The 144,179-nt window shown below is 44.1% G+C and overlaps 1 long non-coding RNA gene and 1 other non-coding gene across 2 annotated transcripts; both read left to right on the forward strand.

The window, feature by feature from the left end:
- The first annotated feature begins 55,705 nt into the window (after window positions 1-55,705).
- LOC123624781 lies at window positions 55,706-106,301 on the forward strand. Its single transcript, XR_006730211.1, has 3 exons — window positions 55,706-55,759; window positions 105,548-105,609; window positions 106,244-106,301. It is a non-coding gene; the product is annotated as an uncharacterized LOC123624781 (long non-coding RNA).
- A 10,819-nt stretch (window positions 106,302-117,120) lies between these two features.
- LOC123624881 lies at window positions 117,121-117,227 on the forward strand. The gene has a single exon (XR_006730246.1). It is a non-coding gene; the product is annotated as a U6 spliceosomal RNA (small nuclear RNA).
- Window positions 117,228-144,179: the final 26,952 nt, after the last annotated feature.

Genomic DNA, 144,179 nt, shown 5'->3' on the forward strand with positions numbered 1-144,179 from the left:
GGTGTGGGGAGCTATCTGGGGTCCAGGAGGAGGGTCACCGCACCGTGCACTCCCTCTGCCCCGTGACTGGCTGCCGTCGGGACCAGCCGCTGGCGTGCTTCAGCCGGCGCCGAGACCCCGAGCCCGGCACACAGCCTGCATGCTGGGAGGACCCACGATCCTGTGGCTTTTGAGCGGAGATGTTCTCGGTGAGTAGCTGACTTTGCTAAAGGTGGCAACATCCTGACCTTGACCTTGAGGCAGCACCGTTGTCAAGAGAGCTGCGGGGCCGCTCGGGGCTGTCTACCTCTGTCACACCAACTTGCAAAAAGTCCCGGGAATATTTACAGTTGGTCTTTAAACAGCAGTGGGTAGGAATAAAAGAGCAATATCTCACATCATTAGTCCATAAATATGCAGTTTAGTTTTATTTGTCAAATAAAATAACCTGAGATTGAGCTGCCGGTTGAAAGACACAGACATACATACGCCTCTGTCACGGCCCGGCCTCCGCCCCTCCCGTCGGCAGCTGCGCGGGAACGTGCTCTTCCCATGTGTGCCATGCTGCTCCCTTCCTGGCATTCCTGGCAAGGATCCTGCAGGCAGGTTTCCCTCCTCCTCCCTCTCGAGGGAAGCCCCCAAATGGCTAGACTGTCCTTGAGGCTCCTGGCTCAAGCTGCTTGGGGAAGGGACAGCTGGAGTCCCCTCCTGTATTCCCTCGATTAAGGGAGCCTCGTTTTCATTCTACAAAAGGGTTGGAGTCTGTGCTAGGCTGGGCATTGGCTCTGCTGGTTGTGGGGCACCATCCTGTGTCCCCCCTCAGGGACAGAGCAGGCAGGGCTCTGCTGCACACCAGCTTGGGCTTCACATCGTCCCTCGGTGCAGATGGGTGTGTGTGGACGGGCAGGGCCCCTGGCATGTGAGCAGGAAGGCAGGGTTGTACTCCTCAGGACAGGGACTTCCCAGTGTGGGTGCCTGTTTCCATCTGGCTCTGGGTAGGAGAGGCCCCGGGGGCAGGGGTGCACCTGGGTTTTTCCCAGTAGAGGGGGCCCTGTGTCCAGAGTCAGGTGGCGGGTGGAATGAGGGGGACGGGCTGGCTCCTGCTTGCTGGATATGGGTGGGTGACGCGGTCCTGTCTCCGTGCTGCTGCCTGCACTTCATGAATCTCTGCCGAGGACACTTAAACTTCATCTGACTTGAGTGCTGCTCAGCCGGAGCAGAACGTGGTCTGATCCGAGCTTTTACAGTTGTTGGTGATTTTTAAAGCAGAAACTGAAGACAGTGTCTTCTGTCAACACACGGTATCACCAAGACTCACTGCAGCAAGTCCCCACGTCATCTCAGAATGTCTGTTCTTTTGCAAGCAGGGCCTGGACTTCCACATTAGCTTTCCCCTTGTGAGGCTCAGAGGCTACGCTCCCCCGGGGAGACTGAGGGACGCGATCGTGACTCCAGAGGGTCCCAGGTGAACCCAGCTACCTCTAATGCTCACTCACCGAAATCCGGGGGTTTATGGGCCGAGTTTGGGGTTATGATTTTGCTTGTGCCCTCCTTGTAGGTTCAGTCTTGCTTCCCTTTGTGTCCTTACAGTGACTATGATAAAATAGTATGTCACCAGCACCCTTTAACATGTAAGGGCCCCCATACACACATAAGGCATAGTTTTCAGTTAACGTGACTTTTCCTTATTGTGCCTCTGCAAGATATTTATGACTATAGATGCCCTGTTTTATTAAACTAACCTGTGTTATGTTTTTAAGAAGGAAGTTGGTAACGTGATGAAATCAAAGCTGTTGTGTTTTTCCCGTCACAATACTCTCTCTGCAAGGTACCCCAGAGGCAAAAGGCTGCACAGGGAGAGAAGAGATACCCTGGACGGAGAATTTAGTCTTCTTAGGGATACAGAAGAGGCGCAGGGAGTTAAAATAATCACAAGGTGGGAAAAGGAGCCAGGTTGTACTGCATCGGGCTTTTCCAATAAGCTGATGGTGGCCTCGTATGCGAGGTGTGTAGAAGATCAGACACCAACTCTGGGCTGAGTGGTAGGTTTGAATCAGCGAAGTTTCGCAGCAACAACCTTGAAGTTTGGTAGGAGCCGAATGACTGTCATGATTTGCAGGGACGGTCTTGGGGACGCGGGAGGGGCGGGCCTTTCTGTTGTGTGTCTCCCTTGAAACCTTACCCTTTCTGTGTCCTTGGAGTTTCATCTTTTTAAGTGATGGTCATTTTCTTGGTGCCAAGATATTGTTTTTGTGCTCAAGCACTTGTCAGAAATTGTGACATAAGACAGAAACTTACGCTACTTGCCACGAACAAAAAGGAATGTGTCTTGTTAGCAGCACAGGCAGGATACACGGCCAGGCCTGCGGCTTTTATTGCTTTTGTACAGGGAGGAAAATACCAGCCAGTCCCACGATGCTATATCCTCGGAGAAATAGGGTTCTCCCCGACGCTCCCGAGCGCTGGGTTTCTGACGGCCCTGTCCTGCCGACCTCCGGGCGTGGGCAGGCGGGGAGCGGGCTCCAGCTCGCGGGGAGGCGTCTGGGCGGCAGAGCGGCTGCGTGCAGGTGAATAGCCCCTGGCACTCGGCTCCGTCACGGGAGACACGCCAGGCGGCAGACGCAGAGCCCAGAGTCTTCCGAGGTGCGGACACGTCCCCGGCGCAGCCCCATGCAAGGAAGCCACTTTCAAGCCAAGTCCACACCTGTGAGTTTCCTCCTCTTGGCTTAAACAGGTCTTGGACACATGAGACGTTCGAGGGATGGGGCTGCCTCTGCTGTCAGACGCTCGGGCTGCACGCAGGCGATCGGTGTTCCTTCCGTCTCTTTGTAGACAGAACTGAGAACGTTTTCCCTCAAATGCTCAGTTCGGGCTCAGCTGTAGCACAGTGGGTTTGCCTGTCATGAAAACCGCCAAACAAAAGTTCCACACAAAGTATTTTAAAAGACAGTTGCTGACAATAAGTAAACGTGGAGTAAAAGGTTTAAAACAGAGAAACCCTTTAGCCTGGGTTTTGTCTTCTATAAAGTCCCTTTGGGGGCAAGCTGAACCCTGCCCCTCACCCCAGGTTGTCAGAGGGCCCTTTTCTGGGTGTGGGACTGAGGGGTTCACAACCAGCCCTGCTTTGCCTGTAGGTCAAAGGTCAAGCCTGACACCACAGAGAGAAGACAAGTGCCAACTCCCCAGGGCAGGGAGGAGTGTTGCCTTTGAACGATGAATTTAAAACACTTATAAAACATCCCTAAAGTTTTTCCAGGAACAAAAGTTTTAAATGAGGGAAAGAGCCTCAGCTATTTCAAGGTCTTGGATTCATTCCCTTTCTGGCATTTGTGAGCAGCCGTGCAGATTTTTTCTTTTCCTCCAGAAATGGAGGAAGACTGATTTAGCAAGTTTGCAAAGAGCCCACTTGTGTGAAACACCTTCAATCCTGCTTTAAGGTGAAGCTCCTCTTTCTAGGAGGAAAACACACGAGGGCCTGGTCTTGACTGTGTCAATCCTGATATTTTTCACAACGTTCTGCTCAATCAGTGACCGGCGTGGCAGTTATTTAGGAAAAAGACCAAATTAAAGTATAGGGGGCCTAAATCATTGCTGCTTTTGCCGGAGATCCTCATGTAGTCCTCGTCAGTTTCTATTCACCTGCAGTACATCCAGGATGACCACGCAGGTGATGGTTTATTTAGGTGACTATCCCTTGGTCACACTAAGAACAACTTTAGAGTAGGACCATATCTTACTTCAGCATTTTCAGCCAATAGCTGGGACATCTGGCAGTAGAACTCACTCAGTGGATGTTGACTGATTATTTGACTCACATTTAATTGATCACTTCTCCGACCTCTCCAACCCCCGCCCCGCAAGACCACGCACAGGTGTGATAGGAAGTGTTCTGACAGTCAAGGTTTAAGAACACGAGGTGTAGTCTTCATGAAAACATCTGTGTCCTTTTCTTAGGATTTCAGAACAAGCTTCCCATAATGACTGCGGTGCCATGCATGCCCTAGTCCAGATTTTGAATTTAGCGACCACCGGTTCTGGGAAGTCCTCTCTGTGTCCCGCAGGTTGGACGTGTACTCAGAGTGTACGCAGACCTTAGAGGTGGGACCTCCGGGGGAGGTGGTAGGAAGGAGACTGGGAGGAAGAGGTGGTGGGAACTGCTGTGCGGAGCAGGTCTGGAGACAGAGGGGGGCACGGCTGGAGGAAATGGCCGCGGGTGGCAGCAGCTGTGTCTGTGGCAGAGGGAGGGACGTGGGCACTTCACTCTGGAGAGAAAACTGCTGTGATCAGGGTGAGGTGAAGACAACAGAAGAACAACGACAAGGAAAACCTATGTGAAGACTGAGTTCCAGGATCACAGCTCCAGCCTCCCATGACAGGGGCAACCGAGGCTGTGGACTTGTGGACATGAGTCAATTAAGCCAGGAGGGAAGCTTCAAAGGAAATTCATCCCAGTAAAAATTTAACAAGCTCTGCAAGCTCTGGGCTGACTTTGAGGGTGTATGTGAAATCACAAAACAAAGCATTCCCCCTCCACCCCTCATGCTAAATTATTTCAGTTCTTGGTGCATAAATGTTTGGAGGTAGGACGGTGTTTTCCTAAAGATAAAGCCAGAGTCACAGAGAGTCTCTCTTGAAGAGAGGGACACTCAGATGAACCAGGAGGGGCCAGGCAGGAAGGAGAGATGCAGACCTTGGGTGGACCAATGCATCTGGGATGGGGGTGTGCAAGCCAACGCGTCCCTGACTGGGGTTTTCTTCAGCGTTCCCTTCTCTGGGCCAGATGACGTCATCACTGTGCACAATTTAAGATAGAGGCACCTCTCAGACCCTCAAGCAGTGTCACATCTCAAGTGACCCTTAGCAGTTTTTAGTTGAAGAACAAAGTAATCATAGCAAAAACATCAAATAATAATAATACTAGAACACTGTCCAAAGCCATGTTGGGATTCCCAGGAAACAGCATCTATCTGCTCACGCCATCAACAACATGGTGCCATTTCAATCACTCCCTTTTTGTCCCAGAGACAGAAAAAGAGAAAAAAATCATAGAACTGCCCATCACTCTGATAATACAAATACACCTGTAAATAAACACGTCAATGTCTACACACAATGCACATTTATGCAGAGTCCATACTCTTGGTGATGCTTTAGTTATCACGTAAATATCCTTCTGAGCCTAGGAAGTGACGCTGTTAATTTAGTCTTGGGGCTTCAGGTAAAGTTGGACTATTGGTGGCTAATTAAATGGCATTCATTGGGGATTTGGAAAAGAAGAGGCTTCTTGTGGGACGGTAATTATATTTTCATTGGCCCTCACGGGGTCCCCTGGCCCTGGTGGCGGGGGCCCTCTGCTTCTCCGTGTGACATCTCCTTTCGGGATGAGCTGCCCGTCACCTTGCGAAGCCCCCTCTCCATGGATGCATTTTCTAATCAGTTCACATGATTGAGCTTCCACCGAGTGATGCTTTACTTAATTCCTTTCCGCCTGTAGGGTGTGAGGTTCGGAGGGCCTCTCGTCAAAACTTTGGAGGGCTCTGTCAGTTTGAAAAGAACATGACCTTTAAATTGTATCAGTATGTTTGCTGGTGCATAAGGGAAAGGAAAAGGTTCGTCCTGATGGAAAACCACTCAGAAACCGAGGAGTAATTCAGAGGGAACCAGCTCGGGAAGGTAATTTGTTTATACATAATTTGCTAAGCGGGGTGAGCTTGGGGAGAAAGGCCTGAGAGTTTGGGTCTGGGGACATTTAACCCATCTCAGGGCGTTTTTCTTTCCACTGCTGTGCTCCTCTGAGCCACAGATGTTGCCACACTGTCATCAGAGCAGGTAAACCAGGACACTCTCGTGACTGCCACTGAGGGATAGATTTTAAGAAAGATTCTACTTCTGTAGAACTGTCAGCTCCGGAGTCGAATTACCAGCTCCTCCAGAAAAATTAGCAAGGGCTGTCCTGGTACTGTGTGACCAAAGGAGGAAGACGAGGCCTGGTTTTGAAAAACTTTATTAAAAAAACTGCTTTTTAGAGATTAAGACATCCGTTCTGATTTTATTTTGAAAGTTTTATTAGAATAAAAAGAATTCAGGAAGCCCATTTGTTTTACACGTGTCCCCATGGGTGAATACACACACACACACACACACACACTTTTTATTTGTGTGTTGTGTATAGTTTTTATTGTATTGTATAATTTTTTAAAGTTACATGACTTTGAATTTAGGAAACCTTTAACTATGACCCTTTGTGTCGGGTTTGCTTCTACTCCTCTCTTTTTCTGGTTAAAATATTTGGATTTATAATGCAGAGGAAAGTAGAGGCTGAGATAGTGGACACTTCCCGGTTTGAGGAGGAAACCAAAAATAACAATTTGAACTTGGAGCAGACATATACTTTTTTACTTAGTTTTTTTTATTCGTAACATCTTTATCTTTCAGCATCAAGAAAGCTGGTTACGCTGTCATTCCCCTGCTGAGAGGGAGAGGGGCGACTAACCCGTGGAGTGGCGTGAGCACGCCAGACATCAGAGGCCACCAAACATCCGTGTCTCAGTTTGCTTGGCTTTGACACTGGGCCAGCACGTCTCGCTCTCCTGTGGAGGATCATATTATGTCTGGAGATTAATAATTTTGGGGAAAAAAAAGGTGGCTTCCTCAGAAGGAACTCACATGGAGGAGCAGCAGACACGGTGGCCTCCTGTATGAACATACGGGGCTAGACGTGCGTTCGCTCTTTGCAGCGGGAAGAGCAGCGAGCGAGTTTCCGACTCCGAGCCCCGTTTATCCTCACGTTGTGAGGCGCAGTCGTTTGTCAGCTCAGGTGAAGCTCCGTGCCCGGCTGCAGGCGGCGGTGCCGTGAAGTATTGACCGAGTCTGGGTGCCTAATGCGAAATGCAAAATAGGAATTGAAACATACTTGATAGGATTAAAACATTAGTATTGGCTTTCAGCTCTCAGTCCTCTAGCTGCTGTAATAAATGCACAGCATCTTAAAAACACAAGCCAACAAACCAAGAGGAATCTTCCGGGTGCCTCTGCAAGGCAGGGGAGGCACAAAACCTCGCCCCAAGATTTCTGAATTGGTTTTCTCCACTGTGGACTCTGGCAACGGTTTTGTCTCTAACTTTGACATGTCCTTTTCATTTGTTTTAAGTAGAATGCTTTTATTTGGACTATGGGTACAAGAAGACACTGTGACAAGTTGGATAAATGAAATAATCCTGATGACCACGTTAAGCCACATATAGGGGATCTTAAAAAGAAAAGTGCCATAAAAATCTAACACAGAGACATTTACACCGTGTTGGTGTTTATAACCCTGGGCCTTCTCCACAGTGGGGCTCACGACAGCATGGGGTTTGGGGGCTGACCTCTGCCAAGGAGTCCACAGGGAACGTGCTATGAGATAGGGTATGGTGCCAGGCAGGAATCCTCTCATTCATCACGTAAATTTAATATTCAGCAATATGGCAGGAACCAAGGCGTACAGTTGTGCCTCTGCCCCTGGCGGTCAATATTTAATTCTCACTCTTGGGAATCTGAGTAAACTTTGGTGACTGGGCCCTTTATGACCCAAGGAACCCAGGCACAGTGCTTTAATTCCATTTCCTCGAGGGCCTGCGGAGATTGGTGTTTGGGTGACTCCCCTGACGCTCCCCAAGGGGTGGCGTGCTTGGGCCAGGGCAGGAAATGGCACCAAAGGGCCAGCTTCGGTTCCAGACATATCCACGCATTTAGGACACTAAACACTTAGGACATTTCTAGCAATCTCAATTGAAAGCAAAGAAAGACATGGTCATATTTTCTATTGAGTTCTTTGGCCTGTTCAAGCTCCGTCTCAGAATGTGGCATTTCAGACGTCTGTCTGGTTTGGAGTCACTGTTCCTCAGACCCAGTGAATCCTCAGCCCTGGGGAGGCAAGAAGTGCAGGGGGCAGGGAAGAGGGTTAGGGGTTAGTCATTGACTGGAGCCCCAGGGGGAGCCTGCCACTCTCACGCTCATCACCCGTGTCTTGGGCTGACCCACAGGAGGGCACACTGGGCTTCAGGGTGGCCTATCCCGATGTAACCCAAGGGTGCCGACTCCCTTTCCTGTCTCCAGCCTCTGTTGCTTTGCTGGGCAGCCTCTGCTCTGCGGAGCCCTAAGACCCCACTGCTAGATTTGCTTTTGGAATCTATACGATTTGCTTGGCTTCAGAGTCCCCTTCATTCCAGGCTTGGAACCCCAAGTGTCCAGGATTACATCTGGCACCCCAGATATCTCTCCCCAGAGTTCACTTCCCCTCAAGGCGTATTGTGGGGTGAAACATGCAAGGGCAGGAGGCACTTTGACCTCAGCCTGCAGAGTTGTCACCCAGCGCCTCTAGTCTGAATTGCTCAGGATAATTTCTGGTGACTTCCCCAAGGGCTGGGGGTGGTGTGGGTTCCGCGGTTGGTGCCCACAGCTGGCGCTCCGGGCCCTGGGTGGAGAGTGAGCAGCTTGGCCTGTGGAGCCGGGAACATTGTTCTGGGGTCTGAAACTTTCCTGAGACTTAGGCGGACACATTTTGAGTGAATTAGTTTCAGCTTTCACAAAATGCTAATGTTGATATTGTTTACGTCTGGTCGCATTGTTGCTCACTTTAAAATTACAGCTTTAGTACATTAAGCTAATTTCATAATACTGTATTAACTTAATATTCCATAAATCACACACGTCATATTGCATTGTTACGGATGCACAAAACCCAAATTTACTACCCACACTCTCCAAACACATGTATTCCTAATTTGCTCCAGCGAGCCCCGGGCCACCACATAGGGTTAAGGAATTACACATTCCAATGCCAGGCACAGATCATTCTCCCTCCCTCTCTCTCTGCGATTGTTCTCCATACAAATTGAAACAATATATTTCCAGCCATTTTCATAGTTGTAATTACTAGCAAAAATCGTAATACCGCGAACATATTTTAAACACCTGCACTTTTGGTTCAATTCATTTTTTTTTTTTTTTTTAAGCTGAGTGTTTTCATTTGAATAAGGTTGAGAAAGCTCACCGGTGGCAGCAGGGAGGCGGGGCGTGTTTTTCCTGGGGAAGATTGTAACTTTTGACTTGGAAGGAGATAAAGAGATTGACAGAAGGAACTCAGCTTGCACGCTGTCTTCCCTTCATCCTTCCGCCTCTTTCCCTCTCTCTGTCTCTGCCCTCTCCCCTCCCCTCTTTTCACCTTGGCAAAAGGAACTTAATTGCAGCTAGATTGGCTTTTACGTCTCTCTGGTCCTCTTGCACGGGTGCAAAGTTCTGTGTTAAGCCCAGCTTGCTGGTTCCAGGGAACAAAGGGACGCTGTCCGTGGGGGAAATGGTGGGGGGCTGGGGCACCGAGGAGCCTCTGTAGGTTTTTAAGCACACACTGTCTAATCGGGCTCTGACAAGTCCATTGTAAATCAAAGGTCTGGTAAGTGGGGATGCCAGAAATGTTTGATCTCCTTCCAAGCCTTGAAACAACTTGCTTATTTTTTCTGCAGTTTGGCTCCTCACTAAAATAAAACATTGCGAGATGAATGTTCTGACGGGTCATTGTGTGTCAAGCTGTCACTCTGTAATGGTTACATATTTCAGCTGGATCGAGGTGGTGCCGGTTGGGGGAGGTCTGGGGGAAAGAGAGAGGGAGAGAGGGAGGGTAGGAAGGAGACAAAGAGTAACAAGGTTTCTGCTTTCTCCTTGTGGCTGATCTTCATTTAAACCAAACACTTGTCATGTTCAGGGGAAGTTTTATAAATTTTTAATGATATTGGGTACAACTGGTGCTTTGAAATTTGCTGTACTTTAATTTTTTCTTCGTTAGCAAAGGTTCACTAATGCATTGAAGTGCTAAGAGCGTATCCTGGGGATGCCACGATAATTGTGTTGTTAATAATATTGTGGCACTGGTAATGTTCTCCTGGTAATCAAGGCATGAGATTTTTTTTTAATATATTCAGTTATTACACTGCATCTCGTACAAATCATGTCAATTACAATTGCCAGCCTGTGACAGTTAAAATAATTGTATACGTTTTCTAGAATTTTCCATTGGCTTGGCTAATCAAGCTAAAAAAAAATCAACACATTATTTGCATTAATTTTGTTTCTAGTCTATTTCTACTCCTAAATCATTTGTCCATCTACTTCAAAAGGCAGAACAGTAAGTATTTTAATAATAAATATACAAGCACATTCACACCAACCTAATTTAAGAGTACTCCTATAGGTCTAGCCAGACGGAATCATCTGGTAGGAATGTTTTGTGTGACTGGGTTTATGACTTTAACTAGTGTGCGTGCATGCTGATATTGAGCTCACATTGTATGCATGCGGGTATGTGGATGCTATGTTTATATAGACAAATCTTGTAAGAACATTCGTTTTAGCATTTTCTATTTCTGTATTCAGTCTGTAGTTCTGTCTAGGTCAGGAAAATTGCATGATTTTGGTCTTTCCTTCTGGGCTTCACTGAAATAGCTCAATATTCCTCTGCACCAGGAAATGATGTATGTAATACTTTGCAGAACGGCGCTGCAGATTTGCAGCTCAAACGCTAGTCTTCCGCTTCTATGAGCTCTATCTCCTGACCGGCTCTGAAGCTTTCTTTATTTGGAACTAAAATAGCTAAACACTCAAAAAGTACTGAACATGTGAAACCGGCTGCACACGGAATCCCCTGTGGTGTCTCAGCAAATTTCACCAAAGCCTGGGCTCTTTCTCCTTCACCCGGCGTTCCTCCCTGTCACAGCCAGGAACGGGGAGGGGGTTTTGGTTGCATAGGGGCATTTTGAATGAAGACCCCGGGGTGAACAGGAGAAGGGGAAGAGATGCGGGGAGGCTCTCTGAGGCTGGGGAGACCCTGTCCTGCCTGGCTGCCATTGCACACGGGGACAGGAGGTCCGGATGCTTCCCAGGCAGACCCTGAAGGGTGAGTCAGCCCGTCCTGTTTTAGCTGTGAAGAAGAGAGGCTGAGAAAACAAGCAGAGAGCACAGCAATTTCTCAAGGAGCCCTCGCACAAGAAGGAGCAGGAGCTCTTGCAAAACAGCAGTGGCAGAGGATCTGAGCAATGGCAGGTGGACCTGCTAGGATTATTTGAGAAATTATCCGGCAGCTCGATGATATTATTTGGAGAATAATAAACAAGCTCTCCCAGTCTCTGAGGCCCTTTTCACCCCTCCCCCACCACCTAGCCTCTCCACACTGTCCCGAGCCGCGTCTATGGCGTCAAGCTTTTGCATGAGGGTCAGTGGCTACAGGTTATGGGGGTCAGGGCAACAAAATATTTTTTCCCCCTTTTAATGCAATCATATTCTCTTAAACATGGCTTGAACAAATCATCTCTCAAAATGTAGAATTTATTTCTCAACTTTGCCTGGAGGTACAGCGGCAAGAACAGATTTTTTCCCTCTCCCTGGCCCTTTGAGTCCTGACCATACAGAATGGATGGTTTTAGAACTGTACACGGACAGGAAAATCAATGCGTCATACCAGGAGGCTTCAGGGGTTAGGTTCCCATGTCCATGTCAACAAGGCTATTGGTTTTTTTAATGCTCCAAAGTTATCACTTCCCGGCTGCTAGAGCCACCACTGTGACTTGTGTGGTCAAACCTTAACAAAAGAATTTCCCTCTGCCCACCACTCGGTGGCATGGAATTTAATTACTGCGCAGAGAGAATTTTTCTAAGTATGACAGTCTAAAACAAACAGACAGGCCCCCAACTACAGACGTTCCCAGGGCAACTGGCTGGTGCGTGGCAGAGGGGATCAGGGGTCTTGTTGGGAGCTGGGATGTCATGTTTGTGCCAGGACACAGCTCTGCGGTGGGATGGGGGGTGACTGGTGGGTCTCTGGTACCTCTGGGCGCTCTGAGAATTCAGCTTGCTGGGAAAGGGGAGGGTCATCTTTCTGTTGGGTGGCATTGGGGGTGTGGGCAGCAGGGACTGAAGGCATCTCTCCTGCTTTCACCGTCACTGCTCTGTTAAGGAGGCTTAATTTGTCAGAATTACAGGCTACCAGGTGAAGACCATGTTGCTTCAATTAATACTTACCGTCGTTCAATTTTAAACTGAGTATCCGAAAATGAGGCTTTGGCTAAATCTTTGTTGATTTAACCAGCCCAACAGCTGCTTTGGTTTACTGAGCTGGGAGGAGCCCCCGTACCCCGACAGCAGCCCCCGTACGCAGACCTAGACTTTCTCAGACTCGCAAGCTTCAGCTGCAGTGGGTCCAGCCCCGTCCCTGAAGGCTGGCCGGGCAGACCCTGTGCCCTCCTAAAATGGCCCTTTGATTCGGGTTTCGTCCTCGCCGCCCCTCCCCCGCCCGCTCTTCCCCGGCTGTCCTGGCGGTGACACAGTGCTAACGCCACGGCGCTGGAGGCCGCAGTGAGCATTGCTCACTCGCAGCGGGCGGATGAAAAGGCAGTGCAGATGTAATTTGTTTTCAATGGCTGTTTCAAAAGAATAATTGTGGTGACATTGCGGGATCAATATTATAGATTTTTGTTTTCAAGTACACTGTATGTGTGGTGCTAAGGGGAGGCAGGAAATACAACACTGCAGCCTGAATACAATAAAAATGGATTGAGGTCTGCGGGTATTTGTCGGCCGCGAGCCATCGCGGGTTTGGGACATCATTGGTGGGATTACGGACTTTGTCCTCTGGGTTGGTGTTTCACGGGGAACGTGTACACGATTCCTGCAGTTCTCCTCTTTTGCTGGGACGGGGTTCCATAATCAGAGCCTTGGCCTCGCTGCTCACAAGGGGAGGTGGCCGGGAGGTGTGCCGGGCGTGCCGGAGGAGGCGTGTGGAGATCTGAAAGGGGCCGGACATTTTCACGGGGAAACGATGGCAGTTCTGGTCCAGATTGGCGGTAGGACGTCCTGACTCTGGCAGCCGCGTGTTTCCCCAGCTCTTCCTGTGTCATCTTACGGCACAGGCCTCCCCACGCGTGTCTGTGGGGCCCGGCTTGGTGCAAGGGCTTCCGTGGGGGTGGGAGCGAGTCCCCAAGCTCCCCTCGGAAGGCCTTGGACGGGACGGCGTGCTCTTTAGAGAAGCACTGTGCTCGGGGAGCTCATCTGAGCCGGAAGACGGTCACTTTAACGTCCCGAGAACTCTAGGCGAGGTGATCAAGGCCTCCTGAGTTAAGGCGGGTTTCCTGGCTCGGGGTGACTGGACAAAAATGTAGGCCCAGGGTGAAAATTATATGAACAAAGAATTAGTAATAAAGCTGAATAAATGTAATGAGATGTGAAGGAGAGCATGGAGAACGCTTTGCCCCCTGTCTTTTGTAATTAGCCCTTGGAAAAAAATGGATATCCTGGCAAAATACACTTCTGGTTGCCGGCTTCAAAGTGTAAATGAAACTAATCTGTTTGCGGGTGAGAGAAGTGTCAGGTTGAGAGCAGGATTTCTACCCGATGCCCAGGAGGACGCCCAGAATGTGAGAGCTGGAGCACCCATCCAATCCACTCACTTGACAGGTGGGGAAACTGAGGCAAAGCTGTTCCTAGGACCCTGTTTGGTCTCCCAATGAAGTCAAAGAAACTGCATATTCTGACACCCAACCCAAAGCTCCCAAAACCTCACGAACTTGGCTCTAGTTTGGGTATATTTTGTTTGGAAATCACCATGTCTCTTTTTGTTTGCTTTTGCTCTTTCTCTTTCTCTCTCTCTCTCTCTCTCTCTCTCTCTCTCTCTCTCTCTCCTTTTCTTTCCTTTCCTTTCCTTTTCTTACAAATATAAAACTAGGAGATTTCACAACAATCCAGTTCTGGATTCTTTGAGCAATAAGAATATCTGGCAACACAGGACTCATCCATGTGGCGGCATCCAGCTGGGGCAGAGTCAGCTTTGGGTGAGGGCCTTCTTCACTCCTTCCCGCTCAGCCCAATAAACATTCAAGCTCGTGGCTGGCCTGTTGTCCTGCTCTGACACCTGTCTGACACTCTTGTTAATTTAGCAGAGTGGCAGGTATGCGGGGCACGTGTTTCTTAGAGTTAGGCTTTCCTTAGTCCTACTAAGCTTAGAGATGATTAGCAGATAGGAGCTGATCTGTGTGCTGTGCCCTCGAGCCCCGCGTGCTCGTGGTGTGTGTGCCTGCGTGACACAAACTGTCTGCAAGGGGTGAAAACCAAAGCGTCTACACATCTCAGCAGAGCCAGATGTCTGACATTCACACTCCCTCCCTGAGGATTTAATCCAGTCATTATTTGCCAAGCTGCTTGCCTGAGGGTTAGATGAGAGAGAATGCCTTCTCCCAGGGAGCCCACAGTCTAACAGGAAAACCATCAAGGAATTAAGTAAGGTGTAAACTCAGATACTGTTTACTGGGATCCTCCTGTGTATGAGGCCCTGTGACAAGTCCCTGGAAAAGGAAGATACCCGCAAATGACAGAGTATAGTGAAAAGGGCTGTATTTATGTGTTGAGGGGTATGAATCTAGGTTAGAGGAATTAGCATCTTAGTCACTAGTTTAGCAGATATTTATTTTCATCTATATATATTCTTGTGTCCAGCCACTTCCTCTTCTACACAGAGTGAAATACCAGGTTCACCACCGGAAACTCAGGTGTTGGGAAGAACATTTTCTCACTGCTCTCTCTCAAGGCCACAACCGTGTGGAGCCGTAGTGTAGCAGGGGTTTATTTGCAGCTTGTATTTACAGCTGAGCTGAGGACCAAGGTCGCCTATTTTCCTTCCCCATTAGCTGGCCACAAGGGTCCCTGTGGTCCCGTGGGTGTTAGCTGAGGGTGGAGGTGCTTGTGCATCAGTAGTGGGTGATGGGGGGCTCTGGGCTACCAGCTCACACAGCTCACTTGTGCCCCGTGGGCCTACTCATGCCAGTGCCAGGTGAAATCCTTGCGTCTTGTAGTGGGTAACTGCTGGACCTACCTGACCTTGTGACTTGGTGGCTCTGACGAAACCCGGTTGATGAGGGATAGCTCTGACTGCGTGGTAAGGCAGTTTGTCTACCGGGGCCCAGGAGTACACCAAGGCTGTTGTTTTTGCTTTGTTTATTTTTATATGGTGCATAATTCCTTACTGCATAGATTCTGCATAGTTTTTTCCTACCTCTGTGACCGGTCTGTCTGCTGGGTCATGAGGGATTGCCCAGTTCTTGGTTTCGTTGCAGAGACTTTACCTGATTTGTGTCCCTTCATTGGAAGACATTCTTGTCACTCAGTCAACGGATAGCAGCAATATTCTGAAATGTGGAATGGCTGTCTCCAGAATCCATGGGGCCTACCTGTCAGAGAGCTTTTTAAAATTTGTCAGAAATGTGAGATGCAATAATTTGTCCTTTCCTTTGGATGGGCTGCCCTGGCATGTCTTTGACCATTGGACCCTTAAAAACTTCATTGATTTGATGGGTCTCTGAACTTTCTAAGGTCTTATCTCCCACCCCTGGAGTGCCTGTACCTTACCACAGTCGTCCACCCTCATCCTTCAGGGTCTGTCTCATTTTTGCAGGAATCAGACAGGTGAAGTAAACGGATATGATGGGAGTTCTCCCCTTCTGGCATATGCTTATTCTCTGTGTTGGGTGGCTGCAGGAGAAATTTCGGAGATGTCCACGTGGCCTTCTGTACTGCGACGGTCCTCACATAAAGGTCCAAGGAACAAAGTTGCAGGTCTACCGAGTTCCAGGTGTGTCCATTTTGATGATACCTTTTGGGAACTTGGAAATTATCAAGTACCCCAAATGCAAGATCCTCAGAGCTGGATCTGGGCCAAGATTATATTTTTTTTTTTACCTGACTTCCATGTGCACACCCTCAGGCCATTTCGCTAGGAAGCAGAGAGGGTGAGTGCTGGGGAGAAGCTGGAGATATTGATGAGGAGGCGCTGAGTCCAATGTGGGGCCCAGTCTGAGAAGGCTGCAGAAGGTTTGGTGAAGTAGCCTGGGGTTTCCCAATGTGTGAGACACGTGGTTGGTGTTAAATCGTATAAGGATGGTATATTTACATATTAATTATGGCGAGTTGCAAGGTAAGAAAGTTATTCTTTTTCCAATTCAACACATTTGAATGTTTGCTGTGGTTCCAAATGGACAGGCTGAGCTCTCTTGGGTGGGAGTTGGGATGAAAATAAGCTTCCTATGCAAATATGGCCTGGACATGGACTGTATTTTATAGTATTTCCTTCCTCAAAGTCTAAAGGTGGAGTTAGTTATTCCCTTGTCCTGATTCAGGAACTATTGGAAGGAAAGCTTCCCGCACAGGAGCTCATGCACTTTGTCTGCTTAGCTTATTTCTCCAGCCCAGTCCCTGCCTTGGGTGTGATGTTTCTGCCTTCAGGATCTTAACCACACAAGTGACTGTGTAGGCGGCAAACTCAGGGGAGTCGTCCACATCTCGCCAATCTAACCAAGGGGAAAAGGGGCTGTTTCAGCGTCTGGTTCTGAAGATTTTAATTTATGTGCAGTATAAAATACTTTCTAGGATTTAGGCTGATAAAATACCCGACTCCGCTGGATCAATGTGCTCTTTCTAAAACTTGACGTGTTCTCCCTGGCATCTTCCGTTACTTTGCGCAGCTTAGGGTAAGGACTCCCCCTCACTGGAACTAATTTATATCATGCTGGAGGTCAAAGGTGGAATAACCTTGAGACTCAGAGTTTTCTGATCAACAATTTGTTTGGGGCAAGAAGTCCTAAGACTGTGCATTTGTTTTCTATCACTGCTGCAACAAATTCCGACACACTCAGAGGCTTACACAGTATAAATTTATGATCTTGCAGTTCTGTCAGTCAAAATCGGACACTGGTCCCACGGGGCCAAGATCAAAGTGTCAGCAGGGCTGAGTTCCACTTGGAGGTTCTAGGAGAGAATTCGTTTCCCTGCATCTTTCAGCTTCGAGAGGCCACCCTCATGCCTTGGCTCACGGCCCCGTCCTGCGTCCTCAAAGCCAGCAGGTGCATCTCTCACCTGGCGCTTCCTCCAACCTCACATCTTTCTCTCTGATCAAAGCCGGGAATGGCTCTTCTTTTTCAAGTGGGTAGTTTGGACCCACCTGGACAATCCAGGGTAATCTCCCCATCTCAAGGATTCATGTCCTCAATCACATCTGTGAATCCCCTCTTACTGTTTAAGGTAGCACATCACAGGTCCGGGCTTAGGGTGTGGACATTTTGGGGGGGCCATTATTCTGCCTGCCACTGCTACTGACTGTAACATATCAAAGTCATAAGGAATCTTAGATTCTGACTTCTGACCTCTCCTCCTTTTGGGATTCCTTCTGAGACGTTCCCGGTGGATGTGCTCCCAGCCTCTGCAAGAACACCCTGCTCGGGCTGAGTTCCCTGCTCTGAGCTGTTTTCTCCAAGGAAGCTCCATTCTCCGTTCCCGTCAATAGCTCTGAAGATTTTTTTTTTTTTCAATTAGGCTTGAATCTGAAATTTTATAGAATGAACACAGCAAAAAGCTGCCTTAACAGGACTTCTGATTGGCTCCCCAGGGCCGTGTCTCAGACAATGCTGTGTTTGCAAGTAGGTGCTGAGTTTGAATTCGGATTTTTCCCATCCGATGCAGGATGCAAGAGGTGTCCTTTTGGTGATGAGCAGAAACAAGTCGATTTAGCTGTCAGCTTTAAGTGGCTTCTGAGCCTTGTGAAGGCCAGGGGGTTGGTCAGTGTCCTATTCACATGGTCCATTCATTCATTTACTTGGTCACAAATATTTATCAAACCACCACTACGTGACAATGAGCAAAGTTCCTTCCCTCGTGAGCTTCCATTCTCATGCTGGGGAGTGGGGTGAGAATTAATAAACAAATAAGTCTACGTTGTAATATCTCAGAGAAATGGGTGCTAAGAAGAAACATAAAGCAGAGTAAGGGGAAGGGGCATGGTGGGAGTGATGGGCTGTTCTACACGAGATGGTCAGGAAGCCCTGCCTGGGGAGGTGGCGTGGAACAGAGCTGTGCGTGGAGTCAGTGGATTCCGTCTAGGGTAGGGAGAACAGGGGAACAAAATCCTGAGACATTAACCAGGGTTCATTTCCACCCCTAATTTCCCTGTGTGCTGCTGCTTCTCTTGCCCCCTGCCGGCCAGCTGTCCCTCACGCTCAGCAGCTGTGGCACCTGCTACCTGCCTCAAGGAGAGGTCGCCAGAGCAGAAACAAAGGGCGAGGAAAGCCATGCTTCCCAACGTTCCTAAATCAGTTCTAAGACTGATGACAAAGCATTGTGATTGTCAGAGCCAGGTTTTGCGGGTAGTAGTCCCGAAGAGCTCAGGGCCTCAAGTTGATGTCACAAATAATGGGTACAGGAGGAAAAGGCAACTGATCTCTTGGGTCCTGGACAAACATTCCTCGGGGTGTGTGGGAGTGCAGGGAGGGGACAAAGAGGCTGGAGTATGTCCCTTGGTGTCCATGGCAATGATGTGTGGTAGGTACTAATACCGAGGGCGGAAATCTCTTGTGGAAGGTTCTATAGCCGGCATGTTTTGTAGGTGGGACTCTGACGCTACCACTTTCTTGTCCTAAATCCATGATCCCAGATTCCAGCATGTCTTAGCTTTCCCTTAACTTCTGTACTGAGTGCCTGCAGGGAGTTTCGTTCCCAACCTTGTGTCCTGAGGACCCCACTTGTCCCAAGTGCCCTAATGGAAACATTGGGGTTGATTTGAGCCAATGGGATCTGGCAAAGGGAGGGGACGGATTGGTCTCATTAGTTATCTCATCACCTAGAAAATGCTTCTGGGATATTTCCTTTGGGCTGGTTAACTTCAAACAGGAAGGAGCCCATTGAATTGGAAATAGCTGAATGTTCCCAATTTGCTGTGTTGCCCCTGATGAGCCCAGGGACCTTGAGCCGTCGGGGCTGAGCCACCGGGGGTGCTCCTGGTCTGCCGACTAGTCCTGCTTGTCCGGCTCCTTCCGCGTGAGGACAGCTTTGCCTGCAGTAAGCCGAGCCCACCCCAGGTTGATGCTGGTGTATTAGCATAGCGGGCAGGGCAGCGCAGGGCTTTGCTTTGCAGGGGAGTTTGCAACATAACCGGCCGAGCCTGGGAAAGGTTGCCACAGCTCTGACCACTAAGGATCGAATCCCAGCTTGGCCATTAAAACAGCTGGAAAAGCCGCAACTCCGTTAAGTGAGGAATTGGGCAAATATCTTGACACAGAAAAACTGCGCGTGTTCCCTGGTACAAATTATGCTTTTATAGTTATTTTTACATCCAAACATTACTCTTTGAGTGCCGTCATATTTTATGAAAACTTTTATTAACATTTCAAAATGACCTTACCCTCATGGTGGGTCTATCAGTCCCAGGAGCCATAACCTATTTAAAACATTTTTATCTTTACAAACACAATAAAGTAAGCTGTCTTCAACATAGATTTGTAGATCTCATTAGAGATACTTTTTAAGAAGGTAGAGCGTCCCTAGGGAAGATAATGACAGGTTGTAATCTTTGCATGCAAAGTTTTCAAACACGAGCACTTTGTACAAATGGATTGTTTCATCTTTTGAGCACTGTCGCCAGACCTGCTTTGTAATTGCTCTGGCGTTCAGCGGGGACGGTTAGGACTCCAGCTGCCCTGAACAGCGCAGGACACCTCGGAAGGGACAGAGCTGGTGGTCCCACAGTGCTGCTCCCAACTTGGCTGGGCCGTGGGAGGTGGGGCGAAGGCCTAGGCAGGACATGGGTGCAGGAAGACTCCCACGGAGACCAGAGACAGATGCCCCCTTTCCTTCGATTAAAGCCCACTTGGTCTTTTAGGTTGTAAATGAAGCTTTTCTCCTGGGAAGTGACTGGCTTAGGTGGCTGTGGAGGTGGGTAATTTTTCAGAAATGCTGCCTCTGGCGGGCCAGGGTTCTAAAGGCTTCCCTGCTAAAATGGTCTTTTTATGCAGCGAGCTAATGCAGCTTGCGCATGGCTACATCAGCCCTATTTTCTGAGGAACGGCCGCATTCAAGGCACTTCTAATTTGTTAGAAGAAATGCAGACCGTCTCTCTAGGAGTCTGCTTAAGAGGACATCATTTCTGCACGAGCTCTGCCGTGGGTCAACGTGCGGTGCGGTTTGCATACCATCCCCTGTTGCTTCCACTCCCGGGGAAGCTCTGATTTATTAGGATTCAACAAGCCATGTCCTCCTCCCGACTCGGTCCGCAGGGTGAACATTCACTCTTTCTCCCCTTGCTCTTTGGCCCTTTCCTCCAGGGCTAAAAGGCAGGAGAAGGGTCACCTTACAGATGTCCCCTCTGCCTTGTGGGAAACGTTGCTGATGAGGTTTCACTCTGCTAGGGCGGTGACGGTGGCACCGAGGCACAGTGGTCCCCGGGAGGGCTGGGGCACGGGGCAGGCAAGCTCTGGGAGTGGCCATCTTTCTGGTTTTCTGATTGTGAGAGGACAGTGGGACCACAGAGTTCTTGAATGCTGGAGAGATGAAGCCAAAGCCCTTGGTCATTGAACACTGTCACTCTCACCAGTGTCTGCTCGGAGGACAAGGCCCAGGGGAGCCCCACCGGTGAATGCCCGCAAACTTTTATCTTGTAACCATTGCAACTGCGTTCCTCTCTGAGGCTCCCTTTTCTAGGAAGCTCACATCATGGCGCACAGCTCTGGTTTGGTGCCCATCTTAATGCTTTTGGTTGGATGTGGATTTATTATATTATTATTTATCTTATGAATAATATAAATGTGGTCTGATTGCTGTCTTGGGTCCACACTCTGTCATCTTACCTCCTCATGGTCAGCATTTGTCCCTGAGGCCCCAGACACCTCCTCCAGCAGTAGAGCCATGGACTGCGCGCCTGACTGCACAGATAGACCCTGACTCTGCCCTCAGCGGCCCTGTGACCACCGCCAAGTGACCTGCCTACCCCGTGGGACAATAATGACCCACCTCATGGGTGCAGGTTTAACCAGTTAACACACATACAACTTGAGGAGTCGTGCTTGGAAACCCTCAAAGGAAGCAGAAGCTCTGTTATAGTCACGGTTTGCCTGGGTGGTCACCGGAGGACTCTGCTGACTGCTGTCCTGGTGGCCCTGCCGTGCTCCCCTGCCACTAGCCGGCTGCCCTCTGCTGAGACCCCAGGAGGTTTCTCACCACCCAGCTATTTCATAACATCCCCTGTGCACGTAAGAACCAGCCATACGAGCAGGTCCTGGGAGGATGGTAGAGGTGGGAAGCAGGTGTGTGAAGCCTTCACTCCCTGAGCTGCGAGCCGCACCTTGGCTGCCTTCGTCATAGGCTCCAGCTGGCCCAGGAAGGAGTTTGGAGTCATTCTGCTTGGGTCAGGAGCTGTTGACCTTTGACCTTGAGGCAGATCAAGATCTGGCTGCTTCTGATTCAGGGCTTGGTGTGCATGGCGTTCCGAATGGACAGCCTGTCGGCCTGCGGCGACCTGCCCTGCAACTCATTTCTGCCTCGGTCTCTCATTTGATTGACGCTTTGTTACCCCTTCCTGAGTCTGCGTCCAACTCAACTGACTCCCACTTCATCCACCGTGTATCATTGGCTAATCCACATACAAATCCACGTCGAGGGCCTCCTGTCTGTGCAAAGACCTGGGGGGCAATACGCTTTCTTCCACTCCCTCTTTTGAGTGGAGGCCGGCCAAGAACACGGATTTGTTCATTAAATATCTCTTCCTCTGCATTTATTCATTCTGGGTAAGTAACAAACTTGCCCAAAGCTTCAGTCTTGTTAGGAAAGATCGGTCTAGTTAGGGAACAAGGACATGAGGCCCAATACCTAGGTTAAGTTCAGGAGAAAGAATATCAGAAAATAATTTAGTGTTTTGTCTGACAGCTGTTACGCTGGAGAAGCTGGATTGAAAAGTTTATGAGTCGGTTGTGTAATCCGGCGCCTCCCTAACCCAGATACGCTTTGACTGCCTTCATCCTGGATTGTGCTCACCCTGGTGCTGCGCAGACGCGGCGTGGTCGGGGCGGTGGGGTCCCAGGGTCCACGGCAGGAAAGACAGACGTGTCCTCGCACTCGGTCGTGGCAGCCCAGAGGCACCGGCACGAAGGCCAAGGCTGTCATCACTTGCATCACAAGGACCGGAGACGCCTTTCCTGGGAAGAGAACTGACAGACCCTCCTGCATCAGGAGCCAGGGAGAACAAGGCACAATCCCTCACTGCTCACAACCCTCGAGATGCTCCCAGAATCGTGCTGTCGGGGAAACCACTTAAACTGGTGAGAAGAGAGTACAGCATTTGACAATGGTTGTTGTGTTTTAAGACACGTGCATTAAAAATACATCTGAAATCCAGGGCACAAAGAATCCAAATAATGTTATTAAATTTTTTGTTGAAGAAGGTCTCGGGGGACGGCTAGCTCCACTCTTTGCGGAAAAACTTGCAGAACTCGACTTGCGTGAACAAAGCATATTCGTTTCCTTTTTTCTTCCCCCTCCTTTTTCTGTTCTTTTTTTTTTTTTTCCCTCCATTTCCCACTTCCCTATTTCTCCTGAGGAGACAAACAAATCTCTGAAGGACTATTAAGTTGCAAATATACCGGAGCCAAAAATAGAAGATGGAGCCTTATAAACATTTTGCATATTTTGGTGTAATTTGTTGAAAATAGTACAAAATATGCTCACAGTTGGCATCTAGAATGCAAATATTAGGAATCCAGTCCCCTGATACATTATGGTTTTCAGCAGTATAGTGCGGGCTCGTCCAATAGCTGTTGTGTGACTTTGTAGTTTGGGGAGTGTGAACACCGCCGGTGACCTGTCTGTACAAGGGGCGGGGGGGGGGGGGGCGATGCGTGTCGCCAAGGGAGGCTCCCAGGGCCAAAAGCCCAGAGTGGGACTCAGGGAAAGACGGATACGTATATTTTTAACATCACGGCTGCTAGTTGCTTTTCTGAGCCATTTCCTTAAAATAAAAACCAGGCCAGGGATCAAAGTGTGCAGGGGGCTTTCATGTTCCAGGTCCAGGGGGCTAGGTGGGGGGACGTCCAATGAGGGAATCTGCGGTGTGCGTGTGAGCTGACGGCGCTCGCTCCCACCCGGCGCGGTGAGCCTGACGGGTTTTACGGCTGACAGTAAATTTGTCCCCTCTCTCCTCTGACAGGTGAGAGGCTGTCCTCTCTTGAACGGGGGCTGCCACTGTACATCTGGCACCCACCTCACAGGTGAGCCTTCCCGCTCCTAAACGATGGCTGGTAAGAAAAACAAGATGTCTTTCTTGGTTATAAATTTAACTCTTCTATGATTAGTCTGAGCAATTAGGACACCCCTGGGGTTCGGGCTATGGCTGAGGCACAAGCTGGAAGTCTGATTAGCTCGGGTCTCTGGATGCTTGTTCCTGGTAGTAAATGCCTGGCACATATAGTATTGATTTTCATTTAGATATCTTAATGTTTCCAGACAATCCCGGCAGATGTGGGCTGAACTCAGATCTGCGGGAGCGCCGGTCTGCAATCTGCAAACATTTTTCTTGCCACTTTGTTTCATTTTTCCTAAACTTAACTGATTTGGAATCAGGAGATATAAATGAAAAATGCGGAGCCGGCCTATCAATCACGGCATGCACAAACATCGCCACTGCCCTTCCCTAACATCCTATTACCACCGGGTAGTTGGCGAGTCAAACGGGAATAAAAATTACACTGCAAACATCATAAGTTAGGCTTGATTTGTTGAGCAAGTAGCCTGACAATTGGGTAAGAGTTATATACCTCAGCTTCCCTGAAAATCAGGCTTGTTATGGCTCTGGTACGTCTATAAAGATTGTTCATTTCATATAAAACAGCTACCTGCACTGAACGCCCTGAAAGGAAGAATGATGCTAGTTATAAATATAGAGGAAAATCTATTTGTCTGCCCCTTCATGCTGTTAGCAAGTCACATGCAGCGGCCCTCTGGTGCTTCCTGGCTGCACGGGGAGTTCTCCGCGGCCACCTTCCCCTCTGCCAGACTGGCCGGGATGGAAGCAAATCATCCCTCTTTGTCATATGAGATAAAGCAGTGAAGTGTGACCGGTGCCACCGCCTTGCTCTCTGCCCACCAGGGGGACGCTAATGATATTGAAAAACTAGACGGCGCTGCATCGAAACCAAACGCGAGGGGAAGGCTGTCTGTCGGCCGGCTGGGCCGGATAACCGTTAACGTCAGACAAGATAAATAGAAATTATTAGAATGGGTTTGGAAGGGATTTTTTATAGGGCAGGGTTGTATTCGTTTAAAGATACATTATTGGACTGTTATATCTGATTTCAAGCTGCTGGGTAATTAAAATGATTAACATCCCTTACTCATAGGGTTCAATTCATTAAAGTTTTAAGCACCCTTTGTGCTGGGAACGGGAGGATGGAGCATCCACGTTGACTCACACCAGCAGTCACTCAGTTCGGCCCTGTGTTTATTTTCCCCTGATCTTCTAAGCCACGGTGACCATCTCTAAGCTGCAGGAGCGCGTTGGGCAGAGAGCGGCCGCCCTGAGCACTCACCCCGCAGGCTCCCTTGCTCAGAGGGGAGGAGAGGAAGGGGAACAGGGAAACCCAGACGAATCCCGCTAAGGATATCACCCAGGTTCTCCTCACAGACATCAGCTCCTTCCAGTTGCTGGTACCTGAGGAGCCTTTGCCTTTTGGGGAGTCAGGCGTCGTGACCGAAACGTGTGTCTAGACCTCAGGTGTCACGCAGTGTCAGCAGAGGGTCTGAGCAGAGCACTGGCATCTTGCAAACATGCTGGAACATGCTGCGGACACAATTCTCATTATTATCCCTCTTCAAATGCTTTAAAACACGCATTGCTTCCTGTGCTGTATTTCTTAGTGTTGCATTTGTAACATACTCGGCACTATGTTGGTGAATAAATGGGACATTTTAAAGGGCACACACATGCAATGGCAGAATAAAAACGCTATAGTCATTAGGCAACCCTCCTTTCTACCACCTTGTTCCCCAGTGTTCAGGGAGAGAGAATGACATAACCCTCTTTCTTAGTCTCCTATGTAAAATTTAACCATCAATAGCAGTGATTTGCAAGACTGTTTTGGATGCAAACTTATTCTTAAGACAAAAACTTATTGTTTATGGCTTGGAATTTTTCACCTTTTGGCAGATCCAGGGGAAGTCAAACACCAGCACCGCCTGGCTGTGTGACCTTGAGCAAGACAGTTAACCTCTCTGAGCTTCCTCGTCCTTATCTGTAGGATGGAGATGGATATATCTCCTTTGTGAGGATGAGAGAGTGTTATAAGTAAGTGCCTAGTGCAATGCTTCGCCCAGTTTGGGTGCTTGCTTAATGCACAATAGTGAGTACTGTTAGCATCCATTACGATGTGGATAACATAGGACCGTTTTGTACGTATCTGAGCATCGTAGACACTGAAGACGAATGGGATAGGTGCAGAGTGGAGCCAGGCGTTCCCAGCTAAGGGTCTTGGGACTGTGGCCTTTGTGGTGAGCTGTCATTTTCTTAACTGGTTAAGAGTTCTTCAGCCGTCTCCTTGCCTAGATCATTAGCTGACATGGAGACTTGTGGAAAAGCTAGATATAGTCTACACTTCATTGAACTGATATGGAAAAGAGCGAGAGCGAGAAAGGCTCATAGATATTGCTCCAGAGGTGGGCTTAGGTCAGTTGTAGGGACCAGCCCCGAGGTGAGTGGCGGGCAGCGTGCAGAGGGCCCCCATGCTGGGATCCCAGGTGCGGCGTCCATCTCGCTCCAGCCACTGGGCTTTTCCTGGAGTGGGGGTACCTGAGGCTGCGGTTGGCCCACACACAACTGACCATTTCCTGCCCTTCTCCTGCCCTGTGACCATGAACAAAGAGCTCTCTGCCAGCTTGGTAGAAATACACCGTATTATTGATGCTTTTTATTTTATGTTTTTAGATTTTTTTCAGGTAGGATGGCTATACACACTCACTGTACAGGCCAGCCAAGGTTAATGTTTATTGTCCTTATATAATAATGCCCATTTCAACTTGCAAAGTGACCTGGTTCGCATGATAAGTTACATGGTCACCCTAGGCAGCAGGTGTTTTTGGCATTACCCAGATAACTTGAAAGTCCTACCACAGCTAGAGTGGAGCAGCGGGGTCACAGTCTGTCCCGGGGTTTTCCGTGCGAAGCCAAGGCCTGGTCAGCGCTTGCTCAAAGGGCGGCGTCCGCGGTGCGCTTGGCCCCAGGTGTGAAATCTGTGCGTATCGTGAGGAAAAAGGGAATGTTACATAAAATGTCATCTTAAGTGTGTATGACAAGTGTTTACTTCTGGGGAAAAGCTCATTTTAACTCTTGAGACCAACTTATTGGTAAATTTAAAAAAAAAGTCAAGGCTTACATCCATTTTATGACTTGTTACTCAAGCGTTTCTGCTCTGAAATTCTTCAGAATAGCTTTGGTGATTGTCAGATCAAAGTCAACACTTACATCAGAAGAGCTGTTTCCATTTGGACTTGGCAGTTGTCTAAAAGAATATCAGAAATTAAGAAGAATGGGGCATGCGTAAACAGTTATCCTCTTTCACCCTTTGTTTGGAGAAGACTTTTTGTTTTGTTTTTGTTTTTTGCCTTGGGAAAGAATGTAGCTGTCCCATGTGGATGTCGTTCTAATCAAAGTTACAGAGAATCACACGTTGTAGCTCCAAAGTCAGGTTTCCCGGCTGGGACATAGTTGGGCTGAGGCTGCCTGGGACGGTTGGCCGTGGGGACACCCCCTTCCTCCACCTGGGTGCCCCGCACCCCTGACCGAGCTTTGCCATGGCCACAGGCCCACTTGGCGTGGCCGTGTCATACACCTGAGAAAAGCCAGAGACCTCATCCAATCTATAGGGGCCACACACACACGGATTTCGTCATTTTACATAGGGCTGAGTAGGAGATATTGTACATTTTCAACATTGATAAATAGTGAAAAATAATTTCAAATATACTCTCTCAATATTTCAGTCCAACTGTGTGGATATGATAATGTTTAATTCCATATCACTACTTGTTTTTAAAAAGGGTAAACACAACTAGGTCTACAAACAAAAGATTTTTTTAAAAAAACACAAACAAGAATCAGAAAACAAAGTGTTAAATGAAGTGATAGAAGAAAGACCAATCATATCAGATGTGGCCAAAATCATGAAGTGGTTGTTGTTTCCATAGGAATCTCTCAAAAGATGTTTCCCAGTTAAATGAGAGGTGAATCAAAATCTGTAAGTCAGGGACAGAGAATATGAGCTATACAAAGCCTAAAATAAGAATTGAAATCCTGTTAAATATTTAAGTCTGCCTAATTGGGGTAAATGTGGCTATAAAACAAAATGCAAAATAATCCTCAAAACATAAAGCAATTTAGCAGTTGCCATAAACCACAGTAGTTCAGACCTACATATTTCTGATGAATAAAACTAGAAAGTGTTCAGGAGAACAACGTCGATCTTCTCATTTTACAAAGAATATCTAACTATAATACTTCACGTGTGGTGCCAACAATTATGAAAAATCAAGACGGGTAAGTTATCTTTTGTTTATTTAGTTTTGTCTGATTTTATTAGAATACAATATGCGTGCAGAAGAGTGCCGTGTGTTCAGCTCATTTTCTAACTATATGGCATTCCGTGTGTGAACGCGCCGTGGTTTCCTCCCCATCCTACTGCGATGGCCTTTGAGGAGTTTCCAGTTTTCGATAATACCAATGACACTGCCACAGGTCTTCTAATACGTGTTTTCTGTTAAAAATACGTTTGCACGTGGGTTGGGTATATACTTAGGAGCAGAACAACTGCGTCAAAGACACACATATGTTCAGGTTTAGTAGATGCTGCCGTACAGTTTCCCAAAGTGCTGCAATTTACACCACCAGAAGTAGTGCGGGAGAAGTTCTGCTGTTCTGTATACACTGGTATTTTCAGTCTTTCCCATTCTAGCCATTTTGATGGTTCTCTGATGACATTTTACATTCTCATTTCCCTAAGCAGTGTTAGACACCTTTTTAGGCATTTATTGGGCATTTAGAAGTCTTCTGTGAAGCATCTGGTAATGTCTTTGGACCATTTTTCTATCTTTAAAATCTTTTCCTTATTAATTAGTAAGAGCTCCATGTACATATTTTGATAAGAGACTGTTGCTGGTGTGTGTGTGTGGGGGGGGCAGTAAAAAGAGAAAGACCAACACAAAATCAGGATAAAACTTGCGTTCTGAAAGTACATTCAGTGTCATTCGAGAAGATGTTACATTCAAAGAACAAGAACAGTAGCCTAGGGAAAAAGATCCCTCAGAAAACAAGAAATGTCTTAGAGATTAAAAACATGATTGCTGAAATAAAAGAAGTAATATAAGGTCTGGAAAGAGGAGAAATTATAAGACACGAGATAAGAGAAATAAAGGATCAATCCCCAAGAGGTCTAATCCCTGTTACTGGGAGTACTAGTAGCAGAGAACAGAGGATGCTGAGATAGAATAAAATGGCCAGGAAACAATAGAAGAAACCACCCCCAAAGGATAATCTTTATATTGAAACCGTTCTCTGAGTTCTCAGAACAGCAATGAAAAAGACATCGCAACTGGATTTATTACTCAGAATTCCAAGGCATTGGGAATAGGGTGTATAGAACAGGACTTGGAACACTGTAAGCTCTCAGTAAGGTTTGTTAATATCATTATCATAAAAAATTAAAGCAAGAGGGAAAAGTCACCTCATAAGAAAGAGAATCGGACTTTTATTTGAGTTTTCATAAGCAACACTGGGATTCTAGAAGATAACACTTTCGACATTGGGAGGAGAAAAAATAATTTGACCTAAAATTCCATACACAGCTTAACCATCACTCAAAAGTGGAGGATGGTATCTACTTATCTGCTAAGCACCCTTTTACTAAATCAGCTTTATTGAAGTCAAATTTACACATAATCAAGGTTTCCATATTTAATCTTATGATTTGATGAGTTTTGACATATGCTCAAGCATGATACAGAACAGCTCCATCACTCCAAAAATCTCTCCTCCACTCCTTTTTCTCTTTGACGATTTCATATAAATGGAATCATGCAATATGTCATCTTCTGTGGCTTCTCTCCTTTGGCACAGTGCTTTTGAGATTCATCCTTATTGTGTAGCCTATGAGTAGTTTGTTCCCTTATTCTTACTATGTAGAATTAATTCTGTTGTATGAATGTAAGACAACGTGTTTTTCTACTTACCAGAAGAGGGGTATTTGGTTTGTTTCCAGTTTGGGGATATTATGAATAAAGCTGCTCTGATCATTTGTATACTATTCTTTCTGTGAATGAATGTTTCCTCTCTTTTAAGTAAAAAGGTGGAAGTGAAAAGGCTGCATCACTGAGTAAGTGTATGTGTAACTTTATAAGAAATTGCCACACCCTGGCTTCACCCTTTTGTGTTCCTATCAGCAATGTATAGAAATTCCAGTTGCTTCACATTTTTGGCCGCACTTGGCATTTATTTTTTTTTACACCCTTCTAATAGGTGTGCAATGGAATCTCACTGTGGTTTAATTTGCATTTCCCTGATGGCTAATGGAGTTGAGCATCTTTTCACATGCTCCTTTGCCATCTGTATATCTTCTTTTGTGAAAGAGTTACTCAAATCTTTTGCTCATGTATTACGTTTTATTGCATTGTATGGGTTCTTTGTATATCCTAGATATAAGTCCTTCATCCGATATTGTTTTGCAAAAATTTTCTCTCATCTCATCTTGCCTTTTTATTTTCATCATGGTGTCTTTTGAAGCACAAAAGTTTTTAATTATAATGAAATACAATTTACCATTTTTTTTTCTTTTACATATCTAAGAAATCTCTGCCTAACCTAAGGTCATAATAACTTTCTTTTGTGTTTTATTCCAAAATATGTAGAATTAGTTCTTACATTTAGGTTTATGATTCATTTTGAGTTAATGTTTCTGCCGGGTTGTGAGGTCATTTCCTTTATTTGTTTATTTATTCTTTTTCATATGGATGTTCAATTTTTCCAGCACCTCTGTTTAAAAGACTATCCTTCCCCCATCAGGTTTTCTTGATACTTTTGTCAAAAACCAGTTCACCATGTTTGTGTGTATATACATCTGAACCCTCTCTTTCATTATGTTTAGCAATAACCAACACACACTGCCTTGCCTACTGCAGCTTGTTGGAAAGCCTTGAAGTCAGGTCAGATGAGTTGTCCAACTTTGTTCTTCTTTTTAAAAGTTGTGTTAGCTAATCTAGGTCATTGCATTTCCATATAAATAAATACATATGTACATAAATATATAAATATAAAAAGCTTGCCAATTTTTACAAAAATGCTGTTGGGATTTTGATTAGCATTGCACCACAGCTACGGATTGGTTTGGAGACAATAGACAATTTAACACTATTGGATCTTCTGATCCATGGACATGGAATCTCTCTCCATGTGTTTAGGTTTTCTTTACTTTCTTATGGCGATATTTTGTACTTTTTAGTTTATAGGCCTTGTTCATATCTTGTTAAAGTTATCCCTCAGTATTTCCCATTTTTGATGCTATTGTACAGGCATACATTGTGTTATTGTGATTTGCTTTGCTGTGCTTTGCAGATACTGCATTTTTTACAAGTTGAAGTTTTGTGGCAACCCTGGATCAGGCAACTCTGTTGGCACCATTTTTCCAACAGCATGTGCTCATTTCATGTCTCAGCATCACATTTTGGTAACTCTTTCAATATTAAAGCTTTTGCATCATTACTGTGTCTGTTACCACGATCTGTGATCAGTGGTCTTTGATGTGACTGTTGTAACTGCCCTTGAGTGTCGTGGACCGTGCCCGTGTAAGATAGCAAACTTAATCAATGGATGTGGTGTGTTCTTACTGCTCCGCCAACCCACCGTTCCCCATCTCTCTCCTTCTCCCTGGGCCTCCCTATTTGCAACAATATTGAAATCAGGCCAGTTAATAACCCTACAATGGCCTCTAATTGTTCAAGTGAAAGGAAGAGTTGTACATCTCTCACTTCAAATGAAAAGCTAGAAATGATCAGGCTCGGTTACGAAGGCATGTTGAAAGTCAAGACAGGCCAAAAGCTAGACCTCTTGTACCAAATAGCCAAGGTGTGAATGCAAAGGAAAAGTTCTTGAAGAAAATTAAAAGCTACTCTGGCTAGCATATGAATAATAAGAAAATGAAATAGCCTTATTGCTGATATGGAGAAAATTTTAGTGGTCTGGATAGAAGATAAACCGACTACAACATTCCATTAAGCCAAAGCCCAATCAAGAGCAAGGCCATAATTCTGTTCAATTCTTTGAAGACTGAGAGAGGTGAGGAAGCTGCAGAAGAAAAGTTGGAAGCTAGCCAAGGTTGGTTCATGAGGTTGAAGGAAAAAGTCATCTCTATAACATGAAAGTACCAGGTGAAGCAGCAGGTGCTGAGATAGAAGCTGTGGTGAGTTAGTCAGAAGATCTAGCTAAGACAATAGATGCAGGTGGCTACACTAAACAACAGATTTTCAATGTAGATGAAACACCTTATATGGGAAAAAGATGCCATCTAGGACTTTCATAGCTAGATAGAGGAGAAGTCAGTGCCCGGTTTCAAAGCTTCAGAGGACAGGCTGACTTGCCTGTTAGGGGCTACCACAGCTGGTAACTTTAAGTTGAAGCCAGTTTGCATGTTGTGACTTTGCTAAATTACCATTCTGAAAATCCTAGGGCCCTTAAGAATTATGCTAAATATGCTCTGCCTGTGCTTTATAAATGAAAAAAAAAACAAAAACCAAAAAACAAAAAACAAAGCCTGGATGACAGCACATCTGTTTACAGCATGGTTCACTGAATATTTTAAGCTCATTTTGAAAACTACTGCTCAGAAAAAAAGATTTTTTTTTTCAAAATATTACTGCTCATTGACAATACACCTAGTCAACCAAGAGCTCTGATGGAGATGCACAAGGAAATTAGTGTTACTTTCATGTCTTCTAACACAACATCCATTCTGTAACTCATGGATCAAGGCATGATTTTGACTTTCAAGTCTTATTATTTAAGAAATACATTTTGTAAGGCTCCAGCTGCCATAGATAGTGATTCCTCTGATGGATCTGGGCAAAGTAAACTGAAAACCTTCTGGAAAGGATTCACCATTCTAGATACCATTAACAGCATTCATAAGTCATTTTGATTCATAGGTCAAAATATCAATATTAATGGGAGTTTGGAAGAAGTTGATTCTCATCCTCATGGATGACTTTGAGGGGAAGAGAATAAAGAGGTGGAGCATAGACACGTTAGGTCCAGTTTGAGATTTTATCCATCTTCAGCTGGTCAACTGCAACCATGCAGGGCGCTTGATCAAATAACAGACTGGGAATAAAAGGCAGCTGGCAGGTTTAAGGAGAGAAATTGAGGGGAAATAATACTACTGAAGAACATGAAGAATAGAAGTAGCAAAGAGGAGAATTAAATCTGCAGAAAACCAAGTCAGGGAGCTGGGAGTGTGGACAGGTTTCTGACATTCTTGGAAGATGCAGAGGAAAAGGAAAAACAAAGAACAGCAACAAAAGAGAGCAAGGTGAGTACAGAAGGCCAGCAGGGCATGCGCTCCGTAGCGACATGTGAGCTGACGCCCTGGAGCATCTGACAGGTGGAAGAGAAACTAGCGTGCAATCACGCAGCAAAGATTATCCCGAAATGAATGAAGGACTAAACAGACAGAACGACCAGGCTCACTGAGTTCTGGAGAATACATGCAAAAATGCCTGGTGAAATTACTAAAATTCAAGAATGAATAATATGAATGCCCAGGTGTGAAAAGCAAATCGCAAAGAAAACTAAAAATTTGGGCTTGGTTGGAATTTCCTCAGCAGCATTGGGTCCCAGAAAGTCTGAGAAAACAGGTTAAGATTTTTGACAGAAAAACATGTGACTTCAGAATACTCTCTTCGGTCAACTTGTTTGTTTTAGCAAACACTGTAGAAACAAGTCTCAAATATGCAAGAACTCCAATGATGGATCCCCTGTTTGCTCTTTTCAGCAAATCAAGAGGACCCACATCAAGAACCTACGCAGGCAGAGGCTGTTTTATAAAAGGACTAATCATAGAACCAAGCCGAGTAGCAATGATAATTAATATCATAAAACAGCATCAAAACATTCTTCTTATAGAGTGAAAAGCTATGCAATATAGAAATAATCATAATGTAGCTAAAACCAGTAGAGTCAGAAATATCGGAGCATACCAATTTAGAGAGTAGTGTGTGGTGAGGATAAAGCCGGAGAGAATGACAGTATGCAGAATCTTCCTGTTTAGTAGAAAGTATTTAAAAATCTTGCTTTGTATCTGAAATTGATAATTGATAAATACATGCTTGAAAGTTTTATCTAAAGTTAAAACATAGCCACCACTAGAAATATAATCTAACTGTACTACATCCAAATTACCAGATGGGGAAAAAATAAAACAGATCTTATATATAGCAAAGAGGGGAAAAAAGAGGAAGGAAACATTAAAAAGAGAAAGCATAAAATAAATGTGGCAAAGTAAGAGTAAATATATCTGCTCTAGTAATAAATACTCAATTTAATAGATAAATGCTCTTATAGTTGTCCCAAACCCACAAGGTTTGCATATGTTATATTCAAGAGAGATGCTTAACTCAGAATGATCCAATTTGAAGGTAAAAGTTTGGGAAGCCCACAAAAATGCAGGTAGAAATAAAGTAGGGGTCATAGCAGTGATATCGGAATGAGTTAAACTCATGTCAAATGCTGATCAGTAATAAACCACAGCCCTTGACAACACAGATTCTGCCTCGTGCATTGCTAGTGGAAAGAGAAAATAGTGCAGCAACTGTGGAAAACCATTTGGCAGTTCCTCAAAAAGTTAAACATAGACTTACCATATGACCCAGCAGTTTTACTCCAAAGTAGATATGCAAGAGAATTGAAAACATATGTTCATGCAAAAACGTATACATGAATGTTCATAAAAGTATTATTCATAATGGCCCCCAAATGGAAACAACCCAAGTGCCCATCAACTGATGACAAATGGATGGATAAAATGTGGTATATCCATATGATGGAATATTATTTAGCTACGAAAAGGAATGAAGTCATGATACTTCATACCAAAATGTAGATGAAACCTTAAAAACCTTATGCTAGGTGAAAGAAGCCAAACACAAAAGGCCATATGTTATATGGTTCCATTTATATGAAATACTCAGAATAGGCAAATCTATAAAGACAGGGAGTGGATTAGTGGCGGCCAGGGGCTCAGGGGTGGGAGTGGTTAGGGTTACAATTGACGGCTAATGGACACAGGGCTTTTTTTTTTTTTTTTTTTTTGAGACAGAGTCTCACTTTGTTACCCGGGCTAGAGTGAGTGCCGTGGCATCAGCCTAGCTCACAGCAACCTCAAACTCCTGGGCTTAAGCGATCCTACTGCCTCAGCCTCCCGAGTAGCTGGGACTACAGGCATGAACCACCATGCCCGGCTAATTTTTTTTTTTTGTATATATATTTTTAGTTGGCCAGATAATTTCTTTCTATTTTTAGTAGAGACGGGGTCTCACTCTTGCTCAGGCTGGTCTCGAACTCCTGACCTCGAGCGATCCACCCGCCTCGGCCTCCCAGAGCTAGGATTACAGGTGTGAGGACACAGGGCTTTTTTTTAGGGGTAATGGAAAAGTTCTGGAGTTAGACAGCACTGATGGCTATACAACACAGTGAATATACTAAAACCCACTGAACTGTACTCTATTTAAAGTGGAAAATTTTATGTTAAGTGAATTATATCTCAATAAAAAATAATAAAAAAAGAGCAGAGAACCCGAGTTGAAGAATGCTTCTCGAGTGACTGTGAGGCCTGGAGCCTCGTATTTAACATCTCTGTGCCTCAGTTTCTTATCTGTATAATGGGTATAATAACATCTACCTCATTTGTTGTTGTGAGAATTTAGTGACTTGATATTTGTAAGATTCCTGGTATAGCTAGCACTATATCATGGTTGTTACAAAAAGATTGAAAAAGTAAATGGGGCTAAGGGCATTCCAGAATGGTTGAAGTAACAATTCAAAACGAATGGGTAACTGTCATGGATGGTGATGCACAAAGTTACAAAGTATTAACTTAAGTGAAGAAATAGGGAGAAATGAAAAAAGCATGGCTGCAATGATGGAGCGTAATGTGCATCTCTCAGCTCTTGGTCCCTCAAGCAAAGCAAAGAAGTCTCAACTTTGGGACCCACACTAGTGCTTTGACCTCTGCAGGGGAATCCAGACCCTTCTTGTTCAACACAAATTAGGCCATCGAACTATTAGTAGATTGAAAATGTAGTATATACTACAGGCTACATTCATTGACCAATTTAAGAATAGTATCAGATAGCAATAGAAAAATGCCTTTCTGTTATTCTAACCATTTAGAAATTAAAACAATAATACTTGTATTGAGAACAAATTCAAACCCTAAGGCTGAAGATAAAATCAAAACTGCAAGCGATATCTCATTGTGGTTTTGATTTGCATTTCTCTGATGATTAGAGACGTTGAGCATTTTTTTTCATATGTTTGTTGGTCATTAGTCTCTCTTCTTTTGAAAAGTTTCTTTTCATGTCTTTTCCCCACTTTTTAATGGGGTTGTTTGATTTTTTTCTTGATTATTTGCTTGAGTTCTTTATAGATTCTAGTTATTAGCCCTTTATCAGATGTATAGCATGCGAATATTTTCTGCCATTCTGTAGGTAGTCTATTCACTCTAATAATTGTTTCTTTGGCTGTGCAGAAGCTTTGTAATTTGATCAGGTCCCATTTATTTATTTTTGTTGTTGCTGTGATTGCTCTTGGGGTCTTCTTCATAAATTCTTTCCCTAGGCTGATGTCTGTAAGTTTTTCCAACATTTTCTTCTAGAATTCTTACAGTTTCATATGTTAGGTGATTGTGAGTTGATTTTTGTGAGAGGTGAGAGTTCTGGATCTCCTACATGTGGCTATCCCATTTTCCCAGCACCATTTATTAAATAGGGATTCTTTTCTCCAGTGTATGTTTTCGTCTGCTTTGTTAAAGATCAGCTGGCTACATGAGGATGGTTTTATATCTGGGTTTTCTTTTCTGATCCATAGGTCTATGCCTCTGTTCTTGTGCCAGTACCATGCTGTTTTAGTTATTAAAGCCTTGTAGTATAGCTTGAAGTCTGATAAATTGATGCCTCCCAATTTTTCCTTTTTGCTTAGGGTTGCTTTGGCAATACAGGGTCATCTCTGGTTCCATACAAAGTGTACAATTATTTTTTCTAGATCTGCAAAAAATGATATTGGTATTTTAATAGGGATTGTGTTGAATCTGTAGATCACTTTGGGTAGCATAGACATTTTGACAATGTTGATTCTGCCAATCCATGAACATGTACAACCGCTATGGAAAGTAGTGTGGAGATACCACAAAGAACTCAAAGTAGAACTACCATTTGATCCAACAATCTCACTACTGGACATCTACCCAAAGGAAACAAACGACATTCAATAAAAAAGATACCTGCACTTGGATGTTTATAGCAGCACAATTCACAATTGCAAAGAAGTGGAAACAACCCAAGTGCCCATCAATACATGAATGGATTAATAAAATGTGGTATCTGTATACCTTGGAGTACTACTCAGCCGCAAAAAACCATGATGATCTAGGACCTCTTGTATTATCCTGGATAGAGCTGGAACCCACTCTACTAAGTGAAATATCACAAGAATGGAAAACAAACACCACATGTACTTACCACTAAATTGGAACTAATCAATCAGCACTTATGTGGACATATAGAAGTAACGTTCATTGGAAATTGAGCAGGTGGGGGAAGAAGGGATGGGTACATTCATACCTAATGGGTACAACACACTATCTGGGTGATGGGCACACTTATAACTTTGACTCAAATGGTATAAAAGCAATTTATGTAACCGAAATGTTTGTACTCCCATAAATATTCTGAAATAAAAAATAAAATTAAATTAAAAAATAAAAACTGCAATTATAAAATATCTTCCTTTTAGGGCAGTGCTGAGAGGCAAATACATATTCTATGCCCTTTAAGAATCAACCCAAACCAAAAAGACATTAAATTAATTAAGGGTTCAACTAAAAAAAGTTGATTAAAAGCAGCAAATTAAACCCAAGCAAAATAGAAAAAGACATTAATAATGATAAAAGCTGAAATTTGATAAATCAGGAACCAGAAAAACAGTTGAGGCATAAAATAAAACTGAGAGCTGGATTAAAATATAAAATACATAAACTTCTTGTAAGCCTAAATAAGAAAAAAAATTAAAGTGCAATATTAGTAAGGGAAAAAGAAAGAACTATGAACACAGAGTATTGATAGGCAGAATAGACCACTCCATAAAATTCTGGTGTAAAAACTTTGACCACATGGATAATAATTTTACAGGGAAATATGAAGATTAATCTTGATTAAGGAAAGAGAAAAGCTAAATCAACAAATAATTCTGGTACAAATGCAAAAATTTGTCAAAGAACCTCTTTCAAATGGTTGTTGACCTAGGCATTCCCCTTGCTTTTAAACTTTTGAAGAAAATCTACGAAAAATCAAGAGTATTCTCATAACACAATGGACATAAATATTTCTTTCAAAAACAATAGAAAACCATCTCTTCTTTCAAAAACATTGGACTTAATGGCTAAACAATCAAAACATTTATAATAAAATGAGAAAGATCACACTATTATTTTACATTTAGCAAAATTTAAAAAGCTCCTGAATTTTCTCAGGAAAATAGACCTAGAAGTATCCTTCCCTAATGTGATTAACAAATATGTCTATCTCAAAGGACAGACAGCACCAGGTGAGACACTCAAGACATTCTTTAAAATTAGTAACAATGAATATGTGCTCAGTCATTGCTATTATTTAATATAATTCTGGAATTGTGAGGCAATGTAATTACACAGGAAAATGGCCCAAGAGTAAATGTTGACAAGGAAGAGGCATACATTATTATTTGCAGATGATATGATTATGTATCTGAAAAGCATAGGAGAATCAACTCAACTGAGCATCATGCACTTGATCGAGAAATATTTGTTGAGCACATACTTCTGCATGGCACTGGGGATAAGTGGCACGCTGGAAAGAGTCCCTGTCCTCATGGACCCTGTATTCCAAATGGAGAAATGGACAATAGCATAGAAAAACCAACAAGTGTGTAACACGATGTCAGGTGTTGATAGAGGCTGCGGAGAAAAACCAACCAAGGGAAAAGAGTGGAGGATGATCAGAATGCTCCCCTCGGCAAGGGGGGCAGGGAGGCTGCTCCCCTAATTATTTCAGCATGAACACAACGCCGCCCTGATGCAACTCTTTCCTTTCCTCATCTCCACACACCCTTACTTCCTTATTTTTTTTTTTTGAATTGACAAAATAATCTTAACATATATCTGGAAAAATAAAAGTGGAAGAATAGAACCAAAACTTTGAGCAAGGAACAATGGAGGTAGGAGGAGAGGGAAGTGAATGTATTATATTGAGATATTTTACAGATTATGTTATTAAACAACTAGCATTAAAATGGTGTGATACTCTATAAATACCAAGTGAGCTTGATGAAATTGAATACGAGATCTGAATTTATCAAAGAGCTGAGTATATAAAAACCTTGGTGTCTCATCTATATATTCTTTGCCATTTCAGCAGACCTAAAAATGTTAATACATATTAACACATTTTATTGACATACTTCATTTTAAGCCTGATTGGAAGTTTCATATTTCTCAGATACTATACTTAATGAATCCAGTGATCAAACTCTTGCACGAGCAACATAAAGCCTTTGAATTTAAATACAAATTTTAGGAGGTGTGAGCAGATTTTTTAAGTCTGCCCTCAGCTGAACCTGTAACTCTAATGGCATTATTATGTAATATTTCAACATAAAAATTGGTGACACATGTTTAATAATACATGTTGTAGAAATTGCAAAATTGATTTAAAAATTCTAAGTGATTAATTGCTGAGGAATTGTGATGATTCCTTTAAACAAAAATATGCTGTGACACATTAGTATCAACATATGTTAATGAATAGACAGAATTTTCAGGAAGATAATGGAGTTTTAGAGTTTCTTTGGCTACAATAATTGAATGAAAACTACACTGAGCTAAACCTTGTAAGTTTAGTACATAAATACTAAACAATTAGTATTTTCAATAGTATGTTCAATACTAAAAATAGTATTTTTAAAAGTTTTTTTTAATAATAAAAAAGACACAAATTCAAAAATGGGTAAAGTGCATAATGAAATTGCATTGAATCATCTTTAGTTCTTCATTTCTTTTATTTGCCTTGGTTGATTAAATGTTTAAAAGCACAGGATTAGTAATATTGACTGACGGTCTGTTTATATTCTGTGCTTTTCTAAATTTTTGCTATTTTTTCTCACTGACTGATATAAGAAATCTCTTCATCATAGGTTGTAAAACTTTCATAATTTATCATTTTTAAAACTTAGTTCATGATGTCATTTGCTGTAGAGAAATTTTAATTTTTTATGGGATGAAAACTATCATTATTTTATGATCTACTAATTTCAATTGCTGCATTTCCACATTGAATTTATTTAAAACATACATTCATTAATTTTACATAGAAAGATAAATAATCAAAATAGAAAATGTTGGTGATGTAATTTTTGATGGTTTAAAATTTTTCTTTTTTGTGTAAAGTTGGATCACAGTTACAGTAAACAATACAAAATAGTGACAAAGAGGCCAATGAGTAGCAAATCTCATGGGATGCCATCAAAGCTGAATGTAGGAAAATGCATAATCTGTATACTTTCATTATTAAATCTAGAAGTATAAATGTAAAGGAACTAATTATTAAATGCAAGATATTAGAAAATAAATTGAAAATTCAGGTGCAAATGAAAGAGAAAGAAATAAAAAGGTAAAAACCTTAATATATAAAGCTTAATATGTATTAAATATTTAATGTATAATCAATGCTTACTGTATATTGAATTTAAAGTCTTTTATATATATTATACGTATGTACATAATGGTACATATTATGTACGTAAAAGCTTATGTACAGATAGTTAGGAAAATAAGCAAAGAATAGAACACAAGTCAATATTAGTATATTACTAATCCTTTGTTTTAAACATGTGATTGGCCAAAATGAAATAAATTATTGCTGAGACAAAAATAAATAGGTAGCAAGATTAATAAATAAATCTAAATTCTGATTCTTTAAAGCTGTAAGTAAATTTCTGATATATTTAGCAAGATAATGAGGAGAAAATTCCCCCTCAAATGTAAAAAACAAATCATGAGGAAAATGACAATAATCAAATCCTTTTTAAAATATTGTTTTTACAATAAGTAAGCTAGAGAATGTATACAAAAATTTGCTGGTTATTAAGACAACAAAAACTATTATAAAAAACAACCCAGGGCTGTGAAACTCTTGAACAAATAAATAACTGAGATACAACTGTTTGAAGTTATCAAAAGTTTACTTACAACAACAAAAAACCCCCCAAGATGCTTTTATGGAAAGCGTATTTTTTTATATAACCAGTTTCAGAGCATAGCTTCCCTAAAAACACTGTCCAATTCATTTTATGAAGTTGTAACTCTAATACTAAAGCTAGACAAAGATAGCACAAAAAAGGTAAACTCACTTTTGAGCAAAATGTGAAAATATTAAATAAAACACGATAAAAAAAATCTGGCAGTAGAATAAAAGGACAATATCCTCTAAGTTTTTTTCCATTAAGTAATTGAAGGATAATTTAATAGTAGGAAATATATTAATATGTTTAAGTATATTAATATATCAAGAGAAAATTTTGGTATATTTCCACTGAAATGGTTTATAATGAAATCCAACACTCATTCCCAAGAAACAGAATCCAAAACCTAATATCTATTAGTATGATAGAAATCAAACCTTCCTCATTAAGGAAGAAGCTCTCATTCCCAAATCAATAGTTGAATGGTATTTTAGAATGAAAAACTAGGAGAATCTCTATTTAAATAACAAAGGAGTCTCACAACTTTGCCATATTTAACTTAGTTTTTAAATTCTGGCCAATTGAATAAAACAAAAATAAAAAAGAAGGCTGAAAGTAGATGACACAGTTATTGTCATTTACATGAGATAGAATTGTCTACCTGGAGAACTCAAGGGAACAAATTGAAAAACTGCTACACTGTTAGGTGAGCTAAAAAATAAAATTTGGTCAAAATAAGCCCAAATAAAATATTATAGTTTTTCTATATGCCCCATGATATAATGATTTTTAAAATGCCATTTACATCAGCAACAAAATGGTGACATAAGATAAAGTTCACAAGAAATGTGTAGAAATGTGATGAAAAAAGAATAAGGCCTTTTAGGAAAATGTGCCATGTTATTGAATTTAAATTTTAAAAAACAATGTACAGTTGTTGATTCTCTCGACACTACCTAGAACTTCAGTGAGAGCCAAGCGGAAATACCAGTGGGGCTTTGGAGGGGGCGGTGCTTTATCAGATGATTCTGGGATTCATCTGGTGCTTTAAAGTTGCCAAGAACATTTTGAAAAAAAAGAAGGATGAGGAGGGACCCGCGCTCCTGGGTAGGCACCGTGTGATGACGTCCTCGTCGCTTCGTGTATATTTAAGCAGTCGGGTTTAATTGCAGGAACAGTCAGATAAATCAGTGGAACCGCACAAAGAGAGCAGAAGCAGGCCCTTGTAAATATGAATTTCATATAAGATGAACGTGGCATTTCAAATCAGTGGGGAAAAGATGAAGAATTCGGTAAGTCAAATTGGGTCAATTTGCTGACCATGTGGATAAAAAAATAGATCTTTACAGCCCCACGTGCACTAACAAATTTCAGATTGATAAAATATTTAATATGAAATTTGAAACCATAGAAAGATTTTAAGAAAGATACATGAATATTTATATGATGTCATGGCATGCGAGTACTAAGAGTCTACGTGAAGGCATAACCCATAAAAAAGGAGACTGACAGATTTGACTACACCAAAATGACAAAATTCTTGATATTGAAATAATCATAAATGAAACAGGGAGCAGGTCAGAGGGACGACTAGAGGGTGTTCTGCTGACGAGGGCCTGGGGCGAGGGCCCGGGACGTGTTGCTGGCATTTCAGCCTGAGCTGGCCGGAGCTGAGCTCCTGCTGTGCGCCTGGCCCTGGGTGCCGGGGAGCCTTGGGGGGCTCAGCCCTCTCTTCCCTTGCAGCTGCCACCTTGGTGCCCTGGCGATGTCTTTAGTGGCCTCCTGACAGTCAGGCCTGAGGATGCAGCTGAACTTGGGCAGCGGGGGAGGGAGTGCCGGGCTGGCCTTGCCCACCAGCGGCACCATATGCCCGCGCCTTAGTCTATTCCAGTCATGTCCCTTGGCTGCCCAGCTGTCGCTGCCGTAATTACAGCCACAGCCGCGGGAAGTGTGTGGTTGTGGAGACCCTCTGGTCTCCTTAGAACTTTACTACTGTTGTTATAGCTTATCAGGACACGGCCCGCCTTCTGTTGGTCTCTTGAAAACGGCTGTAATTTCCATCCATCATGGGGGTGCCCAGCTGCTGCAGGGGCAGCTGTGAGGGAGGGGGCTCTGCACGCGCCCCACACGCCGGCCCTGACCTTGGGGAGGTGGCGGCTCCAAGCCAGGCGCCTTTCTTTCTTTCTTTTTTTTTTGAGACAGAGTCTTGCTTTGTCGCCTGGGCTAGAGTGAGTGCCATGGTGTCAGCCTAGCTCACAGCAACCTCAAACTCCTGGGCTCAAGCGATCCTACTGTCTCAGCCTCCCGAGTCGCTGGGACCACAGGCACGTGCCACCATGCCCGGCTAACAGGCGCCTTTGTTGAGGCAGCATTTGGCCAGCTCTTTTCTCTTGACCCTGGGGTGACTGCCTTTGCTTTGCGCCGTGGCGCTGACCTGCGTGCCTGTCGCCTGGCGTCTGCCCTGGACCACGGACTGCCCAAGCGAAGGATCACTGCATAGGCTACGGACCATCTTCGGCTATTACGAACTTCAGCTTAGATTTTTAAACAATGTTCTTTCCCACATTACAAAAGGAATATACAGTGATAATTGCAATAAAAATAGATAATATTTATTGACTGTTAACTATGTTCCAGACATTATATTTATAACTTTACAAGAATTATCTGATTCATTACTCAAAACAACATAATGAGATAGACATATGATTTCCATTTAGCAGGTTAGCAACCCTGTCCAGAGAGGTTGTATAACTTGTCCTGGGTCACACAGCAAATGAGTAGGGGACTAGTATTCAAAACTAGAGAAGTCTCCTTTCAGGGTCCACCTATGTGCCTCATTTTAGAAAATTTGGAAAAAAAGAAAAGTAGAAAAAAAAAATCACCGATATTTTCACTTTCCAAACACAACTCATTATGATTTTGATATATTTCCACTCATTATTCTTCTATTCATTATTTTCCATAATTGTGATTATATTATGTAATCAATTTTGTCTTATTCTTTTAAGATGAATATTATCGCATAACCATTTTCCATCTCGTGGGTTTGCTGCCCTTTCTGTTTCCTCTTGTTGCTTTTTGTGCTGCATCCAATTGTCCCTAGTTGAACTGACAGTAAAATTGTGGTGTGTGCGTTTGAGAGAGTGTGTGTGTGTGTGTGTGTGTGTGTGTGTGTGTGTGTGTGTGTGAGATACTGTACACTTAGCCTCTCGTTAAGGTTTACATGTGTAGCATCTGATTTATTCTTCTGGTAACCCTGCAAGGCAAAGAAATAACTCCCCCATCTTACAGATAAAGAAACTAAGATTAGTTAAATAAATCACCCAAGGTTGCCTAGCTGGCAAGGAGCAACATCAGAATTCAAACTGATATCATTTTGACAAAGGCCATGGTTTAGGCCGTTAGTCCATATTTGACTTTTTCCATATTATGTTTTTACTTTTTGTTTTTTGGATACACTCCCCGTAAGTGGAATTTTGGGCCAAAGAGGGTAATGATTTTTAACATGAGTTAGAGGAGCTTACATTCCATTCCTGTTGTATTTTTCCCCTGTCAGCATTGAGTCTCCTCATGGATTCAGTTGGTAGGGTTATTAACAACCCCCAGTTCTTAATGGCTGTGACAGTCCGAGTTTACTCCTTGCTCATGCTCCATGTGCCTCCTGCGTGGGCCGGGCTCTGCTCCAGGTGTCCGCACCGTGGGACCACTGACGGAGCAGTCACCATCTGGAATGTTGCTTGGTCACTGTTGCAGGCAGAAAGGCAGCTCTGGGCATCTCCAACTGGCAGCTGGGCAATCCAGCCCAGAAGTGACAAATGTCACTTCTGCTCATCATTCATTGGCCAAAACTAGTCACATGGCTCCACCCACCCACGCAGAGCCAGGAAGTGTGGTCCTTCACGTGTCCTTAAGGGAGAGTGACCCGGAAGTCTCTGGTGAAGACCCTAATGACAAAGACAGTCATAAACGTTGCTCGTTTGATAGTTGAAAATAGTAACATACTGTTGCTTTAGTGGAAATGATTTTTCTTGGTTAAGTCTTAGAATTTCCTCACATTTTCTTGGCCAGTCGTACCTCCTCTTTTGTAGCTTGTTGGTCCTGTTCTAAGCCCACGTGCTGTGATATCTTAATGCTTTTCACAAATGGTTTCATGATGTGGTCACGTCTCTAAATGGGTCTTTGATGAGTGAAAACACATCGTATCTCCAAAGCCAATTTCTAGATATTTTTTAAACCTATATATGTAAATTACCCTATTAATTTACTTCTATTTTCCCAAAGAAGTAACCCAGAATTCATGTTAACTTCAAGTTTATTTATAAGTATGACTTTTTAGTTAATTAATGAAAGCTGAGGGAATTTCCTGGATTTCAGCGGGCTTTGGCATCTGGGTTTCAAAACTCTGGTGTCCTCTTTGGGCTCCTTCCTCTCCCACATATCCCGCAGGGCATCCGACTCTGAGTGTCTGCTCTACGGCCGTGTTGCTCCTTGAGTCCACCTTCTCTTCCCTGTCCCTCCTCCCTCCCCCGACTGGGAGGGGGCTCTCGGGCAATCGGCCTCCACACCAGTATTCCACACAGGATGCCAGAAAAGAAGCCATTCGAGTGAAATCATTCTTTCCCTTGAAGCCCTTTCGTGCATCTCCCCTTTCCCCGTGTGGCCCGTTTACCATGGTCATGCCCAACAGATCTTAGGTGGGATACAAAGGAATATTTTACAGTTATACATTAATATTCGTGTGTATGGGAAAATGCCTATCTAGCATATGAAACTTGTACATTGATAGATATTGTTGCTATGGTAAGACTATGAGTAAAAGTGAGTCAATGTAAAAATTTAAAGGGAACTATTAGTTGGTAATATAATAGGGAGCATATGAATTTGACAAAGATAATGGGGTAGTATATAAATGACCGAAGCTTGGGAAAAACCACTCTACAGACCAATATTCAAACTTTTGAGCATCTGTGAACCTGTTCCAACCTAGCTTTTTAGCCCCCTACATACGGCATTTTATGCCCAGAGTATGTGAACAGTGATCGTGCGCCAGGGTTCCTTTACTGTATCATCTTCTCCTTTCTTCTGGACACAGGTGGACCTCTTCCATTTGTCCTGTGTGGGGCCTGGCTCACTTTCATCTTGCATTTGCCTTGACTGTTCAATGTCGTACTTTCTCTTCAAGCTAGCTGTCTATTTGCAAGTGCAACCCTGGCTTTCTTTCAGTGGCCAGCGTTAGCCTACAGCAGGTGCTTTACTGCTCAGACAATGTCTTTATGTTTGTGATCTTATGTCAGTGTCCAGCGGGGAGCTTTCATCACGGGGGCCACCAAGTGATTGTGTAGACAAACTGACTCAACCAGCGGATGCTAGGACCCTGTATCGTCAGCCACCTGGTGCTGCATGATGGGGATGAGAGCACAGGTGGGGAGGTGGCAGGGAGGGCTGTCATGCATGGGTTCAGTAACACAGGCTCCCACACTGCAAGGCCAGTCTATCTTCTGCTGCCACTGACCATCTGAAATGTCAGCCATGGGACTGATGCTGAGTTCCTGATATGGCACGATCCCTCAAGAAGACCTCCTGGACACTTGTTAGCAGCTTGATTGCGTCAGGGTCACTGGAGAGGAGGTCTTTGGGGCTAATACCGCACTGAGGATACTCAATGAGGAGAGATGAACGTGGACCATAACGAAGTTTATTTGTCTAGTAGAGAGTCCATCCTGGGGACCTGGGGTTGAGGAAGACAGGTAGCCCAGGTTATAAGGGCCAGGGCAGTAATGCCTGGGACATGCTGATGAAGTGTCAGGAGGCAGTGGCATGAGCCAGCCGGGCTGGGGCAGGGTGAAGCTGTGTCCCTTGGGGGAGAGGGATGGGACAGGGATGGGGAGAGACAAGGAAAGGGGCCTTCCAGCAGGGCAGGGCAGCAGCCTCGGCAGTGACTGGAGAAAATGTACCGGACAGTCACATTCTGGCCAAATGAGGGTAAGATCAGGTTCTCTGTGGGATGAGCAGGGACCAGGGGTTTTCTAGTTGTTGCTGGGGTGACACTGCTACACCCCCACTTTTGTTCTCAGCACCTTTCATTGAAAGTAGATTTTTGAAATGGACCAGCTGGACTGTGCCGGGACTATATTTATGCAAATCCTGAAGGTTCTGAGTTTGAGTAATTGATTACCCTGTGCAAGGCAACACCATGGCTTCTTCCTGTAAGAAATTCATGCAAGACTGTATCCACCCAGCTCGGATCAGCACTCACCCACCTCAGGGAAACCTGCCCTTATAATCAGCAGCGTGTGTGAATATATCTGGGGTGCGGATGCAGTTAATAACAGCCGGTTCAGACTGCTAGGCGAGACTTCTATAAGGGTCTTAAAATATGGAGCGTTGCTGCTAAAGACCTTCCCGGATCTGGGCCGTGTGAGGACGGAGATTGGGCCGTGCTCACAATGTGTGGTGATGCATAAATATTAGCCTTAAATAACCACGAATACCTTGTTTCCTAAAAAGATTAGTGGCTCTTCCCTGTGTGATAAATTGTGTGAGTTACGGTGCAGACCTGTCTTCCCACTGTATTATCCCACCGCCTTTTAAATAACCGAGTCCAAATTATGTTCAGCAAGCTGTGGGGAACGCTTGGCCGGGCTTTGGGCAGGCAAGTGTAATTTGGGTGCAGCCTTCTTGTGCTTCTACCTTTTTCTCTCAGAAAAGGTATTTCATTCTCACCTTAGTCTTTTTCTCTGATTTGTTCTGTCTCTTTGGTTACCCCTGTCCCTGCGTTTCCCTCTGAATCTCAGACATCTGCATCCCTGTCTCCGTGGAGTAATAATATGATAATAATAGCTAAGTTTTATGAGCTGTCCCCGACATTTCCAGTTAGTAGAGTTCTAAGCCTCGTACTTCCGTGATCTCATTTATTTCTAAGGATGGTCTTGAGAGAGGTAGGCACGTTGACCATGCCCGTGATGGAGATGCGTTCACTGAGGCACAGAGAGGTTAAGCAACGTGCTCAAGGTCACAGAGCTAGTGAGGAAGTGGAGCCAGGATCTGCACCTTGTCTGTCTGACCTCCTGGCCAGGGCCCGGCCTGTACAGCGGTGACGCGGTGCTGCCTGCTCACTGCAGTTCTTCCATGGTGTGTCGCTTCATTCTGAAGGCATATTTTAGGGATGCACCGAGATATCCAGGCTCCTCAGATTAAATGACTGGGTCTCAGGTGCTGCCCCACCCCCAGCCCGGGACACAGGAGCTGCAGGAATCACCACTGAGAGGGGCATCACCTTACAGCCAAGCCGGGTTGCCCGCCCTTGGGAACGGTCTGCAGGGTCCTCTCCTCTCTGCTCCTCCTTCGCGCAAACTGACACTGTGGGGCTGGTGTAACAGGCCTGACTGCTCGGTGGCCTGGGCGTACCCAGCGGGGAGAAGAGCCCACGTGCTGGGTCCTAAAGAGATACGTCACTGAGCTCTGCCCGCTTTGGGCCCAGCCTGCCCTGGGACACCCCCTCCCCAGCCGAGCAGAGTCTAAAGGGGAAGAGTATTTTGTTGTTATGTTGTTTTCTTTTGAAAACCAATTTACCTGTAATAAAATCCACAGATTTTAAGGGTGTGATTTGATGAGTTTTGACACATGTGCCTGCCCATGTAACCACCCTCTCTTCTAGATAGGACCATTTCTGCTGCCCTGCAGAGGTCCTGCCAGCCCCATTCAGAGTCCCTCCCTGTGCCCCTGCGGGGGCAGCTGTCTGTCCCCATAGCTGACGCGTGCCTGTCACAGCGCTTCATGGAAAGAGCTCACACAGTGTGTGCTTTTTCGTGTCTGACTCGATGTGGTATTTCTGAGATTCTGCCATGTCGTTGCAGATACTAGGGTTTTTTTTTTCATTTTTATTTCTGAACAGTATCGGATTACGTCACTGTAAAACAACTTGTTTATCCACTTCTCCATTAGTGGAAATTGGGTTGTTTCGATAGCTTTTGGCTATTATGGGAGTGATGTTGCTATGAAGACTTGTGTACAAGTCTTCTTGCAAACAAAAGTCTTTTTTTCTTTTCTATCTTTCTTTTTTTTTTTTAATAGTTTTGAGTAGAATTTTCTGGGTCAAACGCCGAGTGTTTAAGTTTATAGCAGTTTTCCAGAGTGGTAGCTGCATTTACATCCCACCAGCAAGGCGCGAGAGTTCTGTTTGCCCCACGTTTGGGGAGCTCAATCTTCTCAATTTTAGCCGCTATCCCAGGTGGGAAACAACATCTCACTGTGGTTTTAGTTTGTACTTCACTGACGATCAATGATGTTGAACGTCTTTTCGTGTGTAAAATGTCTATGCCCATATTTTGTGTGTGTGAAGCCTTTCAAGCCTTTAGCCCATTTCATACCTTGGGGTTTTTTTTATTATTATTGTTGATTTGTAGCAATTCTTTTCATATTACAGAACTAAGTCTTCCGTCAGATATATGCACTATGCGTACTTTCTCCCAGGCTCTAGCTTGCCTCTTACTTTTCTGTTTTTCCTTTTTGGGGGTGGGGAGGGAAACTTTGATTTCTGACCTGGTAGGAGCTGTTCCTACAGCACGGATGTCATGAACTTCAGTAACTGGGATGAATTTCTGGGGTGGTTTCCACTGGAATTGGGGCCTGGGGCTGAGGTGACTTAAAGTGACTGGGGCCAGCAATGGCAGGCTGGTGTTTTCTCAAAGCAGGGAAGATGGCCCCTCACTGAATCCCAGATATACCAGAGAGGGCAGGGAAGGGAATGGTACCACTTTGCAAGAGAGTGAAGATACCGCCTGAGCTGGGGAGGGCTTGCAGCCAAGATATTCCACAATTAATCTCAGTGCAACCTCACTGTTTCCTACAAATACAAGGCTTGGGGGATGCTTATTTTTCTAAACCTCTCTCTCTAGCTTTTTTTAATTTAATTTTATTTTTTGTTGTCACATTTTTTTTATTTCAGCATATTATGGGGGTACAAAAGTTTAGGTTACGTATATTGCCCTTGCCCCCTGCCCCGAATCAGAGCTTCAAGCGTGTCCATCTCCCAGATGGTGAGCATCGCACTCATTATATATGCATACACCCATCCCCTCCCCTCCTACATCTGCCCAACACCCGATTAATGTTATTCCTAAATGTGCTCTTAGGTGATGATCAGTGAAGCCAATTTGATGGTGAGTACATGTGGTGCTTGTTTTTCCATTCTTGGGATACTTCACTTTTGAACGCTAGGTGCTTTGCAAATATTTCACTAAATCCTCTCAACAGGGAAATGAGCCCAGGCACAGCAACATGGAGCAAGTTGCCCAGAATCTCAAAGGCAGCAAGTGGTGGAGCTGGGATGAGTCCTTGGCCGTTTGGCTCTGGGGCCCAGCTCTTTGCACCACATTGTGCCACCTCCCCAGTTCCACGCCCTGGGCCCAAGTGTGCTCCTTGCAGCTGTACTGGCCATTTCCATCCCTCTCCCTCTAGACCATTCTACAAATATAATAATTGCCATCATACCACGAAGCCATCCTCTTCCTCTAGGCTCAGTGTTCTTGGCCTCTTAAAACCAAGCCTTGAATGGCTCCCTTTCTGGACTTCTTGCTGTTCTCACTGGCCCGCTCTGGTCCAAGTACAGTTTCTAGCCGAGATGCCCAGAGACGAGCACAACATACCGGATTTGCCGTCTATGCTCAGGGACAGTCGGCACACGGAGACAACGGGGCCTCTCGCTGCAGGCTTGTTCTGGGGCCCCAGGAAGAGGCACAGACAACACTCATCTTCGGAGCTGGTAACCAAGTCACTTCACTCACCGGGGATCTGTTGAGGACCTGCCCTTGGCAGCACGAAGGGCCAGAGGCAGCAGGCTGAGCAGTGGGCACAGCCCAGAGGCCCTCTGTCCTCCCACCAAGCTTGTCCTTTAGTGGGTCACACAGGCAGCATAAAATAAACATGCAGTTGAAATGAATATAAATTGTGTAAGTTTCTTTGGCGGAAATAAGGAAGGGGACTGTGGCAGAGAAATGAGGGAGGTGCCCTACATCAGATAGGGCAAGCAGGGAAAACTGATGTCTGAGCTGTGACCCAAAGCCTGTGAATTCTCCAGGTCGGAGCAGAGCATTTCAGGCAGAAGCAGCTGTATTTGGGAGGCAGTAGGTTAGAAAGCCCATCGGTCATTTGAGAGCAGACACCATCAAAGCTGTAAGTTGTGGGCTGGAGATTTCAATTTAGGAGTCACCAGCACAGAGCTGGCATTTAGTGCTCTGGGATTGGATGAGGTCCCAGGGTGTGAGTGTGGAGAGGGTCCCAGACAGAGCCCTGGGGAGCAACAGGGGTTTCTTTTGTTTTTAAGAACTTGAACACACAAGGAGCAAGTGGAGGAGGCAGAGAAGAGAGCCAGTGAGGGGGAGGAGAGGCAGGAGCTGCCATTGCCGTGGCAGCAAAAGATGGCGCTCGCCTGGGTCACCTGCCCTCATGTCTTCAGCCCACGAGAGGTTCCACCCTCCACGGCACCCACTTTGGGCCAGTCCCATGCCCACATTCCCATCTCCAGACCTTCTGCCATTGTGTGGTCCATTCTTGGCCAAATGTTTTCTGAGAAACATGAGATAGGATTCCAGAGTGTCCATTTGTTTTCAACCTCAGTGCAAGAGGCAACTGACATCCCATCCCTTCGGCGGTCTCACTGCTGAGCTGGACCCTTGAGGGCGACCAGAGGCCTGAGCCACCTTCCCTCTGACCCTCACTCCTCATTTGCTGGGCTAACGGCTTCCGCACCCCTCCCTTCCCAGGTCTTTCCTCACATGCATCTTGATTAAGAGCTTTCTTGGTGAAAGCCAAGTGCCAGAGAGTCCCTTGATTGGAAACCTTGTCCCCCTGTCTTTGCACTTTAAGTTTCTAAGAATCCATCACCTGCAGAACCTCTCCGCCATGCCCATTAACAAGACATGAGAGATTTTCATCGGCAGGTGGAAGAGAACGAAACATTAAGCATGCAAACCAGTTGCATTGTCCCTAACATCACAAGGAAGTCACTCAAAGACCCAGAAGCATGTGCCAGTTGATGAAGAAAGATGGCTAAGGAGCAGTGACCAACCACGGGGATCCTGCCACAGCCAGTGCCCACCAGGACCTGGGAAGGCGCTTTACCCTGTAACATTCTCCCCACACACAAGTCCACATGGGTTGGACTTGAGAACAAGTGCTTTAACCTTGAAAGATTAAAATATTTTCATGCAATCAGTAAATTCGGTTATTAAATGTTACAGCAGCTAAATTAAATGATAAGAATAACTAGTATTTTGAAATTCGGAACATCTTATAATTAGAGCAGCCTTTAAAAAATATTCCAAGTTAAGGCACATTAGAATGTATTCCACAACATGGAGACAGCCTGACAAAGAAACATTATTCTTAGATTTACAATTAATTACCCTTATGTCTATACCTTGCATTCAATTTGCATATCTTAAAAGTGCTGTAAATTTCCCAGGACTCTTTGTTATTTAAGATCATTCTGCTTAGTAAAACTTTCTTCAGTGATAACTTTCTCTTGATTATGTAGTGGTGAGGTCAGTAAATCTGGCTCTACTTTGCTCTCATATGTTATAATTTTTCTTTTCTTTTTTTTTTTTTTGCGTGTGTTTTTCATTATTTGGCTCTTGTTCCTTCTGCCCTCTCATTTATTATTCCCCAAAGAACCAACAGATAGAGAAGCTGGCTGGAAGACTAAGTGAGTGGTCAGAGTCTGAGATGTTATCTTTTCCCTACCACGCATTGGTACTGGGTGTCTGACATGTTCTATACATCTTTCTGGTGCCATCCTCATTAAACAAATGCAACTTGATGTAGAGCTCTCAAGAAATGAAATTCTGGGCGACGGATGTGTTCTTGCCCCACCGGTGCAAGAACATCATGTGTTTCTCCACCTCTCTCTCTGCTCCTTCCTGTCGGAGCCCCTCAGCTCCAAAGTGAGCCGGAGCGTTGTGCATTCTTGTTGCGATTTCATGTGGTCACCCCTAATTCCATAACCTTTCATTTGACTGAGTTTTTATTCTCACTGTGAATATTATAATTTAAAAATACCACGTGGGATTCCTTAAGTTATTGCTAAGGAGCCATGAGCGCTATATAAAGTCATATGTACATTATAGAACGTCATTAAATGTGTTTACCTTGAGCAGACACACAGGCAGAACATTCTGGAATCCACACCTACCTTCTGCCAAATACAGACTATCATTTCCATGCTTTCAGAGGTGGCTTCATATAAAGGTGCTCTCTAAGGGGCTTTGTTGATTTAGGTGTGACTGTAGGAGCCTCTCAGGAGAGGAACATGTGACACTTTTACAGAATTGTAAGTATCAGTTGGAGTCTGTTACAAAGCATTTAAGGATTTGAAAAAGAAATAAATGTTTTGGCAAAAAAGCAACCCATAGTTTAATAAGACCATTTTTTGTTTCCAAAAAAAACAAAACAAAACAAAAAAATAACGTTACTAACACAATTAGAACTGGTGTGACCACTGGGTGGAATTTTGAGTTGCTATTTTTTGTTCTGTTTTGGTGTTTAAATGTATTTTATTGTGATCATTTGCTAAACCTAGGATAACATTCCCTTCGAAACTGAGTCGACTGTACCATAGATGAGTATGTGGTACCGAGCAGTGTAGATTTTGTCATACTTAGGAGGATTTGGTTCTGGAAATCACAGCCAGTGTGTGAGACACAATCCTTGTGCTTTTAGAGAAATGAAGAGGGAAAAAAGTCCCCTTCACCCTTTAATTTTATTTTAAGCACGACCAGGTAATTTCCCGTGGCTTCCTCTTCTCACTTATTAATTGGCAGTTTATTAAAGCAATTTTTAAAAAGTGAATACCATTGTCATTTCCCCATTAGAGTTCCCAGAGAACCAAGTATTAAGGAATGTGGAGGAGGGAATGAAGCAGCTTTCCGGGAGGGCAGGTCCTGGCCGGAACTTCAACGTGCCAGGCATGGAGGCCCTAGAGGGGCAAGGGGGCTGCCCCACACCCCAGGAGCGGTGAGAAAGAGGGGTTTCATGTCCCTCCCCAAGAGTCACTTCCTCTCCCCCTTGCCTCCCTTCCCTCACTCAGCTACCTTCTTACTCCTTCCGGGAGCTGGGCGAATGGAAGACTTTTTCTTTCTTTCTTTTTTTTTTTTTTTTTTTTACAAATTTATTAATTTCTGACAGTGACATTCTTTCTGACAATTCAATATGTAAGTGAGTCTCTGTGACTTCAGAAAGCCCATCTATCCCAGCTTTTGATGGGCCGAATGTAAGAATACGAGAGGGGCCCTCTCCCCGTTGATTATAATATAATATTTCTATTAAAATCATTTTTAAAAGCCTTCCAAAAATTTAAATCATGCTTTCTCAAAGAATATAAAGCTACACCTCAGATTAGCTGTCCTAGAATACCTTGGCAAAAGTATCCAAGTAGCAAGAGTTTTCCTAGTCTTATGTCCTATATACATCTGTTAAATTACTCTGAGATCTCATTAAATAAAGCTAATGTACTTGTAAAACAGTAGGGAGAGACAGTTTATCATTGTAACTGTTAGAGAGAGCCATTCGGCTAGGGAGGGAGCCAAGAAGACTAGGTATATGCTGGTCAGTGTAGATGTTTCTGAGTCATAAATCTTGCCTCTTTCCCGCCTAGTTATTGTGTATTTCTTTAGGTGAGAGATTGATTGTAGCAGCTGAAGATGAATTTGCCCATAGTCTCTTTCTTCTTCTTCTTCTTCTTCTTTTTTTTTTTTTTTATACTCCTGATGTTTTGCCAAGGTGATAATGCTTTTTCTCCCCCCTGCAATCATTTGTTTCAGATTAAAAGCATAAAATGGCACAAAGAAACACGGGCAGGTTGGTCTCTGTGGTCGGGCAAACACGAGGGCATGAAGATGTATAATGTTCCACATGGGAGGCAGCCCTCGCTGGCCCCCCAGGATTTATAACAGGCTCACCTGAAGGAGAAACAGGGACACTGACACCATCAGATACCTGGGAAGGGGCTGTCATTTCCTCATGGAGGAGTTTTCCAGCAGATGGTAAAAGGGGCTTAATTTGAAAACACTGAAACATTGTGTACGCTCAAAACCATGACAATTGCAGTTTTACTGTCTCCACTCAGGAAAATGTGTGTCTGGATCATCTTGTGGCCCGAATGGGGAGAAAAGGTACTTTTCATGAATATATATAGATGCTGAATTTATAAGGATCAATATAGTCACCAAATGTTGTACAACATGTCAGGATATCATAAAAAGCAGGCAGTTCTACATAAAATACCAGCTTAATCTTGGAGATTTTAAAGCCTCATTAAAATGGGGATGAAGTCCATATATGGAAAAGCAGCCTTCAAAAGGTTGAAGTTATATATCTGTGGGGCAGGAATTGTTACCGCCACTTCTGAATGTCAGTGGCCTTGTGGGTTGTGGTGGGTGGTGGTCAGGGGCTTTGGGCTGGGGAGTGCCTTGGTCTGGGGGTGGCGGGGGGCAAGAGTGACACTGTGGGATTAGGACTGAGTGTCTTTCCATGTTTTGGGGTTCCCTAGTCCTCTCCTTTAGGGCAAGAGATTGAGTTAGAGAGGCCACAGTGGATGGGTCAAGTCCTATGATCTTTCGTGATCTGGCACATTTGCGATTTAATGATTTTTTAAATTGGAAGTAGACTCCCTTTGCAGTGTACGGCCAAGAGGGATGCTCACAGGGTCTGGGCACTGTGACAGGGAGCCGTGGAGACTCCCTGTGCTCATGTCAGAGTTAGGGAGAATTGCTTACTGAGCTGCTGCTCCCTCACTGTCCCCTGGCAGCCCAGAGGGGACATTTCTCATGGGGAACTGTTCGTGCAAAGAAAACGGGCTCCCACCCCCCAGCTCTCCTCATCTACCCCACACTTTTCGATGCACACTGCTCACCTTCCCAGGGCTAAGGACAAGCCAGCCCCCTCCCCTGTGCAAAGCTGAAGCTTGCACCCTCCTTGGAGGTCTGGGAGGGTTTGGCTCGTTTGCTTGTTTTTCCGGAGAAACTTTGAAAGTCAAGCAAATACTTTTATCCTGACCTTTCTGCAACACTGGCCCATATTCACTGCTTGTCAGCAGCACGAGTTGGCCAGGAGTCATCTGTCACTGCCAGCCGTCACTCTATGCCATTCCCATCAGCCCCATTACCGGGCGTCAGGAGCGTGCGGAGGCCTGCGTCGGAAGGATCATTAAACTCGAGGCCACAGGTAGCACAGGTAGTCCAGGCGGCCTGTTGTTATTTATAATAAAGGCAAGTGCAGCAGAAGCACCTGACGGCGGCCCAGGAGGCCGGCAGAGGACGCCTGAGCAGTGTCATCGCTGAAGGACAGTTAAAAGTGGACTCTTCCCTCCTCACTGTAAGCAAAGAGGATTTATTGAACATCTGTTCTGTACATGGCTGGGAAGATTGATTAATTTAATTGCTCACACTTTGCTTAAGTAACATTTGAATACTTAATGTCAAGTTTGAAGGATACTCCAACGTTTGCCTGCACACCTTCGCCTTAAAGTTGCAGAGGGAGCTTTGGAAGGGAGGGCTGGGGCGGTGTGACTGTCTGGGCTCCTTCTAAATTCTCCTTCTCCAAGAGCCTGCAGGAGTTGCCAGTGGGAAAAGCTGCCTCTTTTCATAAAAGCAACTAGTTACTTTTCACATTTTCCCATTGTGATAAATCATTAATGTAATGAGGTTGGATCTTCTTCACTGAGTGGTGGTAATTTTCCCTCTGGTATCAACTAGAGAGACAGTTGAGCATATTATATATTTCTGTACCCTTTAACATAATACCGTAATCGCATGAAAGTACCAGATGAGTTAAAGCCGTAATAATTTATTGCAGGTTACAGCGGGCGGCATATTTAGAAGGGACTCCGGAAAGTTCTACAGAAAACCGGGCTTTAAATGGTTCTCAGCTCATCAACACTTGCCCTTTCCATTATTGGTTGGTTTTTCCTCCTCTCAGGTGTCAATCTCACGTAGCCTAGACGGCGAGAGCTGCCTGGGAAACAGGAGCGCTTCCTTTATGAAACTTTGTTTCAGGAGGACTCGGAAAACCTGTGTATCTCACGCCTTGAAACTGTAACCTGCAGACCCCAAGTGGAAAATCAACGTGAGCCACACAGTCTAGACCAGAGAGAGGATCAAAGTTAACACTGGAAATGTGTTCCTCAAAGACTCTCTTCTCCCTCCTCCAAATTCTTAAATTAAAGTTTAAATTTAAAGTGAAAAATTCCATTTACCTAAATAAAAAAAAAAAGAAAAGAATTACACCCAAGTTTTCACGAACATATCTGTAGTGGCAATGAGACTAGCTGAGGTCTAGAAAATGAATCGCATTTGAATTTGACTTAAAAAAATGACTGAAAAGGATTTTTATTTATTTGTAAAAAGACAATATACCTCTCTGTGTTTCATTCTTTTTAGGAGACCTAGTTATTCATTTATCCATTAAGTTATCCCTATGTGTATTCACATGTTCCTTTATTCATTCAACAACCATTTCCTAGGTACTCAACTCCTTCGAAAGCAGAGAACATTGCTATTTTGTTGGGGGCTTTTTTCAGAGTGTGATATTAAGGGAGGCTTTCCAGTTTAAATCTATATAATGATTTTTTTTTTTTTTTGAAAAGATGGGGCAGGGGTGAGTACTGAGGAGGGAGGGAGGCGGATATTCGACTGACTCCTGCTAGAAAGTGGCCCCAGCCCTGCTTTCCCTATCATCAGAGATTCTGTATTTGATGTGCTCACAAAGATGCTTACGTCTGAGGGGGCTGAGACCTGGAGGCTGCGCTACCAATTTACTGCCCAGAACCACAGAAAGGAAGAAAATCAGAGGCCAGAAGGGCTGGGAAGGGCTCCGCCAACCGACCGGGTCCTGGGTTCCAGGGGGGTCCTAACAGGGCACGGGCATGTTGTTAGGAACTCCACGAGCCAAAATGATTTTTAGCAAAGGGTGATCTTCGGTCACATCTGATTGAAGTCAGGTGTGGCACAGGCCGGTTTCTCCCAGGGATGCCCATCTCTGCCCTGCCCTGACCGCACACAATCCATCCCGCGCCGGGCCGAGACTGTCAAGGCCAGAGCCAGGTGCCTGGGCCGTGCGTACCCTTCTCCATCAGTCATACTGCAGGGAGCAGACAATTAATTCTGCAGCAAAATTGAAAGTCAGAGGCAGAGTCTGAAAGAACAGAATGACAATAATAAAGTGCCCCAGCCTCGCATTAATCTCCCTCACTTCAGGCCTGTCACAGCCGGCCTGGCTGTGACTAATGCCAAGCTTTGCATACAGTGGTCACAGACACAAGCAGCGTGCTCCCTTTACAGCGCCCGCGACGCGCTTTGTTGGGTTTCTGACTCTCGTGGAGGAATCGCTGAAAAAACACCGCCGCCGGTCACAGGTAACGGACGGAGTTCCTCCGTCACGCACCTGGTGACGGATGCCCGGGTCTGGGACCCTGCCGTAGGAGCAGCAGAAAGCTTGTCCCTCTCTCTCTATGAATACACGTTTCCCCACCTTCTCTTTTCTGCTTTTCTGACGCAACTCTCATTTCTACCATCTTGGATTCATTGTATGGGTTTCTTCTACCTCTTCCTGTTGGCCCTTGTGGTCTCTCTCTTTGCTTTTCCCAAAAGAGCCTCCCTTGTCCAATTCCACTGGAGGAAGGCAGGCTGGAGGGATTAGTTCCAGTGTGGCCGAGTGTGCAGATGGTGGGGACGGGCGGGTGGGGGCACATTCACAGATAAGTCCACAACAAATAATGGAGATTGGCTCATATCTGGGAGCTCTGAAGAAATCCAATGACAAATGATGGCATACTGGTTCAAAGGTGCAGCAGGTCCCCACTTGGCAATGGGACTAGAGGACTTTAATGCTTTTCTGGAGTTTCACGGCCCCAACTGGTGAGCAGGGAGAAGGCAGCCGGGGATGATTAATCAAGTGCAGGATCAGTGAACACCTAAACAAATCTAACCCACCAAAGGAAAGGGAAAATGATTTCTCTAGCGGGGAATCATGCCTCCCTGATTCAATTGAGTTTTTCTGAGTAAGAGAAAGGGGAAACAGGGAGCAGTCATCGTGGGCAGATTTCAGAAAGCCGTGTGACATTTTGCTTCCGAAAAAACCAGAGCACTGGGGGGCATTGCATTAGCATACATTTGTTTTGCAGACGGAAAGTGAAAAAGTAAAAAGTAGGGTTTAACAGTTACTCCTTAGATGTAAAAATGTATTTCTACATGGAGAGTCCCGCTGAGCTTACGGGAGAGGCTGCAGGAAACTCCCACAAGCCAAGGCCAGCGGGCAGCAAAGAGAGGGAGGGATGGACTTGGAGGGTGAAAGACTCCAGGGATGTGCGGAAGCGGAAAGTGGCTGTTTCCTAAAGTCACCAGCTTGTTCCCCTTGTGTAACCGTAAGAGGCAACAAGCGGGGTGAAGACAAAATCAAAGGCAGGGCACCTCCACAAGACATGGGGCATGTCCCCCTTCTCAAGGGACTGGCCTCTGTGTGTGGCGTTAGAACCTGCAGAGGACATATTCTGTTTGCACAGAGCCCGGTGTAGGGGCCAACGATGTGACCCCAGTGACAACTGTAGTCACACCAGGGGCAGTTCAGGCCTCTTCATCTTAACAAAGATGCCCAGAGCTGGCCCCAAGGGACGACTCAGCCTGGCTGGAGCACCAGTGCCATGGACCCTCCCAAATGGCCTTTTGTCCCCATCTTCTGCCTTCTACTGTCCCTTAATGCCTCACCAGTCATGATCTTAGACTGGACAGATTGAGGGAGCTCGACCATAGCTACTTTTTATGACTTTCCAGACAATCTCTGTGCCCCTCTCTTGGCTTCCAAACAGCCCACCCATGGCCCGCTCACATGCCTGGATGAGAAGATGCCCCGGCTGTGCTGAGCCTGGTGTGATGATGTAGTGATACCTGTGTCCCCCACTCCTACCGTTTCTCGTCCTCACCTGGCTTTGTTCCCCAGAGTGCTTCCCGTACCTGTTCCTGTCGGGCCACCTCTCTGGGGCCAGCAAGAAACCCGTGTGGTGCTATGAATCTGTCTGAGGCCATGTGTGTCACAGCAAATTCCCCAGCCGATAGCTATGCACCTCTTTCCACTGATATGGCTTGTGCATAGACATTTTAGAGATGCTAGTGACAAAGTCAAACATGTTGCTTGTTGTAAGACTTCTCAGAACCTTTCATTTGCCAGCCTATGCTGTGACTTCATGGAAGGGAAATTCTTATGATGCCTTCCCCAAATTCTTTGAGCAAGCAAGCCTTTCTTGGTGCCCATATTAGCCACTTGACTAGTAGATGCCGTGTGGCCTGCCCTCCCGGCTGGAGATGTCACTTTGTTCTAGGAGGGAATGCCAGAGGGGAAAATGAATCATTCAATTTCAAAAAGAGCAGATTGGAGGATATAATGTTAGACCAGGAACTGAAAGATATGAGTTCTGGTTCTGGCTTCACAGCTTATCTGCTGTGGGTCCCTGGGGAAACGACTCCCCCTCTCTGGACCTATTTCCCTGTCTCTGGTGGATGGAGCTGGATCTGTCGGTGTCTGCGTCTTCTAGCTCACACGGTTTGTGATTTCACATACTCGTCAATCTGCTCTCACCACCCCTCCCACACTGCACCCAGCCTCTCACCCCAGGGACCGAGCCAACATTTAGAATGAATGAGTTTGGCAGACAGGGGCTAGCAGGCTGAGGAGGAACATTCTCCTGCTAGAGCCAGGGGCCCACTCAGGCCGGAGTGAGCTCACGCCTCTTAGACCCGCCAGTCCATTAACATTGCAAAAGACTTTGATGGACTTTGGGGAATTGTGCAACATTGATTTTATTGTCATCTTTTTGCACGAGCAGTAAATAGGCTAACATTTTAGGTATAGAGTAATTATTCCCGAAAAGCAAGACATCAAAATAAAGTTTATAGTTAGCAGGCCGTCATTTTGACAGGAGCTGTGTGTGTGGAGATCCCAGGGAGGTCTGGAGTTCCTGAAAAGGTTAAAGGTCAGTGTGCTGTGCAGGCGGCAGGGAGCTGCGAAGGCGGCCCTGCTGCGGGGCGTACCACGGGGTGCAGAGCTCCTGGGCTGGCCCGTGTACTGGAGGAGGTTCTGTGCAGGAGCCAGCTGGTCCCTTCCATTAATGCTACAAGGGGAATGCATGGCATGCGCACACCTATAGCTGCAACCTTGTGTCTTCACTCTTGGGGAAGCAGGACACACAGGTATAGGGAGGTGATCCAACTCACAGTCCTCCGCTGGGGTCGGCAGGGCACAGGTGCGTACAGCAGATTCTGCAGGTAGGGCCATGGGTGATTGAAAGTCATGCACCTCTGGCTCCTAAGAAGTGCAGTTTTTGGACATCTAACTTAAAGCAAATCCAAAAATATTACTCAGGTTTTGATTAAAGGACTCAGTGGCTTTGTGTTCCAGAATGTGATCAGTGGGCCACGTCTTGGGCTTGGTGGGTGTCTGGTGCTGTTCCCCGAGAGCTTGCATACAGCTCTTTGCATGTCAGGCTCTGAGCAAGGTGACCCTTGTGTCCCGGGGAGATGGGTGTGTCCAGCCTGTGGACAGCTCTTCTTCTGACCACCCTCCCTGGCTGCCTCAGGACCCCACCCCACGTCTCCTGCCTGTTCTCCTGGATGGTGAGCGTGGGTGTCCATGTGTGGTGGGGGATGTGGAAGGCACATCTGACCCCCTGAGTGAACTTGAACACAATATGCAAACACGGTTCTTCAGCCTGGATGTCCTTCCCCCTCTCAGAGGCAATCATCTGGGGATTATTTGTGTTTCCTGGGCACCTGTGGGTTTTCTTCCTCTGTGCACTTCCGTGTGGGTTGCAGATCTTTGCAGCGTCTGGCCTCCTTCCAGCCCAAATCTAGGAAAGTGTGCATGTGGACAGTAGCTGGTGGCATCATATCTGTCTGAATCTGGCATGGGGCAAACACTTGTTTAAGGTCTGATTAAGTTTGGAGTCATTACAAGAACACAGGTGAAGAAAAGCTTTTTAACCTGCTTCCTGTGTCTGACTGAGCTCAGAACTTCCCTTCCTTTTGCCTGACTCCTTCAGTGAGCTCAACAGAGAAATGGCTGCACATCGATTTGTGCTCAAGGAAAAGTGAAAAAGGACGTCCTTTGCGGGCATTCTAAGACTGTGGTTTTTGGAAGGGGATTCCTCCGCTGGCAGAAGGGAGCCCAGGGACTCTGGGTTCGCCTGTGGCCTTGCTGTGGCCCAGGGCCTGGCCTGTCACTCAGAGATGCTCCGGTTCCCTGGGGGCGGCGTGTGCATGCTCATCTCCGGGCCTTTGTCCCTTTTCTCCACTCTCCCTGGAGGGGACCTCTTGTCCTTTCCACCTTTCCCTCATGTTTCAGCCCAGCCACCTTTCCCTCCAGGAAGCCTTCCCTGTTTTGCTGTCCCTAGACTGATGTCTGTTCACCAGACTTTGTCTTTACCAAGAACTCACTGCCTTGAGTTTCCCTGTGCTCCGTGACGTCTTGGGTCACCTTGATCCCTTCAGTGTCCTCAGCACTTAACGTAGGTTGTGACACCTGGAAGGTGCTCCATGAGCATCTGCTGAAGGAATATCAGCCCTGCATGTCATCCTACACTTGACCACGTTCACAGGTGCGAGGAGAGAACATTTTTCCAACTGTCCTTGTGATTTTACTAGCTCCTTCTTGAAGATCCTCTTAGATAATCTTTTCTCTCCACCCCAAGGAAGTCTTAGAAGAAGCTCAAAGGAGATGTTTTGAATGTTTGTAATACCAATACTTATTATTATTTAAAATGTCAGCATGATTTTTTTTCCCAAAGCAAAGCGGTTCTTTAGGGAGCTAAGAAGAAGTGATCTGACACAGCTTGAGAGACTCTTGTCCCTCAGCCACTTGGGAGTTCAATGAGTTTTCACCAATGGCACATTACAGGCAACTACTGCTGGGCTGAGGACATCACAACCACTGCGCCTGTGCCTTGCAATGGAACTCCAGCTGCTCTCTTCTTGAAGCTTCTACTGCCCCTGCTCAAGAAATTGGGAAGAAGGGGATGTTGTACCCCCAATATCACCTTTTCTTTATTTCAGAATATTATGGGGGTACAAATGTTTAGGTTACATATACTGCCTTTGCCCCACCCAAGTCAGAGCTATAAGTGTGTCCATCCCCCCGATGGTGCACACCACACCCATTAGGTGTGAATATACCCATCCCTTCCTCCCCCCTCCCACCTGCCCAACACCCGATGAATGTTACTACCATATGTGCATGTAAGTGTTGATCAATTAGTACCGATTTGATGGTGAGTACCTGTAGTGCTTGTTTTTCCATTCTTATGATACTTCATTTAGTAGAATGGGCTCCAGTTCCATCCAGGATAATTCAAGAGGTGCTAGATCACCATTGTTTTTGTGGCTGAGTAGTACTCCATGGTATACAACATATACCACATTTTATTAATCCACTCATGGATTGATGGGCACTTGGGTTATTTCCACATCTTTGCAATTGTGAATTGTGCTGCTACAAACATTCTGGTGCAGATGTCTTTTTTATTGAATGTCTTTTTTTTCCTTTGGGTAGATGCCCAGTAATGGGATTTCTGGATCAAATGGTAGTTCTTCTTTTAGCTCTTTGAGGTATCTCCATATTACTTTCCACAGAGGTTGCTCTAGTTTGCAGTCCCACCAGCAATGTATGAGTGTTCCTATCTCTCTACATTCACACCAACATTTACTCTTTTGGGACTTTTTGATAAAAGCCATTCTCAATGGAGTTAAGTTATATCTCATTGTGATTTTGATTTGCATTTCTCTGATGATTAGAGATGTTGAGCATATTTTCATGTTTTTTGGTCATTAGTTTGTCTTCTTTTGAAAAATTTCTGTTCATGTCTTTTGCCCACTTTTTGATGGGGTTGTTTGATTTTTTTCTTGCTGATTTTCCTGAGTTCTATATAGATTCTAGTCATCAGCCCTTTATTGGATGTGTAGCATGTGAATATTTTCTCCCATTCTGTTTGTTGTCTGTTTGCTCTCATGATAGTTTTTTCCTTGGCTGTGCAGAGGCTTTTTGATTAAATCAGGTCCCATTTATTTTTGTTGTTGCTGTGATTGCCTTTGGGGTCTTCTTCATAAATTCTAGGCCAATGTCTGTAAGAGTTTTTTCAACATTTTCTTCTAGAATTCTTACAGTTTCATGCCTTAGATTTAAGTCTGTTATCTGCCATGGGTTGATTTTTGTGAGAGGTGAGAGGTGTGGATCCTGTTTCAGTCTTCTGCATGTGGCTATCCAATTTTCCCAGCACCATTTATTGAATAAGGATTCTTTTTTGCAGTGTATGTTTTTGTCTGCTTTGTCAAAGATTAGATGGCTATATGATGATGGATTTATATCTTGGTTCTCAGTTCTGTTCCAATGGTCTATGTCTCTGTTGTGCAAATACCATGCTGTTTCGGTTACTATAGCCTTGTAGTATAGCTTGAAGTCTGATAAATTGATGCCTCCTAATTTGTCTTTTTTGCTTAAGGTTGCTTTTGCTCTACAGGGTCCTCTCTGGTTCCATATGAGGCATAGAATTATTTTCTCTAGATCTGCAAAAGATGATGTTGGTATTTTAATAGGGATTGCATTGAATCTGTAGATCACTTTGGGTAGTATAGACATTTTAACAATGTTGCTTCTGCCCATCCATGAGCATGGTATGGTTTCTCTTTGGACTCCATAGGAATTGTCCTTTTTGCCAGAGAAGTCATCTCAGTTCTTCATTTGAGTTGGACCACAGGAGGCGGCTTTTGAGACCACTTCAAGGCTGTGGGAGTCTGAAGGGCAGGAATCTTCAGTCTGTATGTGTCATGCTGCCAAACCAAAACGTTAAACATCTAATTAGATGTCGTCTTCACAAGCCCAAACTATCGAGTGAGATGCACTCGATACATATTATTTCCGTTTTATTTCATTAGTTTTCCATTATTTTTGTTCACATTTCATTTCATAATTTTTATATTATCATTATCATTTTCAACACCTATTTTTCATGTTTAGAGGGTCACCTTAACCATAACACATCACTGGCTGGGCTTCAGTCCCTGTTCTGCCACTTGCTACACACATGACCTTGGGCAACTAATCCTTTCAACCTCGGTTTCACCCTTTGTAAATAAGGAAAATAATAACCCCTATTTCCTTAGGGGCCTGCTAGCATTAAATGGGCTAAATGCAGGGGCAAGGTCATGTCCCTTGGCAGGATGGATTGGGAGGCAAGGGATTGTTTTTTGCACAATTTGACCTGGGGGTTCTATTTCTGGGACTTGAGGGTTGGCCTTCTGGTCCTTTTATGTGTCTTGACTTTCCCAAAGAGTCCCCAAGAAAGGCCTGGATGAGCATTCTCTCTCTCTGAGCACCCTTCCAGCTGTCTTTCCAGGCCAAGGGAAATCAAAGCCAGGATGTTCAAAATGAGACACCCCATGGTTCTTCTTCCTTTTTTGGGGAAAAAAAAAACCAAAAAAAAAAAAGAAAAACAAAAAAAAAAAACCCCACATCGCTCTCCTTTTGTGCCACTGCAAACATTGCGACGTTTTTGGCGGGAAGGGGAAGTTATTTTGTGTATGTGTGAACTAGAATTTTGATAGACAGGATAAGTTGCAATCCAATTCTAAACTATAGATTTTCAAGCAGATTGATGCAACAAATTGTTAGCAAATAGCAGTTTGCAATTTGATGCTAATTAGACATAAGGCAAATATGTGCCATGACAAATTAGCAGCGAACCATACTGCAGAGGATTAGCGAGAGCTGGCACGGCTCGCGCCCAGCTTCGCACACCTCCCTGTCGCCGTCGCCGGCGTCACCGTCGGGGCCTGAGCCAGCCTCGCCTCTCTGTGAGCAGGAAGCTGGGGAGGAGACCGGAGCCTCCCAGGCCAAACCTGCGGGTGATGTTCCGGGTCTTCACTTCCCACCCATGCCCGATCTTGGTCAGCATGGTTTTTTCTGGGAGCTGCGGGAGGTTCTGGGAAGCTCATATGATATACATATATGTAAAAATATTTACATATCTTATAAATATAAAAATAATCGTAGAAAGGAAACGCAGACAAGCAAAAAAGAAAAGAGTGAGAGAAAGAAAAAGAGAAAAGAAAATAAACTCAAAGATAACCACTGTCAGTAATTTGGTATTCATCCATTGAAATCTCTGTTTCCAGGAGGAATATATGTATATATAACATAATATATAATATATGCATATACATTATATAGTAATCATTATTTAAAACAAAAAAGGTAACATGCATATGCTGTTTACAGCCTCCTTTTCTCACTTAATTTTATATGATGGATATTTTTCCTAGTCCATGAACATAGATCCAGATTTAAAAAAAAATAGTTGCACGGTGTTTTTTTCTGTTAAGCCACCCATTAGCTTAGTCACCTGCTGTTTGGTACCTAGGTCGTAGCTTTCTGAAACCATAAAGACTGTAACACAAGATGGTCTTGAAGATTCATTTCTGCACACGTGATTATTCCTAAGGATTCCTTCCTACGACAGGAAAGTTTGCCTGAATTTCTTTTTGCCTTTGGAGTGTCCATTTCCTGAGCCTTGACCAATCCTGGTTGCTTTTTGGATCTTGGGTAATTAGATATACCCCCCCCCCAAAGTTGCCTTGTTCACATTTCCTTGCCTTTGTTTATTAATTCGGTGGACTGTTTTTCATGACTCTTACATCACTCCTCCTGGCCTCCTTGGGAAAGTGTCTCAGGTTCTCACGCCCCCTACAAATAATCACTGGAAATTAAATTCATGTTCCAAATTACTTGGGTAAAATTCCCTGTCTGTTACCTGGATGTTAGTGAGCTTCACAGTCATGGATTCTATGGCGATGACGCTCATGCGTGTGTTTGGGGGCTGAAGGAGGCCAGCGCTGCTTCTCAGACTTGCCCGGTCAGAAGTGCCTGTGGGTGTCTTAAACATGGAGATTCCCTTTCCTGCTCTCCATGCTCCAGTTGAGCTGGCCTGCGGGGAGGCCAGGTCATTCCTCAGTTAATTCTTATCGTGGAGGCATCTTGGGTGAATACCACTGGAAGGTGGGGACCGGGAGTAGCACAGCTCCTGATCCAGGGGTGCCTCTCTCCACGTGGTAGCTGTTACTCGGGGTGGGGGTGTGGGGAGCCAGACCATGGAACCGTGGGGTGTGAGGGAAACTTGCCCAGAGGCCTTAATGTGGGCAGAGCAGGAGCTCATGCTCTGGGCCCGGGGCTGCCCCAACCCTGGCATGTAATCTAAAGACCTGGGTGTAAGCCCCAGGCCTGGAGCTGCTATTCTTGTGAACCTGGGCAAGCCCCTTACCTTCTCGGAGATTTTGTCTCTTAAAACAGGACACGAGAGGCATAAATAATGCAGCACCAGGGATAAAAATTAGTAGTGCTTTGTGCACTTCCACACTCCAATAAGCAGGGCATGCAGCCATAAAAGCATGAGTTGTAACATGATATTCTTATATAAAGTTATAAAATGGAATTCCACCAGGTGCCATGAGGAGTTGTATGGAAAGCAAAGATCCCATTGTTGCCTGTTATAAGTTTGGAAGCCATGTTGTTCTGGCTCATATATGTATGTGTTTCCACATGTATGGGTAAGCATAAGCCCATGTGAGGATGAGAACACACCTCTTTAGGCGCATTGAATTTGTTTTATTTTAAAATTTCTGTTAAGATACAGTTAACATATCATAAGTTCACCCTTCAAAGTGTATAATTCATCAGCGTAGGCCTGTCATCCAGCTTAAAGCTGCTATTATTATTCTCATCAGAATGGACCAACTTATTGCAAGACTTTGTGAAACTCCTTTACTGTTTATTGTTCTCTCAAATAAAACACTTCACAGTGATGATTTAAATAAATAGGTAGAGAAATAATCATGGCATGAATATCTTTATGTCTGATTATGTGGGATGAAGGTAGACATAGACAGTTGAACCTGGAGCCACACAGGTTTGAACTGAATGGGTCCACTTCTATGAGAATTTTTTTCAACAAATATACTGGAAAATATTTTGGATTTGAAAAAACTCACAGATGAACCACATAGTCAAGAGATATTGAAAAAATTAAGACAAAGTTAGGTATGTCATGAATGCATAAAATATATGTAGATACTAGGCTGTGTGTCACTCGATTATTTATATAATTGGTAAGGCCTTTGGCCAACAGGCTATTGGTAGTTAAGTTTATGGGAAGTTGAAAGTTACATGTGGATTTTCTGATGTCTTAGGAGTTGGCTCCCCTAACGCCTGCTTTGTTTAAGGGTTGACAGCATGCGTGTGTGTGTGTGTGTGTGTGTGTGTGTGTGTGTGTGTGTGTAGCATATGTGTTTGTGTCTGCAATTTTGTTTTTATGCTAACTGATCCTGGTCATTCTGAGTACATCGTTGGTTGTATTTTCTAACTGATCATTGCTTTGCTTTAGGAAAGTGATTAGCTTATTATTTGGCCACCTCACCAAATTCTTTGATTAGCTCTAATAGATTTGCAGATTTTTTTTTAGGGAAATAATAATAAAAAATGTAAATAACGACTTTTTTCTTTTCCTTTCCTAAATAGTTTGTACATCTTTTTATTGTCTCATTGTTTTGGATCAAACATTTCAGAAAATGTTAAATAATGGTGGCAATAACGGATGTCCTTATAAAGATTTTCCCTTTGAAGAGATGGTACAAATGTTTTATTATTAGATATAATGAGCGATGATTAGTTTGATACAGGGTTTTTAAAAATATGTAAAGAAGTTAGCATCTTGTTTTTCAGTATTCCAAATCTTCTGATTTAAAAAATCAGGAATGACTTGAATTTTTTCAAATATCCTTTCCTCAGCTACGGCTAGTATTGTTTTCTTTGTCATATTTGATGTCCTAAACTATATTAATATTATATTTTCTAATGTTGAACCATCCTTACTTTCCCTGTATTAAACAGACTTGATAATGGATCATTTATTATTTTATTTTGTATGTATTTTTTAATTTCAGAATATTACTGGGGTACAAACATTTTGGTTACATAAGTTGCTTTGGTACCATTTGAGTCAAAGTTATATGAGTGTCCATCCCCCAGATAGTGTGCATTGTATCCGTTAGGTGTGAATTTACTCATCCCTCCCACCTGCTGGATTTCCCATGAATATTACTTCTGTATGTGCACCTAAGTGTTGATCGATTAGTTCCAATTTAATGGTGAGTGCATGTGGTGTTTGTTTTTCATTCCTGTGATACTGCATTTGTTGTTTTTAATATACTGTTGATGTGATTGTTGGAGCGTTTTAGGCAGGAAGACTAGAAAGTCAAAGCTATGGATATAAGAAAGCATCCAGAATGTTGGCTGGACCGTGAGCAGAGCAGGTGGTCTGGACCACAGGGAACATCAGAGAGCAGTGGGAGGTGGCAGTGGAATAGTAAACTGAGAGATGGAACACATAGCACCTTGAATCCTGCATCAGAGATGTGAATTATAGATATGTAGATTGGTGGTATTTGAAGCCTTGAAAGGAATTGGAAACTTAGCACAGTCATTGGAATGAGATGAGAAAACTCTGATTAGAACTCTGAGACATGTCCAATTTTCTGAACTCATAAAAATGGTGACAGGTACCCATGAGGTCTGAGAAACAGGAGGAAGACCACAGCAGAGCAACCACAGGAAAAGCAAAACGGGAAAGAGCTTCATGAGAGAGACAGTAGTCAAAGGTGGCCAACTGAGATGAGAAATAATTTGGAATTGGTTATTTGCAAATTTTGATAGAGCAGGTTTAGGTCAGATTAAAAGGAATTAAAGAGTTAAGAGATGGTGATAAAGAGAAGACACTAAGGATATCGTCTCATCATGATCATTATTATTATCAACATTATTATTGTTAGAGTTATGTGCACCCAAATTGTTGACCTATGATCCAGAAGTCGTGTGAAACAATTCAGCCATATTAAAACGTGTGGCTTGAGGAACACACACAATTATGGCAGCAAAACCAATGAAGTGAAAAAACAGCAGGAAACAACTCAGGAAAACAATGTTTAATTTCTTTCTTAAGCCCTCTGGGAGAATTCTTCAGACGGTTTTGAGAATGATCAATAATGAACGTTGCCATGAATTTATTTTCCTTACACATCTTTATTCAAACGGTAGGTAATGGGCTGTGTCCTGCCAGTAGTCTGGCCTGCCCGGGCCACTGGGAAGCCCTGGGGTTTGAGGAGTCGGCTGTGACCAGAGAATTTCCACCTTGGCACGACAGACAGGCCCGTCTCCGGACGCTGTGAGCTCACCACAACGGCGTCACGATAGGCTAGTGCATCTTGTTTTCTGAGTCTTGAGAACCGTTTGTCACTAATGAGACACATGAGCATGTGTGTGAGTGATTTACTTAAAAGATATCAAGCAGATTTATATTTAGCCCTATTGTAGTATTGCTTTAAGTTCTTTGCTTTCAAATATTTTCCAGATAGGGGGATAAAGGGTCGTTGTTCCAGCTAGAAACCTAGAAATCAGGCAGCACCCAAAGATGGTCTTGTTTAAAGATAACCAGAGTGTATCATTGTGGTATTTTATTTAATTGTGGTAGACGATTTTAGTTTTTTACTTTTTAGGACTATGCACGTGAGAGGGTGCCACCTATTTGACTTTCACCCTGAACATACGTGCCCTGTAAAGAAAAATTGGAGGGAATCTTGAATTCAGGGATGTGTCATTGTTTTTCATATTGACCATCCCTTTACAAAGTGCCTGACAAGCTGCTTCTAGGGAATGCAGATCTAGACTTCTCACGTTAATTAGTAGAGCCTGACCTCTTTTTTTAAATTTTCCTAGTCATAAATCTTGGAGACTAGATGACCCTACTCTGAGGCAGTGGACCTTGGGCTCCGATTTGCATCAGGCATCTACAGTGTTTGCAAAAATGCAAAACTCTATCATGCCCTGTCTCCTATCAGCCGAGACAGTCTTCACTGTGATTGAGATGAGGATAGGGATCCAAACTGTTGGCAAGCTCCTGTGTATTTAGACATAGGTGATTCTCAGACTAATCCTTATTATTATTTTTAAAATATCTGCAGGATCTGTAGTGATGTCCTCTCTTATTCCTGATATAGGAGAGTCTCTCTCTCTCTCTCTCTCTCTCTCTCTCTCTCACACACACACACACACACACACACACACACACACACACAGAGTACATATGGCTAGAGGTTTATTGGTTTTGTTGATATCTTCAAAGAACCAGGTTTTATACTATTAATTTTCCCTATTATATTTCTGTTTTTAATTTCATTGATTTCTACACTTATTATTTCTTTCCTTCTGTTTGTCTTTGGTTTAATTGTTCCTGTTTTTCCTAGTTTCTTAGAGTGGAAACTTAGGTTAATTTCAGATATTTCTTCTTTCCTGTTATGAGCATTTTAATACCATAAATTTCCCTCTAATCACTGCTTTCGTTGTACCACACAAATTTTAATATGCTGCTTATTGACTTCACAGTATTTTCATTTTCATTCCATTCAAAATATTTTATAATTTCCATTGACCATTATTTAACTTTTAATCTGTTTATGTCTTATATAAAGTATGGTTCTTTTAGACAGAGTATAGATGGGTATTGTTTTATATTTTTTAATCCACTCCGACAATCTCTGCCTTCTAATTGGAGTGTTTAGGCCATTTATGTTTAATGTGATTATTAATATAGTCATGTTAAAATTTACCATCTTGATAATTATTTTCTATTAGTTCCATCTGTTCTTTCTTCCCATTCTCTTCTATCTTTATTTTTAATAATTAAATATGTTGTATGATTCCATTTCATCTCCTTGGTTTGTTAGCTATAACTCCTTGCTGTGTTCAGTGGTTGCTTTAGGGTTTATCTGTAACTTATTACAGTCTGCCTTGAGTAATATTACACCACTTTCACATGGTAAGGAACCTTATAACCACTTCCATTTCTCCCTTTCCAGCCTTTTTGCTATTGTCATAATACATTTTACATGTTATAAACCCCATAATATATTGTTATAATTTTACTTTAAACAATCATATTATAAAATTAAAAATGTTTTTCTTACCCACATATTTACCATTTCTTTGTGTAGATTCCAAATTCTACTTGGTATTATTTTACTTTTTCCTGAGGGATTTCCTCTTTAACATTTCTTATGGTACTAGTCTGACGGTTTCAGCTTTTATTTTACTTAAAGGCCTTTATTTCACCTTCATTTTTCAAAAACAGTTTTTTGGGGGGATATAAAACCATAGGTTAGGCTTTCTCTTTTAGTACTTTAAAGATGTTTTTCATGGTTTTTGAGTATAACTCTGCTATCATTCTATTTCTATTTTTGTACATAATGTGTCTTCTTCTGTCTGGCTGATTTTAAGATTCTCTCTTTATCACTAGTTTAAGTAATTTGATTACAGTGTATCTTGTTGAAGTTTTTCTCATGCTTCTTGTGCTTAAGTTTTGTTGAACTTATCACAATTGTCATGAAGTTCAAAACCTTTCTGTCACTATGTCATCAAATATTTTTCTGTCCTCCCTCCTGAGACTCCAGTTAGAGTTTTTAGTCCACTTAGAGTTTTCCCACATCTCAATGTTCATTTTTTCAGTCTTTTTATTTTTCTGTGTTTCATTCTGGATAGTGCACTTATTTTTCTTCTTTAGTCTAGTCTGCTTGTTAATTACATCCTGTGTATTTTCCATCTCACATAGTGTGTCTTTTATTTTTAGATGTTCAATTTGGGTCTTTAAAGCAATATTTTTCATATCTCTCCTTAACCTACTAGTCCATTATTTTATCTTCTTGAACATATGGAGTATACTTATAATAGCTTTTTAAAAAATATCTTTGGCCTTAAGCTTTGTTAGACAAGACAAGAACAGCCTTTAGTTTTCCTATCCATGAACGTGGAATATCTCCCCATTTATCTAATTCTTCTTTGATTTCTTTTGTCACAGTTTTGTAGTTTTTCTCATATAGATCTTATAGATATTTTATTAAATTTACAATTAAGTATTTCATTTTTTTGGAGGGCCTAATGTAAATGGTATTGTGTTTTTAATTTCACTACCACTTGTTCATTGCTGTTATATAGGAAAGTGATTGACTTTTGTATATCGACCTTTTATCTCCTTTTATTTTCTAATTGTATTAGCTAGAACTTCCAGTATCATGTTAAAAAACAGTGGTGAGAAGGGACATCGTTGCCTTGTTTCTGATTTTAGTGGGAAAGCTTCAAATTTTTCACATTAACTGTGATACTAGCTGTAGGTATTTTGTAGATATGCTTTATTAAATTGAGTAAGTTTCTCTCTATTCCTAGTTTATTGAGCACCTTTGATTCTAAGTCCAAAGGAAAGCTACTGGAGGATTAGACTTAGTGGAGTAACATGAAATGACTAGTTTTGTAAACACAGAATTCATTCTTTAGAACAATTTTAAATTTACAGGAAAATTGAGAAGACAGTACAGAGAGTTACCATTTATCCTTTACCCAATTTCCCCTATGATTAACATCTTATATTAGTATGGTACACATGCTATCATTAATGAGTTAATATTGGTACTGTATTATTAGCTGAAGTCCATACCATATTCAGATAGCATTCTGTCCAAGGTTCCACATCACGTTTAGTCATCACATGTCCTTAGGCTTGCCTTGGACGTGGCAGTTTCCAGGGGTACTTGTCAAGAATTTTGTAGAATGCTTCTCTGTTGGAATTTGTCTTGTGCTTTTGTCATGCTTAGACTAAGCAGATTTTATCTCTAGTAAAATGGGTCTTGGGGAAGAAGACCACAGAGGTAGAGTACCATTTTCATCACGGCCTGTCAAGACACGCACTATCAGCGTGATGTGTCACTGTCGGTGCTGACTTTCATCGCGTGTCAGGTTTATTCACTGCAAAGTTACTGTTCTTTCCCCTCTCCATAGTGCACTTGCTGGAAGGAAGTCACTATGCACAGTCTGTCTTTAAGGAATGGGAAGTTATGCTCTCCCTCCTTGAGGGCAGAATAGCTACATAAATTATTTGGAATTCCTCTCACAGATTTGTCTCCTCTTCCCTTATCTTTACTTATTCAATCATTACTCACATCAATATTCCATTGCATAAATGCACCGCAATTTGCTTATCTGCTTACAAGTTGAAGTCCATCTTGGTTGCTTCCCATGATTTGGTGATTATGGATAAAGCTACTATAAACATTCACATAAAGGTTTTTTGCATGGGGGATACATTTTCCGATTAGATGGGCAGATACTTGGGAGTGTAACTGATGGTTTGTATAGTAAGGCTATGTTTTGCTTTGTAGGAAATGGCCAAATTGTCTTCCAAAGTGGCTGTAGCATTTTGCATTCCCGTTAGCAACAAGTTAGAGTTTCTGTTGTTCTTATCTCCATCAGCATTTGATATTGTCAGGTTTTTGGATTTTAGTCATTCTAATGGGTATATTGATAGTGTCTCATTGATGTTTTAATTTATAATTCCCTAATGATAAATGATGTTGATTATCTTTTAATTTACTTTTTCTTAGTTTTTCATGGATTTCTTCTGCCCATTTTTTAAATTGAATTGTTTACTTTCTTATTGTTGGAGTGTAAGGGCTCTTTGTATATTTTGGATGTAATTCTTTTATCAGATGTATGTTTTGTAAATATTTTCTCCCAGTATATGGCTTATGTTTTTATACTCTTTAACAGTGTTTTTCACAGAGCAGAAGTTTTTAATTTTAATAAATTTTAATATTAATTTTTATAAATTTAATTTATAAAAATTCTTGGATCATACTTTTGGTGGATCATACTTTTGGTGTATCTTAGCCCTCATTGCCAAACCCAAGGCCACCTAGATTTTTTCCTATGTTTTCTTCTGGAAGTTTTATAGTTTTGCATTTTGAATTTAGGTCTATGATCAATTTTGAATTAATTTTGGTGAAAGGTGTAAGGTCTGTGCTTATATCTTTTTTTCCATATGAATATCCAATTGATTCAGCACCATTTGTTAAAAAGACTTTTTCTGTCCATTGAATTGTTTTTGCTCTTTTGTCAAAGACCAGTTGACTATATTTGTGTGGCTCTATTTCTAGGCTTTCTAGTCAATTCCATTGAACTATTTGTCTTTTTTTTTTTTTTTTTGCTAATACCATGTTGTCCTGATTTCTATAAATTTATAATAAGTCATGACATTTGATAGTGTAAGTCTCCCAACTTTTTCTTGTTCAATATTGTGTTGGCTATTGTAGGTATTTTGCCTTTTCGTATGAACTTTAGAATCAGTTTGTCAATATCTACAAAACAGATTCCTGCAATTTTGATTGAGATTGCATTGAATCTATAGATCGAGTTTGGAAGAACTGATGTTTAACAATATTGATTCTTCCAATCCATGAACATGGAATATTCTTCTATTTATATAGATCTGTGATTTTTTATCAGAGTTTTCTTGTTTTCTGCCCATAGATTCTAGATGTATCATATTAAATTTGCACCTAAATATTTCATCATTTAGGTTTATTGTAAATGGTATTTTAAAATTTCAAATTCTACTTGTTCATGGCTGGTATATAGGAAAGCAGTTGACTTTTGTTACTCATCTTGCAACCTTTATAACTCACATATTAATTCCAGGAGATTTGCTTTGTTTTATTTTTGTTTTTTTTTGTCAGTTCTTTAGGAATTTTTTACAGAGACATAGATAATAATGTCATCTTATAAAAGAGACAGTTTTAGTTCTTCCTGCCCAGTCTTATACATTTTATTTCTATTTCTTTTCTTTTTGCACTAGGTAGGACTTCCAGTATAATGCTGAATGAGCATGGTGAAAAGGAATATGCTTGCTTTGTTGTCAATCTTATGGAGAAAGCATCCGGTTTCTTGCTGTTAAGTGTGGTGTTAGCTGTTCTGTTTTTGTAGATGTTCTTTATCACACTGAGGAAGTTCCTAGTTTGCTGAGAGTTTCACTGTGACTGTATGTTGGAAATTGTCAAATACTATGCTGCTCTTTTTGAATGGCTTCTTCTATTTGCTGGAAGAGATTGTAGAGAATTGGTGTAATTTCTACTATAAATGTTTGGTAGAATTTATCAGTGCACCCACCTAAGCCTGATGCTTTTTTTTTTTTTTGGAAGGTTGTTAATTATTGATTTAATTTCTTTATTAGATATAGGCCCATTCAGATTATCTTTTTTTCCTTGTATAAGTTTTGGTCCTTCAATTGATCCATTTCATCTAAGTTAACAAATTTGTGAGCATAGAGTGGTTCATAGTATTTAATTATTCTTTTAATGTTCATGGGATCAGTAGTGATGAGTCCTCTTTTACTTCTGATGTTGGTAACCTATGTCTTTGCTCTTTTTTTTTCTTGGTTAGCCTGGCTAGAGGTTTGTCAATTTTACTAATTTTTTTTTCAAAGAACCAGCTTTTTGTTTCATTTATTTCCTTCAGTTTCTTGTTTTCATTTCATTGACTTCTGCTTTTACTTTTATTATTTCCTACTGTATGCTTGGTATAAGTTTACTTTGCTCTTCTTTTTCTAGTTGTTTGTAGTAGGTATTTAGATTTTTAATTTGAGATCTTTTCTCAACCTTGAACAATATGGGTTTGAACTGCGTGGGTCCACTTATATGTAGATTTTTCATAAAATATATTTGAATTTTTTTTGCAGATTTGCAACAATTTGAAAAAATTCATAGACAAACTGTGTGGACTAGAAATAACAAAAAAAAAAGGAAAAAGTTAGCTATGTCATGAATGCAATGCATAAAATATATGTAGATACTAGTCTAATTTATCATTGACTACCATAAAATATATACAAATCTATTATAACAAATTAAAAGTTATCAAAACTTATGCACAAAAACACAGACCATACATGGCACGACTTACAGTTGAGAGAAATGTAAACAAATGTAAAGATGCAGTATTAAATCATAACTGCATAAAATTAACTATAGTACATACTGTACTACTGTAATAATTTTATAGCTACCTCCTGTTGCTATTGTGGTGAGCCCAAGTGTTGTATCTGCTTAAAACACCACCATGCAATGCTAGTCATCTCTGAGTGAGCACTTCATGTCTCCAGTAAATTTTGTATTGTAGTAAAAAATGATCTCTCGTGGTTCTCATGTAGGTTTCATCATTTTTAGTGCAATATCGTAAACCTTGACTAATACCTTGGGACACATAGGAAGTGCCACGGGCACTGCTGGAAGTGCTCCCAAGAAGCAGAGGAAAGTCATGACATTACAAGAAAAAGCTGAACTGCTTGATAAGTACCATAGATTGACGCCCACAGCTGTGGTTGCCCACCATCCCTAGACAAATGAATCCAGCATAAGGATGCTTGTAAAAAAAAAAAAAAAAGAAAGAAAAGGAAATTTGTGAAGCCGTTATTGCAAGTTATACCTAGCAGGCACGAGAACCTTGTACTTTTTGTGAAATACCTTTTTATCTCATTTTAAAAACGCAGATTTTTTGTGGGTGCAGGATTGCCATAAGAAAGGCATACCTGTAGACTCTAATATGATGAGAGAACAAGCAAAGTCATTATATGACAACTTAATGCAAAAGGAAGGTGAAAGATCTAAAGCTGGAGAATTTAATGCCAGCAAAGAATGAATAGTTTTATAATTTTAGAAAGAGGTTTGGCTCAAAAATATACAGATGACAGGAGAAGTAGCTTCTGTTCACCAAGAGGCAGCATGTAAGTCCCCAGACACCGTTAAAAAAATCACTGAGGAGAAAGGATATCTGCCTGAATAGTTTTTTGAGGCAGACAAAAGTGCCCTATTCTGAAAAAAAAAAAAAAAAAAAAAAAAAAAAAAAGGAGCCACAAAGGACATTTATTAGTAAGGAAGAGAAGCAAGCACAAAGATTTAAGGCAGGGAGGGATGGGATAATTTTACCATTTTGTGCAAATGCAGTCAGGTCTGTGATCAGGAACTTATCTGTAAAGCTGCTAACCCCCTGCCTTGAAGGGAAAAGATGAACACCAGCTGACAGTCTTTTGGTTGTACTCTAAGAAGGCCCTGTTTCTGGATTGGTTCCAACGATGTTTTGTCCTTGAAGTCAGGAGGTGCTTTGCCAGTAAAAGACTCCCTGTTAAAGTTCTCTTGATATTGGAGAATGCCCCTGACCACCCAGACCCCCATGAGTTCAACACTGAAGGCATCAAAGTGGTCCACTTGTCTTCAAACACAATGTCCCTAACTCAGCCACTAGATCTGGGACCATCAGCGGCTGTAAGGCTCATTGCACAGCGTCCTCTATGGAAAGGATTGTCAATGCTCTGGAAGAGAATCCCAGCAGAGAGACCGTTGTGAAAGTCTGAAAGGATTACACCATGGAAGATGCCATCTTTGTTATAGAAAAAGCTGTGAAAACCAAGCCTGAAACATTAAATTCCTGCTGGAGAAAACTTTCCAGATGTTGTGCATGACTTCACAGGATCTATGACAGAGCCAGCTGAAGAAATCATGAAAGAGATTGTGGCTATGGCAAAAATGGTGGGGGTGAAGGGTTTCAAGAAATTCAAGAGCTAATAGACACCACACCAGGGGAATTAACAGAAGATAACTTGATGGAGATAAACGTCCAAGCCAGTGCTGGACGATAAGGAAGACAACATAGACGAAGCAGTGCCAGAAAGCAAATGTTCGTTAGACAATCTGGCAAAAGCACTCTGATTATTCAAGACCGCTTTTGACTTCTTTTATGACATGCATTTTTCTATGATACAGGCACTGGAGCTAAAGCAAATGGTGGAAGAAGGACTGGTACCATATAAAAACATTTTTAGAGAAATGAAAAATCAGAGGAGTCTGGCAGAAATTATGAGCTGTTTCCATAGAGTTACACCAAGTGTGCCTGTCTCTCCTGACTCCTTCTCCACCTCCTACACCTCTTTTGCCTCTGCCACCCCTGAGACAGCAAGACCAGCCCCTCCTCCTCCTCCTCCGCCTACTCCACACGAAGATGGTGACAAGGATAAAGACCTTTACGATGACCAACTTTCACTTAATGAATAGTAAATAGATTTTCTCTTCCTTATGATTTTCTTAATAACATTTTCTTTTCTCTGGCTTACTTTATTGTAAGAATATAGTATATAACACATATAACATACATAATATGTGTTAATTAAGCATTTTTGTTCTCAGTAAGACTTCCAGTCAATGGTAGGCTATTATAGTTAAGTTTTTGTGGAGTCAAAGTTATACATAGATTTTTGACTGCTGGAGGAGAAGTTGGTCCCCCAACCTCTGCATTTGTTTGAGGGTCAACTGTATTTATTAATATTACTTTCCATCTCACCACTACTCTAGTCACAAACTTTAGTATGGCCTATTTTTCTTTTCATTCTGTTGTGTATATTTTTTATTTCCAATGAGACTTCTTCTTTGACTCATGGGTTACTTAAAATATTTATTTCAAAGTATTGGGCATTTTCCTGTTTTACTTCTGTTATTAATGTCTAGTGTGATCCCACAGTGGTAAAAAATCATAGTCTGTATGATTTCAATTCTTTTAAATTTGTTGAGGTTTGTTATATGACTCAGAATATGGTCTACTGTGGTACGTTTTTCAAGGATGCTCGAAAAGAATACATATTTTGTTGTCATCAGGGGGAGTGTTTTATAAATGTCAGATAGATTGGTTGGTCGATGATGTTCAGATTTTTTTATATCCGTTGCTCATTTTCCATCTAGTTTGTTGTTCTATCAATTTCCAATAGTGGGATGTTGAAGTTCCAACTAAAATTGTGAGTTTTTCTATTTCTCATTTCAAGTCTATCAGTTGTTGTTTCCTGTGTTTTGATGCTCTGTTGTTTGGTGTATGCACGTTTAGCATTGCTATATCTTCTTATGGACTGATGCATTTGCCATTATGAAATGTCCCTCTTTGTCCTAAATAATTTTCTTTGCTTTGATGTCTCCTTTATCTTATTTGAGGATAGCCACTCTTGCCTTTATTTGGATTAAAGTTTCCATGATATATATTTTTCCATCCTTTTACATTCAGTCTACCTAGTTTGAATTTCTTATTGATAGCATTTAGTTGAGTCATGTTTTTTATTTACTCTGCTAAATATCTACTTTTAGTTGTTATATTTAGACTGTTTATACTTAAAGTAATTATTTGGTTGTTATATTTAGACTGTTTAAACTTAAAGTAATTATTGATACATTAAGATTTAAATATGCCCTTTGATTATTTGTTTTCTATTTGTTGTCTTGCTTTCTTTTTGCTCTGTTTCTCTTTTCTTGCTTATCTGTGCATTAATTAAAACTTCTCAGGGTTCCATTTTGATTTATGTATAATATTCTTGAATATTTTTGAATATTACATACATATTACATTATAGCTTTCTTAGCGGTTACTGTAAATCTGACCATAAACAATGGTTTTATCACTTTAAGTGAAATGCATACACTTTACCTCCCTTTAGGTCTCTTTATCCTCCCCACTTTTTAAATATAGCTGTTTCAAAGTATTTGCTCTACATAATTAATTGCCACATCAGACAGTGTTGTAACTTTTGCTCTAACTCTAAAGAAACTCATGAGGTGAAGGACAGTCTATCATGTTTTCCTTTATTTTTACCCAGTTCATTGTTCTTTTCATTGTGAAGGTCCTGCCCTTCTGTTGTTATCTTTTTCTTTCTGTGACCCGCTCTCAAAGAGTAGATTTGGTAGGACCAAATGATGTTAGTTTTTATTTGTCCAAAAACGTCTTTATTTCCTCTTCATTCCTGAAAGATAATTTGGCCAGAAATAGGATTTAAGGTGGACAGATCTTTTTTTCCAGCACTTGAAAAATATTGTGCCATTTCCTTCTGGCTTCCATAGTGTCAGAAAAGAAACCCAAACTGGTCGTTCAAATGGGTATTTCTCTTTAGGTAATGCATTGTTTCTTTCTTGCCATTTTTAAGTTTTTTTTTTTTTCCTGTATTTAGTTTTCAGTATTTTAACTGTGAAGTGTCTTGCGTGGATTTCTTTCCATTTATCCCTGTTTGGAGTTTGCTTAGCTTCATGAATCTGCAGGTTTGTGTTTTTCACCAAATTTTGGAAGTTTTCAACTATATTCTATTTTTTAACATTTTTTTCAGTCCCACTCTCTCTTTTCCTTCTAGAACTCTGACAGCATAAAAGTTAGGTCTTTTGTTACTATCTCGCAGATCACTGAGGCTCTGTTAAAATTTTCTCTCTGTTGTTCTGAATAGGTTTTCTTGATCTGTCTTCAAGTTCACTGCTTCTAGCATCTCTCATCTCCAATTTACTGTGGAGCCCACCAGTGAGTTTTTATTTTGATTATTGCATTTTTCAGTTTTATAATGTCCATTTGGTTCTTTTTTTATAACTTCTATTTTTTTCATTTGTTTCATAAGAATTTTTGTAATTGCTTGTGGAAGCATATTTATGATGGTTGTTCTAAAATGCTTATTAGATAAATCTAACATCTGATTCATCTTGGTATTGACATCAGTTGATTTTCTTATTTTATTCAAAGGATGATTTTCCTGGTTCTTGGTATGAGGAGTGAATTGGATTCTGTATATTTTGATTATTATGTTAGAGGGCTCTTCATCCTATTTAAATATTCTATTTTAGTAGGTACTCACTCTATCCAGATTGGTGTGCAGTCTCTAGCCTGCTTTTGTGGACGTCAGCTCCAACGACAATTGAGGTTCCCAAGCCTTCACAATGCTGTCCGAGTCTGTTGCATTTGTGGAGTGCTGCTGGGACAACTGCCAAGCTTTGAGCGTGTCACCTGTAGAGATGGAACGTGCTCCCCAGGGAGGCTCCCTGTCTCTGGGAGACCTTCTGGGGAGGAGAGGCAGAAGCTGGAGGGCCTGGGTCTCCTTATGCTCCTGGTTTGAGCGAGAGAGACACGGGGCTTCACTGTTGCTGCTGCTGTTTGCAGATTGGACTGCCCGTTGGTGTCTGGCTGTGGAGTGTGGTCTGGAACATCCTGCGCCTTGCTCAGGACAGACCAGACTATCCTTCGGGGACCTGGTTGTAACGTGAGTGTCAGGACAGCTGAGCTTGGCCTGTGCACTGCTGCCTGTTGAGCAGACCGTTTTAGGATCGGGTTGTAGAGCAGGGTTCAAATTTCCCACTAGGTCTGTGCCAGGCTTCCCTGTTCCCAATCCTTTGGCCTCACTTTCGTGCATGTGTGTCTGTGTGTGCGTTTGCTCATTGGCAGTTTCGGGTGGCAGGCTTCTCTGAAACCTAACCTGGTAGTACGTGGGAGATTAAAAAAAAATGGGAAACTAACCACACCATCATTCAAGTTCTGAGTTTCCCGGGCAATCCACCCTCTTCTTTCCAGCTTTCAGAGTCCTTCTGTCATTGTCTGTTGACTACTTTCCATGGTATTTAGTTGTAGTTGGCAAGGGCAGGGAAAGGCGAGGCTATGCCATCTTGTTCCCAAACTAGAAGTCCGGTGCCAATGTTAAAGTTAAAGAAAAGAATGACTCCAGCAGACATGCCTCTCCCGTAGCTAAGGAAGCCTTTGAGATCCACATGGCAGAGTCGCTCTCGACTTACGTAAGCACCTCTTTCCCCACTTCTTGCCCCTCTAGAATCGTCTGACCCCTCTGCCTGTATCTAACGTGGAAGCCGGTAATGCCTTTGGGCTCAGTGCCTGCCTTCGTTAGCTAGTCAGCTTCATTACCATCTGTCTCCGAGGGATCCGCACCTCTGGGGTGGGGACCTTTTGTCTCACCCTCTCACTCTGTCCCAGGCCTGAATTGGAGCTCTGTGCAGATGGCAGGGAGGGTCTAGAAATGACAGCAGCCAGAAGAGAGTTGCTAATCCTGCGGCTCCTCTGTTTGGCTCCAGTCCCTGCCGTGATAGTTTTTGACGGTAAAAGCTGCCCTTATTTGGCTGCCGGGTGGCTCCCCGGGACCTTCTCTGGGGTGCAGGCCAGTGTCCAAGTTAACTCTTGAAAGGAACCAGGGCTGCCAGCCCATCTGAAAGAGAAACATTTAGGGGCTGTTCTTTACTTTTCAGAGCTTTCTATCAAGAAAATTGCGCTCCGCTGTAAGTCACTTAAGGGAACTCTCCAGGGACCTTGGCCGGATCCCAAAGTGGCAGTGAGCACAGCAGCCACCCTCCAGGCCCAGTCCCCGGCGGAGGCATCCAGGACCAACCCCTGAGCTAGATCACATCTGTGCTGGGCTGGCAAGCTCTGCAGAGAGCAGCCCTACTCTCAGGAAGCCGGCAAGAGTGGGTGGGGGACAAACTCAATCCCAAGTGCAAGGAGCTCAGAGAAGATAGGGTGTGGGACTTGCATGGCTGGAGGCCCAGAAGTCACAGCCCTGTTGATGGAAGGTGTCCTGTGAAGTGGGAACTAGGGGGGTGGAGTAGAGTCTTATGCAGGGGGCCTGGGTGGGGCAGAAGGAAACCCCTCTTTTTACCAAACCAACCCTGTTCCCCAGCTGCAGAACCAGTTCCCCTCCCTCACCCTCAACAGACTGCTCCAGCCTCAGGGCCTTTGCACATGCTGCCCCTCTGTCTGGAACACACTTTCCCCAGATCTTTGCATGGCTGACTCTTTCTGGCCTCCCAGGTATCAACTCAAATGTCACCTACTCTCGGGGGGGACCTCCTCGTACCATTTCTGATACCTGCTACTCTCTAGCCCGTTCCTCTACATCGCTTTACACAACACGCACTCAAATCAATTTGTGTGTATGCTTCCTTCTCTGCCTGCTGCCCACTAGAATGTAAGGCCCCAGAGTGGGGACCTAGTCCATGGCATTCGCCCTGTGTCCCTGCAGGACGCAGACTCCCAGTGCTGGCATGTGCGGTGAAGGTACGAATGCGCCCACTCTCCCTCGGCCTCTTTTTCCCTGAGACATTGTCTGACACAGAGGGAACACTGTAGCTAAGAAGCTCAACCCTGTCAGGAAGCAGAAGGATTTGTTTGGGCAAAGGAAACAAAATATATTTTTAAGCTCCATAAACATATGATGAATGCTAACAAGGTATTTTCAAAATAAGAAGCACATAGAAACAGCTTATGTTTCTGGTCAAATGAAGTTGTAATCAAATCGTTATCAAAGCAAAAAAAAAAACAGGAAAGAAATCAGAATGAGTCAGAAGAGTTTTTGGAAAGATTCAGCAACTTCACTGACTTGAGGAGGTTTTCCTTGTCTAAGTCTCACTGCTGCTTTGGGGGGACAGGAGTGTGTGCTGGAAGCAAGGCCAAGTCCCCCTGGCACTGCGGAGGGACAAAGAAATACTGCCCGAGACTCGCCAGGCTGTCTGTCCCAGGCCCGTGCTCTTGCCAGAAGAACCTGCCCAGGAAGGTGTGTGCGCGGCTGTGCTCCCTCCCAAAAGCGCTTAATGACGAGCCAAGACTGGCAGAGCCACGCGGTCACAGCTTTGTTCCTAAGAAGCGAGCCAATTAGCAGTCCTGGTTATTATTTACATTTCACGCAATATATCACTAAAATTGTGTCGATGATTTATCATGCATATTATGGTATTGTCAGCATAATTTATTCAGATCACGCTGAGATACCTGGAAAATTAAGTAAAAGAAATGGCATCAAATCCATTGGTGTTCAAAGATATTTCTTAGCTTCTTTTTTTTCTCTCCTTCTCTCTCTCTCTTTTTTAATGAGGATGTATGTTATGAAAAATCGTGGATCACTTAGCTATTAAATTGTTCCGGGATCATCTGCATTAAAAGTTTGCTCGGCATTCTTTTTTGAGAGGAGATGGTTGGGGTGTTCATTTGAGGTTCTTCGGAAACATTTGCTTGCTTTCAGTCTACTTTTTCAAAGAAAAAAAAGAAAAAAAGGTAAATGGAATTGTCTTCAGTTTAGAGCAAAGTAGTGCAGATTAATATGGGACCGGAGGCTTCTCTGCCAATTCACAAAGCATCCTTATCTTCTGCCTCATATCCTATTTGCCCCACCCTCTGGGAAATAATTGTTGCTTATCGGAATTAGAGATAAAATATTCTGGTTGTTGAAGCCATTAATCATGCAGGCATTCCTGAGAAGCAGTTACTGAACTGTAGGCCGTGTTTTGAGCATCAGAGCCCTGGGTTCTAGTCCCGGCTCTGCCTGGCTTTTGCGTGATTCCCAGAGTCACCGAAGCCATCGTGCTTCCATGTCCTAAGCAGTGGGCCTGGTGTTTCTCAAAGTGTGATTCATGGATCCCAGCATCCAGTGAGACCCAGGTCTGCAGAATCGGAATATCTCGGGAAGGCACCTGGGGGTCCTTGACAGGTGTCCCAGGTGACGCTTCTACGTATTTGAGTTTGAAAATCACTGGGCTAGGACGAGCCTTCCAGCTCCGATCTTCTCAGAGTTCTAAATGCTCTGGTTACATAGTGTGTTTTGCGTATTTCTGAGACTTTGTATGAGAAACAAACTTTTGGGATATTGACTTGTTTAAAAATCTGCATGGGACCTTGATATTAAAGAGAAGTCCAACATTAATTATTTATGGTGTGAATAATCCTTCATAATACGAGTGCCTGGCTCACTGGCCACCAATTGATTAGTACTAGATTTCCACCAGTGAGTCCTCGGATGTCTGCCAGCACATCTGGCAGGAGCATGCAAGAAGGATGAGCTCACAAAGTGAGCTGGTGGTTTGCACCCAGCACAGATCTGTAAATGGCAGAGATAATGGCCCGAAATCTTAGAGCAGAGTCCTGGGGTCTCCAGGTGATGCTTTTGGATAAGAATATTTGCTTCTCTGATTGTCCCAGAATTCTAGGCCAGATTAGACCATCTTCCTGGGAAGGTCTGTAAGGAATAGTCCGAGGTCTCAGGGGCATTAAGATTATTTGCACTTGTGGGAAGAGTCATATAGGAACAGTACCTTTTCATCAGGGATTTCAGGGGACATGTGGCATCCTTGGTAGGTGGACCCATTGCTGTCCCGTAAACTCCACGTGACCTGCACACAGGTACTGTTCACTGCTTCTTCCCCCCGTGGCTGTGGCCTGCAGCCCTGCTCTGAGAGCTACACACATGAGTCCCTTCTCACACCGTCTGCTGTCTCACTGCCCTCCTGACCATGCTCAGTCTCTTGGCTGTTACCCCAACTGATGTCACGAAGTTCACCAGTTCAGTCTATTCTGTCTTCACCCTATGCCGAAACTCCAAGTTCCAGGAGGTCTGAGGCCATGTTTTTCTTTCCATCCTACTAGACCATGTTGCAAGGTCTTGGCAAACAGTTGCCAAATGTCTGTGACCATGGGTTAGGTTGTCCCCATGGCTGTTCACCAACGGAACCCCAGTCACGGGTAATTGAAAGATGGTCACAGTTGCTACCAGTGGAAGTCCTGCCTGCAGGTAGAGAATACCTTTTGTTTTCTCTGCACGTCCCACTTTTTCTCCCTCTTCTTTTAGAATCCACCCTATCCCTCCCCTCATTCATATGGTCTTGGGTGATTATTCCTCTAATGATCTCCTGGGCATCATTGATAGGTCCGGTGGTAGGTACCTGACAATTAGAGTTTTTAAGCTTTGGGAACAAGAGAGATGATTTCTCTCCAGCAGTAGAAACTTGGGGGTTTTGGTGGCCCTGGTGCCACTCAGACAGAGAGAGGGAGAGGGAAGCAGTGATAAGACCGGGTGAGGGTCTGCCAGGCTCCCGAGACCCAGCCCACTGCTCTATTTGGCTCTATAAGGCACCCACAGGATGTTCTTGATAAATCCATTTTTTTAATCTTAAACTACCTTGACGTTGGTTTCTGACGCTTGCAGCCAAGACTCAAAGATGCGGAACTTGCCCGGTTAGCAAGCGTCCGCTCTCTCTCTTTCTCGAGACCTCCCAGTTTTAGGGCAATCGTTAGAATAGATCTGAGCACCTGATGTCGCTAGATATGAGAGTTGTGGTGTTTGTTCCTTATTTTTTAAAAAAGGACCATGTAATCTGTAAAACACTTTACTGTGCTATGATTTCAGATTCTTTTTTAGTTGAATGGTAAATGTCACGATCTCATTTAAATTGGTCCCTTGATTCTCTTTTGTCTCCTAGGCTGGATATATTTATTTTCTTTTGTCCTTAAAATTATTTTGGAATTGTTCTTGGCCATGAATATTTGAAAAGTTATCAAATAGAACGGAAAGCATCCTGAAAGTGGGGGAGTAAGCCTGTGGCAGTGGGGGGTATTTGTGCATTGTTTCAGTGGCCTGCCAAGTTCAAGTTCTAGGAGCTGGACCTGCAGTGACCTTAGGACTTTGTCCTCACTGAGCAGGTGGAAAGGGCCACTTCTGTGCTGGCCATGCAGGGCCCACCCGCCTCCCTCTGAGGCATTCTGCCTGCATCCCTGAAAAAGTTGTCTCCTGGAATGCTTGAGGGCTTGGGTTTCTGGGCATTTAAATTTTCTAGTTATTTGAAGGATAACCCCGATCTTTTGTGTTTCTGACTTTAAATTTTGAAAATGCTTTTTAATTATGTTCCTGCTCCCGTGCACAGTACAGTTCACATGAGGGTTGTGTATCTGTGGATCAGGTTCTTGCTCACAGCTGGGAAACTCGATCTTAGTATCTGAGACAAATGGATGTAGACATAGAAGGAGGAGAGACCTCTAAGGAGTTACCATTGGCCTTATTGTCTAAGCTAGAAGTTGACGTTCTGTATGAATCCCCAGTGGCAGAAAGGTAACCATTTTTCTTGGGTAGGTTCATCAAACCTTATTAATTTTGCACTTTTGTGATGTCCAGTTTAAAGTGGGTTTTTAGAATGTATCCATTAAAATGGGTACAAACTGTGATGTCTGTGAGATTGATGCGTGCTGGCTTTGGACTAAACAGCTCATGCAGTAGCTCAGGGCTCCTTTGCAGGCTCTGTGCTGGGCAGGGGTGATGAGTAGATGGTAGATGGACGTTTTGCAGACGGGCCTCATGCCCAGTGCATGTGGGGTTGCCTGTATTGTGGAGAAAGTCCTTGCTGTTTCAGGGCAGAGCGCCACTTCTGTAGGCCCTTATTCAAGACACCAATCAATCTGATCACTGCTAGGTGTTCTGAATTGTCTTTAAAGAGTGACCAAGATTATTTTTTTTTCCCAATTCTGAGTGTACTGCTGAACCCCTGACAAGCAGAACAATCTGTCTTGGCTGCTGATTTGGCTGGGGACCGTGCGGTGCAGTCTGAGCAGGGAAGGGAGCGAAGGGTACCGGGGGACCGTGCAAGAAGGAAGAAAAGGGAGGCATATGGAGCAATGAAGGAAGATGCCGTGGTCGGCCTGGGGCTCAGAGAACAGGGTGGTGCGGGAGCTCAGAGAGGTCACCAGGAGTGGAATTGGGCACTTTGAACCCGGGAGCCGCTTGCCTGGCTACAAGTGAATACCAGCTGACCCAGAGCAGCCCTTGTCCATCTTGTGTCTCAGTTTACCTCAAACGCACACTCAGAGTGTGGCACTGGGAAGACCCTAAGGTGGCCTCCGGAAAGATTCTGTGTGCACAGGAATGCCAGTTCACAAACACAAAGTGCCCTTTATAAGGAGACACGAGCCTCACGATCATGTCGGGAGTTTCTGGGAGATTTGTTCTACATGCTCCAGCATCTGAATCCACTCTCGAAACCACTGCTGTAATCTGCAGAAGAAGAATGCCTCATGGAACACACCATGTCTTCATATGTTAGTCTTTCCAAGTCATAGACTTTCCCCCCCTTTTTAAATTAGCGTTATGTTTTTCAAAGTACAATTTTCAGCTGTGTAGGAATAATCACTTCTCATCTTTATAAATATGAAGTGAGATAAGCAAATGTACACACTCATAGCTCCCTTCTGAACACACACATGCACACACACGCACATACACATGCATGCACTCACATGCACAGATGTGAGCGGTATAACTTGGTCAGATTGGAACAAAGGCAGCAGAAGTCCCCCTGTCACCAAGCAGACACCCAGGCTGTGCCTGCCCATCAGCCCCAATAGCAGCAATTACACAGTCCATGGGTGTGATGAGCTGCAAACTAAACATTTGTAAAAAGGCTGTAATTAATGCAATTAGCTATTTACACGATAGCCCATAATGAATCCAAAGGCATCGTTATTGACTATTGAGTAAATAATCTGACATTAAAAAGTCAATGATCTGCAAATGAAAAATTCTCTCTCTTTTTTTAAAGGAGGAAAGATGAAGGAAAGAAAATTAAGGAAAAGAGGAAAACAAGCAAAAAACTCGGCAAAGATGTCATTGCATAATAGTCCATTATGCCTCCAATTGAGCCGTCATGAACTATCAAAGAAATAATTGCACAATAGACCATAATGGCTTAATCGTGTCAACATCTTTGCATTTACATATTTTTTTAATCAATGGAAATTAAGTACAAAAATGGGTCTTTTGGTTTCCATCCTGATTTTACCTTTGTGATTGGGGGTGGGGTGAGGGCTGGGTTCCCTCTGTCACCTTCACGGGAGGCCAGAGTCCCTGGATGCCTCCCAGATGTGTCTGATGCTGGCTCGTTCATGGGCACTGGAGGGGCCCAGAGAACCTTGGTGCTGGGGAAGAGGGACATCTGCAGTGCCCTGGTGGCCACTGCAGCAGGGTTGGCAGTGGGGAGCTGGGTGTTGCCCCAGGGCCAGTCATGCACTTGACCTTTGGCCTTCTGCAGGAACACAGGGTGACTCTGTCTCCCCCATGCATGACTTTCTGGTCACAGCCATTCATTGTGCAATGACCGAGACCGATGGGCAAGGCTCTTGTCTCCCAGGAGAGAACCAGCCCCTTAAGGAGCTTGGCTCCGGAGCTGTTGACAGCTTCCCAGCCAGCCCTGATTGTGCATTGGCCCTTCCTACCAGGGTTTGACCAGGGCAGCCTGAGGGCCTGCTGGGTTTATGTCAGTGCCAGCTGGCCCTCCCCTCTCTGTTTCTCCTCCTGCCCGGGCCTCATTCAGGCACAGGACTGACTGGGCTTGGTTTTGTAGAAGATGTCCAACCCCCTGGGGCCTCCTTTAAAGAGCCTTTATTGTAGGTAGACAATTGTGCTCCATCTACATCTATATGTCTGTCTCTTTCCACACCACACACACACACACACACACACACACACACACACACACTCATAGGTATAATGTAAAAACCTGGTATTTGTGCTTAAAGCTGCAAAGGGTAGAGAGCCACATGGCAAAAGAGGCACCTTAGGACGCAGAGGGAGAAACAGGGTGACATCCTCCGTTGCTGTCCAGGGCATGGATCCCAAGAGAGCTGTGTACCTGAGGCAGGAGGCAGAGCAGGGACCCGTGGCAGCTCTCTCGCAGCACTGGAAGGGGCCACAGGCAACCAGCCAGCCTCCTCTTAGAGTATGACCTGCAGAAGAAATAGTACTAGCTAATGTCTGCAGCAGGCTTTATACTTACAAAATGCCCTAACATACTTTAATTCCAGTTGCTCCTCATGACACAACTCATTAGCAACAGTAAGAGTAATGACAGTCATTATTTACTTAGCACCTATGTGCTGCGCTGCACCCTACACAGTTTGTATGGAGTTCATTTGTTCACCACCATCACCAGCACCTGCAGCACAGCCTGTAGCTTAGTACAAGTCAAATAAATACTTCCTGAATGAATAAAGGTAGAAATGAATACATCTTGAGAGGTAAATCCCCATTTTATAAATAAGGAACCGAGCTCAGAGAAGTGTATTAACTTGCTCAGGGATGCCCAGCAAGTCAGTAGCAGAGCTGGGCTTTGAAATCAGATTCTGCTGTCTCCCGAGCCTGGGCCAATCTTTGCTCATTTTAAAAAGGAAGCAACAGATTCACAGAATTTCCAAGCCCAAGGTTGTTCGGGCCAGAGTCGTGCTGATCTGTGTGCTGGTGTTTGTCGTGGGGCCCAGAGGAGGGGGTGGGTCGGCGCTGCGCACGGCATGTCTTCCGCAGCCTCCCTTCGGGGAAGGCCGTGTCCTTGTCGTCACTCCTGTGGGCAGTGTCAGGGGCTGATGCGATGAGGTGACCTCCGTCTGGGGAGCAGCCGGGGCGGCTGTGCCACCTGCCCCAGGCACAGGGGGACCCCAGCCAGGGGAGGCGTGCCGGGTGCAGGGACTGCTCTGGGTGACAAGCGGTGTTTGCACGCAGGCTCAGGGGCCTCCGTGGTCTGCGGTGAGAGGCCGCCCTTGCTCCTGTCCAGACCCCCGAGACACAGGGAGATGGGCTGCGCTGGCCCAGGCACAGGTTTCTGGACAGGGCTGTGGGGTTTTGTACTTTTGTGTCTCGAGGAACCCTTCAGGGGGGACTATCTCCTCCATCTGTCCGCAGTGGTGGCTTTCAGGCGTTGTTGCCTGAGCTGTTGATTAAACGAAACGGAGCCGATTGCCGCGGGGCTCGGCGTGGACAGGAGTAGGTGCCGCTCCCCGCGCACTACGGAGCCATTTATCAAAGCTTATCTGATCACAGCCTGGGGTGGATCAGTCACCGCTTGCAAATGGCATCAAGCCCAGCCCCGTCTGGGTGTGCCTGGGGTCTGCTCTGCCCCTCTCAGAGCCACACTCTGCGGGAACGTGGCCTTGAATAACCCCGCGCACGAAGCACACGTGGGGGACAGGGGTGCACAGGGACTACACCGAGAAGAAGCAGCGTGTCGTGGTTTGGGGATGGGAGCCCTCCTGGTGAGGACTTGGCAGGCATCCCGCCCAGGGACGTGGCCTTGTGTTTCTGATTGGGGAGACAGAAGCAGACAGGTCAACAGAAGTCCCTAAATTCGCAGGGGCTCACCGCCTGGTGGAGTGAAGCTTCTCAGGGAAGGTGTGGGTGGAAGTCCTGGTGCTCCTTGTCAAGAACAAGTGATGCCAGAGGATGCCTCAAACCCCTAAAAGAGCAGTGACTAGGGAATAGCGCTCACTGAGGCCTTCTCCTGCAAGATTTTGAACTCAGTGGGAGATCCACAGATTTGTCTACAGAAAAATCAAAAGAAACTCCATCAAGTGGGACACCAACAGAGGCAAAAGTCCAGTGTTAGGCTAGAAGAAAATATTTGTGGCATATGTATTATTGACAGCCTTTTGTATATTACACATAGTGGGCTTCTGTAGTCCTGTCTACAGCCCCACTGAAAATACAGGAAAAAGTATTTTTAAAGGTGCCAGGGACAGGGGAAATAGCAGATGAAATAGCAATGGCAGAATTTTGGGAGGTAGAAAACGAAAGTATGAGTAGCAAAGTACCTGGGGGAGAGTAGAGTACCAATTCCTAAGCCAGTGGGGAAAGCCCAGAGTCACAGGTTTCTACCCTAGCACACCCCAGTGGCTCAGGAATTGGCTAGTCTGTTCAAAAAGCTGTCAGGTGTCCTGATTCCTCCACACCTCATGCAGCTAGAAGATATATTTGAGGAAATGATCTGAAAAATAGAGCAAAATGACAAAGAGATGGAAAAAAGAAGATAAAGGATAAAGAATATTAAAGGACTACTCTAGGAAATAAAAAATCTGAATAATAGACATTCTAGAAAGAGAGGATGGAGAAAATTCGGGGAGGAGGTCACTGAGGAAATACTGCAAGAAAACTTCCCACGGCTGCAGGATAACACGTCCACATTGACAGCCCAGTCCAGGGGGTGAGCCTCATTGAAAGCCTGTCACTATGAAATTTATGAATAATGGAAACAGGAAAAGTCCACAAGATGCACATGTATGTGTACACATGCATGGGGGGGGACTTTAGTCTTCTCACCAACACTGGAAGAAAGTTATGTCCATTTGGAATTCTATACCCCGCTGAACTATTTATCAAGTATGAAAATAGAATAAAGACATTTTCAAACATAGATGTTTCCAACTAATTTACTTCCTACATCAGGAAGCTACAGGAAGTTGTGCTCCATCAAAATGAGGGTGCAAACTAAGAAAGAGGCAGACTGCCACTGTCCCTCCCTCCCTCCCTCCCTCCTTCCTTCTTTCTTTCTTTCCTTCCTTTGTAAATATTGGCCAAATGCTCTCTAAGAGCTAGGCACTGGGGATACATCAGTAAGGAAGAGAGACAAGGTCTCAGCCCACATGGGAATTACCTTCTAATGACACCCATGATGTCAAGCTAGTGTCCTAACCTGCAGGACACGTTCAGGTGAGGATGCTGAGGCCACAGGGCAGGACATGCCATGAGCATGATCTAACCAGAATTCTGACCCAGAGCTCCCAACCGCTCACTCCAGAGGTGGCCTTTCACTAGACCGTGCTGTCACAGGCTAACTTTTATGTCCTGTGAAATCACTTCTTAGGATCACTTGTCCGGTTAGACTCCAAACAGCTAGGAGGCAGCAGCTGGGTGTCTTTCCTGTGTCTCTCGAAGTGATTAGCACAGTACCATCCAGGTCCTCAAGATGAATTGAATTGACTATGATACGGATTGTCGAGAAAGTTCTTCTGCCTGGGACCAGGCAAGACCTTGTTAGACTTTGATCTCAATCCTGGCCATTGTACACTGAAGGGAAACAGGGAAAGGAGCCATCCTAGCAATGAGTAGGGCCATGGGCCAGGAATCAGGCAAAGCCTGGACTGCAGGAGGGAAAGAAGGACAGTGCCAGCCCTTTAGCAGCTCGCTGTCCAACTCAGGAGGAGTCACATAAACATGTCACTGGGAGTCCTTGGGAGGAGGGCCCAGAGGGCCAGAGCAGCACAGCTGGAGAGCGAACTGCATCTGTCTGTTGCCTCAAGAGATGCATTTGAGCTAAACCTGGAAGGAGGGAGAAAGAAGGCTGCCCAGGCTTTGGCTGCACAAGCAGGCAAGAGAATGAGGGTGCGTGGACCCCTGGGGAGATGGTGCGTCCTATAGTGTGGTTGTATCGATAGCTTAAGGTCACGTTCTTACTGACAGAGGAAGGCCAGTGTGGGCATCGGGGAAATGTTTGGATCTTACTCTTGGGCCATTCATGGCCATTTAAAACGCAGGGCAGTGGCAAGACACAAGGCATGTTCCAGAAAGATCATTCTGGGGGCAGGAGAGATGGGAGGGGATTGTACCAGTGCATGAGGGAGGTTGAGGACTCGTACCAGGGCGTTTCCGGGGAGGTCAGAATAGGGCAGGTGGAGATAACTTGCAGGTGACTCACCGTTCCAGTCATGAAGAGTCGAGAGTGACTCTGAGCTCTGCTGGGTGCCTGGCGGGATGGTGGCGCTGTGGGAGGAAGTGGGTGAGGCTCTGAGGTTCGGTGAGAGGCCTGGGTCTGTCGTTTTGAGAATCCCCAGGGTGTCAGGGCCATGGAAGCCGCGGCCATGGGGTCGGCCGGGGAGAGGGGAGGGTGAGGAGCCCAAAACGAGAATAGAAACGTAGGTGACAGCAACATTATGAGCCTGAAGAGGAGCAGCCACCAAAGGAGGACGAGAAGATGGAGAGAGAGGGGTTTCCTCAGAAGCCAGGGGCTGGAAATCTCCCGGAGGCCGAGAAGAGCAAAACTTGTAATGCAACCCTCATGCCAGGCCCCCTCTTCCAGAATATTCTGTTGTTTCATGCTGTGTGCCTCACTGTAAACTTGTGGATCTTATTGAAAATCCTCTCAGGCTCCCCCAAATCCATGTGCTTGAGCACGACTGGATTGCCCTGGTGTCCTGAACGGACTTCTCTTTACTGAACATTGAGGACATGTCACTTAAGCCAGCGTCAGTCCCTGAGAAAACAGAATCTGCTCAGCTGTGCGCAGAGTCATCAGGAGCAAGATGGGCTGAGTGTCTGACACTGGCTTTGAGGAGGGAACCTGCTTTTGAGCACCCTGTCCTTTGTTGAAAAAATTAATCTGCAAATAGTTTATTAAGGTTGGAAATGCTGCCAGCGACCCTTTGAAAACAGATACAACATCTTTAAGAGATTGCAGAGGTAAATCTTATTGTCTGGGGAAATGACTTCTGCAGTTATTTCTTTTATTGCTCTGTGAAGGCGACGGCATTACTCAGTTTAATAAATCCTGGTGTATCCCTCAGTCCGTGTAGGCTGATATAAATATCTCCAGTTGTGTCACATTGCCACCTTTGTACGACTCGACGAGGCCCTGATGACTGGGGTCTGATAAATGCAAAACCTCATTTGGTTTGTGAGTGATTGAGCGCTAACACTGTTTAGATTTCTTAATATACTTGTATTAGCATGAATAAGTAATGAGCATGCCGGGCTTTTTTGAATATTTGATTGTATCTTTGTAATGGATTTGTGTCTCTCTCTTTGTGCTAATGTCATTGTAACTTTGTTGGTGTCATAACTCTAAGCCAGAGCAATTGATCTTTATCACCCCATCTTGAGTCAATCACCCTCTCCTGGCAGAGTGGCAGCATGTTGTGCCTTTCTTTCCCGAACAAGTCTGCGTATTATTTTTTGGGGGGTACAGGTGCTGGTAACCACCCCATCCCCAGGGAATTCCTTTCCTGCTCATCAAGAGCAGATTTGACATTTGCAAATAAAATGGAGGGAGCCAAGGGTTACAAGTTGACAAAACCATGATGTAAACCACCAAATCTGAGGCATGGCCAAGCCCTTACCCGCAGCCAAGCCCTATCAACCTCTTCACTACGGCAGGGTCGATGGGTCTGCCATTGCACAAGCAGCTTCTGTGAGCCGGAGGTCCCGAGGCAGAGAGGACCCTTTCCTAAGGTCCACAGAATACCCACAGCATGAACAAAAGCTTTAATAAGCGCTTTCTTGCCTGATGTGAACAGGGAACAAAAACATTGTCCTTATATGCAATAGCCAAATCTTTTCTGCCTGTAGGAGTTATCCTCTTACGGAAGATTAATTTCTTAGGCACGTGAGGAATTGATGTCCCAGTTCAGACTCCTGGGAAGGAGCTCACATGCCACAAGGCTGAATCCACGTGCTCATGTGGCCACCAGGATTAGAGGTCCCTGGGTGCCTACCAAAAATGTGACGGCAGCACCATGAGCTCGCGGGGCAGTGGGTGCTGCCCAGAAATACCAGTTTGAGTTTGGGAGGAGCCGTGAGCTCACTGACCGTGTGGGGACCTGCTTGTATGTCCACTGCCTTGCTCAGTCACCAGCTAAGTGGGAGCTGTGGCTTGAGCTGGATCCGTTAGCGACGATGAGGACATAAAAAAACTTGTCTGGAGTTTTCCCATCTTCCATTTCACAGCAAAACTCCAGGCAGAGATGGTACTTTCTTTTTTTAAAAGGTGATTAAGTTCAAATGCAGCCATTGGGGTGGGCCTAATCCAATCTGACTGGCGTCCTTATAAGAAGATGAAACTTGGACACACAGAGAGACATCGGGATGCACACACACAGGGCAGTGACAATGCAGGACAGTGTGAGAAGGCTGGCGTCTGCAGGCCAAGGACAAAGCCTCAGAAGAAACCAAACTTGCCGACACCTTGACCTTGAACTTCCAGCCTCCACAATGTTGAGAAATATATGTGTTTTTAGTTTTGTGTTAGCCAGGCCCCTGTGCTGCAGCGCCCCTCCCCCCCCAATTGGTGGCTTTTTGTATGGCGGCCCTAGCAAACTAACGCACCTGCCCCCGGGCTTTCAGGCTTTGGAAAGCCCACGCATCACAGGTGTCTTTCTTGGACTCCTGGCCTGCATGTCTGGTGGCCTGTTCAACATCTAGGGCACTGAGTCGAGGGAAATTCATACTCTTTTTCAAGACAGGGTGAATGTGGGCCTGCCAGGAGGTAGGAAAAGGAACCAGTGGGGAGGAGGAGGTTGAAGCTATTGAGGTGAGGGGAGCATTTGGGCATCTGGAGAAGTGACTCAGGGAAGAGGTTCAGACTGGTGAGGTGGAAACCATCTCCCTCTCTCCCTCTCTGCCTGCCTTCCTTCCTTCCTTCCTCTCTTTCTCTCTTTCTTTGCACAAGGGCTTCTGCTTGGACTGAGTCTGTTGGTGACAAGGATATAAAAATGTGTTTGGAATCTTCCCAAGTCTTCCCCTTCATACCCGCAATCCTGGCAGGACAGTACACCTGTACAGGGCTTAGGTGACAGGTGACGGCTCCTCAGATAACCGTGGAAAGGGGCAAGACGTTAAGCCGCTGCCTTTACTCTTCCCAGGAATTGGGGTGGGGTCTGGGGAGCCACCGGACAATGTGTGTGGCCACTAGGGGGTCTGGCCAGGGAGGTCGCAGGGGTGGCGGACAGGGGCCTGGAGGAGCCGTGTGGCACAGACGTGTGCAAGACTCTAGCCAGGCTCTGTGGCCCGAGGCAGGACTGAAGGCAGGGATGGGGTGGCGGTGCCTCAGTGCCAAGGAAGTGCAGGTAACCCTGGTGCCAAGGTGGGTCCCAGAGAGAGTCTCTGGGGGAGAGTAAACAAGCTCCAACTTCCTGCTGAAGGAAGGGAGGTGACGGAACTGTGACCCAGGGGAGGGCCCTGGTGACAGGAGGTCCCTGGAGAGTAAACAAGAAGTAGATCGGGCTGGGTGAGGGGTGGAGGTGAACAGTAATGAGACTTGTGTCAGAGAAGAGGCAGACAGTCCCAAACCTCAGCGGGGAATCATCGAATGACACGGTCCAAGGAGAATGACCAGTGTGGGATGAAGGGAACTTTTGCAGAGGGGTCAGGGGCTCCCCTCTAACCTTCAGGCAGTGGAGGAGGGGAGAGGCCCCCACGTTCCACGCAGGAAGGTCCTGGATCCCAGGTGCGCTGGGTGGAGCCTGAGTGCTGCCTTCCAACACGTGGCAGGGCCTGGGATTTGCCCCGTGTTTCTCCCTCGAACCACACGGTGAATGTTTTAGTGAAGGATTCAAGGATCTTTTGAGGCCGATGCCTGTTTCATTAATAAAACAAAACAGAACACATGATGACATGACACAGCTCCATGTTCTCGTGTCATCGTTCCATTTCTGCTTGGGGTGGGCATGCCTTTCCTGCTAGCTTCATTTTTATCATGCAAATGCACGAGTCACCTGATCTGGTGTCGCCTGTTCTCCTTTGCTGAGGAGTCTTTTCCTCTGGTGCAGTGTGCAGAGGAAACACACACACGCTTATGCCCACGACCACACATGCACACGCACCCCACGGCCAGATGCATTCTGACTTCCTCTGCTCTGCTTAAATCAGGCCTGTCACATGATGATGGGAAAAAAAGTGTTAAAAAAAAAAACCCTCCCATTTGTGTGTTTCCTTCTTCACCAACCATCAGTGGAGTTGAATGCCTGTAGCAAGCCAACTGCTCTGTAGATTTCGTCCTGATTATTAAACACTGAATGTGAAAAGCTAAGCACATAGAAGGAAGAGTTATCCTCTAGTTTATGTGAAGTCAGCAGGGAAAATAAAAATTGTGGCGTGTATGTAGACATTTATGTGCTTTACCTATAGTCCTATAGCACAGCTTTGTCTTCCGTGCCAAAGTTTTTATTTTTTCCGAGCAATGACAATGGATTATTTCTGTAAGCAAGTGCTCTATCCATTATTAAATTGGTTATTCAAATCTCATTTAAAAAAAAAAAAAGAAGCCAGATGGCAATTTTCCATTATTTGTTGCTACTGACAACCACCAACCCTAAACTGAAAGATTTTCCTTTTTTTTTTTGCCTTCTACTGGCGGAAGAGCCTGCTGCATTTCCATGCAGACCAAAGGTAGATCCCGTATTGGAAACAAATAGCCAATTACCAAACGAGAGTGTTGTTATCGATTATTTTAGAATCATCTTTGCATTGACAGAGCTGTTGTTCTTTTGATGACTCCATAATTAACTTATCTATATTCAGGCACAATAACTTTGTTCCCTGTAGTCATTCGGATGTGAGCATTATTGTTGTTGTTTAGTTGTCATGACAGCAAGAAACATGTTTTTACATGTCCAGCATCCTGGTTATTTTAAGACCCTAATAAGTATGCCTTGCTAATGAATCAGGATAATGGTGATCATGCAAAATAATTATTTTTAAAATTCTAAGGGAGGCTTAAAATCTAAATGCGAGATAATTGCTTGCACTTGTGATGAGCATGAGGTATATTTTTCTTTCACTACCCAGATCTGCACTCACGAATATGACCTCTTCTTCTACTCTGTGTGAGCACATTTGTATATTTCCATTTTGGAGTCCCCGAACTCTGTGGAGATGGTGTTTCCACTGGAACACCTTTCAAAATCAGCGTTCGTCAGATAGTCTGATGGCTGGGGCCATGGTCAGCATGTTTGTGCTCTTCGAAACCTACTGCAGGGATCCATCTTCAAGTTCTTTAATAACTAATTTTTTACACAACATTTTGGTCAATTCACCTCTTTAGATGTCTTCTGCAAATGTGCAAATGGGATGGTTTTAAGTAAGTTTAAGAAGATTGTGCTTCCAATATTGGATTATTGCAATTCAACATGTTTTCCCTTCTTTGACTCCAGCATCACCTGGTGGTTTGAGTCCTGTTGATCTTGCCAGGAGCAAGGGCAGTCCAGGTGCATGAGAGAGACTTGCTTGCCTTCTCTATGAAACATAGGGACACAAAAAGTCTTTGATGGTGAAAACTGTGGCCTCTATATGTTCAAGAGGGTTTTTGAATTTTTCTAAATGATAGTCAGCTAATTTCCTTGGCCTGGGGAGAAATCTAATATGTATTTTTGTCTGTGACGCTCTATTCAAATTATGGCCAAAAGAATTCAGCTTCTTATGCCTTTGTAAAATTGGGATTGTTTCAGAGATTGCCTATTGTTAGGGAAGGATCTGGGTGGGGAGAGAGGGGCTGGTTCCTTTTCCTAGTGGTTTCTGGAGAACTCCCAAATAATTTGACAGCTAATCTCCATACTGAATGTCCTCCACGGACTATGTCTCCCCCCCAAGCCCCCATGTGAAAGAACTCTTCAGCATCAAGAAGCACTTCCCAGTAGAGAGATTCTTTAAATATTGTTAACCACAAATACACTTGAGTTCTGCGATTCAGAATATCTACTCTGGCAATTTTGAGAAACAAAATATTAACATGGAAATGCCGTAATGGTAAAAACGTGCTAGCATACATGTTAAGTTTCTAATCAAACATTGCAAAAATGCATTAATCAGTATTTCATAGTTCATTACAGACTGACTAATTTTGAAATCCCTCATGTAAATTGATTAAATGTCTTCTGCAGGCAGATAAATGGGCTTTTGTTTTAAGCAACCTTTACCAAGAAAACCATAATTCTCTGCGACTCAATTCTTGCACATTTGTGACTGGTGCTCTTATGGGCTAGCTGTAGATGACCTAGAATTTTCTTGTTTGCAGCCGGACTTTCCACCCCATCATAACCTATTCTGTAGGCCTAACTATTTAATGAACATCTACTTTGTGCCCAACATTGTGCAACATGCAGGGAGAGAAATGAAGGAAGCATGAGACGTGTCCTCCTCCTTTGCAGAGAGAGGTGATTCATATAGGTGAACAGCTAAAAGCAAAACATATGCACAGTTGGTCAAGGCCGGAGGGGACGGGGTATAGCAAGTGAGTCTGTATCTCACGCCGACTCCCTGGGTCCCAAGGGTGGTCGTGAGAGTGAGATGTGTGCTATGGGGAGGGGGACTTGGTCATATAACTATAAAGGGCTGATCAGGGAAGGCTTCCAAGAAAAGGTGGGCTTTAATGGGTTGTGAAGTGTGAGCGGGACAGGGAGAGCAAGGGCATTGGGAAATATACCAAAGTGGTCTGAGAATACTCCGCTAGGGAGCGGTGGAAGGATTTGACCCAGGGACACTGCATAGGGGGTGTTGGGGGATACAGGTGACAGGATCGCATGAGGCCAAACACGGCAGGACTTGGGAGCCTGTTAGGAAGCTTGTTCTTGCGCAGCCGTGATGCTGGGAAACTCTGGGTGCTCTAGAGCGGAGGAGCAGAAAGGTGACCCCAGCCAAGCTGCACGGATGGGGCCTGAGAGATGCGATTTGTCGGAAGCGGGTGCTGTGAGCTGGGAATGAAGTGAACTGAGATCAGCCCAGGGGTGACACTGGGGGCAGAGAAGGGAAGGAATCCAATGGCCTCCTCCCCGGAGGGGACAGCAGAGCTGGGTGAGAGTGAGGAAGACAGTGGTGGAGCTTGAGATCGTCAAAGAATGGGATGTTTGGGAAAAAGAGCTAATTAGTGGGATATGATAATACATAATAATTCTGTCCCAGAATTTTCACTCCTTTGGCTAAAATTATTGATTTTTTGATGGATTTTTTTTTCCTTTTTTTCTTTGGGTTCTCATGATCGATCTTGTCAGTGTTCATCTTGAGAATGAGGGAACGGGTGGGGCTGGCAGCCTTGGCCTTAAAGACTTTAGTTCTTGTCACCTGGGGCGAGGGAGGCAGGGTGCGAACCGGAAGAGCCACTCTGCAAGGGGCATGCGGAAGGGATCAGGTTTCTTTGAACGAATCCCAGGGACGCCCCGGCACTGGAATCTGCCCACAAAATGACCTCTGATTATTTTTCTTTTTTTTATTTCTCTTTCAGACTCATCTGGGTAGAAAAAGCTCTATGTGGGGAACAGAGTGTCCCAATTTACTTTTTTCTTTTTAAGTTTTCAGAGATCATAATCTCTTCGTAGCCAAGTTCTGCATTCATGGAAAAATTGATCCAGTCTTCTGAGTGTCATTAATAAACTTATTATTTAAGTTTGTGTCCTCCAGGATGCTGTGATGGAGAAACCACAGATAGACAGTTAAAACCTTTCATCCTTCTGTCTGGAAGATACTCCTCGTATCAGAATAAGTAGCTCATCATCATTTTCTGAGGAAGGAACAGGATGTGAAGGCGAAGTTTTTGTTTGTAACAGTGTTGTGAATTTGTTTACCTGGATCCTTCCCCAGAAGCAATGAGTCAGCCCTGGGACGCACGCCTTCCACATCTAAAATATTAATAAACACCGGGTGCCAAGTTACTCTCCGTGCGTGTCTGACATTCCCCTTATCCTGCCATCTAAGGGAAGCTTTCGTGCCATGCTTTGATGCCAAGAGCATCTTCCGGGATAAGTGGTAACCTCAGCAGAAAGAATGACTCTCAGGTTGTGTTTCGTGTATTGACAAATCGATTCCTCCGGCCCTGCCAGCCCTCACTCTTGCTTGGCTCCACGCTGAGCCTCTTGGAGGCCGTGCTGATTCCTGTTCGTCTCTGTGGGCTTGGTTCTGAGGGAGGCTTTGGATTCATTAGTTCTAGGGTCTAATTTCCAGGTGTTGCTTAGTGAAGCCCACGTGCGTATTTGGAGGCAGGAATTGAGTATATCTGGGGGTAGGAGAAGGCCAGGTGGGGAGGCCGGGCTTCGGCCCTCTGGGGCGAGGTGAGGAAGTGAGAATGGGAGAGGGCACAGGTCTGGGGACATGGGAGACGCAGTGACGCTGGGCAGTGCTTCTGGGGAGAGAGCAACGGCCCCGGGCCGACGGGAGGAAATGAAAGCCTTATCGCTCTGCATCTTCCCTAACTATGGGCTTCTCCTTTTATCGGGACGTCAGACTGGTCTGAAGGATGTGAGTCTTACTCGGGAACCTGTGATGGAGTGTAGGGCGGAGGCTGGCCAGGTGGGTGTTTCCGCTTTCTGTGCTGCAGTAACACCCAGCCGCGCCCCAGCCCGGGCAGGTGGTGCCTTGCAGCCTGTAGAAGGGCGGTGAGGACGGCTTCGCCCACCCAGCCCCCAGGGGCCCGTTACTTTGTGGGGGATCATAACACCCCAGTTTCCTATTATAAAGGACTCTTCCCCTTCCTCCACAGGGTATGGGCTTAGTAGACCTGTCAATCCACATGCTCTGCTCCCCACCCGAGTCAGGGCCAACCACGGACTGCAAAGAAAAGCAGGTGATGCCTCAGCTAAAAAACACTTGTCTCTGTCTGGTTGTTCCTGTTTTCTTGTCCCTTTTTTCCTGCTGTTTTGAGAAAAACACAACAGCTCCCTCCTCCCGTCGTCCTGCCCCTTTCCTTTGGCCACTCTGGAAATGTCCGTGCTGGCTTGGAGTCCCCCAGACACTGCTTATTAATAATTTCCTCCTGGCATCCGCCGCCCCCGCCTCCGTGTTAATGGCTCGGATGGGGTCGGAGCCAGCCCGGGGCGAGGACGGCACCGCGTCAGGCACCTGCTGGTCCGAGGAGCCAAACTCCATCCCTGCTGCCCAGAGAGGGCCCAACTAGGGGAAAGGGAGCTAGGTGCCCGAGGGTCACCCAGCAAGGCCAAAGACACCGAAGGGGCCATTGTGATCTATCAGGTAAACAAACACGCTTTTCCGAAATTGTCTGAAGCTTTATTTATAGAAGGGGCCGAAATGGCTTGGAACGAATCTGCTTAAGAAGCTCTTAGCTCTCTGGCAATCCTCATGGATTCGAATGAGACACTTCACAGTTGTCCCTTTGCCTTAATGATGCTGTGAGGGCAGCCGGGGTGACCCCACCTGCAGCAGGTGGGGCACGAGGAGGAGGAGGCCTGGCCTCCGGGTGGCAGATGAGGCCGATGTCCCAGCTTGCCTTGGCCTGGGCCGTGCGGCCACGCTGGGCCACAGCCAGGTGGGCGTCTCGCCGCCCCCAGGGAGCCACTCACCATCCCCTGGGAGGGAGCAGGTGGCCTCCAGGCCATGGGCTGGGTTGCCACCAAGGACTCTGGCTGGTACCTCAGGCTTAAAATGATTTTAATTTTTTTTCCATAAAAGAGAACATTTGGCAGACCTAGTGCAACCCAGCCACACGGCAACTGCCACTCCCTTCAGCCCCTCACCAAGTCAGCTTCGTGCAGTGCCCTGTCTCCCAGCCCACGCCCTGTCCCCCAGCCCACGCCCTGTCCCCAGCCCACGCCCTGTCCCCAGCCCACGCAGGAACTGTCCCGTCCTCGAGAAGCAGCATGCACTTTCCTCACCGTTCCAGAAGAGTTCAGGAACAAAACCAAATGGAAGGGAGGGCTCACGTAATTCTAGTCAGGCCAGGAGGTGATGCTGCGAGTGACAGAGAGCACTGCTGTCCTATAGCCCTGGGAAGCTTTCCCGGGGGTGAGGAAGGAAGCTCTGTGTAGGCTTGGATGGGAGGAGACGGGGAGGGATGGTGGGGCTGGGACAGGGCACGAGGACAGAGGCGGGCAGGCAGGGGTGAGCTCGGCTCCTGCAGCGGCGAGAGGCTAGGTCAGAGGGTTCATTCGGGAAAGTAAGGGAAGTGTGGGCTCAACCAGGAGCAGTGTGTGGGTCTGTGGTCCAGGCCACGAGGTCCCATAGTCCCGTGCCCACCTGGATGTGTGATTCTATGGGGGGGCAGAGAGGTGGCGGGAAGATTGGGGGCAGGAGGTACCAGATCGCCTGCCAGGCCTCTTCGGAGAGTCACGAGGCTCCCTTCATGCCTCAACCCAACATTAGGTCTTCTACCTGGGGCCTGGGACGCTGCACTCTGAGGAACCCAGGTGCTGGAGTTGGGTGGGGCAGGGGAAGGCCCTGAGCCCCGAAGCCCTGCAGCACCCCAGCATGCCATGGGTCCCCCAGGCCCTGAGTCCTGCTCTGCATGGTGGCTTTTCTGACCCTCTTCTTGGGTTGAACAAGGGCTTGGGCTCCTGTGTCTCCTGCTCCTGGGGAATTGGTCAAGAGCCAGGGTCCCTGGAGAAGTGATTTCTGGACGGTGGCTTTAACCGCCCTGGAATGACCAATGGAAAATTCACATAATCGCTGATCAGGAAGTTCTCACTGCCTCAACTACAATCCCAGTCTTAACGTGCTGTATACAGAACACCTATACAAATGTCAAGCTCAGCTCTTGTTCTTCATTTAAGCGATAGCTCTGCTGGCTCAGGAACTGGGAAGCATCCGGATATAGCCGTTGGGACGCATCGTGGCGAGCCGGACTCTCCAGGTGCCGGGAGCTTGAGGGCAGGACCTGTGAGAACTCCGCCTGCTGCTTCTTGCATTGAAAACGGCCTCCCTCGCATGTCTCCACTTTCCTACCTTTTTTTTTTTTTAACCAAACCACATGCATGAGGCATCATGGAAACAGTCATTTCTTGGCAAACTTTGTATTTACAAAATGCCTATAATGTGGGAATTGACAGGAGAGCACTTGGAGTCGGCCCAGAGCGGCAGAAGGGGAATCTTCATTTTTTTCTTACGGTTTGTGCCATAGGATAGAACACGTTGTGTCTTTGTACCGAGAAGAAGGCCTGGCATAGCTGGGGTCGGGTGGACAGTGGTCAGAGATGATGAGTTCGCCCACCTGGGAAACTGCACAATGGCGGGAAAATTCAGAGCCTCAGAAACCACGTGACCTCAGAGCCACAGCCCACGTCGTAGGCACAGGCTGGTGATGGCATCTCCTTCCCATCCGGGTCTCTGAGGAACACATGCATGATTTCAGAGACTATTTTTGACCGGGGGAAAATAAATTGCATGTTACAGGATTTGAACAGATTAAAAACATTAAAAAAATGTTGTGCTTCTGCCTCTATTGTATGCGTGCTTTATTGCCGGCGATTTCTCCTCTGACTGGCTAACGGGAATGTATTTTTTCTTGGTACTGCCATTACCCCTTCCTGCTACTTTCCAGGTCACTAATTTTTCTGCTTAGAGTTCATTCTGTTTAGACCGATATGCTGTCTCTTTTAATGAGGTTATTTCTGGGTTATTAGCCTTCCTGTTATATGATACCTTATGTGGAGGACCTAATTGATGTAAATCAAACACAGCTTGCAGAAGAAAAAAAAAATCAAAGTCATCCTTCAGACACTTGGTGGATCTTGAGGCATCTCAGGATCTCAGTATTTAAAACTACTTTTTCAACAAGAGGTTACATGTAGCTAATAACACAAATAAATCCTTTCTTATTCGTAAATTAGCAGGTTCAAAGAAGTGGAAATTGAAGGAGAGCATTGGCATTTTGGTTTGCTGAATAAGCTTTAGACAGAAATTAGACGGAAAAGTATCGAGTGGGAGGGGTTTAATTGTACAGTTCAATAACCTTGCCAACATATTTTTATTAAGGCGTTCTTACATAAGCCATTAAGCTTTAGGTTAATTTTTACAGATATTTTCTGGCTGTGCTTAACGAATAGGGATAAAAGGAAGCAAAAGGAAGATTTTCCTCTAGAATTCTCACAGGTCTCCTTGGGTACCACCACTCGGAGGGGCTTTCTGTGGCTCTTTGGTCATCAGAGGGGCCCGTTATGCTCACATTAGCGAGGGGAGGATGCTTTTTTCTTATTTTGCTCCTGGACATTAGCCCTGTCACAGGAGAGTCTGACGTGCAGGGATATTATTTTTATCTTGAAAGAAAGAAAAATATGGTTCCCTCTCTTTTTTTCCTTAAGGTCTTGTTCATTCATTATGTTGCCTGCCTGTCTCAGAGAGAAATTGCTCCATGCCTGGAAAGGTGAGGCCGGTGCTGAGCTCTCTAGGGGAACACCTGGGAGAAGGTGTCCCCGTGGAGCACGGGTCTTGTGGCTGGAGGGACTCTTGGGGGTGAGGTTGGGTGGCAGCAGGGAAGGTGGGGAGGAGGTTCCACCCAGAGGCCACACCCACTCCAGGCAGCCTTGCTACGGCAGAAGGAGTGGGGGATTTGGGGTTCAGAGAACCTGGGTTAATGCCAACTCTGCCCCTTAATAACCACGTGGCACTCAGGAAGAACCTTACCTGGTTAATGAAAACACCAGAAACTCAAAGGTGAACTGACCTGCAGGTGGCGGAGCCCTCTGGGGAGTGGTCCACCCACCGAGCTCTCCTGAGATGCACACGTTGCTCCTGGTTAGGGAGGATGATGACGTCTCCTGCACAGGCTTGTGCAGGGAAGTCGTGAATGTAAATGAAAGCAATGTGTCAACGGCCAGCTACAGCATGAAAAGTTTGCTGTGGAGTCTTGTGATGACAGTCCAAGAAGTCTGAGGAGGGTGCAGGAGGGCACTGCCGTTGGGTGTCGTTGCCCGACCTCGTGGCCGGTGGATGCTCAGTGGCAGTGGTGGCACTGCAAGTTCAGACCAGGGTCCAGGCCTGTGGTGGTTCTTTTTCAGAGCCCTGGACCCCCTGTTCCTTCTGCAAGAGGCCAAGACAGGGGAGGAGGGTGTTCCGTGGGGAGAAGCCTGGCCCAGCCTGGGCTCTTGTGAGACGCAGCTGAGCACGGCGGCTGGACGAGTGAGAGCCGTCGCCACGTGATGCCGAGACGCCACCTCTGCGCCAGGTGTGGCCAGAGGGCTCCCTGCCTGCCCACAGGTGAGAGGGGTGGCCGGTTCTGGCCTTGGCTCGTCAGGGGGTGGGAAATGCTTGGCTTCTCCAATTCCACCTTATCTATTTATTTATATTTATTCTAATTTTCTGTCATTGATCTTAAATTTCTGAAAGAAAAATTTTCAATTTATATCACTGAATCATGGAGACAAATTCATAATTCCTGTAGCGCAGGATTTCCCAAACTTCTTCCTAAAGAATTGTGCCATATTCCACAAAGCATTCCTGCAATTGTTATGCACTTGATGTTTTTATTTAAATAAAATTCCTTTAAATTTAAAAATTTAGCTTTAAAGGAAAGTATGCATCAGTTTGGTACCTGAAACTCCGTACCATTTGCCACAAAGAGGGGGTGACTCTGAGGTGGACGTGACGTCATTCTCCTTGGCCTCTTCCGCGGTGCACAAAAAGGCTGCAGCCACACACAGACTTACACAGAACAAACACGTCAGAGACAGCACAACATGCACAATACATACCCACCTCCCCCACAAAACTATACACAACACAGATGATGCACAAACACACAGCACAAGCACGCAGCACGTACAACACATGCAACATGCACACACGCTCACACACAGCACACAGGCCACAAACAACACCTGCCATGGATGACACTCAATGCACACACCATGCACATGCACGTCAAACACTTATAATGCACACTCCCACCATACACACGCTTAAACCCACTGTGCACAGAGCACAGTCACATAGCACCTGCAACACACACACAGCATATAAGACACAACACGTAGCATATGTAATGTGCACACACTGAACATAGCACACTCACCCCCACACACACATTCTACACTTTAAAGAAAAAGAAACAGGGACAGAAAATCCAAAACGTGAGCAGTAGTTATCTGTCGGGAGTCGTATTTTGGGTAATTACTGCCTTCTTCGTTGTTCTGTCTGGTATTGCGTACGAGGAACGGGGATTGCGTTTGTCACTTTGTAAGAGTCACTGTTCCGTAAACCAGTGGCTCCTTCCTGTGGACTGTGTGGATCAATGTCCGATGCTGGTCATGCTGTGTCCCAGGGCTGTGTGGTGCCGGTGGCCTGAGAATCTAGGACGCCCCTGCAAGGACACTGCACGGCCCGGGGCCCTTCTTTCCCTTCAGCTCCAAAGCTCGTTGTCTCCAAGGATGCCAGTGATGGGGGACCCTGCCCCCCCCCCACTGTTTAACTGGATTTAAGCTGTACTTGTGTCCTCACACCTCTCACTTGCTTTTGACAGGTATGCTTTGTTGCTGACCTGGGGTCCTTTAAATTTCTGTGCTTGGATTCCATCTTTCATTCAGTTCACACCTGGCTGTGGGCAAGTGCCTGACTGCATTGCATATTCCAATAATCAATCAGCCATGGGCTGTGGATCAGGCACTGTGCTGGGCTCTAGGGATGTGCATGTCAATCTGCCACCCTTTTTGGGAGGGAAGGCAGATTCCAAATTACTGAGAGGCTAAAACTGCAGAAGTCCGATGCTCAGATACCTACAGTTAACCACAGTGAAGCCTGGTGTCCAGACAGAATTGAAGACGGGGCGGCAGACTTTTGTCTCCTGCGGTCCCACGTGTGACCTCCTCCAGATGGAGCAGCATGAATGACTGACTAGGTGTTCACAGTCTGGCTTCACAGTTTGTTCTGGTTCCTTCTGGAATTCCAGAGCTATATGGCTCCACCTCCGTGTGGAGACCCAGATTCCTTGACAGGTGAGCTTTGCTTCAGTAACTTGAGACCTTCCAAGCTCCATGCTGCATTTTTGGTGCACAGATGTTAGGCATGGATTCTACAAAGACCTGAAGCTCTAGAATTAAATAAGCATTTCCCTGTCCCAATGATGGGGTGGGAAACCTGGACAAGATATTTCAATCCTCGGGCTTCCAAAATCCTTGTCATTTTCTCTCTCTCAGTGAGGCTTGAACATGGGGTCAGTCTCCACTAGGTGACAGATGCTGTGTGGTGGATAAAGTCAGGTTTCTTGTTTTGTCTGTTTCCCCAAAACCCAAGGAGATCATGGCTGTTGGGCGTATGGTGCCGGCGCTGGTGATTTTGTAAATAAGCTATTAAAGGGTAATTAGCCAGGAGACTCGCACACACTGAACGTATACACCAGATGGACTTCAGCGGTCTGGGGCAACAGGAAGGCTTCTTTGGAGTGAGACATTTAAACTGGAGCCTGAGATTTAAATAAGGGTTGGCTGAGCAAAGATGGGGTGAGAAAAGTATTTCATGCCAAGGGAACAGCATGTGTGGAAGCCCTGAGGGCAGGAAGGGAGGGGGATGCTTAGGACCGCAGAGGAGTCGAGTGATGGCAGGAGCCAGAGCGATGGAGACGCCCCGCCGAGCCGAGCAGGGGAGGGAGGCAGACCACGTGGCCCCATTAGGTGTCAGTGTTTACGTACAAGGCAATTTAATTCCATTGAAGAGAGATTTTTAAAATGTATTAAAAATATGAAAAATAAAACGACTGCCACCAACTGTACTCAACGTCATCTCTTTGTCTCCGGGTTGACGCCCCACCCTTTCCACCTGCTCCGTGTCCCGGGGCTGCTGACTCCTCTGGACCCCTCTGGCTTCTTCTGGGCTCAGCCAAAGCGGGAGATTAGAGGAAGCAAGGAGGGTGAGGCAGTGTCTACGCCCCTGGATCCCTCCTTTCCGCCGGGTCCTTCCTGGCTCCAGGTTCCAGTAACTTCTCTGGCCTTTCCAGTGGATAAAACTCCTAATATCCCTGTGGTCTCCTAACACCCTGACCTTGCCTTTGGAAACAACCTCCCAGTCTACCTAATCCAGGGTGCCATCTGTTTCCCGCAGGTGCCCACCTCCCAGCTGAAGGAATAAAAAAACAAAAGCCCCAGTGCACTTAGGTCTGTCTGCTTGCTTGACCCCTTCTTACTGCTCAAGTGTAACGCTATTCTTGCCGTGGCATTTTCATTCCCCTGCTGGTTTGTGCTCTTAGCGCACTGCATACACAGCCCCGGCATCTACCCGCTGCACCTGGCTGTGGCCATACTCCCTCACCTTTTCCACTTTCAGTGCATTTGGGACACCTAGCAATTGTTGCCTGAGGGCTTTTTCTGGCCACCAGAAGTGACTTTGCCACCATCGTGGCAGACCAGACACGCTGGGGATTAATGCTTCATCCCTCGCCAAAAGGTGGACGGGAGTTGACATATAAATATTCCATCTCTCTCTCCGCTCTGCTGAGACATCCTGAGGCAGTTTCCCATGGGACGAAGTGCCACGGACCTCTGAGGGTAGCTAAATAGCACACCTGTCGCAGGCTGCCTTCCCTTGCCCCCACGGCCCCTCTGCTCTACGATTGTGTCCTGGGATCACCTCCAAATAAACCACTGGTACTGACGTCCTCATTGCACATTCCCTTTTGTGCAAACTATGATAATATGTACGTGTCTCTAGGCAAGCACAGTGCTTTCCTTATGTCTAGGCTCTATGAAATTATCACATTGTGAAATTTTTCTGTAACTTGCATCTACTCTACATCAGGTTTATTAGATTCATCCACAATTATATCAGAGTCTGTAACCCACTCATTTTCCCTGCTGCATAGTATTCCATTGCAGGAATTGTTACTCTCTTTTGATGTCCCATAAGCATTTCTTTTGTTCTTTTCTGTTGTAATCGGTCTTTTTATAAACATTAATGTATGTGTGTGTGTGTGTGTGTGTGTGTGTGTGTGTGTGTCCATCACATCCTGACGTTGCCGGTCTGGTGGGACCTAGTGGCCCCACCCAACCCAATCAGATAAAAAGCTGGATTTGGGGTGATTTCAGGAAGGAGGTGGTAGAGGCATGGTTGTCGGTCTTCTGGAATTCTCTCCTTTGACAAACTCCCATGCACTGGACCCTAATTCATTTCAAAGAGGCGAGAATTGATGAAGGCTCACAGATCCTCAGCAGGCAAATGTCAGTTGTAAGCACACAAAGGGTTTATCTGAGGGAACATAACGGTTTCTTCTTATCACCGTCTCTTCATACTGGTTTCACTATGAAATTAATAATTTGCATTTAGCTAATACTAACGTTTGAGGGTAGTGGGACTTCTGGCTCTCGGAACACAGATTGGTGAGTGGTACCAACGTGCTGGTCTTTGCAGAAGAAGAAATGGAATTTTCACTGGAATTCCATCCCAAGCAGAACATTATGGGTTACATTTTACTTTTCCTGCTTAAAAACTTAAAAATTGACTTCTCTGGTCTTTTTAAACTGTTCATTAGTGTGGCTGGAGGATTTGTTTTGAAGAGACTCAATCCTTGATGCTACTGATGTAGTTGCCTGCAAACTTAAAGGTGGTGAGTTTCTTGAGAGGCTTATAAGAACTCTCTGTTTAGAGATTTCTCTGCCCAGGAGCCATGAAGTTGGAGACTCAAGAGAGGATTTTGACTGGGGAAAAAAAATGGGAGGGATCTTTGCTGACCAAATACAGTGAACAGTTTCAGCATTTGCTGTTGCACCTGTGTGAACCAGCTAGCACTTACAGCTAGGGCAATATCAAACTTTAATGAAATCTTAATAAAATGTCAAACCACTGAAGTGTTTACACTACTCAGAAAGAGGTGTTTGAAATGTCATATCTGCCTGCCTATGAAAGAGAGGTGGTACTGCCATTCACCTGGGAACTATCTTTAGCAATCAATTTGGACGAGATTCCATCTGGTTTTCTTATCTATTCTTTTTATACGGTGTAGTTTTGCAGGTGCAGGTGAATGCGAAGGAAAAGAAAATGCATGAGGAACTATATTAGACTGGAGTTTGCCATTTCATTCTCTTGGCAGGTTAGCAGCTGCAAAATGAGTTTGTGTGGTTGGGTTTGGGGGTTCAATTTGAGGACTGCAATTAATGAGCAGGAGTTTGCCAAAAGGAGATATATAGGATTATCTGCTAAGATTTTTAAAAAATTTATTGCTGCATAACTAAAATACACTGAAATGTATAGATCTGAAATAGTTTGATCGGTTTGAAAAATATGCACACCCAAATGGCCCACACCCATATCAAGATACAGAGCATTTCCATACCCCAGAAAGCCCTTTCATGGTAAAATCTTGACCCCTCTCTTTAGAGACAATTACAGTCTGATTTCTTTCATCACAGATTCATTTTATCTGTTTTACAACTTCATATACATGGACTCATACAGTCTACATTCTTTTGTCTGTCTTCTTTTGCTGAGAATAACATTTTTGAGATTCTTCCATATTGTTGTGTATATTAGTTTATTCTTTTGTTACCATTGCATGAAAACAGCACAATGTATTTATCTATTCTATTGTTCATGGATATTTAGGTTGTTTCTTTTGTTGTTATTGTTGCTGCTGTTTATATTCTTGTGTAAATTTTTTTATGTGAACTTATATCTTAATTTCTCTTAGATAAATGTCAAGGAATGGAGTACAGGGTCATGGGGTAGTTGTACATGGAATTTTATAAGGTTTCCAAAATGGCTTTGCCATCTTACTCCACCCTCACCAGCGTGTGGGAGTTCCAGGTGCTCTACATCCTCAACAACACTCAACGTGGTCATTCTTTTAATTGTAGCGATTCTGAGGTTTGAAGTGGTATCTCATTAGGATGTTAATGTGTATGTCCCTCATGATTAATGATGTCAGACATATTTGCACGTGCAAACTAGCCATTTCTATATCTTTCTTTGTGAGATGTATGTGCAAATCTTTTGCTCTACCTTCTAATTATTGAGCTGGAGGACTTCTTTGTATGTTCTAGATAGAAGTCATTTGATGCATTTGACATAGTTCTGCTCGTCTTTGGCTTTCCCATTTATTTATCTTTTATGTAATAGAAGTTTTACATTTTATTGGAATTTATCTTTTTTCTTTTGTGTTTAATGCTTTTCAGTTTTTTTTCTAAGAAATCCTTACCTGTTTTAAGGTCATGAAGATATTGTTTTATGTTTTCTTCTAGAAACTTTGTAGTTTTAGCTTTTAGGTTTAGGTCTACAATTTACTTTGAACTAATTGCTGTCTGTGGTGGAAGGTAGAAGTTAAAGATAATTTTTTCCCCTTACAGGCGTTGAGATGTTTCAGAACTTTTTCCTGAAAAGACTATTATTGCAATAAAAGTTACCTTAGTGCCTTTGTCAAACATCTATTGACCATATAGAAGTGAATCTATTTCTAGGTTCTTTATTCTGTTCCCTTGGTCTTTTTGTCTCTCTTTACACAAAAACTTCAGTACCTCTTTCATTACTACTTTATAAATAATCTTGAAAGCCTTTGTTCTTCTTTTTCAAAATTGCTTTGGCTCTACTAGATGTATTTTTACATAATTTTTAGAAACAGCTTTTCAATTTCTTTTTTAAAAAGGCTTGTTGGATTTTGCTTGGCATAGAATTGAATCAATAGATCAATTTGGGAAGAAATGACATCTTGGAAGTGCTGAGAAATTTTAAAATTTCTCTTCGAGATTATACGTTGTTTTTAGTGTAAATTTATTGTACAACTTTTGAAAATTTATCTCTAAGTATTTTACATCTTTGAGTGCTGTTGTTAAATGGTATAACCTGATATTTTATTGCTAATACATGGAAATACAATTGATTTTTGTATATTTACCTTGTATTTTATGACCTTACTAAATTTATGGATTAATTCAAGTAGTATTTTTTTTTTAAATTTCCTTAGGATTTTTACTGTACATAGTAATGACTGGGAATTTCAGTACAGTAAGAGCAGACATCCTTGCCCTGCTCCCCATTAGTTGGAAATCTCAGTTGTTCAACATGAAGTAACCGTGTGAGCTGTAAGTTTCCCATAGAAGCCCATTATCAGATTTAAGCAGTTTTCTGCTATTTCTATTTTGCTGAGAAGGGGTGGTGTTGAATTTCATCAAAGGCTTTTCTTCCAGATCTATTGCAATTATCCTGTGATATTTCTGCTTCATTTTGTAATGTAGTGAATTGTAATTGATTTTCAAATGTTAAACTAGCCCTAGATTATTTTGGGGATAATCTCACTAGTTTGATATGTATTATCCTTTTTATATATTGGTGGATTAAATTTTCTAGTACTTGGTAAAGGATTTTATCATCTATGTTAATGAGGGATTGGTCTGTACTGTTCTTTTCTTATAATATCCTTGTCTGACTTTGGTATGAGGATTTTGTTGGCTTTATAAAATGACATGGGAAATGTTTCCTCCTCTCTACTTTCTGAAAGAGTTTGTGAATAGTTGGTATTATTTATTCTGTAAATATCTTGGAGAACTTACCAGTGAATACACCTGGGAAAGTTTTAATAGTGGGTGGGGAAGGTTTTAATGGTGGGAAGGTTTAAGTGGTGATTTTAATTTCTTTAATAAATATAAGACCAATTATATTTCCTCTTTTCCTTAGATGTGCTTGAATAATTGTGAATTTCAAATAACTTTTTCATTTCATCCAAATTGTCAAATTTCTTAGCATAATATCCCTGCTTTAGTCTTTTAATGTCTGTAGAACCTGTAGTGATGTCTCCTCTCTTAACTCTGATATTGGTAATTTGTGTTTTGGGTTTTTTTAAATCAGTCTTTCTAAAAGCATATAAGCTTTATTTATCATTTTAAAGAAATGATCTATGTTATCAATTGCCTTTGATATCTTTATTATTTTCTCCTATTAGTTTTGATTTAATTTCTTCCTTTTGTAGCCTTTTAAGTTGGAAAACAAGATTCTTGATTTTAAACCTTTCCATTTTTCTAATACAAGCAATTAAAGCCATAAAAGTATCTCAAGTACTGGTTTATCTGTATCCCATAAATTTTAAAATGGTATCTTTTCATTACTGTTCCATATCAAACATTTTATAATTTATGTTGTGATTTCACAGTAGAATTTAAAAATATTTTATATACGTTAATTTCTACTTTAATAATTTAATTCCATCATAGTCAGAGAAAATACTCTGTATTATTTCAATCCATAATATTTATTGAGTCTTCTTTAATCTCTTAACAGATGGTCTGTCTTAGTGAATGCTCCCTGTGCACTGGAAATACATACACATTTCGCTGTTGGATCTGGTGTTTTATATAGATCAGTTAGGTTAAATTGTTTGATCATATGAAGATATTCCTTTTCCTTCCACATTTTCTTGTCTACTTGTTTTATCAACTACTGGAGAGAGGATAAAGTCTTCGGTATTAATTGTATATTGATCTATTTCTCCCTCTAGCTTTGACAATTTTTGCTTAGTGCATTTTGAAGACCTGTTGTTATATGCCCATTCATTTAGGACTGTTATGTCTTCTTGATTAATTGATGCTGTATCAGTATAAAATCTCCCTCTTTATATTTACTAATATTCTTTGTCTTGAAGTCAACTTTGATCATATAATAATATAGCTATATCATCTTTCTCATTCATATTGTTTACATACCTTTTACATCCTTTTACTTTTAACTCACGTACCTCTTTATATTTAAAGGGTGTTTCTTATAAACACTCTTAGCATATTGCCTGGTCTTATATTGTTAACATTTAATATTCATGGTCTAACATTAATAACATTTAATATTATTATTGGTATTGCTGGGTTTAACTTTACCATCATATTTATTTTTCAATTTGCTTTTTTTCCCCACTTTTCACATTTGGATTAGGAATTATTAGTGTTCTATTTTTTATCCTCTGTGTTTGTCTAAGTCTCTTTGTTAATGTTAGTAGCTTTGTTAGTTACTTCCAGTAGCCACCATCCCATTCTTTCTATTATTATTGTCATACATTTTACTTTTACATATGTTAAAATGCCACAGTACAGTGTTATTTTCTTTCTCCCAATAATCAAATATTAGTTAAAGAATTAAGAAATGAGAAGAATTTTATATTTAATCCACATATTTGCCATTTCTAGGTCTCTCTATTCCTTCACATAGGTTTAGTCCTTGCTGTTGCAGTCTTCTACTGGTTCCTTTCAGCCTGAAGAAATATCTTAAACATTTATGTGTAACAGGTCAGCTAATGATGATTTTCTTTATCTGAAAAGATCCTCATTTTCTGTCTATTTTGAAGGATATTTTCACTGGATATATCATTCTTGGTTGACAGAATTCTTTTTTCAGCATTTTAAAGGTGTTATTCCATTGTCTCTGGTTTGAAATATTTCTAATAAGAAATAAGCTGTCATTCTTATCTTTGTTTCTGTATAAGTAAGAGTCTCTTTCCCTCTGTGTCTTAGTCTATTCCCATCTTAGTGTATTGTTGTAAAGGAAAACCTGAGGCTGGGTAATTTATCAGAAAAGGGGTTTATTGGAATCATGATTCTGATGGCTGGAAAGTTCAAGAATGGACATCTGCACCTGGTGGGGGCCTCCAGCTGCTTCCACTCATGGCAGAAGTTAAAGGGGATCCACTGTGTGCTGAGTCACATGGTGAGAGAGGAAGCAAGAGGGACGGGGAGGTGGCAGCTCTTTTAAACCATCGTCACCTTGGGGAACAATCAGAGTGAGAACTCACTCACCCCTGAAGGCGGGCATAACCTACTCATGAGGGATTCACCTCCATGACCTCCCATTAGTCCCCACCTCCACAATTGGAGATCAAATTTTAACATGCGGTTTTGAGGGGACAAACATCTAGACCACAGTACTCTGGTTTCTTTGAAGATTTTTCTCTTTATCACGAGTCTCCAGCCATGAAAATATGTTCTTTGGTGTAATTTTCTTTGATTTTTATCCTGATGGAGATGGAGGATCATTGAGCTTCTTGGATCTGTGAGTATATATCTTTTTACTTAATTTGAATAATTTTCAGACATTATGTCCTCAAATATTTTTTTCTGTACAATATTTTCCTCATCTTTTTCTGAGGTTTCTGTTCCACATATTTTAGAATACTTGATACTGAGTCATAGATCACGGTAACTCTTTTCATTTCTCATGACAGCATACCCCATAGTAATGTAATTATTATAGAAAATCTAATGGTTGTGTAGTATTTGATAGTATGAATGTATAATAATTTACTTATTGTGATAAGCAGCTTCTAATACTGATCCCCAAAATTTCTACCTCCTGGGGTTCATACTCTTATGTAATTCCCTCCCCTTGAGTGTGGGCTGGACTGAGCAACTTGCTTCTAATGAATAGAATATGGAAAAATTAATGGGAAATCACTTCTGTGATCAGATTATAAAAGACTGCCAGCATTCTCTCGCACTCTTTCTTCTTGCTTGTATGATGAGGCAAATTGCAATGTGAAGAGGCTCACGTAGCAATAAACTCTGGCTCTTACAACAGCCAGAGAGCAGCTGAGACCCTCTGGCCAAGAGCCTGCAAGGAACTGAGTCCCAGCAATGACCAATGATTGAACTTGGACACAGATTCTTCCCCATTGGAACCTTGAGAGGAAACCTCAGCTTCACCTGGCACCTGAGATCAGTTTTGTGAGAGACCCTCATTTAGAGGAGTCAAATGCGCCATGCCCAGACATGGCAGACATTGTGATATAATAACCATTGTTGTATTAAGTCACCCAGTTTTGGAGTAATTTGTTACACAACTACAGCTAACTAATACACATTGCCTATCTACTTCTTTTATGCTGTTATAAATAATGCTGCACTGAGTAGCTTGAGGCATAGAACTTCAACTTTGGAAATTAATTTCCATAAGTAGAATTGATGAGTCCAAAGGTATGAGCAGGGCTCAGTTTGGAAGTGCACATAACAAAAATTTGGACTAATACAGAGAAGATTAATATGGCCTCTACACAAGGGTAACATGCAAATTCATGAAGTGTTCCCTAAATTTTTACAAAGGCTTAAAAGCAATTCGATGAAGGAAGGATAGTGCTTTCCATGAATGGTGTTCAGGATCTTGACTGCGGTGGTAGATACACGAACCCACACCTGTGATTAAATTGGATAGAAGTGCATACACACACGCACACACAGATGGGCACAAGTGAAACTGGGGATATCTGAATGGGATCAGTGGGCTGTATCAGTGTCAGTCTCCTGGTTGAGATGTTATACTGTGGTTTTGCAAGATACAACCATTGAGGGAAATTAGGAAAGGGTACATGTGATCTTCTGCATTATTCCTTTTGACTGAATGCGCACTTCAATTCTTAAATGGGATGAGCATCTCTATAATTTTAAGATATATTGACACAATTTACTCCAAGAAGATCACAGCAATGTATAATTCTACTCACCATGTGAATGATCTAGTTAATGAGCACCCTCACTATTACGGCTTTATCAGTTCTTGGCCAATGGTGGGAGGATAGAGAACTCTATGAAAATGTTAAATAGGATGAAGAGAGTTGTTTTTATATTGATAAAAAATTCATCTGAGCACAGTGGTACTCCTGTGAGACTTCAGCTACTTGGGAGGCTGAGGCAGGAGGATCGTTTAAGCCCAGGAGTTGAAATCCAGTCTCTGAAAAAAAATAAAATGAAATTCACTTCATCAGGAATATATTAGCATAAGAATTGCATAATTCTTATATAACTAATGGATTCTTAATTCCTTGTACAACTTAGCACAAAAATATATCAAGTAAAAACTCATGACAATAACATGGCATTCTTCTCCTAAAAATTAACAGATCAGGCAGGTAATAACAATAGAGAGAATTTAAAAACACTACAGACAAGGTTGATTCTATACCTAAATATAAATTTACATATATCTGTATCTATATATGTGTTTCAAACAACAAAAATAAACACTTTTCAAGTATTCATGAAATATTAAGAATTACACAAACACACTCACATATACACACATGGCTTAAAAAAAACCTGAAGAATAGAATTTAAGCCAAGTTTTCTGGCCACAACATGGTAAAAGTAGAAAAAAAAAAATTTTTAGGCAAAAAATTCAACCCAATTGCAATTTAAAAATACCTTTCTAAATACTTGTGTATTAATGAGGGAATTATGTATCAATGACAACTGAACTTGTGCATCATTTATAAACACTAAACATTGAAAATAAACGATTGAAACATTCAGTGGAAGACTAGAAAAGGAATGAAATTAAAAAAAAAACCTGTCATGGATTGCAAAATTGGACACAAATTCCTCCTCTGCTGGATCCAAACTGTTAGCATCCTCAGGCTCCCATGATGCTGGGCTTGGACTTGGGACTTGTTCTAGCCGATGAGACCGCTGAAAACACGCTGGAGGCAGACTTGGAAAGCATGTGCATATTCAGCCTCACTTTCTGGTGTGGCCACCAGGTGAAGAAGCCAGGGTTTGGCTGCTGCACGGTGAGAGGCATGTGGCCCTGTCACCCTCGTCACCCTGGCCAACAGCTTGCCAGCTGCCAGACTGGGCTTCTTAGATCTTCCCGCCACCAGCTTACTCACCAGCTTGTCTCAGATGCCCAGGTAAGCCTAGCAGTGGTTAGCTGTGCTGCCTGAACCACCCAGCCCACCCCCAGAACTGTGAGTTAACTAAATAGTGGTTGTTTTTAAGCCACTGAGTTTGGGGGGTGGTTTGTTACACAGTGAAAATGGTGGCATGAAAACATAGGTTAAGAAAAAGAAGCAGTTGTCATACGAAGTTACAAGTCATATCACTGCTCTTCTATCATCTGCACTAATGAAATAAAGTAGGTGCCAGGCAAATGGTTGGTGTATAATGGCCTGGCCATGGCTGCAGAGTTCCACGAAGGTATACAGAGTCAACTGACGGCAGGGAATAGCCCCTAAGCCTGGGCTCTCCATGCAAGCATTTCCCTTTTTCTCTGCTCCAAGGCACAGCATTGACTATAGTGACTTGTGTCTGTTCCACACCAGGTCATGAACCAGCTCATTTAAAACCAGGGGAATCAACACGGTAATGGTCAGAGGTCTTGCAGCCCTCACTCCCCGGTCAGGGTTGTGTTCTCAACGCAGTCGGTCCTATGGCTAAGCGGACACGGGCCAGGTGACAGAGGCAGCCTGTGCAACGAAGCTGAACCAGAGTCAGCCGACAGAGCCCCGGCCGAGCAGGGCACACTGAGCAAGTCCTGCACGCATATCTGAATGGAGGAGCACACATCATAAGCATCACGGGCATGGCACGGCCACGCTCCTGTGCCTGGGATTATGCCGTGGGCGGCTCTTCGGGTTTCTCCGGGCGGATGAGCTCAGAATCATCAGCAGACAGGGTTGCTGAGCCGGCTGCTTAGTCTCGAGCCGTCTGAACGGAAGTTGAGGATTTCTGCAGGGACCTTTCCTTCCGCAGGTGTTGCGGCAGCATCATAAACAAGACGGAAGGGACAAGCTGCATCTGTCTGTTTGCAATAAAAAAAAAAAAAAAAAAGCCCTTAAGAACAGACAAGATGGTACGGAGGCTCCACATCTGTCGCAGTGGGGCCAGGAGTTTTTACGTGGCTTTGTTTGTGCAGCTGGAAGGCGGGTCTGGAGGAGGCTGCGGTGTTTGCCTGCTGAGTCCGGCAGCGCCAGGGCAATTAGAGCCCTGCCTGCCCCACAGGATCGGGAGCAACACTGTCCCTTTCCAAGGGGCCTGGTGACCTCTTGCTGTCCCGTGATGATCAACTCAGCCCAATGCACGGCCTCTAGCGTACCCCTGTGCCCGTCTTCGTGTTTTCGTGTGCTTGAGAAATCGGTACAGGCCCCAGGAACCTGAGAGAGGATGAGACAGGCAAAATTAAAAATAAAAATTCTTTGCCCCAAAAGACAACTGAAATGTAAGTTGGAATAAAAATGTCTTTGTTCTTGATTTTATGATTTGGAAGTTCTGGATAAGTTTGCGGAAGCTGTATTTTCCGCCGTGGCCTGGGCCCCTGGCTCTGTGCTCGCCTCTGCCTGCTGGGTCTCCCAGCCCTGCGTGGCCCAGGGGTTGGTAAATGGCTCACTCCGGGGGGCAGGACCTCAACGTGGCTCATTTTTGCATCCTGAGCCCCAGAAATAGCCTGACACACTTTAGCCCTCGAGTCGTCCACGCACAGCAGCTCACTAGTCAGTAAATCCAACTCTAGAGCTCTAGTGGCCCCTCCATGTGGTCAGTGTGTTGTCAAGGTCGTTGGATTCCTCAAAGGCCTGCACTGGTGCGTCTCCCTGGCCTGGGGGCTCAGGGGCGTCCTACAGAGGGATGGACACAGTTAGCATTTGTCACTCTTTAGGGTTTTGAGTCCTGTATTGACTGTGAGTTACGAGGCTTAGAAATTAGGATGAGTAATTGTAAAAATAAATGAATACATAAATGAATAAGTAAATCGGAGTGTCAGTGGGAGGTGGGTGGACATGCTGCAGTCACATCTTGCTTTGCCTTACCCACCCCAGGGACAGTGTATCTTCCCTTCACAGATCTCAGTCCTTCCACCTCCACGCTTTGTTGTCAAACCTGAGAAGTGATTTCTTCTCATGGCTTCTCCTCGAGCAGCTTCGGGGACTTCATAAATCTTCCATTCATCTGGCCAGCTTCTCTCTGTCCCCTCAGGTGTTTTCACGGGTGGTCCTTTTCAGCCTGGCACACCAAGCTTCGAGGACGCTGGTCCCAAACCAGAGTGTTCATCGACGCTGGCGTTGTCCAGGCGGCCCCATTGCCTCATCGCCCATGGGGAGGGGAAAGACAGCACCTCCCCTCAGCTTTGCGTTGACTTTGTTTTTGCTCTACAGGACTGCAGAAGGCCGGACCCATGATGCCTATCTAAAAATCCAACCATATCGAAAGAAAGTCCCTGCTCACTAAACGAGATTAGCTATCTCCCAATTTCGGTGTATAAATTGGCTCTCAATTTAAACTTCCTCCCCTGCAGTGCTCCTGCGTTACAAACCATCATTGCATCGGGATAACATTGGGAAAAAGAAAAGCAACACAACAAAATACTTAATTTCATTAATCTGTTCAGCAATACCAATATAATGAGGCATAATATTGATTTTCTTACTTAGGATTTAAAATCTCTACTTCTTTTCATGGAATTAAATGCTTCAAACTGATATTCCACCTCTTTACAGTCGCATCTTTAATTTAGTTGTTATAATTAGGCATTAACGGGTGTCAGTAGGATAGCCAGTTAGAGCCCATTCTGTTCTGCTTGTCTTGGTTATCACGGTTTAGATGTAAAGTAAATTAGAATGAAAGACTATACAGTCCAATTACAGATAAAAGCAGCAAACTGCACTGTTGTAATTAGATGCCAGGACTATTTTTCTTAGATTTTGTATCTCTGAGGGCCCTTCTTAGAGCTCCTTGGCTGAAGCCACTGCTGGGAGATTTCAGAGTGGGTCTGAGGCTTTGCAGCCATGTTGTTGCTTCTGAAACCTGAATTTCCAGCTGGGCTTTCTTCCCGGCAACCGTTCTTACCCCGAGCTCATGAGGACCTGCTGGGGCTTTTCTCCCTCGGGGCCAGGAGTCTATAGACACCCCTGCCTTGCAATGGCTGGGTGGCTCAGGCAGACTGAAGTGCAAGGGTCAGTTTCTTCCTGTGTCTATCTTGTGCCCTTCCTCCCCCTCCTCCTCCCCTCTCCCCCTCTTCCTCTTCCTCACTGATGTCTACACTGGGGTATTGTCCTGAGTTTTTTGTGTGATCCAAAATCAAATCGATACTTTCACCTCTGGTGGTGGATTTTCCCAGAAGGGAGGATGTGCTAGGTGGTGACTTCCTGTAGGTGCTGCTTATCGTTGAACAGAGAGAGTTGACTGGGGACAGCCAAGCGTGGCCACTGAAGAGTGACTTGCAGACAGCAGGACCCCATTCATTCATTGAATGTGCAGTTATTGACTGCCCACCCTGCCGGGCATGAGACTGCCCCTCAGTCACCAGCCTGGAGTCCTTTCCCCGCCAGGAGCCCGTCTGTCCTCATGCCTCCCTGTGTTATAATTATAATTACACTGCAGTGGCAGAAGTGCTCCTGAGGACAGAACAGGGTACCCAGCCCACATGGGAGGTGGCAAATCTCCCCATCAACCCCCCACCCCAGGCTGTGATACCTGAGTTGTTTTGAAGCATGAGCAGAATTATTTAGGGAGGTGGAGAGTAGCAGGAAGGGAGTTCCAGAGGAATATCGTGGTTAAGTCAAAGGCACAGAGGTCACCTCAGCTGGCCAGAGTGCTGGCATTGAACTGAAGGAGCAGGCAGGGCAGGATCTTGTGAGCTAAAGGAGATGATTCGGCTAAGATCCTTGTCATGGGAAAAAGTCCGCAGGGTCCTCCCCGTGCTGAAATAAAACCTCGGTCCTTGGTCCTGTAAGGTTTTTTTGAAGGAGCCGGCGCCAGAGAAAGAAAGATGAGCAGAGTAGAAAGGGATAAGTAAAGAGGCTTTATTGGGGTGCTCCCAGGTGGGGGTAACGAGTCCCGAGAGAGGGACCCGGGCGAGCCTCACGGGACCCACGGAGTGGTACCAGAGAGGCCTTGCCACCCAGCAGTCTGAGTGGGTTTATATAGGTTCTTAGGGCTGGGGGATGGGAGCTTCTTTGGCCAGGAGATGTCGGTGCAAGGAGTGAGGAATTTCTTTGTTTCAGCTTTGGGGTGGGTATTGAGGGATAGGAGGGACTTCTTCTTTTTTCATTAGGGAAGGGAGGGGTACCTGCCACCAGCCTTACAGGTCCTATTGGCATCCTTGTGCAGACTGGCATCTGGGTATCTAACAAAACCCAAAACCAAAAAGGAAACTGTATTCCCCACAAATGTTTTAGGAGAGAGCCACTGTTGATTTAGGAGGATCCTTTTGTTCCCCTGATGAATTAATTTCCCAGAGATCATTTAAGGTGTGATCCAAGCATATATTTTCTTTTGTGACCAAACGGATCTGACCTCTTACTAATTTTGTCTACAATTAGTTTGGTGTAATTACCACCACTTACAATTCAGTCTGCTTTCACTAAAAAAAAATTATTGTTCCCGGGGTCATAAAACTCCTTAAAAATTGCTTAATGAAAAATGGAGCCTTGGGAATGTTGCACAAGATAAGCCCGGCCACTAAATCCCGGACTTACCGTGTGCCTGCGGTGGTGGTTTGTGCCGGAGACGCGTTAGCAGGGAAGCAGCCGTGTTTGGGAGAGATGCCCCCCTTGTAGGTGACCTCCTGTGGCCCCGGGCAAGGCTGGCAGGGCCTGAGGTCCCAGCTCCAAGAGCAGAATGCTCTGTCTTGATCCTCTGCTCTCCTGTAGGTCAGAATGGGCAGATGCAACCAGAGTATGGAAACGATGAGGACTGAGGGTGAAGCACCAGCCTCCTGCCCAGCTCCATCATTCACAGGTAGATGCCGTCTGAGCTAAGCCCACTGCGACACAGCCCCACATGTAAGATGTGCACAGCCTGGTGGGACACAGGACGGTCACGCTTCCCTTCTTGGCCTCTTTCTCCACGGCAAACCTCCCCCGATAAGCCACCCTTGGATTGTGTGGAATGACGGTCAATTCTTAGTTACCCCAAACGGAATAGGAGCCCCCTGCCCCCACTCACTCTTCCCCTTCCCCTCATACCGGGCTGGACAAAGTGAAACCAACAGTCTTTGAATTCTCTCCAGCAATGCACGTCTCTGAAGTGTGATGAGTGCGCTGGCCAGGTTTGTTCTTTTGTTCTGGGTGTGCACGCACAAATTCTGATATTCTGGGTGTGTGTTCGCCAGCGTTCTCCACAGAAACAGACCCAGTAGCATGTGCAGATGGGGATGGGAGAGGGGATTTGTTATGAGAACGGCTCACACAGCTGTGGAGCCTGGGAGTCCCACAATACGCTGTCTGCAAGCTGGAGGTGCAGGAAAGCCAGTGGTTGAGCTTGATCCTTCTATATGCCCAAACATGTGCTCAGTTCTGGGGATATGGCAGTGAAAAGAGAGTCCCAGGCATCTTCCAACGAATATTTCTTGACTACCTGCCTATTACCCGAAACTGCTGTGCTAGGAGACCGTGGTGATGAAGGCAGACAAAGCCTCTTCCCTCAAGTGCTTATTCTCAAGCGGAGAGACTGTCAGTAAAGGCATCACTAACGCAAGGTCAGGGGTGACAGGGCTGTGATGAAAATGAAGGCAGGTGAGTGCACAGGGAGCCTCGGGGGAAGGCAGATGACAGCAGGGTGGCCTGAGAAGTCCCTGTTTGAACAGAGCCCGGAGTTCTGCAGGGGAAGTCTCCAGGCAGAGGGAAGCGTGGCTTTCCAGGGCAGCAGCTGGAGGGGCTGGACAGGGTGGGCGGATGAAGACAGAGGACAGGAGGCTCCGGTCACTGTGGGCCTCACAAGGCCTGCAAGGAGTTCAGATTTTACTTTACACGTGACGGGCAGCCCGTTGAGCAGGGCGGTACCACGATCTTTAGTTCTTTGCTAGATTTACAGTCACAGGCCCAACAGGTTGTGAAGTGAGAGCGTATTTGGGGGTCCCTTCTGCAAACAGGGGAAAGCAACTGGAGTCAGCAGTTTCGCTCCAGGGGGGTAGGGAGGGACTGTGCCAAACCCAAGCACAGGCTGGGGCCTCTCTTGAGGAAGATGACGATGCTTTCTTTGATCATGGTGGAGAACGGCCCCGGAGAATGCACGTACGGGTACACAGGTGACACCAAATGAATCCTTGACAGGGTGACTACGGGCACTTACACATCCAGTGTTTTTGATTGTATGTATTTAGAGCGTACAGTGATGTTTTCATATATATATAGACGTAGTGAAGTGATTTCTCCAGTTAGGCAAATTGACACGTCCGTCTCTTTACATAGTTACCTGTGTGTGTGAGTATAGTGAGGGCGTCTGAGACGTACTCTCGGCAAATTTCCAGTACACTCTACGGTATTGTTAACTGTGGTCCCAGGTTGTACATTAGCCCTCTGGACTTATGCCTTCTCCATAACTGCAACTGTGCACCCTGTGACCAACATTTTCCCACCTCCCTGCCCGGTCACCACCCTTCTCCCCTCTGCTTCTGTGTATTCAGCTTCGTCAGATTCCGCGCGCAAGTGGAGCGAGCGCTGCCTCCTTTCTGGTCTCATTTAGCCAGTGACGTCCAGTGCCCTTCGTGCCGTCTGGGACGACAGGCCTGGGGCCGCGCTGCTAAGAAGCCTGCCGTGGCCGGTGTGTTTCAGCTCGTCCCTGGGCAGCCAACTCACAAACGGGCACTCGATTCCGAGTCCCGAGTGAGGTCCCATGGAAATCCCACCCTGCCCTCGTTCCCGGTTCTCTGAAGGCCGTGGGGCTGCGGAGACAGCTGGACTTGCCGGGAAGCCTCTGTGGTCCTTTTGCCCCTTCGTGGGCAGAGAGCAAGCGCCCGAGTCCAGCTCTGGGTCTCTCTGAGCACATGTTAGAATCGGTGTGTTCCATCCTCGTGGAACTGGGCATCGGGGAGGTACGGCTGGAGGCAGGGAGGGTGCTCCACAGTTGGCTTCTCTGCCCTGGGATTCCTGCCAGCCCCCCCTGTGCCCGGTGAGCCCGACAGCTCAGAGCGGAAGCTGGAACCAGGTGGCCAGGAAATCCATCCGGTGCTCCTGGGAGCTCTGTCGCTCTCCCCAGCCCGGGGGGTCCATGCCCCTGGCCCCGTCCCGTGTGCCCTCCTCAGCAAGCCTGGCTGCCACGCGTTGCGAAAGCGTCAGCGAGCTGGTGATTGCCCGTTCCTTGGTCGTTAGCAGATGCAAACCGCCGCGGGGACGCTGACTGCAGGCCCTGCGCGCCCGAGTCCGTTATTACGGCAAACTTCGGAGTAGTAAATAAAAGGAACAAACAAAATAAAAACACAAAATGAAAAAATAATTAAAACAATAACTATTCCATTCATTCTGAGCATATCACCCAAGATTGCATTAGAAAAAACTACAATAAAAACATGCTTTTAATCTGATAGTAAAAAAGCCCAATAAAATAAAAATGAGCTCCATTAATGAAAATAATGGCTCTTACCCCAGCCGGTTAAAATGCTGAGCTTATATGTTTTGGGGTTTGGGGGAGCTGAGGACTGGTTTCTTCCCCACCCCCCGCCCCAGCTAGTGATAGATTTGCTTTTGTTGCATACTCGAGATGGCCCTAGCTAATTAGTATTGCTCAATATGGAATCTTACCTTTTGTGACGAAGCTCAAAGAGAGTGTGTAGGAAGGCAACCAATTCCTGGGGAAATGGGCAAAAGGAAAATCATGCTCTATTTAAGAATCGGATTTCAGAAAGGAACTCAGATATGTGGCTGCGTCTCTCTCTCTCTCTCTCTCTCTCTCTCTCAACCTCCTCTCTCCTCTCCTCATCACTTCAATTTCCTTTTGCCCCTTTTAGGAAATGACTTTAATTTTCTTGCAGATGACAGGTAAGCCTCACCTCAGACTCTTTTTGGCTGAAATGGAGGTATAAACAGATAAGTCCACAATCACAGGAGACCTCGGCAAGACCCTTCCTTCCATTTGCGCAGCAGCGTCCGGGGCTTCCCACCCCGTTGGATGTCCGCTGTCTCCAACGGCCTCCTCCCTGGCCTTGCCCTGGGGCATTTCCCCAGGCCTTCCTGGTGTGTGTTACCAACTGTAATTTGTAATTACATGTTTGTTTACCTGTGTAATTCTGAACCGTTTGAGTGCAGCTGCAGTAGGAGGAACAACGCCACTCACAGTCCATGTTTTGACCTCTAAGCACTCTGCTCAGAGCCAGCCTCAGCAAACCGAAGACAAAACCCATCCACAGAAACCCTCTGTCCATTTAATCAGCTCCTCTGCTGCCTTCCCCGGGTCTGATGCTACCGCTACAAGTACAGGACTTATTCGTTCAAATGAATATTAACATTGTAATTTAGTACCTAATTACGCTTTGCTAGGTGTAACTGGAGATACGGTATTAAAACCCTTACATGCTCTTTCGCTATCAGCTTGTACCTTTGTCCATCTCCTGGAATTGCTGGAGATTTCGTTAATATACCATCTTTGTGCCCATATTTCTCCCTTTTGCTGATCCTCCCTTGTCGCTTGCAGATTTACTCTCTGCCGCTGTGGGTCGCGGTGGGTGCTGCAGTCGTGCTGGAATAAAACAGGAAGCGTGTGCATGGCTGGCGCTCCACATGGCTTCCTCTTTCCTCTCGCGTTGGTACTAGCCCCAGAGCGCAAGAGCCTGCAAACCCGCCTGCCTCCAACCATTGTGCTTGGCACATAATAAGTGCTCAGTAAAGTTTCACTTAATTAATGCTTCTTATCTGACCCCCCGGCCAGCTGTCCTTAATCCTGGATGGATATTAGAGAACTTGCTTTTTTTTTTTTTTTTTTTAAACTGATACCTGGGCTCATGTCAGAGCAATGAAATCTGAGCCTCTGTGGATGGTTCTAGCAGGCAGGAACAAGTTTTTCTTTTAATATTACCCAGCAGCTCTAACACCGGGTCAGCGTGAGAAAAACTTCACCTAAGCGGATTTGGGTTCGAGGCGCCCCTGCACGAACCTTTGCACAGCTCGAGCCGTTCTCCCCAGGCCGCGCGTCACGATCACCTAGTGAACCCCCCAAAATACAGTTTGCCAGGCCCGGACCCTGGAGATTCTGACCCTGCGACTCCCTCCGGTGATTCAGGCAGCTCTAGGCTAGAGTGCAACACTGACGAGTGGCGTTTGTCCCCCTGGGCTACAGGGACATTCACCTCGGGTGCTGGTTTGTCAACCTCGGCCTCCAGGGCCGTAGGACATTGCACGGGTGCTCCCTGTCCCCTTCTCCTTCTCATTTCCTTTCGTTAGGACCTAGTTTATGGTCTGCCAAGGACCTGGTTTATGGTGGCAGCAGATAATAACTGGGGCCAGCATCCCCACATCGGTGTCACTGGTATGCAGGGGTCGGGTGAGAGACTGTCCTCACAGACCTCACCACTGGAAAGAAAGAAAAACAAAACAAAATAAAATAAATCAAATCAAATCAAATCAACAAATCTAAACAAGCCTTGGGGCCTAGGCAGCTGTGGACATGGTGCCCCTGGAGGGCTGTCCTCAGCCCGTCTGCCGTGAGAACAGCCATCCACAGGACGGTCACTCAGACCCCCTGTCCCCAGCACCATCACGCATCTGAAGGACAGGGGTTTGGAGCTTGGTGTTTAGGTTTGGGGGCAAATACCCCCCACCTTCCCACCTCCTGTGTCCATTCCATTTGTCCTTCCAGCAGGAACCTTTCCTTCCTGGGTTAAATCGTAGGGAGGTGCTCACCATGAAGGAGGTGGCATGGTCCCCAGGGAAGGGTTGGGGAAGGAGAAGGGACACCTGGGCTTGTCATTAACAGTGACCATGTCACATCACACTTGCTTGGCCCCAGCAACTGTGTGCCTCTAGGAGTCTGTGACTTTTTGGTCAGCACCATAGAAGTGCAAGGATCAATAGTACTTTCTTGGGAATGTCTTCTCCAACGCTTGGCCTGGGTTTTCCCTTAAAGGGGAGGGAGTTTAGTCTCAGATAGGGCCAGAACTGTGGTTGAGCTATAAGTGCAACGTGGGTCCGAAGCATGGGCTGTTTGGAGCCCCGAACGTCGGATATGCCGCCTCTTCCCATCTGGATGCCTGGTTCCTCGCCCTGCTCCGAAACTCATGGGGCCATGTGGGCTCTCTTAAAGACAGGCAAATCACAAAAACAAAGCTGCAAATATTCAACGTTTTTTATTATGAAAGATATAAGTTCATTGTAGAAGTGTTTTAGAAGACATAGACCAAAAAAAAAAAAAAAAGAAAGAAAGAAAGAAAGAAAATGAAGATTGCCATTTCCCATACCAGCTGGCAGGGGCTGTTTGTCCCTTCTAATACTTCTGGGCTGGGTCACACCTTCCACCTAGCTTCGGACAACTACAGCCAGTGTGACTTATGCTCCAGAATTTTCTTCTTCTTGCGCTTTACTTACCTGTTCTTTGTACCATTCTCTCTCCTGCCCAAATTAGTGCCAATGTGTGCAGACTTTTTAAAAATCCTTTTGTCTTCATTTTATGCAAATTGTAAATTGTATATCTGCTATAATGAGTTATAATTTGCATTTATGTAATTTACCAAGTGCAAGCACATAATTCAATGAGTTTCAGTGGACGCATACAGTCATGCATGTATTTACCTCCTCAAGCATGATATGGAACACGCCTGTCACTTCTGAAATGTCTCTTTGTGCCTCTTTAAGGTCAACCCTTTTCCTTACCCTTAACCTCTGGCAACCACTGTTTGGTTTTCTGTTGCTATAATGTGGCCATTTCTAGAATTTTACACACAAGGGATCATATAGAAAGCGGCCTGTTGTGCCTTGCTTTTTTCACATAAAATGCCTGTTCGCTGTGTTGGAGATTCATCTGTGTTTTTCAGCAGTTTATGAGAGTTCCAGTTACTCTGCCTCCTTGTCAGCACTTGCTATTGTCGTTCTCTTTAACTTTATCCATTTTTGTAGGTGTGTAGTGGCTTCCCATTTTAGTTTTAATTTGTGTTTCTTGGATAACTAATGATAATGAGCATTTTTAAATGCTTATCTACCATTTATATATCTTTGGTGAAGTGCCTATTCAAATCTTTTGCCCATATGTGATTTTTTTTTTTAAAAAAAGTCAATTTTTTAAAAAAAAAAGTCAATTTGGGGAAAATTGACATCTTTGCTATGGTTTGTATTTCAGTCCATGAACATCGTATGTCTCTCCATTTATTTAGACTTTCTTTGAATTCTTTTATCAGCATCTTGTAGTTTTCAGATCTTGTACATATTTTGTTAAGTTTATATCTCAGTATTTCATTTTCTTTGGGACAATTGTAAATAGTATTACATTTTAAATTTTGGTTTACACACATTTGTTGTTAGTACACAGGAATGTAACTGATTTTTGTGTGTTGATCTATACTATGTCCTTAGGACTAATTGGGTTATCTATTTTATCTTGGTTGAGTTCAGGAGGTTTGTGGTTTTTGAAGAATCAGTTCATTTCTTCTAAGTGGCTGAATTTATGTGTTTAAAGTTGTTCACAGTATTCCATTCTCATCCTTTTAGTGACTGCAGGATCTGTTGTAATATCCCATTTCATTCCTGACATTGATGATTTGTGTCTTCTTTCATTTCACTTTGGTCAGTCTTTTTTTTTTAAATTATTTCAGCATAATACAGAGGTGCAAATGACAAATGTTTAGGCTACATATACTGCCTTTGCCCCACCCAAGTCAGAGCTACAAGTGTGTCCATCCCTTAGACAGTGCACACTCTACCCATTGGGTGTGAATATGCCCATCTCCTTCTCCCCCCTCCTACCTACCTGGCACCCGATGAATGTTATCGCTATATGTGCATTTAAGTGTTGATCAGTTAATGCCAATTTGATGGTGAGTACATGTGGTGCTTGTTTTTCCATTCTTGTGATACTTGCCTTAGTAGAATGAGCTCCAGCTCTATCCAGGATAATACAAGAGGTGCTAGGTCACCATTGTTTTTTTGTGGCTGAGTAGAACTCCGTGGTATACACATAACCACATTTTATTAATCCACTCATGGATTGATGGGCACTTGGGTTGTTTCCACAGCTTTGCAATTGTGAATTGTGCTGCTATAAATATTCTGGTGCAGATGTCTTTTTTACAGAATGTCTTTTTTTCCTTTGGGTAGATGCCCAGTAATGGGATTGCTGGATCAAATGATAGTTCTACTTTTAGCTTTTTGAGGTATCCCTATATTACTTTCCACAGAGGTTGTACTAGTTTGCAGTCCCACCAGCAGTGTATGAGTGTTCCTATCTCTCTGCATCCATGTCAACATTTATCGTTTTGGGACTTTTGGATAAAAGCCAATCTCACTAGAGTTAAGCAATATCTCATTGTGGTTTTGATTTGCATTTCCCTGATGATTAAAGATGTTCAACATTTTTTCATATGGTTTTTGGCCGTTAGTCTTGATAGAGGTTTATCATGAAAGGATTTTTTTTAAAGAACCATTTTTTTTTTGTTTTATGGTTTTTCCCTGCTGTTTTTCTGTTTTCAATTTCATTGATTTCTGTTCTGATCTTAATTTCCTTCTTTTACTTGCTTTGTGTTGACTTTTCTATTCTTTTTTTATTTTCTTGAGATAGGGACTTAGGTTACTGATTTGAGACTTTTTCTTTTTATCAATGTAAGTAGTTAGTGCTGTGACTTTCTCTCCCAGGACTGCTTTAGCTGCATACTACATATTTTGAAATATGTTATTTATTTTTATTCAATTTTATGAAGTTTTCATTTAGAATTCCTCTTTGACCCATGGAATATTTAGAAATATGTTGTTTAATTTCCAAGTGTGAGTTGAAGAGGGGAGAAAATTTTTTTGCTCCTGGAAAAAGAAAATTGCCAGGTTAGATTTTGAGAAGGTGATATGATATGAGTCTTCAAGCTGATCGCAGGGTTTTACATATCCTTGAGAATCTAGATAAATATGGAGACATCTCTAAGAGAAATGAATGGGAAACATTTACCTTCTTCACTCCTTAGTCATCCTCATTAAGAACACTGACAGATTTTCTGATTCATGTATTCATCTGTTCTAAACATTTCTTGCCTTAATTTCCCAGAGTGCCCATACTCTGGGCTTATGTTTAGGATCTCCCTGGGCTTGTAGGTCACAAATCCATTTACTCACTGTGCTGTTGTTTCTTCCATTCTGACTCCTGTCCTATTAATTTAAACTGCTGAGGGAAAAAAAAAGATCTTCTCATGGGGTATGGATGGTCCAAGTTATGAGATTTTAGTGGTACCTGGGCCACTAACTTGGAGATGTGAACATTTGAGTTGCATCTAGTGTCCAGACACAAATGATTATTAAGTGAGATTATGGCTATAGTCATCTTCACTGAAGGTGGTTTCTTTTGGCTGTAGATATTTAGGTAACTACCCCAGTGTTTCATATTATGGGATGGTGACATGTTTGGCTGATGAACGGGAGGAAGTGGAGAATGCTGATGTTGAGACTCTGCATTAATGTTTATTTTTGTTATCCATGAGTCCACCCATCAATTGATTTTTCTATCTTATGCTCTGTTCTTGGTTGTCAAACATACCCAGGTCATTACCATCTCAGCATTTTTGCATTTGTTATTCTTTCTTTCTGGAAGCCTCTTTTCTTGCTTTCTGTGTGTCTGTCGCCTTCTTGTCACCTTCAACAAAGTCTTTCATAACCACTCTATCTAAAGGAAATTCCTTCACCAACTTGTTTTATTTCCTTTGAAATACTTTTCACTCTGAAATTATCTTCTTTATTTTTATTCCCTTATTTATTTCCAAGCATTCTTATTAGAATATGAATTCATTGAGGGCAGAGGTTGTGTCTGTCTTGTTTTCCGCCGTATTCCCAACAGTCAGACCAACACTCATACAGCAGACAATGCACATATACATACAATTATTTATGAAGTTTAAAATGATACTTTTCTGAAAACAGAAGGTAAAGATTAATAGTTGAGAATCTGTAGCCAGCCTACCTGCATTTAATTCTTGGTGTGCAAACTTTGAAATAGCATGTATAACCCTGGGCATGTTACGTATCATTTCTGTGCCTCAGTTCCTTCGTGAAAAGAAAATAGTATGAATAGTATGAAATGAGAATAGTGTATTTCTTATAGAATTGTCATTTTCAAGAAGATTAAATGATTTCTTAAAAAAGTTACATGCTTAAAATGGTGTCTAGCAACTGTATGCATTTAAAAACAACAATAATAACAAGTATTATAAATAAATATCCAACAGTCATTTATGGAAAATAAAATTTTTTAAAAAATGATAAAAGTAATAACAAAAGAAAACAATTCCTATAGCCCATACCAAGCACTCAATAAATGTCATTATTGCCTTGAAAATTTCAGTGTAGTGAATACTTCTGGGCATTCTCAAATCCTAGTTAAGCACTCATGGAGAAAAGCCCTTTTGACTTTACCACATTATTATTAGGTTGGTGACCTTGAGCTGGTGCAGAACTTTCTTTGGGTCTCAGTACTCTCATCTAGGAAAATAAGAGTTTGGACTAAATAATCCCTCGGGAGCTCTGAACTTCAGTGTGCCCTATATCCACATTCCAGCGTGGAAGCGGTTGACGATTTGTCGCTGCCTCGTGTGCGGCTCCGGGCTGGCGGGGAGGAGGGCGTGGGCTCCGGAGGTGGGCTCTGCAGATGCTCCTACAGAGGAGGCCCCTAGACCCCCGCAGTGGGGTAGGCATCGAACCTGCTGGGGTGTCGGGCTCCATCACCGCAGACAACCGAGCGTGGAAGGTGGCCCCGGCCCTTCGACAGTTTAGCCCCGGAAATCCGTGCCAAGCCTGGAAGCCAGGCGTTGGGTCACCTCCCCACAGGTGAGACCTCTGTTGTGATGAGTGAGCTGGGGTGAAAGGCACTCTGGTGCGCACACACGAGGCATTAATGACAATGGTTAATAAGCCCCTGGCAGTATACCCAGAGATGTGTGAGGCTGTCAGTCGTCGGAGGCGCCGGCCAGGAGCCAGCGGCTCCGGGTGCAGAATCAGTCGCCCTCGGAGCAGCGCTGCACTCACTCCCCTGCCCGGCGTGCAGGGCGTGGGGCCCCGGGGCAGGGAGCAGGAAGGCCTCCCCGTGCGGTGGAGCTGCACTAGACCCTCGCGAGGCCCCCACCCCCCGGGGTCCTTGTCCTGGGCAGCACGCTTGCGCCAACAGGGAGGGGGGCCCTTGGCCTGAGGGAGGCTTCCCCACCCTGGACTCACCTGCCTGTCAGCAGGGCCTCGCCCTGGGGGGCTCCCAGGGCACGGAGGTGGAGACAGCGGTAAGCCCCTGCAGAGGGGCTCCGCCCGCAGACTCCTGCCTCCTCGCCAGGGGCCCTGAGCTCCGGCCCGATTCCGCTCTGGCTCACCTGAGGCCTTAGAAATTCAGTCAGTTCAGTGCGGGGGGCGGGGGGATAATATTGCCAAGCATTAACTTTACTAGTGTTTTTGCTGGTGTATAGTAGATGTAGATATTCTCCAGGTCCACGTGATAATTCGATGCATGAGTGTAACATGCAAAGATCAAACCAGGGTAATTGGGATTTCCATCACCTTAAATATTTATCTTTTCTTTATGATAGGAACATCCGAATTACTCTCTTCCAGCTATTTTAAAACGTGGCGTTGTTAACTATAACCATAATAGTCACTGTACTGATTTTTATTTTAGAAAGATTAACCATTAACCTCAGCAATCTCTTCCGTCCCAGTTCCCACTGCTAAGGAGCCCCCAGCCCTCACCCTCAGACACACACCTAGAGCAGGAATGCAAAGGGAGACAGGACACTTATTATTATTTTTTAATCTTTTGAGTTTCCGAGGGCAAATGTTTGTTCTAAAATTAAGTGTAGAAGAGTACTTGTTTGGCCAATCCCCCGTTCTACTCGGAAGGAAAGGAGGTGAACGTCCTTACGGAACGGGAGACGATAGCTACCTGGAAGGGACGGGGCCTCCCTCCCTTCTCCGTGAGCAGGGAGGTTTGAGGATCTGAGAACAGACGGCCCCTGGAGTCACTTCCCAGTGAGGAGCTGTGAAGCTGAAGGCCCCGTGGCCCCCCACCCAGGCCTAGCTTCACCTCAGTGGCATAGGCCTGGTGGCAAAGTGACCTCAGCAAGGGAGCCTTCAAGCTCCTCCATTCCCCAAAGGAGAGAGGAGCAGCCGCTTCTCCAGGGCCCCAGAAAAGGCTCAGAGGGGAGGCAGGAGGGGTCTCCTGATCTGGCGAGTACAGCTGCGCTACACAGTACGTCGAGGACATGGGGCCAGGCACCAGCTGGGAGCTGTGCCCATCCCTGCTGATCCTGGAGTGGACTGAGATATCAGCAAAGGGCAGAAAAGGACCCACACAGCTCAGCAGGTGTGCATGGACACAGGCTGACCCAAGTCAGACAGCGTCCTGCCTCCCGCCAGCCTGATGCCCCAGGAGCAGGAGGGAGGAGAAATCCCGAATGGGCGGAGTTTGAGTTTGAACCGACTGTTCACTCAGAATTTAGGCTCAAGGTAAGAGCAAGTCATGGACAAAGTTGCTTTTCTGCCATGCAGTGTCCTGAAAACATCACTTCCGTTACTACTCAGTGACTCATTGTCTTCATGGTAAAAATGTGTCACTTGGTGACTTGCTATGAGCTTCAGATGCAGTCGTGGAGAACGTACTTTGTAAACCAGGAAGGACCACGGGAGGCGTCAGCTGTTTACCTTAACGTTCTCAGTAGACAGCAAGGAGGGGTTTCCGGTCCTGACCTAAATGTGTTGGTAGCTTTTTGAAGATGCCTGGGTTTGGGCTCCTTTGAGCTGAGGTTTTCCAAAAGCCGAGTGCGGATCAGAATCCCCTTGGGGCATTTTAAAATACCAACACCCGGGGATTCTGAGGAAGCACATCTAGGTCCAGGCTGGGGAGTTGATGTTTCTACCTTGTCTCAGGGGAGTGTCGCAGTCAGGGAAGTTCAGGAGCCACCGCTCAGAGCTGGTGAGATGCAGAGACAGCCACCTCTAAGGAGCAGGTGAGGTCTTGGCAGGCTTCCCTCTGCCCAAGGTGAAGGCCACGCATGAGTTTATCCCACTGGTCAGAATTGCTTAAAGATTCCAACAGAACAAACCATCCCGTTGTGCAGAACTTGGAAGATTTGTGGGTTCAGAAAGAGGAAGGCTGTCACCCTGCTTCAGTGGAACAAGTCAGCTTCTTTGGGCAGGGTGAACTCCTGGTTAACTGGGGCTGACTGTCCGGTGGAGGTGGCACAACCCCCCATCAGGAGGCTGAGGGAAGTGGCCCCATCGGCTCCTTGGAAGCCCACATTTCTAAGGCTGAAGGGCCACAGGGTCGTTGGCAGACTCGGGCATTCTGGGTCTGGTCTGTGGTGTTGGTGGTGTTCGCCCTCCGTACCTGGCCCGCAGGGTTAGGAACATCTGACAGGAGAGGTGTGTCTATGCCAATGGGCCTATGTGCCTTTTCTTTTGCTTTTGATTTTTTTGACATATACAGTTTTTAATTTGCACGATGTGAAACCTACCATATTGTCCTCAGAATTCTGTGGTTGTGGCAGTGGTAGTGACTTTCCTCCTGTGCTCTGAGAAACTGCAGACTGTCACCAGAAATGCAGGGAGACACAGCAGAGCAAGGGACTTGTGCAGCCAGAGGTGACTCGTGCATCTTCTCTAATTTTGTTTAGTTTCTGCATTAGAGCTGTAAATTTTATCTTCATGATTCCTCCTTATTTTTTTTAAATTGGCTTATTTGTCTTTTTCTAATTAGTTTGCCTGAGTTTTTTTTGTACAGTAAGGAAATTAACCTTATTACAAATATTATTTTCCAAATATATTATTTGTGTATTTATTTACTGTATATTTTGTCAAGTGCATGTTTTAAATTTGTGTAGGGTCAGATAATACCTCCTTGTGCTTTTGAAAATTCTGAGTTTCCGTTCTTATTTAGGAAGGCTGCATTAACCCCTGGATGGTGCAATGAGTGTCTTATGATTTTCTTGAAAAATTTCTTTATTTCGTTTGAGCCTTTTATCCACCTGAACCTTATTTTTGCCTATGGTTATGGAATACAAATTTTTATAAGAGTAACCAGTTTGACAGCATTATTTATTAAATAGTATGTTTTTTTTCTGTACCAAATGAAACACTATATTTGTTAACTATTAACTTTACATATACTGGGATCAAATTCTGGATTTTCAATTAGTTTCCATGAATCTCTTTGTGTATTCTTATGTCCATACCATATTAACTTTATTACAGTGGCTTTTGAAAAGATTCTGGTAAGTCATAGAGTAAGTCACCACTCTTTTTTCATAGATTTTTGTCATGGTTTAGGTGTATTCTTCAACATGAAGTCGAGGATCATTTTAACCCTCTGGAATTCTAGTTGGAATTGATGAAATTCATAGATTAATTTTAGAAGAATTGATGTACACGATGATATATCTTCTCATCCAAGGGTATGGTATACCTTTCTACATATTTGGTTTTGTTTTACTACTTTTATTACAATTTAAAACTTGTGTCATATGTGTCACGTAGCTTTCCTGTTAAATTTATTCTTTAGTGTTTTGTTATTTTTGTTGCCATTGTAAATGAAACAATTTTTACCTAATCACCAGGTGCTTAGTATTCATACTAAGTAGCTATTGATTTTTGTATATTTTGCTTATATTAATATGTAGTTATCTGAAGAGTCTTTTATTATTTCTAGTAGTTATTTTCTTAATATCAATAAAAAATTGTAAGTTTTTAGGTATACAACTGTCAAAAAGAGAAACTTGTGTGCATTTTTTAATGTTTATACCAATTATTTTAACATTTTGTCTTATATATTCTAGAACAGCACTATCCAATATAGCAGTGACTAGTCACATCCAGATATTTGAATTTGAATTAAATGAAATTAAAAATTCCTTCACTCATACTAGCCACATTTCAAGTGCTCCGTAGTCACATGTGGCTCGTGGCTATCATATTGGATAGCAGAGAATATGGAACATTTCCATCATTGCAGAAATTTTTACGGGACAGTGCAATGATAGAACATTTAAGAAACATGTATAATAATAATAGTCATAGTGGAGATTTCTATATAATTCTTAAGCTTAATTGAAATGGTTTACTGTTTTGCTGTTTAAAATAATTCAATAGTGGTCAAGGAAATGCAACTTAGATTAATAATGAGATTTTGTGTTCAAAAATGTAAAAAAGATGTGTTATCAAATACTGTTGACAGGCTTGAAGAAAAGGGATACTCTGCTATGTGGCTGGTGAGAGTGTGAAATGTTACAACCTTTTGGGAAGGCTGTCTGGCAGCATCGTTTTAATTTTTTAAAATATATCTGCCATCTAAGCGTGCAGTTGCCCTTCTGTGAAACTACCCCGTGGGACTGAAGAAACTGGTGCACAAGGACAGACGTACAAGGGTGTTAATTGCAGCGTTCTTTGCACGGGCATGAAACCGAAAACAGAGCAAATGCTGCCCACGGAAATGGCTGAAGAAGGTGGGCCACAACTGCGCCGTGGAATCGCATGCAGCCACTGAAAGGAAGGAGGTAGAGCTGCGTTCAGGGGCTTTGAGCAGCTGTTGAGAGATGTTGCCAGGTAAGAAAAATAAAATGCAGAAAAATAGGTAAGATATGCCATTTTCTAAATCAAACAATGAACAGTCCTCCAAAGGGTATACATATATGTTCGTACACACATGTAGAAATAGGACTGTGGAGGCCGGGCTTGGTGGCTCACGCCTGTAATCCTAGCCCTCTGGGAGGCCGAGGCGGGTGGATCGCTCGAGGTCAGGAATTTGAGACCAGCCTGAGCGAGACCCCATCTCTACTAAAAAAAAATAGAAATAAAAATTATCTGGACAACTAAAAATATATATAGAAAAAATTAGCCGGGCATGGTGGCGCATGCCTGTAGTCCCAGCTACTCGGGAGGCTGAGACAGGAGGATTGCTTGAGCCCCGGAGTTTGAGGTTGCTGTGAGCTAGGCTGACGCCACGGCACTCACTCTAACCTGGGCAACAAAGTGAGACTCTGTCTCCAAAAAAAAAAGAAATAGGACTGTGGAGAATTCTGTGTGTGGGCATGTACAGAATTACATGAGTGTGGACAGACATGTAGGTTGTTACCACAGGTGACCTGGCAGAGCAGGCGTGGCGTGCGGTGGAGAGAGAAGGTGTGAGAGAAGGGGACGTGTGTTATTATCTCACTTGTGCACAATACGTACATGTACATGTTTCTATGAGTGAAGAAAATCTGTACATAAAAAGTTGATTCTAAGTGTTATTGATGGTTATTTCAAGGTTGAGAGGCTTCAGATGTCTCCTACTTTTTTCTTGGTAATTTTTATATATTGTTAAATTCTATACAGAAAGCAAGCCAGGCAAGTTAACAACAACAAGAACAGCAAGAAAAACCCGTTTTATGGTGGAATCCTCCCCAGTGCGTGGCGCAGTGCTCACTACATCACTGCGCACAGAGAGGCAAGAAGAATAAAGGTAGAAAATTATCGCATTTTTGCCACCTTTCTTTGAAATCAATCTGCATTTCAAAGTTAGGTAAATATTTATTTCCTGACATTTAAAAAAATTACATTCATCCCATTATCTAATCCAGTTACTTTGGGTAAAGAAAGCTTTCAGTTTTGTTTTTTAATTAATCGCATATTTTCTCTTCTCCGATGCATAAAAGAATCTCTTTATCATTTACTGTATGCTTTTAAAAATATATTACTTTTTGAAAATTAAGAACAACAGGACTGAGCACGATTTTATTTTTGAATCACATTTTCTTCCCTGAGAAGTTCTAGTAAAGTTTTCGTAAGTGATTTTGGCAAATGATCCTTCCCTTCTTCACACCGTGCCCGCTGCCCACCAGAGAACAGGAGTGCACAGCCGTGCGGACAAACACTCGTGCACACGCACAACCCGGGTGGCGATCAGTGCTCGAGTGCGTGGAGTAAAAGCAGTTTTCCCTCACTGTTTTCTTTTTCTCAACTTTCTTTGGCCCTGTTGGCAATTGACTTTTCCCCATAAATTTTAAAATCATTTCATCAAGTTTCATCTCTCTTCCAAAAAAGAGCCATTAGGATTTTGTTTGGAACTGTGTAAGTCCAATACACTCATCTGGAAAGAATTAGCATCTTTGAAATATTGTCTTCTTATCCAGAAACACAGGTTTGCATTTTTCCTCAAAAAAAGAAAAATCTTTGAATTTTCTTTATATATTTCTTTTAAGACCCTTTTTTAAAATCCAGGTTTCTTGCATATACTATTTTTTGTTGTTGTTGCCAAAAAGTCACCTTTTTGAGTGAACAGTTCTGTGCCATTTGACAAACGTATACAATTGTGTGACCACCACCATGGAACCGAGATACGGTGTTTACACAGCTACAGAAATGTCCTCTGCCCCTGCAGTCAGTTCCTGTCCTCGCCACTGTCTCTGGCTTTTTGTTTCTTTCCCAGGCTGTCATCTCAATGAGATCACACAGTGTGAAGCTTTCTGGGTCCCTAAATGGTGGTTTTATCACCACAATTGGTGCATGCGTGCATATCGTTGCGTTTCAGATCGTTCCATTTTATTAACTGAGCGGTATTCCTCGTATGGATATGCCACAGTTTGTCCATTCCCCTGTTGATGGGTATTTCTGTTGTTCCCTGTTTTGATTACTACAAATAAACCTTCTGTAAACATTTGTGTGTAAATTTTTGTGCAGAAATATGTCTCTGTTTTAACTGAAAATGTTAGGTATACTAGGGCCATCTAGACAGTATTCTCGTTATGTTAATGGTGGCTGGATTCTTTCCAGACAGCCCTTGTATAGTTGATATTCTGAGTAAAATATACTCAATAAAATATTCTGGGTTTAACATACTGGACACATGTTTACTATTGTAAGAAATCGCCCGTTTTCCAAAGACATTGTACCTTTTACATTCCCGCCAGTCGTGTATAAAAGTTCTGGTTACTCCTCATTCTCTCCAACATTTGGTATTTTCAGCTGTCGTTTCCTTATGTTTTTTTTAATGGTGGTACACGTAGCATAAGATTGACCCTCCATTTTTAAGTGTGTGGCTCAGTGGCATTGAGGACCCTCATGTGGTTGTGCAACCATCAACACTGTCCATTTCCAGAGCTCTTGTCATCTCGCGAAATCGAAACTCCACACCCGTTACACAAAAGCTCTCCAGCACCCGCTTCCTTCGGTCCCCAGCAACCACCATGCTACATGCCACCTCTATGACTATGACTGTTCCACCTCATAGAGTGGAACCAGGCAGCGTCTTTCTCTTTGTGACGGGTTCATTTCCCTTCGCATAATAACATCCTCAATGTTCATCCATGTTGCAGCACGTGTCGGAATTTCCTTCCTTTACGAGACTGAGTAAACTGTTGTATGTATGGAGCACATTTTGTTTGTCCATTCGTCCTCTGATGGACACTTGGGTTCCTTCCGTGTTTTAGATATTGTTAATAATTCTGCTACGAACATGGGTGTACAAAAAATATCTCAAGGACGTACTTTTAATTCTTTTGAGCATATATTCAGAAGTGGAATTGTTGGATCATATGGTGATTCTGTTTCTTGAGGAACCAATGTCTGCTTTTGCAAAACAGCTGCACCATTTTATAGTCCTCAGAACAGTGCACAAGGGTCCCAATTCCTCCCCATCCTCACCAACACTTACTTTCTGTTTTGTTGACAGTGGTTACCCTAATGGCTGTGAGGTGGTGTGTCACTGTGGTTTTGATTTACATTTTCCTAGTGATTAGGGATGTTCAGCTCCTTTCCACGTGGCTGGTGATCCTTTGTATGTCTTCACTGGACAAGAAGATGTACATTTGTTAATTAGGTTGTTTTCTGTTGTTGTTGAGTTTTAGGAGTCCTCTATGTGATCTGGATACAAATTGTTTATCAGATATATGATTTGCAAATATTTTCTCCCATTCTGCAAGTTGCCTTTTGAGTAGCCCAAATCTCAAACTGTTTTTTTCTCTGTTCTTACACCACAATAATCAACACAAAAGACTTCGGTGCCCAAATATGTGAAGGTTTTCCCCCACACACCAAGTAAGCAATCAGTTTTGCAGTGGACACCAGTTGGGTGTCTCCAGTTCAATTCTGACACTATCTCTGTGGAGATAGAAGATACCAGATGCCTGTAAGACAACGGTCTCAAGTCAGAGCCTTGCGAACTTCTGACCTACCAGCTTCAAGTTGGGGTTCCCAGGACCTCCTCTTTGGGTTGGATTAATTTCCTAGGGTGGCTATAGAACTCAGCGAAGCACTTTTACCAGTTTATTGTAAAGGATGTTATAAAGGGTACAGAGGAAGAGATGCACAGGGCTGTGAGTGGAGAAAGGGGCATGGAGCTTTCATGCACTCCCCAGCCACAACACCTTCCAGAAACCTCCACATATGCAGCTATCTGGGAACTCCTCAGACCTTGCTCCTTTGGGTTTTCCATGGAAGCTTTATTACTGTGTAGAAATGATTAACTGCTAGTTATTGATGAACAACTTAACCTTCAGCCCCTCTTCCCTTTCTGTAGGTTGGGCTTAGGGCTGACAATTCCAATCCTCTAATCCTGCCTTGGTCTTTCTGGTGACCAGCCCTGTCCTGAGGCTACGCAGGGCTGCAGCCATCAGTCAATCATCAGTATACAAAAAGACATCCTTCTGGAGAGTCAAAGAATTTCAAGAGTTGTATGCCTGGAAAGGAGGCCCAAGACCAAATATATATTTCACAATATCACACCTTTTTACTCTGTTGGCAGTGTCTTTTCATGCACAAAATTTTTAAATTTTTGTGAAGTCTAACTTATGTATTTTTTATTTTGTTGCCTGTGCCTGCATTTTCAGTCTTATTAATTTTAGCCATTCTAATGTGTATGAAGTGGTATATCATTGTGGGGTTTTAATTTTAATTTCTCTGTTGATTAATGATGGGCTTTTTTCCCTATGCTTAATGACATTTGTATATCTTCTTTGGAAATTATCTGTTCAAATCTTTTGCCTATTTTCCTATTGGGTTCTTTGTCTTCCTGTAGTTGAGCTACAAGAACTCTTTATATATTCTGGATACAAATTCTTTATTGTATATTGAAAATATATTCTCCCTGTCTGTGACTTGACTTTTCATTTTTTAAATTATGTATTTTGAAGAGCAGGAGTTTTTAATTTGGATGAAATCCAATTTATCAATATTTTCTTTGGATTTTCATTTTCTGTGTCATAGAATTCTTGGCCTAACCCAAGGTCATAGTAGTTTTCAGTTACCTTTTTTTCCTATAAGTCTTTTGGTTTTAGCTCTTACTTTTAGGTAACTTACATTTAAGTTTTTTTAAAGGTTGTGATTTTTTTCCCATATAGCTATACAGTTGTTTCGGCACCATTTGTTGAAAGACTGTCCCTTTCCCATAAATCACCCTGGTCCCTTTGTCAAGGATCAATTGGCCACATATGCATAGATCTATATCTGGTCATTCTATTCTGTTATATTGATCAGTATCTATTCCTATGCCCACACCACACTGTCATGATCACTATTACTTTGTATGAAGCCTTAAAATCAGGTATTGTGATACTTCCAAAGTTGTTCTTTATAAAATTGTTTTGGCTATTCTTGGACCTTTGCTTTTACAAGTAAATTTTAGAATCACCTTGTCAATTTCTATTAATTAAAAAAAAGCATACTAGGATTTTAATTGGAAATCTATTGAACCTGTAGCTCAATTGGGAGAGAACTAACATTTTGAAAGTAATGAGTTTAGATAAGTCCTGTCTATGCCTATTTTGTTAGGTGTTCTTATCATAAAAGAGTGCTGAATTTTGTCAAGTGCTTTTTCTGCACTTATTGAGAGGATCGTATAGTCTTTGTTTTTGCTTCTATTTATGTGGTGAATTACATTTATAGATATGCATATGTTGAACCACCCCTGCATCCCTGGGATGAAGGCCACTTGGTCGTGATGGATTATTTTTTTGATAAGCACTGAATTCAGTTTGCTAGGATTTTGTTGAGAATTTTTGCATCTATATTCATAATATTCATAATTCATATTCTGTAGTTTTCTTTCTTTGTTGTGTCCTTTCCTGGATTTGGTGTCAGGGTGATGTTGGCTTCATAAAATGTGTTGGGGAGGATTCCTTCCTTCTTGATGTTGTGGAATAATTTCTGCAGAATAGGCACCAATTCTTCTTTGTAGATCTGGTAAAATTCGGGTGTGAAACCATCTGGTCTGGGACTTTTATTTTAGGAAGGTTTTTTATTGCTGCTTCAATTTCAGTGCTTGATATTGGTCTGTTCAGGAATTCTATTTCTTCCTGATTGAGCCTAGGGAGGCTTTGTGTTTCTAAGAATTTGTCTGTTTCCTCTGCATTTTCAAGTTTATGTGCATAGAGGTTTTTATA

This window comes from Lemur catta, chromosome 19 (genome assembly GCF_020740605.2).
Source record: "Lemur catta isolate mLemCat1 chromosome 19, mLemCat1.pri, whole genome shotgun sequence".
In the NCBI taxonomy this organism is placed as follows: Eukaryota; Metazoa; Chordata; class Mammalia; order Primates; family Lemuridae; genus Lemur; species Lemur catta.